The 138,628-nt window shown below is 60.2% G+C and overlaps 1 protein-coding gene across 2 annotated transcripts; it reads left to right on the forward strand.

Annotated features, from left to right (window-relative positions):
* Positions 1-10,338: 10,338 nt before the first annotated feature.
* PAX7 (paired box 7) lies at positions 10,339-98,171 on the forward strand. 2 transcript variants are annotated; one of them, XM_062193123.1, is made up of 11 exons: positions 10,339-10,423; positions 12,887-13,122; positions 13,545-13,674; positions 14,506-14,634; positions 61,561-61,760; positions 65,918-66,083; positions 67,813-68,015; positions 71,326-71,345; positions 82,528-82,573; positions 91,623-91,869; positions 98,056-98,171. In XM_062193123.1, the coding sequence occupies exons 1-11, from the start codon at positions 10,339-10,341 to the stop codon at positions 98,169-98,171; spliced, it is 1,578 nt and encodes a 525-aa protein (XP_062049107.1). The 2 variants fall into 2 exon arrangements, with proteins under 2 accessions (XP_062049107.1, XP_062049108.1); XM_062193124.1 differs by lacking the exons at positions 71,326-71,345; positions 82,528-82,573.
* The last annotated feature ends 40,457 nt before the right edge of the window (positions 98,172-138,628 follow it).

A 138,628-nucleotide genomic window follows, 5' to 3' on the forward strand; every position in this document is an offset into this window, starting at 1 on the left:
CTTCCCTATTATAAAAACCTACGATGGACTTCCACCTTCACTCGTGTGTGTTCTATGCTCCTGGACAGATGAGCGACGGGCCGAGGATGCTCTAAACACTTCTGGAGCTTGTGAAATAGACTTTCCAAACCGCCTTTATCCTGCCACAGACCGGTAAGACTTTCGATGTCCAGAACCGTATGCAATCGGATAGTATCCTACGCTCCCTCTCAACTGCCACTTTGTTTTCCTTAGCTACCGGGTAAGACGGGTGATTTTTCCTACGTACCCGGTCCTCAAGTGTATCTTGCACAAATTGCCTGTCCTTGTCTCTCTCTCCGGGGTTGTTCAACATCCTTATTGATTTGCTAGAACTCTTTATATAGCAAAGTTGTCCTCCTCTGCAGCAGAGTTGTTGCAAGTGTTTTCTTGCATTTGCCATTTGCTCTCAGCTGTGCTTTCTGTGGGTACCCCCCCCTCCACCCCAGTGTTGCTTTGTTCTCCTCAAATCCCTTTGGCACGGAGCCAGGAGCTCCAGCCACCACCCCCCCATCGGCATCCTGCCTCTGCCCAGCCCTAGGCCCTTTTAAGTTCACAGCCTGGGGCAGTGCCTTTAATTTGCTGCCCCCTACATAATGAAAAACCCCAGATTGAAAAGTGGTCGGGCAGGTCTTTCCAGAAGTCTGAGATGACCCCAAATCCACTGGGCTCCTACCCCTGCTGGCTGCCTTATAGGTCACAGGTCACAGGTCATCACGCCCCAGTGACCCCCAAAAAAGGGATAACGCGAGCCCGCCTGGTGACATCAGTTGATGCCAGCCAACTGGTTTGACTGCTTCCTCCTCTAAATTTCCCCAGAAGTTTAAGTGGAATGTAGGTTGCAGCCCAGGACTGCAAGAAGAAACATAATATTCCACTGAGGATAAGCGATGCGAGGCGCCCCTCCCTGAGCCGCGCTCCGTGCCGCTGCCGTACACGCGCTGTCGCTGCAGCAATCCCTACAAGGTGAGTGCTCCCGCGCTCATGTCTGACAAGAGCGCAGGGAGGGTCAGGGGGTGAAGTGACTTGCCCCCGGAATTGCAGCTCCCCAGGACTGAAGCCAAGACCAGCTCTGGCCCGGGGTGGGGGTGGGGGGGGCTGGCTGAGCCCTACTCTTGGGGTTTCACACTCGCTCTGTGACACCAGGAAACACTTGACTACACCAGACCCCTTCATCGAGGCTGATGTCACCTCCACCCCATACAAGATCGAGGCGAGAATCGGGCTTGTGAAAGGTGAGCCCAGAGACTGGAGCCCCAAAGGCACAGCTGAACTCTCTCACGCTGTGTAGCCCCTTGCTCCCTTCCCAGCCCCGGCTTCTCTGAGTCAGCACAGCCCATTGAGCCCTCCCCACCCTCACGGCCACAGTCCTGGGGAGAGGGGAACTGTGGCTGTGCCCCCAAGGGGTTCACATTGATGCGCAGGCTCACATGCTCCTCTCCGTGTGAGTTTTCCTTTTCAGTGTCTTTCACCTCCTGGACTGGGCTGGGCTGGGCTCTCGAGTCTCAGAGACGAGATCCCTGGGTTTACAAGAAGCCAGCTCCCCTCGGCGCCCAGCCTTTGTGCCGTGTGGCAGATCTGTGTGCACCTGTGCCCCCCCCCCCAACCTGGGGGAAGAGGCAAGCAAGTGTGGTTGTGCCTTTTCAGAACGAGACAGCCACAGCGGCCTCCATGTCTGCCCAGAACATTCTACGGAGACAAGAACGCCGCTGCTCAGATCTAACCACACCTGCCCGAGAAGTCGACCATTTTTTTCTGATGATTTGTACATCTATTTATTTGAAGGGCAGACCCAGAGAGAGAAGGAGAAAGAGAGAGAGAGAGAGAGAGAGAGAGAGAGAGAGAGAGAGAGAGTCTCCATCCACCAGTTCACTCCCCAAATGGCTGCATCAGCTGGGGCTGGGCCAGGCTGAAGCCAGGAGCTGGGACTCCTTCCTGGTCTCCCACGTGGGTGGCAGGGGCCATCTGCCGCTGTCTTACCAGTAGCTTTAGCATCACTTGGGATACCTCTATCCCACATCAGAGGGCCAGTTTCTAGTCCCAGCTCCTCTGCTTCCGATCCAGCTTCTCACTGGTGTGCACTCGGGGAGGCAGCACACAGCGGCTCAGGCATTCGGGTCCCTGCCGCCCGCATGGGAGACTCAGATGGATTCTGAACCCCTGACTGAACTCCAGCCCTGGCTGTTGCCAGCATTTGAGGAGCGAACCGACAGGAGATCTCCCCCCCTCTTCAAATAAATAAAAAGTGTATAAAAATATTTATTTCAATATTTTTCATTTAACTATTGACCAATGCAGTTGACACCTTCAGCCATCATTCGCTGCCTTCCCAGGTGCTTCAGCAGCAAGCTGCAGCATAAGCGGAGTAGCCAGGACTCAAACCGGCACTCTGATCCGGGACGCGGGCATCCCAAGCCGCAGCCTATCCACCGTGCCCCAACACGCAGCCCAAACAACACTATTTTAAATGTCAAGCCCTGGGGCCAGCGCTGTGGCATAGTGGGTAAAGCCGCTGCCTGCAGTGCCGGCATCCCATATGGGTGCTGGTTCGAGTCCCAGCTGTTATGACCTGGGAAAGCAGTGGAAGATGGTCCAAGTCTTTGGGCTTCTGCACCTGCGTGGGAGACCTGGAAGAAGCTCCTGGTTCCTGGCTTCAGATCAACCCAGCTCTGGCTGTTGCAGCCATTTGGGGAATGAACCAGCGGATGAGATCTCTCTCTCTCTCTCTCTCTCTCTCTCTCTCTCTCTGCCTCTGCTTCTCTGTAGCTCTACCTTTCAAATAAAATAAATAAATCTTTAAAAAAAAAAAAAGATAAATGTGAAGCCCCACCACCTCCCAGCTGTGTGGCCCTGGGCGATCTATGTCACAGCCCTGGCCCTTTCTCTCTCCACGTGTGGGATGAGGATTCTGGCATCTTCTTCATGGATTTGTGTGTGGGCTAAAAAACATGAGGCATGCAAGGTGCCCAGCAGAGCACCTGGCTCCTTGCCGGCACCGAGGCACCTTTGTCATCACGGCTACTCGCAGCTGAGGAGCCTCCCCCACCTCACACCCACGTGCACGCACCGGGCAGACCCGTGTGCACACGCACGCACACCCCTTCCTGCGCCAGAGAAATAAGTTCTGCTGCTCCAGGCCCCACTTCTCCCGCAACTGCACTCGGCACTGGGGGATGGGGTGCCGGGCGAGTGAGCCGAGACGACAATGGTGGGAGCGGGGGGAGCCCCTTCACCAAGGCGCTTTTTGATCTGCTCTAACTGCTGCTATAGAGAATTAGATGGAATTCATTTTCATGATGAAGGAATTAATGGTTGTGGAGAGAATCGGGTTCAGGTGGAAGACTTGAATCCAAAGAAGGGAATAAAGCCTTGAAATTCAAATGAAAAATTATTATATAAGCATAAAGGAAACCTATTTTACACCTGTAAGACTAAATGTATAAATATGAACCAACGGCTCCCTCTGGGAAATGGGGATTGTGCTTCTAATTCACCTAGACAAATACGCAGTGCCTTCTCCCTTCCACCTAGACATGCCAATGAGGACCGGGTACCGGCGGGGGCTCGGCACTCCCCAGCCTGGCCACCTGCTCCCATGGGCCCAGCACCTCCTGGCCTCCCCGGGCCCCCAGAGAGCAGGCAGGCACCTAAGGGTGCAAAGTCCTTGACAAGGTCACCACAAAGGCTCCCACCAAGCCCCCACCTCCTCCGGCCCCAAGGTCCTCACCCCTCCAGGAGCCCCGCATGGCAGGGAACCCTAAGTCCGGTGTTTCTCCTACAGGCTTCCACTCCATTCACTCAGCTGCCCTCAAGGCTGGGGGTCCTCTCATGTACCAAAGGAGAGGTGGGGGCTGCAGGGGAGCAACAGCACTGGCTTTGTCTCCATCAGAGAGCTAGCTCGCTGACCTCGGGCCAGCCTCTGGGCCTCAGTTTCCTCTATAAAACAGAGAGGCCGACAGCTCGCCCACAGGTGACCCTGCAATGAAGCAGTGAGACGGCCGGCACCAAGCGGACATCCCCCGCATGGTGGCCCTGGGTGCCGGCGTCCAGGGTGAAGGGGCAGCGTGCGCATTCGGCCTGGCGCTTCCCGGAGCTTCCACCGTGCTCTCCCGGAACCGCTCAGCCCCAGCAGTGCCCAGGCGAACGCTGAAGGTCTCAGCGGGACGCGGGGCAACCCGGGGTGGGGGGCCCCAGGCGTGGATGCCTCACTCGACTCTCAGCACAAGACAGCGCCCGTGAGCGCTCCCGAGCAGCAAGCAGCGTTTACCAGGCAGGGGTGGCCGTTCGCCCTCCTGCTGCCGCAAGGGGTCAGTCTCCACTGACCCTCTGAACAAGGGTCTGATGTCACACAGCAGACATCTGGCTGCACAGGATCCCGGCCCCTGCCTGGCAGCCTCTTCCCAAGGCTAGAAGTTCTGCTGATCCAGGGGTCGTTCATTCACTCGCTCACCCAGCGAAGACAGAGCATCTACCCCAGGACGTGACACACAGCTGAGCCAGCGCACTCCTCTGCCCTGGTGGGGTGCCCAACATGCCCTCTGCTCCTGCACCCAGAGGACAAGGACCCCTCCCTACTGAGCAAGCCATGACAGAGGAGGGGGCCTCCTAAGGACAGGAGGAAGCAGCTACCCTGGGGACCAGAGCAGCCCAACCCCACTAGCTCCCCCCGAGCAGCACGTGATGAGAGGTGGAGAACAGGCAGTGTGTGATCCTTTCGTCCTGATTCCCATCATTCCCTGCCCTCCTGAAAGCCCAGGGTGGGGAGGGGGCGGCGCCTGCAGGGAAAGTTAAGTCTGTGCCCAAGACTCCCCGGGATCCTGCGCGCAGCCCTGGGCTGGGTGCGCCACCCCCCTGTGATTTGTTTAATGAAAACATTTGCCTGTTCCGTAGATGCTGCGCTGTGATAGGTAATTGTCCAAGGACAGAGTCTACAGCACATTAAGGCTGGACTCAGTGCAAACTGAACTTGGAGAAGCGATCTCAAGGGGCCGGGGGCAGGCAGCCCTGCGCCATCTGACACTCCGTCTTTTGTTCAGGCAGCTGGAAGCCCGGGAGGAGGCTTCCCAGGCTCTCAGATGGTGCCAAGAAGCAGGAATTCCCGCGACATACACCCCTGGTGGCCTCAGTGCACACACACGCGTGTACGCACACATGCGTGGAGGGACAGGGACAACTTTGTGTGGGCTCAGCCTCACCTGTCCACACCAACGAATTCCCACAGTCGCAGTCCCCTCCATCCCACTCCACTCCCCGCAGGAAGGCCCCTTCCAGGAACGCAAAGGCTCAAAGGCTCGGGCAGAAAAGAAGAAAGGTTTTCACGGATCCCGCGGAGCATCCTATAGCTTGGTTTGACCCCATGGCGGGAGGAAAAGCAGGGAGCCAGGGCAGGGAGCCGGAGCAGGAGACCTGGCATCGGCAATGCCAGGTGTGCCGCAAGGACGTCGTACACCTCCCAGGTGTCCCTCTGAGCTTCGCCTCCCAGGTCTGTGACTGCAGAACCGCTGGCGGTCAGCGGCTCCCTGGGCCAGCCTGGGAAGGAGAAGAGCGAAGAAGAAGAAACAGGGGAGAAGTGAGGGGACAGCACGAGGGGGAGGGGCGGAGGAGAAGAAGGCAGAAGGTGATGGAACAGGCAGATTCGGGGGGTGGGGAAGGAGAGGAGGAGGGGCAGGAGGAGGGGTAGGGGAGGGAGGAAGAGGGTCAGGAAGAAACGCACCTGGGGCCACCTGGTTCCTGTTACTCTGGTCGGGCTTTACCTTGAGAACTAGATTCCTAGGCAATTCGTTCACTTTTTCTGGGGAAAATTAAAAAGAAAAAAAAAAAAAAGTCAAGCCAGAAAACAACTGCATTTTCCTTTCCTCCTATTCCGGTTTGACCGGATATTTCAAGGTCACTCTGGGAAGAACACTGCTTCTTCAAAGAAGGGGAAATACAATCGAAGACCCGGGGAGCGGGGAAGAGGGGCGCAGTTCCCAAGGGTGCCTCCTCCAGACTGAGGCCCTGGGGAGCCCCGAGGGGGCTGGGCAAGCTGCTTTGCTCCCCGGAGCTTCCAGCCCTCTCCCCCAGGCACGCTCTCCTCTCCCCTCGAAGACCGGAGCACTCCGAGTGTCCATGTCTTTGGCCTCTGAAATTTGCAAAAGGCCCCGGGGAACCCAAACCCCTGGCCTCGTGGTGGATTCCCCACACTTTAAAGGAAGATTTACTGGGTGTTCAGTGCACAGGGATCTGAAAAGTGCAACCCCCCCCCCGCCCCAGGGGGCTGGGGGAAGAGGCGACTCTAGCCAGGACTCTAGCCACTTCTCGGGAGAAGGCAGCCCCACGCCTCCTTCCAGCACTTCATCCCGGGGAAGGCACACACAGAGGTCAAGTTTCCTGGGCTGAACTCAACCTGGGGTCTTGCTCCTCTAGCCTCAGTCTATTTTTTTTCTTCCCTTTGAGTGGGTTAGGAGGGTTCAGTTTGGAAGCCTGGGGGAGAAGGGGATTCCTATTAACATTGTTACCGTGTAAAAGAAGGAAAAAAAGCGTGTGTGTGTGTGTGTGTGTGTGTGTGTGTGTGTGTGTGTGTGGAGAGAGAGAGAGAGAGGGAGGGAGGGAGATTTCAGAGCATGCAGGCTGCGGGCAGGGGACAAGTGTCCCAGCCATGCAGTATGGGAAAGGCAGGCTCTTGGGGCTGTGGAGGCTCGGCCGCTGCACCTTTGGACGGAGCACAGGACGGGGAGCTCTTCCCGAAGGTCTCTGCCCAACGCCTTCTGGACCAAAGGATCCTCCTGTCCTAGGGATTCAGGGCTGAATTACAGCCCCCAGAGCCACGGAGGCCCATGCGTGCCTCAGGAAACCATGGAGATGGGGAGGGGCCGGACAAGACAGCGGAGAGGAGCCCGCTGGGGAGAAGTCAGAAAGGCCAGGAGGAAAAAGCAAAACAAAACACAGAGGAGAGACGCAGACAGATGGGGGGGGGGGGGGGAGGAGACGGACGGAAGAGACGGCGAGGGAGGGAGGGGGAGGAAGAAGGGGGTGAGGGGCTGCGGGGAGAAGTTTCCAGGCCAAGTCCAGCCCAGCTCCCGCAATCTGGTCAGGAGCCGCTCCGCCTCGCCCTGACCGGGTCTTAGGAGCTGACGGATGACTGCTTGGGGAGCGCATTTGGGCCAGGGGTTAGCAGCCGGGAAAGAGGGGAGGGGGAGACGCTCTCCTCCACCCCAGCTGCGGCTGCCCCAGTCCCCAGGTGAGCCCCCCTTCCTCCCGCTGGATGTGAAATCGCCATTTCACCCCGCCACACTTCTTAATTGTTGCAAAAATCATTTGTGAAATTGGTCTCCAACCAGTGAGAACGGCCACGCTCATTCCAACAGACACCCCTCACCCCCACCCCTGCCCGCCCTACCAGGGCCCCTGGATTCCCCAGGCTGCTGCCAAGCACGGGGTCTGGGGGAACCTGTGTCACCTCAGGACCCACTGCTGCGGCGAGGAGGGAGAGGGGACTGCAGCAAGGTGGCCTGGAGTTGGAGGGTCCCGGCAGTACGGGTCCTGCCCCGAGGTGACCCCACTTGGTGGAGCGGAGTCCATGAGGGAGGGAGGCGGCCTCCAGGGGCCCTGGGCATTGCACCCGAGGTCTCTGCACATTTGGAAATCCACAAAAACACACACTCTCACCTTCCTGCGCTATACCCGCGCAACCTGGGTGTGGCTTCAGAAGGTAAAGGCAGACACAGCCCACACTGGGAAACCCTGACTGACCCCATGCAGACCTGCACCCAAACCCAGCGCGTGGACACGCACTGCAGCCCACGCTCGGGCACTCACACACAGGTCCATCCCGCACACACGGAGGAGAGACGTAACAACTGCTTCCAGGCAAAGACGGGGTCAGGGAAGAAGGAAAGAGCACCGGCACGTGTGGTGTGCACGCGTGGACGTGTGCGTCTGCCTACACAGGATGGACTGCAAAAAGCGCACTGAAAATAGAACCAAAAGATACGTTTCTTTTCAACGTAGACATTTTGGAAACCCATGCATTTATTTTTTTATTTCATTTGCCATGAACTTTTCGAAGATCCCTCTATGCACAGATTTCAAAACAAACATTGCACCAAAATGAACTTCCATTCCATGAGCTGGTATTCATATACAGGTGTGTGTATGTGTGCGTGTACTTGTATATGCAAATATATACATACATATTCATCTCTGGGGTTCAGGGCAGGCCAGAGCCACCCAGTGAGATGTAAGGTGGGGCGACCATCTTCCCTGGACACATATACTCTGGTTCAAGCCTTCACCATCCAATCCCTTTTTGGGGAAGGGCCCTCGAACACGGGCAGCCCAACAGTCCAGTGGTAAGCATCCTCCCCCATCCCAACCTAAAGCCAGTTGGCCTAACCTTTCCCAATTCTGGGGCCACTGGAGGGTGTGAGTTTAACAGAGTTTTCAACAGGGCCCTCATTCCCTCCCAGAGGGCCCCCAAAAGTCCGATGAGCCCCTCCTGCTAGGAGAAAGGGGGTCTGTCGCATGCCAAGAGGGACAAAGGTCACAGGTGAGAAGGGGAGGGAGGGGTACCTCCTGCTGAAAGCCCCCAGGCTCAGGGAAGGCAGACTCCCGGGCAGGCGGGGGAGAGGGCAGGGGGTGGACACGATTGTATTTTTGCTTCCAGTGCTTAGCCAGAGCCGCTCTTTCTCGGGAAGGTTGGGGGGAGACAAAAGGCCAGCAGCCACGGCGTCCTGCCCCGCTGAGAGGGCGTTTTGCCCCCAGACTCCCTGTCCCCAGGCTAAGGCTGCTGGCCACTCCGCTCACAGCACAGAACTGCTGCCTTCTAATCCTCCCCCCTCCCAGCTCCTGACAGCCTCACGGGGCACCTCCTCCTCACAGCCACCCCCGCGGGACTCCACAGGGGGACCAGGTGCCCCTCCCCAGCTCTCTCCTCTCCCCGTTTTGTGGTCAACTCCTGGGCACCGACTGCCTGTCCAGCCTCAGGACCCCCACACCTGCTGGAAAAAGTCCTGGGCCGTGGCCTGGGGGGCTAACTGGGAAGAGGGGGTGAGCCCCTGCTGCAGGTGGCCCACAGGTGGGGCAGGGGCTGAGAAACCGTGCGCGGCCCCAGGCAGCCCCAGTTTTCCAAGCCTTGGGCCCGGACACCGCGTCTGGGCGGGAGGCCGGCCGGGAATGGGACATCATCTCACCGAGAAAGTCACCATCCCTCCCGAGTGGCCCCGGCCGTCCCCCCACCCCCACCCCGGGAGTCCCACCCAGAGCCTGCCAGCGCCCTGCGGCAGACAAGGAACTGCTCTGGGGCTGTGTCCCCCGGAGGCCGGAGAGGCCGCGGCCGTCCCAGATGTTGTCACGGGCCGGCTTGGATCCGGCCCATTCATCAAAGGAAGACGCCCGCATGAAGCCGGGCCCCCTCTTCGGCGGCCCAGCCCCCGGCTCCGCGGGCTGCGCTCGCTCCGTGTGCACGGGCAGTTCGGATTCGCCCCCAAAACGAGGTCGAGCCGGGAATTAGAAGAAAAAAAAAAATTCGTTGGCGATTTCTTTTCGTTATTGGTCCTTCGCTCCCCTCGGTCCTGGCCCCCTTCCCTCCTCATGAATAAAAGAAAAGTCCGAACCTATCAGATCTCGACGGCCGCCGCCGCCGCCTCCTCCTCCTCGGGCTCCGGGGGAGCACTTTTGCACAATTTACCCAGCGCACCACTCGCGCCCCCTCGCTTCTCCTCTTCTCTCCCCCGGCCCCGTCCCTCCCCGTCGCCTGTCCGCAAGCCCCGAGCCCGGAGCAGGCACCTTCCTCCTCCTCCTCCTCCTCGTCCTCCCCGGGACCGGGGAGCAGCCCGCGCGCTGCGCAGCAACAAGGCGCGGGGCCGAGGGAGGGAGCCAGCCGCGGGAGCACAGACACGCCGCCTGCGGCCCGCTCGGCAGCCTCGCGGCTCCGAAACTTTGGCTCGCGGGCCTGAGCCCCGGGGACCTCGCTGCCCCGCGCGCCCCCGAGCCGCGCCGCGGGTCTCGCCGTGCGCGTCGGCGCGCGCAGCTCGCGGCCGAGCGGAGCCGGCGGAGGCGGCCTTGGGGCCCGAGTGTTTGTTTGCGTGAACTTCCTCGTCGCCACCTTCCCTCCCCCCCCCCAGCCTCCGCCCCCGCCTCCCCCCCCCTCCGCGCTCCTGGACGCGTTCGCTTGCAGCCGGGGGTGGGGGGTGGGGTAGGGAGTGAGTGTGCAGAGGAGGGGGGAGAGGTTAAAAAAAAAGAAGAAGAAGGAGGGAAGAAAGAAAGAGCGCAGCAGGGGTAGAGGGAGCGGACGGGAAGCGAATTTTGCCGACTCCGGACGCGTCCCCCGTGTGCGCAGGAATGGCTGCCCTGCCCGGCGCGGTCCCGAGGATGGTGCGGCCGGCTCCGGGGCAGAGCTACCCGCGCACGGGATTTCCCCTGGAAGGTAAGCGCGGCCCGGCCGGCCTCGCCCGCGCCCGGAGCCCGCAGCCCGCAGCCCCCGGGCCCGGGCGAGGTGGCAGTCTCCAGGGGCGGGGGGCGGCGGCGGCAGCCAGAGCCCCCTGCTCTCCCGGGTCCGAGCCGGGCGCGGGACTCGGCAAGTTTCTGGGCTCGGCGCTTGTCGGTTTCTGCGTGGGTCTCCCTGCCCCGCGCGCGGCCTCCGCTTCGCAGGGCGGGCACCGCTGGCCTTCACCGCCGGCTTGACCTCCTGGGAGCCGCAGGCTCCCGGCTCCGGCCAGGTCCCGGTGCCTGCCCGCGCCTTAGGCGGATTCAGAGACGTCTCCTCAGGTGGTTTCTCGGCGGGCTCCCGCGCTCGCCGGCCACCGGGATGCTCGTCCGAGCCCTTTTATTTCGAAACTCCAACCGTGTGTGATCCTTGATCTGCCCGCGCTGCCAAGGACCCTCGCTTCTCCGGAGCCGCCCTCAGACGCGCCTGCTTCCCGGCCGAGAAACAAACCAAGATTAAAAAAAAAAAAAAAGTAACGATTTTTCCACCCCAAAAAACTTTTCACTCGGATTCTGGAAGACTCCGGGGAGAAAACCTGGAGACGGCGCGAGGGCACGGCCTTGTGCAAAGCGGGACAAGTGTTGCTTTGTAACGCGCGGTTCCCAAGTAGCCAGCGCCCGCCCGGGCGAGCGCGGGGTGGACCCAGGGCGCCCCGGCCCCCGGCGGGAGACCTGGCGGCGAGCCTGGGGGGAGACCCTGTCCTGTGTTTTGGGGACCGTTTTAAACTCACGGGAGGCCTTCAGCCAGTCGCCCAGGAGGCGCCCGGCTTCTGGGGGTGCCGGAGCGAAGTGCTTAGATCTAACGCGCAGAGTTTTGTTTTTTAATTACTCTCGTTGTAATTGTCTGAGCCCCTCGTGCTGGCTGCAGGGGAGGGAAGGCTGGGAGGGGGTGGGCGGGCAGGCAGCCCGCCCGCGCTCCGGGGAGGGGGCCCCCGCGGGCAGCGAGACGGCACCGGGTCCCCGCGTTAGAGCGAGGCGCAGAGGGCGGCTCCGTGATCAAGTGCGCGCGGGCAGCCACGCAGGCGGCGGAGCGCGCAAGCCCGGGGATTTGCCGAGGCTCTCCTGGAGCGAACGCCAGTGAGACAGGCGGCTGAGGACGCGCGGCGGATTAGGACAATATTTGCCCAACATGACGCGGAATACGGAGGAGAGGCGAGCGCCGGGCGCTGGAGAGGCTCTTGAATACAAACTTTGGCGCTCGAGAGCTCTCCAGCGCTAATGGCATACCCCGCCGCGGAGACCCAGGGACTCGGGCTCGGCGACGCACGATTTCTGATTAAATCCGAGGGTGGCTTCAGATACCTACTTTTACAGAGAGAGGTGGGGGGACCGCGAGAGCGAGGGAGGGGGCGGCAGGCACAGCTAGGCAGCCCGAGCCTCTTCTCGCCTCCTCCCTTCCAATTAACGCTGTCAGCTCCCTGCGCTCGGGCGGCTGTGAAATCGCTCTAATCTTACGGATCTCCGCAGCCGCCGAGTGCCCAAATTGGGGGGATCGAGGCCGGATTAGTGCACCGGGTGCCCCCCAACCTTCCGTGAGGAAATTGTTAGACTTTGCATTGAGGCTGCTGGGACGCCGTCTCCTTCCGGCTCGCGCCAGTCCTGGTTCCCAAAGCGCCCCCGCGCCCCGGGACTCTGACCAGGTCGCCGTGCCAGCCTCTCCGAGCCTGCAAGGGACAGTGGTTTCGCAGACCGAGTCGGGTATTTGATTCAGGAGCTTGCCGAGGGCACAGTGTGTATCCCCAAATTATCCCAAAACGAAATGAGAACTTTGAGAGTGAGTGCAAGCAGAGGGACAGCCAGGTGCCCCCAGAGGCTGGGCCAGCAGCCCGGTGCCACCAGCCCCTCGGCCGTGTCTCGGCTGTAAAATCACCAGGAGCCCCGTGAATGCTAGCTAGTCAGCAGCCAGCGCCTCCTGGGCCCCTGGAGTGGCTGCAGCGAGCCTGGAGCTGACCAGATGGGCCCCATCTCACGGGTTCTTGGCTGTTCTGAGAGCAGGAACAAGGCAGCCCCGCGGCCGGCGCCAGAGCCCTGTGTGTGGAAAGCCACCACTCCCGAGGTCTCCACGGCCCCACCAGCCTTGCAAATCTGCTCTCCGGCCTGTCTCTATACACTACCCCCCCCCTTCTCAGCGACATTCCCCAGGTGTGGCCTCATTCCCTGCAGAGTAGCAGGAGGTGGGGGCGCGGCACTGTGACCCCTCTGCCCACACGCGCAGGACCCTCTCTCTGCCTCCCGGAGTGGTTTTCTGATCTCCGAGCCACCAAAGCCCAGGGCCCGCCAACCTCTAGGATCGGCTGTTGGTGGTGTGCGGGTTCAGACAGCACTAAAGTCAGGGTGCACGCTCCTCTTCATCCTTACTTACCCGGCGCCTCTCTCTCTGTCTCGCCTCCCCGCCCTTCTGCAGTGTCCACCCCACTGGGCCAAGGCCGGGTCAATCAGCTCGGTGGGGTCTTCATCAACGGGCGACCCCTGCCTAACCACATCCGCCACAAGATCGTGGAGATGGCCCACCACGGCATCCGGCCCTGTGTCATCTCCCGCCAGTTGCGCGTCTCCCACGGCTGCGTCTCCAAGATCCTGTGCCGCTACCAGGAGACCGGCTCCATCCGGCCGGGGGCCATTGGCGGCAGCAAACCCAGAGTGAGTGTCTCCGCCACAGAGGCTGGCGGCAGATCTCCCCGGGGCCAGGGGGTCCTGGCTGCAGCCCCTCACCCCAGTAGCACCGGGCGTCTCCCTGCTGCCTGCGGGAAGTACTTGGGGAGAGTACCCCTACTTCCGCACAACCTCCCATCATTTTTCCATTTCTTGAAACCCCCAGAGATAGTATGGGGGGACCTTAAGAGGGTCTTAGTTGGGTTTTACTTTGTTAGCTCTGTCTCCCTGCCCCTGGCTGTCCCCTTGGGAACCAGGAGCTGGCTGCTTGAAAGGATGGAGGCAACCTCAATGGGGGCGGGAGGGGGGCGATCAAAGCCACCAGCCAGGCCTGGGGCTCCAGGGAGGTTGATACTGAAAGTGTCTCCCTCCCCCGCCCCATCTCTCCACTCCCGCCTCCACCTCTGAAGCAGGTGGCGACCCCGGATGTGGAGAAAAAGATTGAGGAGTACAAACGGGAAAACCCGGGCATGTTCAGCTGGGAGATCCGGGACCGGCTGCTAAAGGACGGGCACTGCGACCGCAGCACCGTGCCCTCAGGTGAGAAGGGAGCTGAGCCGCGCCGCGGGCCTCCGTCCCCTCGGGACTCCCGCGGCGGGAGACCGTGGGAGACCCGGCACTTGGAGGAAACTTAGGGAGGAAGGGGAACAAGAAAGAGGGAATCAAAACTGAAAGGAAGATGGGAAGGGAGGGGGATGGAAGAGAAAGAAGCAAAGGGGAGGAGGAGAAGAAAGAACGGGAGGAGGGGAAAGGAGAGGGGCAGGCGGCAGCAAGTTCACCTAGAAGGTGTGTGACCAGGAAGGACCTGGGAGCGAGGCGGCTGTGTCCCGGGAGAGTGATGTCTCTGGACCACCTCCCTGAGTCAGCATTCCCCTTCTGTTGCCAGCACCGGCCGCTGGGTCCGGAGTTCGGAGGCGCCAAACCCTCCTGCCTGTGAGAGAGAAAGTGGCCCGAGTTTGTGTGTGTGTGTGTGTGTGTGTGTGTGTGTGTGAGAGAGAGAGAGAGAGAGAGAGAGAGAGAGAGAGAGAGAGAGAGAGATGCCCAGGTACATGCAGGTGTACCGGGCTGGGACACACACCTGAGTGTGAGGGTGGCAGCACAGGCTCTGAAGGGGCTGGGAGATGGCGGGAGGCACAGACAAGTGAAGGAATGCTCTAGGCGGGCGCCAAGGTGTGAGCGCCCAGCTGTGGGGCAGGTGTGCCCGGTCTGTGACTGTGCAATGCCCAACTGCCTGGTGGGGGTGGAATGGAAGGGAGCGGAAGGGAGGAAGGGGCTTCCTGACTTTCTCCCAGGGGCCCCCCGTGGTTTGGGCTCCCCTTGCCCCCCAACGACTTATACGCGCTCTTTTGGCTTTGAATTTCTGAGGTTTAGTGAGTTCGATTAGCCGCGTGCTCAGAATCAAGTTCGGGAAGAAAGAGGAGGACGATGAGGCCGACAAGAAGGAGGAAGACGGTGAGAAGAAGGCTAAACACAGCATCGATGGCATCCTGGGCGACAAAGGTAGGGATGCGGCTCCAGACCGGCCGCTGCTCCCGTCGCCCCAGCGCGCAGGCCGCTGGGTCCCCTCTGCGCACCCCCACCCCAGGTCCTGGTGCGATGCAGAGCCCAGCGCCTGGGGCCTCCTCCTTCTGGGGGCAGCCGGACTGTGGGAACGCGGGAGTCACTGCGAACCGTGCACCTGAACCCCCGCGGGACAGGCGGAATCTGCCCGAGTGCCCCGGGGCCTGAGTCCTCTGGGGCTGGCGTTTTGGCTGCTGTTCCGATGTTGATCAATTATTTATAGGAAACTGGTGGTGGGGGGGGTGCGGCGGGAAGAGGCGGCCCCACGGCTCCCTAAATGAATTTGTTAACCAGAGCCGCACATGCTCGCTAAACGGTCCCTGGAAACCCCGCCTGACAGTTGACTGACCGCCCCAATCAATAAAAATTAACCAGGGCCAGCGCCGGCCGGAGTAGGGGGCTGGGGGTGCTTTCCTCTTTGGCACGCGTGCTGCCTGGGCAGAGGAGAGTTGAGGTCAAGTTCCGAGATGCCAGGGGTCGGAGGACCCCAGTGGGACAGAGATCTGGGTGCCCCACAGCCTTGCCTACCCCGACAGGCAGGCTTGGGTGTGCGCCCGGCGCCCTGCGCTTCCTCGCCTGCCTGCTTTGTTTTGCCCCCGGGGACATTTCAGCAGACAGGGGCTAGCCCGCCTCTCATCCCCTGCCTTTGGCAGCTCTCTTTCAGGCTCCGTTCGTGGGTGCAAAGTAGGGACTTGGGGAGGGGAGAAAGAAACGGGAGACCTGCAGCCACAGAGGCTGCCGGGGAAAGGAGGGTCCCAGAGACCCGGGCTGCGAGGTGGCAGCAGAGAGAATCGGAAAGACAGCCGCCCTGGGAACCTGCAGAGCCCTGGCTCTGGGCGAAGCTGGGGGCGGTCCTGGACCCTGGAAGCTGAGCCGAGCCTGTTGTGTGTGACTGTCCTCCCCAAGGGTCTTTCTGGGGTCCCATCCCGGCACTCCTAGGTGGGGTCTCTCTGAAGTTCTGGTCTCTCCAACCTTGAAGATGAACTTCACAGACAAAGCCTCCGCAGGCCAGGTCATCAATGGTGGTGGTGGTGGTGGGAACTGGGGGCCGCACAGCCCCCAGCGAGCCTACAGCCAAGAGCTGGGGCAGGGGCGGGCGATTGACATTGAGGGCCCCAGCGGAGCGGCAGTCCCGCTCGGGACAAAAGGGCAGGGGAAGAAAGGGAGGGAGCTGTGCCTGGCACCCCGCTGTGCGGGGCCTGCCGAGGGGCCAGCGATCTGTGGGAGGAGGCAGCGCTGCACTACCAAGTAGCTCCCGGGCCAGGCAAGTCAGCCCAAGGCGCCGAGACCCCCGCGGGGGGACCCAGTCCTTATTCCAGTTCCCACTGGACAGAGCCTACAGGGACTTGGTGTGGGCGGGTCGGTACATAGAACTTGAGCAGGTTTTCCCAAACACTGCACGCCAGCCGGGCACCTCTGCTGAGTGACCCCAGCAAAGCAGAAGGGGGCTCGGTTTGGTTTGGAGAGATTTCGCGTGCTAAGAAATACAAATAGGGCCACTTCCTGAGACAGAAGGGAAGGAGGTCACCTGCGGGCCCCCCCCCCGGGGGGGGAGGATTCCTTTGACTCAAGGGGGTTTGGGGGCTTCCAGAAGGGGCCTGCGGGTGCTTCCAAGACCAGCTCGGAAGCGACTTCGCTGGATGGAGGTTTTCTCTGCCGCAGAACCAGGAAGCTGCAAGTCTCCGAGGGTGGAAAGAGGAGCATTGAGGCTCGAGGTGGGGGAAGACTGAGCTTACGGGTGCTGGGACCACAGAGGGCCTGCAGGAAGGCCTGGTGTCCAGACACACCCCACAGGTTTTGAGTGACAGCAGGCGCGTGGGTCCCTGCGACTGTGTGCCAGATGCCGTGGCTCGGTGTGATCGCCCCCCTCGGGCCGGGCCTTTGGGTCAGGATGCCCTGGGCTGTGGGTCCATGCGGGGGTGGGGGGTGTGGTGGGAGGGGATGCTTCTGCAGGAGCATGCCGCGTGGTGGTAGAGAGTGAGCGTGGACCGCGTGGTGCTGGGGATGCGAGGGCTGTCTGTCCATCTGCAGACAGTCTGTTTCGGTCCCTGTGTTGCGTGCCTGGGCGGTTGGCAGGCTCCTCCCCTCTGGCCCTGGACCCAGACAGGACCTCAGTGACTGAGTTAGAAGGTGAAGACACCTCTGAGCCTCCGGCCACGCCGTCCGGGTCGGGAGGGGCAGAGATGCCCAGTGGGCAGAGCAGGGGGAAAGGTGCACACCGGAAACTTTGTTTTGGCTTCTTGCTCTTGACAAATGCTTTCTCTGGGGGCTGCCCCTCTCGTGGCGGGGAGCCGCCAAAGAAGGGGTTTAAGAGCTCTCCTCTTTAAGCGCTAAAGAGAGATCCCTCCCTGAGTCCGTTTTTTCCTATCGTCCGCTTGGCATTTAATAATGTTAAGACTTATTAGAGCTGGTAATGAAAACTGGAACTGCTGAATAGGAAACTGTGTTGGAGAGGGGTGTAATAGCTCCCAGGCATGGTAAGAAACTATTTATCCCCAATCAGTCCTCACTCTCAGAGTTGGAAGCACAAACGTTAAGTTGAAGGGTTTTAAAGCAGATTAAATTGAGCTTTTATTTCTGTGCACTTTCATCTCTGTACAGCTCACTCCTGCTCCCCTTGGGCAGAGATATTCATGAGGCTGTGCGCATTTTTTTTTTTTTTTTGCTCTTATCCTTGTTAAGACTGAGTTATTAGGATTGTTGGTGGTGAGTCCCCCAGACCGCTGCCGACAGGGGCTCTGGCCAGGCTCTGGTCACCTGCAGAGGGAAGTGGACAGTTCTCTGTCCCCAGCCCCACAGCCTCCCCTCCTTACCCCTTTCTCTAAGGACCAGCCCCCCTCCCCACCCCTGCTGGGCCCCAGGGAGCCAACAGGGGAAGGATTTGAGGGGAGGCAAAGGCAAAGATGTTCCCAGAATCTGAGCCCGGAGAGATCCTCGAGGGGAATTGGCTAGAGGCTTGCAAAGGGTCAAATCGCTTCTCTCCTAGGAGCCAAGGAGTGAATGTGGAAGAAGTGAGAGGTACCACAAACAACAATAGCAACGCTAACAAACAGTAGGAACTCGGGGCTCCCGGGAGCCACAGACTCACAAGGCACAAGCTGAAGCCCAAACTGGCGAGATCAGACGCGGCCCCAGTGGGGCGAGAATTAAATATGGGGAGAAGTTGCCCCAGCAGCAGCAGATGGAGGAGGAGGAGGAGGAGGAAGGCGGTGGAGGGTGCCGGAGTCCAGTGGGAGAATTTGCCGCTTTCCAAGCTCCCGCCTGGGGAGGGGGCGGCAAGTGGGGCAGATTTCTTTTTCTTCCCCTTCTCCGTTTATTTTTACAGTAGCCGACTTACAGGTGTGGCAAGGGCACTGCCCGGGGAAGGGTGGGAGAGGAGGGGAGACCCGAGGTGTGGGTTTTAGACACTTGTAAAAGGAGGTGGGAAACAATTTAATTTGGCCGCCCCGATAGCTGCTAATGCGGTTTTCGGTCGTTTGCTACACTGGAGGAGGCTGGTTTGATTGTGTGTACAAGGACCTGCCAAATTTAATTAGGCTCCGGGGGAGCGGATGAAGAGGGGGAGGGGGCCCGGCTGCCCTCAGCCCACACCGGCTCTCGGTTCTGTTTCCTCCGCCCAGTTTCACACCTGGAGGGGACCAGGTTTCCGGGCTTAGGTGAGGAGGGGAGGGGAGGGGGCGCGGGGGCGCGGGGCGCGGGAGGGGCCGGAGCCGGTCGGGGTATCCAGCAACAATCTGCATTGATTTAAACCAACAAGTTCGCGCCTCTGTAAATGTGTGTTTAGAGAAAGGTAATTGACACTCCACCAAATCAAAGGATTACCCGGGGTTGGCAATCTAATCAAACAGAGCCCAGGCGGGATTTGAGGCTGTTCAGAGTGGGATCAGCTTCGCATAATGGGGGCTCCGAGGAAGATGGGGAGGGGGGTGTCGCTGCAGGCAGCGCTCGGCGGTGGATCTCCAGTGAGACCCGAGGGGCCGAGCGCGGCGGCTGGGGCGAGCGGAGCCGGGGCGCGCGCCCCCCTCCACCTTTCTTCCACCCACCCCGCCCCCCTCCACCGCAGCGGGGCGAGGGGCGGAGGGAGCCGGGGCTGACGAGCTGCGACAATGGGGAGATAAGTCTCACAAAGCGCGGCGGCGCGCGCGCTCGCGGCCCCGGAACCCGCGGTAAACAAAGTCGGCAAAGTGTTTGCCAGATAAACTCGCGCCTAAATCAAGTGTGACGGGCCGGGAGAGAAGAGACAGAAGGAGATAAGGTTGGAGGGGGGGATGAACGAGCGTAATCTAATAGAAGACATTTAGAAAACAAACTTTAAACAAGGGCGAACAGGCGAGCCCAGGGTAATTATCCGCCCCAGAGCGCGGGGGAAGCCGGCGGAGGGCTGGGAGGGGTGCGGGGACTGGGAGCCGCCGAGGAGCGGCGTGCAGGCGGCGGGGTGCCTTTGCGGCTCCACGGGGAACCGGGACCGGGGGCCCCGGGCGGGGGGGGGGGGGGCTGGCTCGGCTAAGGAGGCTCCGGCGCACGCAGCCCGCGTCCCCCCTGTGCGCGCTGTCCCGCCTAAGCCGCGCGGGGCCCCCGCCGCGAGGGCGCGCGGATGCTGTGTGCTCCGCCGGGCACGCACGGCCGCACACTGCCTGTTTGCAGCCGTTTGTACCTAAAAGACGCGTGTGCACGGCGCGGCGGTTAAAGGCATTAGATATTTACCAGTTTGAAATAAGCCTGGCTAAGAAGCAGAGGGAAGAGGGAGACACTGCAAAGGCGAGGCCGGGGGAAGACTTCAAACGAATTCATCATCAGGAATGGCGGAGGGGAGATTTTACCAGGCACTATTGGGAAGTTATTTAGATATTAATAACACATTTTCCTGAGGCGCGGCCGCCGCAGCCATCTGCGCCGCTCTGCGAGCTATTTGGCTGGGTAGAATCTGGGCGTCTCAAATGTTGGGGCGAGATAACGCAATCAGGCTCACCCTGGTCCTAGGACTGCGTGGCAGCGCTAAACCCGGATTAACCTCCCCCCACCCCCGTCGCCCCCTCCCCTTTCACAGCTTTCCAAATTTTCAGTGGAATTTACATGGGAGGATTTGAAGGCATATATAACAGCCGCCTTAAGCGGTAAGGTGATTATTGGGCTCGTTCTCTCTCTCTCTGTAAAGAATGCTTTTCTGAAAATGATAGTTGTCACACACTACATGATACGTAAAGAATATTCTATAAAGCATACGTATATTATATGTGTGTATGTGTGTGTATATATATATATATATATATAGAGAGAGAGAGAGAGAGAGAGAGAGAGAGCTAGGTCTTTGGAGTCTCCAGGAACCCACACCCGGTTCTCGAGAGAGCGAAGGTGATGAGCGTCCTTGTGTGGTCAGGGTGGGTAAGGGCACGAAGCAGTAAGCATGGAAGGTACAGGGGCCTTGGTCTTGGCATGGAGTCTGCAGGCAAGCAGAGCCCCCGAGAAGGGACCACGTCCGGTGCAGAGAGGGGTTCCTGCACAGAGGGGACCCGCCAGGAGCTCTGGGGCCTTGAAGACCAAGCCTTGGTGGGGGGGGGGCGGGGAGGGTGCACTGTTGCCATCCCGGAAAAATCGCTCTTCTCCCCCTGCTCGGGACTAGAGGGGCGGCCGGGAAAGCCAGTCGAGGAAGGGGATGAGGGGCCCCGGGAAGACTGGGAGGCCCCCCTCAGTTTTCGCTGCTCCGGCCTTCCCTCTTGTCCCCCTCCCCCCAAGTCTTGACTGAAAGAGGAAAAGGTGGAAATGGGGTCAGTGCTTTTTGACCTGCTCCGGAGGGATTGGCCCCGTCTGGGGTCGGGCAGGGGGAGGGAGGAGAACTCGGCGGCCCAAATCGAATCAAGGCAGAACGGTGACCTAAGGGGGAAGCTGCGCCGTTAGTAGAGGGAACTCGCCAAAACTTCAAACAAAGTGGGGTAGGGGCAGCGCGCGCGGGGGGCGGGGGGACTGCTAGCTTGCCCCGGGGAGGGGCTCCGAGGAGGAAGAGATGGGGTCGAGGGCAAAGGGGAGGTGGGGGCCAAAGGAAGGGGTGTGGGGAAAGGGATGCGCCAGGGGTCGGCGGCGATGCAACCGCAGCCTCCCCGGGGGGTACAGGGAGGAAGGGCGTCCGTCGGGCGCGCGCTGTGGGCTGGCGGGGCGGGGTGGGGTGTGCGCTCCCCAAGTGCAGCTCCGAAGAGGCCTCTAGGGCGGTCCAGGGGAGCCTGGGGCGCGCGAGTCTGGGCCTCCCGCCCGGCAGCCTAGCCGAGTGCGGCCGGATGGCGAGGGGCCGCGGGACTCCGCAAGTGACTGCGGGTGAACGGCCCGGCTTCCCCGAGTCCCCGGGTCAGCTCCTGGGCCAGTCGGTGTCGTGGTCGCCGGGGCCCTGGAGGTGCGCTGGGCCCCAACCCGGGGAGGGGTGGGGGCGACGTGGGGGAGCCGCAGAGCTGGGGTGAGAGCTCAGCGGAGAGCGCGCGGGGAAATCCAGCGCGCGCGAGGGGAGCCCGCGTGGCGAGCCGATGACGCCGAGCGGCGCGCAGGGGCCCGGGGAGGCGCTCAGCAGCAGGAAGAAAGACAAAGAGACGCAGAGGCCCCGAGAGGCCGGCCCCGGGACCGGCAGGGCGGCGGCGGCGGCGGGGCCTGGAGCGGAGCCCGCGGGAGAGCGCCAGCGCGCAGAGCCGGGCGGCGGCGGGGGAAGGCGGGAGGCGGGCGAGCCGCGGCCGCCCTTTTGATCCTCGGCGGCTTCCCCTTATCAGGAGCGCTTTCGGTGACACAGGCACAAAGGCAGTTCATCATATTACAGCGCGGCCCGGCGGCTCGCTGCCATCCCGCCGCTTAATTAGAGGCGAGCGAGCCGGGCCGGCGGGGCGGGAGGGAGGCCGGCCCGAGGCGGGGGCCCGGGCTCCGCGCTCCGACGCGGGGCGCCGGGAAGGCCCAGCCCGCGCGCCCGGCGGGGTCCGGCCGCGGGGCGAGGGGGCAGGGACCCCTTGCTCAGAGCGTCCCTAAACAGCAGGCCGGGCATCGCTGGGGCAGCAGCCGCTCCCGCTAAATTCTTGGCCTTGGGAAGGGGTCGGGCGGGCCACTCTCCCCGCTCCGCTCGGGGCGCTGCGCACAGGAGCCCAGGGAGCTGAAGGCCGGGTGCCCGCGGCTGGGCTTCTTGATCCCCAGAACTCAGGTGTAGCGGCCTGGGCGAATCCCGGAGCAGCAGGGTCCCTTGTGGGAAGCCGTCTGGGGTCCTCCCTGCCCCAGCTCACTAGCAGTGTAGGCTTGGGCCACTCTCAGCCTCCCCGGGCGTCAGTGTCCTCTCACGGGGAAAAAGAAAAACAGACAAAGGTTCTTATCCTTGTGGGGAATCCCAGACCCCTTTGGGAACCCGAGTAAAGACCCAAACAACTGGCCATTCACTCGTGTCCACCAGGTAGAATTTTGCAAACCATATTAAGGGGGCCCTGTGCTCTGCCCTGCTCTCTGTCTGTAGGGAGTGGCTGGTTCCGGGAGCAGGGGCCGCTGAGAGCTTGCGCCCCTCTGGCCCTCGATGCTTCCTTCCCATCCCAAAATAGCGAAGTGCCCCTCCCCCACGTGGTCCTTTCTGAAGCGTGTGTGTGTGTGTGTGTGTGCAGAAATGGGCCAGCACACAAACTGTGTTCCCTTCATGTCTGTACAGCGTAAGAACGGAATCTCGCGTTATCATGTGTTGAACACCCACTATGTGTTAAAGACCAGGCCCTGGCCCTCGTGAAGTGGGGAGCCGGGTGGTGGAGGCCAGATGAACACGCCCACAAAAGAACCAAGGTCTTTCTGGGGTGCGTGTGTTGGGTTCTCCTGGGCCTCTCTGCCAGGCTGCCCCATGGGGGTGTTTGCGCAGGTCCCTGCCGGTGATTGGGGTTGGGGCTGACTTTGGCAGGCGGCGGCCCCCAACCTGACCTCTGGACTGGCAGACAAGGACCGCTGGGGCCTCGCTGAGCCGAGCCCGGGGCTCCAATAGGCCTCCAATAGGCGGGAGATCAAAGGGGCCCCTGGATGGGACAGAAAAAGGGGCGGCGTGATGGGCTCAGAAGTCGCTTGGAAAACACCCTGTTTTGCTGGGTCCTTGTTGTGGGACCCACCTGAGGGGCAGCCTTCGTGCTACGGGTGACAGGTGGAGGGGGCAGCTTGCTGGCACCGTCTTTAGGTCACTGGGGAGGGGCTGCAGCTGGGAGGCGTTCCGTGAGGTGTCGCTTGTGTGGGCAAACTTTTCGGTAGAATTTGTGGGTCTGGGCTGAAGCTTTTTGGGTCCCCGGACACTTCAAATGCACAGTGGATTGATCTGGGCTGCAGAGACGCAAAATTCAGATACAAGCTCAAGTTCGCCTCCAAGGTGATCCTTTTGAGGGTGGGGGGGGAGTCCCCTGGAAGTGCCTGAAACCCTCTGGCTGTCAGCAGAAGCGGAAGTGCCCTCCCTGCTGACCCCACCCGGCTCCAGCCAGGACCCCCACCTGCTCCTGCACCCCACATCCTTGTTGTCTTCCTCCTCCTCCTCCTCGCTCTTCTTGGGCTAAGATCACACTTCTGAGGGTCCACAAACCCGGTAGAAGAAATTCCGGTGGTGGTGGGGGGGGCAGAGAAGGGTTGCAGCTGGGAGACACTCTCCTGCCGGCCAGCCCCTGCCCCCGTCCTCTGTCCCCCAGCCCCGGTCCCCTGTCCCCCAGCCCCGCTGCTGCCTGCCAGTGCCAGCATTCCGGAAGAGACTGAATTGTTAAAGATTCCTGCAGTTCTGTTTTTTAATTTTTTTTCCTTGGAGGTGCTCAGAGTGAACCCTCCGTAAAAAGGCTCGGGAACTTTCTCTAATAAATGGGACCAAACCTCCCTCTCTCCCTTCGGGGTTAGGGGACTGCCATCGGGGCCGGGCGTCAGCCTCTGGCCCTTTAAGTCGCCACCCCCACTCCCGCCCCAGAAGACCCCGTCTCTCCCCTCGGGGCTGGGTCCTGGGTTTGAATCCCCCGGCGCGGGTCGCTCACGGCTCCTGAGCCCGTTTCTAGGACCCCGGGCGCCCGAGGGCGGGGAGGCTCGGCGCTTGGCCGCCGCCCCCTGCCCGCCTCCCCCTCGGCGCAGCCGGGCTCGCGCCTCAATGGCCACTTTAGAAATACAAACAACTTTAGAAATAAAGTAACCAAACCCGCGAAAGGCGCTTTGAAGGGGCGAATGCCTGGTGGCGCTTTACTGTGGTGTGGCCCAGGCCCCGGCCTAATCCGGCTTTCATTTCCACCGACGGCCGCGGGGGAAGCGCTGCCGGCCCCGCGGCCCCTCAGGAGGCTGATTAGGCCACAAAGAGCCCCCATTATCACGAGAAGAAAACCGGGGGGCGGGGGGCGGCCGCCCGCGCCCGGCTATTGACTTAGCGGATGAAGTCAAGAGCGGGCGCGCCGGGGCGGCGGGGCCGGGGCGCGCAGAAGCCGCTGCAGCCCCCAGCTCGGCCCGGGCCGCCGCGGCGGGGGGGGGGGGGGGGCGGGGAGGTGCGACTGGGCCGGGAGGCGGGGGCGGGCCGGCCGCGCAGCTCTGCCTCCCCGGCCTGGCCCTCACCACCTGGGTTCTGGGGTCTCCGAAAGCCACCCCGACTTTGGCCCCTGCGGGTCTGTGATGGGCTTCCGTCTCCTCTTAGGTGTTGTGGAGGCTGTGTCCGATGGGGGGGGGGCGGGGGCGGAGAAAGGGAGAAAGAAAAAGGGGCACCCTGGACCCAGAACCTTGGGATCCCCTGAGAACCTCCATGTCTGCAGGATGGGCCCGCGGCCGAGACGCCGCTGGGCATCCGGCGAAGTGAAGGATTCCGTTATGCAAAGCACTGGGCGGTTGTGCTGCTAGATGAATATTACCCCAACCACCCCCTGCCTCTTCTCTTCCCCTAATCCACAGGCTGCTCCCTCGTGACGGGGGCCTTGGAAGACAGAGGGCTGTAAGTCCCCGAGTGGTCCCTAGGGTGGGAGCAGAGACCCGACCCTTATAGGCGAGGGGTCTCCGGGGACACTGGGAGATGGGGGCGTGGACTCTCCTCCTCCTGGTGGTTTCTGTCCCCTTCCAGGTAGACGCTGGGCAGCTCTGGGGACAGTGGGGGCAGCACTAGCTGGTGATTGAGTCTCCGGCTATAAAGGAGGCAGGTAGGAGCCTGTGACACAGACCCCAGGGTGAGCTGAGCAGGTCCTCGTGACACTCGCTCCCTCCCCAGCCATCCCCTTAGGAATGACCCGGAAGTGCTAGGGAGCCCCCTCACCTCTTTACCCCTCCTCTGATGAGAGGTCACTCCCTGCTTGGAAGACTCAGGAGGGAAGCGAGGACCCGTTTCGTGGGCAGTGGGGTGCTTGGAGGGCGTCCGTGGAGGAGTGAGGGACTGAGCAGAGAATGTGATGGGGGGGGGGTAATGCTGTGGCCTAGGAGCAGAGGGGGCAGGAGGGGGCTGCCCCAGGAGTGCTGAGCCCGTGACTGTCTCAGAGGCCAATAGGTCTTTGTGTCATCTGGCCATTTCACAGATGGAAAAACCGAGGGCTGGAGCCCCAGAGGAGAGACCGCTCCACCTGGGCGCTGGCAGAAGTCTGGCTTCTAGGAAGCTGGACAGCCCTGGGCAATAAGGTCCTTTTGCATCCTTGCAGTCTCCATCACCCGCTGTGTAATGCCGTCCATTTCACTGGGGAAACCCAGGCGCAAGGAAGTGGTGGGGGCTGTCCCCTAACAGGCCTGCAGGACCCTGAGAGATTGCTTCAAGGAGGCCAGAAGGGCCCCAGTGCAGCCCCTCTTCTTGACCCATCTGGACAATTGGCACCCTCCCTGGTTCTTCAGGCCCAGGGGAGACTGGGGGCGGAGCCCCAGGAGGCTCAAGCCAGTCCTGCCTTCTGTCACTCATCCCCACTTCCGGCACCTGTGAGCACCTGCTGGAGTCTGGAGACTTGGTCACTGCCACAGTTTGGCGCTGAAGGACCTGTTCTTCCTCCTGGGAAAAGTTCTTTGAATGACGAGGCAGAGCAAGCCCGGAGGGAAAACCAGCTGGCTCGGACTGGCGTTCACACCTGCCTGCAGACGCCCCGTGCAGAGGCCCTGGCCTTGCCCCGGCTGCGGTGCTGTTCCGGCTGAGGCGCTGGGATCCTTGGTCTGAACCGTGGAAAGCCAGGGTCAGCCTGGTGGTTTTCCAGCTGTGTTCCCTGGAGACGCGGGGTTCCCCGAGGGAGCCCTGCTGCTGGGGGCAGTGCCCGTGGGAGGAGATGTGGGGGAGCCTTGCTGCCCAGTGCTAGAGGCCCCTTGCCGTCTTCTGTCCCCGGCTGCTTGGAGGGCGGAGGGGGCGGAAGCTCTGTGTCGGCCTGAAATCAGAGCCTGGGGCTCTGGTTATTGGTCTTTAGAGATAAGGTGATAGTGCTTATCTGGCGACAAATGATTTCCCTCCCCTTCAGTTCCCCTGAGTAGGGAACTTTCTCTCCTGGCTGGAGAGTCCACATCCCACTCAGCTTCATCAGTCCCCCGCCCAGCCTGTGTGCCAGCAGAGGAGGCAGGGACCTGCTCTGGGCGGCCCTGGAGGCCTTGTGGTCCTGCTGGGCTTGGACACCACGCCGGGATGGGGCTGGAAGGAGGAGTCCGGGCAGACGGTGGGTGATGGGAAGAGAGGTGAGCTGCGGAGTCGCCAGGGTGGTTTTGCAAAAAAATGGGTATCCGGCCCCTCCCGGAGCACCGGCTTTTGAGTGATCCTCCTGGGTCATTTCGACGGCCAGCCCAGTGGAGAGCCGCAGGTCTAGTGCAATACCCTGGTTTGCAGGTGGAGAGACTGAGGCCCAGCGAGAGGAAAGGACTTGTTCCTTGTTGCCCAGCAAATCGAGAGCAGAGTCAGAGCAGGCACCCGGTCTCCAGGCTGGAGAGCCAGCGTCCTGAATGGAGCATTGATCCCACGGTGGCTGGGTCCCTCTCCTTTTATCACTGTCAGAGTCCAGTCTGCCCAGGTATCAGGCCGGGAACAGTGAGGCCAACAGAGCCAGCTCTCTGCCCGGTCCCCTGTTCCCAATCCCCTTCTTGTTCCGCAGGCACCCACTTTTACCCAGATTCGTAAAAGCAGCTGAAGCGCCATGAAAGGCGCCCTGGGGGCAGGCGTTTGGCTTCACCACGGAGGTCCTGGCGGGGATGCCCTCACCTGGTATCAGCGCCCGGGTGCCAGTCCTGGCTCCACTGCCAAGTCCGGCTTCTTACCGATGAGCACTGGGAGGCAGCAGCGATGACTCAAGTACGTGGGTCCCTGGCACCCACCTCGGGGCCTGGACTGAGTTCCCAACTCCCGGCTTCAGCCTGGCTCAGCCTTGGCTGTCGCGGGCATTTGGGGAGTGAACCAGCAGATGAGAGATCTTTGTCTCTCAAAGAAAAATAAATTAATTGAAAAAGACGCCCCAGCAGGCTCCACACTGAGCAGGTCCTTCGCCTCTGTCTGCCTCAGTTTGCTCACGCAGTCAAGGGGAATAAAGCCCTATTTCCATGCAGACGGGGTCCCCGGCACACAGGAAGTGGGTGATGAGAGACCCGGAAGTACTTTGGGTGGGATTGATGATCTCCAGGGTTGTGAGATGCGGATTTCCCGAGTCTGGAGCCTGGCATTTCTTGAGGGGCTCTAATACGTATGGATTATTGTTGCTGCGTTTTAAAAAGACGTGCTGCAGGGTTACGTGACCCTGCAACATTTCAGATCATAAAAAGCATAGGAAATAGAAGTAGGGCTTCCCCAGCACAGCTACGGTCTTGTTGAGCTTGGGGGCGTAGCTCTCTGCGTCTGTCCACCAGCCAGGGGTGCTGCAGGAAGTTTATGAAAAAAATGAAATAACAAGATGTTTATTTTAGTGCAAAATATTCTGAAATCTCACTTTTTTTTTTACAATGCACGTTTTCACAGGTCTTGTACGTTACCCTTGTATCTGTCTACTTTTTTTAAAAAAATTATTTATTTGAAAAGCAGGAGGAGTGAGTGTGGGGGGAGAGAGCGAGAACAAGCTTCCACCGCTGGTTCATGTCCCAAATGCCCGAGACAGCCAGGGCTGGGCAGGGCCAGAGCCAGGAGCCGGGATCTCCACATGGGTGGCAGGGACCCCATCCTTGTGCCGTCACCTGCTGTTGGCCAGGATGCACACGGCGGGAAGCGGGGTAAGGAGAGCGCTGGCCTGGAGTTGAACTAGACACTGTGATGCGGGATGCGGGTGTCCCAAGTGGTGGCGTAACTCAGGTGCCACAACACTGGCGCCTCTGGATTTAAAGGAAAGTGGCACCATATTAGCGTGGCACAGGGACTGTAGAGGCTTCGGGGTGACTGTGAACCCCAGAATCAACTCTCAGTCGTGGGTACATGTGCATGTGATAGCCCTGGAGAGGCGTCCTTAACTTTGACTGAGTCCTCCCCCCCCACCTCGAGCTCAAGGTCCCCCAAAGGTTAAGCGTCCCGAGTTAGAAAACTTGCAGGTGTTTGCTGTGTCAGAGCCCCCTTCCTCCCGGAGCCTCCCTCCCAGCCCCTGTGCACCTGCTCCGGCTTCCGGCCTCCTGTGCTTCAAAGCATCGGGCCAAGCTCTACCTGCCTGCCTCGGAGAACAGCGCCGGGGCTTTGAAAGGGGAAGTGGCATTTCAGGCACTTAATTAGACCCAGGACAAGAATGGAGGCTGGCTCTTGGGTCAGGCCAGGGGAGGGGGGTTGTTGGGGGATTAACACTCAGGTAAAGCCATCCAGGCTCACAGCCCCCTGGCAGGAGGCGGCTGGGGAGCAGCGGAAAGGCCGGGCCACTGCACAGGAGCCGCAGGCAGGCGGGGAGTGTGGGGGAGGAGGGTGTAGGGGGCTTCGCATTCCGGAGGGAGGTAGGGGTGTGTGCAGAGAAGGTGGAAGGAGAAGCTCCCCTATCCTGTACCATGGACTTCCCTCCCTCCCCTCCCCCGCCGCAGCTGTTGGGAGGCAGGAGTTGGAGCTGTGATGTTTATTCCCATAGTGAGACGACGTGTACTTTTTGTCTTGTGTGCCCGGCACAGTGCTAGGAGCTGTGAGCGGTGCAGAGACCTGGCTGCACCGGGGCTTCCGTCCTGGGGGAGGAGAGGCAGCGAACAGGTCTCCTTCCGGAGGCAGATAAAGGTTTGAAGAATATACAGACGGTGCCAGGAGGTGACTGGTGGTGTTGTGTGCTGTTGGGGAGGCCTGCCTGGAGGAGGTGGTGTTGGGCCTGCGCTCTGGCAGGAAAGAGGCCGTCATGGGTTGGAAATGTCGTCTCCTTGGTCCAGTAGCAGAGCTGACTGCGTCCCAAGCACTGGGTTAAGCTTTGCAAGTTGAAATCATCAGATCTCGCCAAGGTACCTTGAAGGGGGGATGATTCAGAAGCCCATTTTCAGATACAGAAACTGAGGCCTAGAGAGACGCCTTGGCCCTTTGAACAACACACGACGGGCAAGGACATCTCAGTGGAAGGAAGGCTGCGTTCTTAGCCGGCCCAGGTGCACTGTGGACCTCATCCCGCTTAACCGCCCCCGCCTTGCCGGGCGGGTACCTATCACGCCTGCTTTGCAGATGAAGGCAGAGCTCAGAGAGGTTCACTCAGTTGCCTGGAGTCACACAGCTGGCGGGCGGCAAAGCAGGTACACCAGCTCTCCCTCCTGGGACACCGGCCAGCGTCTGACCTTGGACGCTGCTCTACTAATTCCCAGGGCCCGGTGTCCCTGCGCGCTGGCCTTCCCCAGGGAAAGGGTTCGTCTCTCGGGACACCCATCCTGGGGGTTGGCTGATGTATTTTCTCTACGGGGGGCCCGGCTCACAGTTCAGACCTTTAGTTGCGGATGAAGGAGTCCCAGTGGGCCCTGGGCGTGTGTTTGGAAGACAGTTGCTGGGGCCCTGCTGGAGGGAAGGTGGCCTCTCATAGCCGGATGCTGGGGTGGCTGTCGGCACGTCTGTCCTGGGTGCCCGTGTAACAGATGGGCCACATCTGGGGAGTTGGGATGGGAGTGGAGCTGCTTCCTGCTGCTCCTTGGCGTGTGTGCAGGTACGATCTTCCGCGGTGTGCGGCCGAGTGAGAACTGTTCAGGGCCGTGTGGTGGGGTGCAGCTGTTGGGATGTGGGGTGGGGCGGGAGCTGGGGTCCCCCCCACGCAGGTGGCGTTGTCCATCCTTCGATGTCTGGTGGCAGGTCCGTGGCTTTGGCCGTGGCTCTGGATTTACCTGGTCCGGGGGTTTGTCCGTGGCCCCGCATTTGCCTGCCCCCATTTTGCAGGTAGGAAACTGAGGCCTGGAGGGGCTGAGCTGTTGGCCCACAGCCGCCCAGCCGGTCCGTGGCGGAGAATGGACGGAAAACCAGGGCCGCCTCTTTCCCCTGCTCCCCAGGACGGCTTTAGGTCACAACAAAAGGTTTAAATGCCAGCGCGCGGCGGCGCCATGGCGGTCACGGGACCTGGCGGACGTGTGTGCAGTCACATGCAGGTCCCCCCCTTGCTCTGGTATCTTAGCCCCTGCCCGTTCCCTGGGCCCCCAGCCCAGCCCCATCACACGAGGGCCTTTCTTTCTTGGGATTGCAAATACGCCAAAGATTAACGCCCGCAGCTGGCTGCAGCCCCGAACAATGGCGAGACCTAGGAGGAGAAAGAGATCAGCAGAGGCCCACAGCAGCCCTGTGCAGAGAGCCCCCCCTCAACTTGAAGTGACCCCCCGGCCCTGCCCCCGCCCCCGCCCGCCAGCTCCATGCTCCCGGCTGGAGGCGTAAACAGTCCAGAAATTCTCACTCTGCACAAGGCTGCAGCCTGAGACCAGAGAGCAGGGGGAAAGTTACACAGAGGGAGGGGAGGAGGGAGGGGAGGAGGGAGGGGAGGAGGGAGGGCCCCCCCGGAGGGCCCCCCCCACCCCGGGGGGAGTATTCTGTAAAGAATCCCATGGCGGGTTGGGGGAGTGCCGGAGCAGGGTGGCCAGACTGCCCGCTGGGTGCTGTGACCCAGCCTGAGATCTGGCCAGGCCGGCTCTGTCTGCAGCGGCCGGCGGCACAGGACGTGCGGACACGACGCCGCTCCTTCCTGCTCGCCCACTTCCTCCTGGCAATGGCAGGAGTGGCAGGTGCCACCTGAGAACCTCGCGGACAGCTTCCTGGGCTAGAAGGGAGGCGGGGAGTCCGTAGGGTGGGCCGAGGGCGGCTGGTCCTCATCTAAGCTGTGATGATTAGGGAGGAACTGACTGTGCTCTGGAAGACAGATCCGGAACTGGGGAGGATTTAGCATACTTCCGGTCCAGCCCCTTCCGTCCTCAGAACGCTGTGATGAATGGCGTAGGCTCCAACGATCCCATTCTACAGATGAGGAGACGGAGGCTCGGGGGGGTCAAGTCACCTGCCCCAGGTCACAGGTTCAGGGAAGGAGGTGGAAGGGGTGTTTGGTGGGTGCAGGAGCCGGGTCACCCCCGGGGTAGCTCAGGGGTACCTGATCAAAGGGAGAACGGACGTGACTTGGCAGTGCCTACCGTGGCACGAGGCACAGCCCATACCTGCGTGGGTGTATATCCCTACTTATTCCTGCTGAATCTGAACTCTGCTCCTTTGTCTGAGCTGATGGGGTCTGTGCAAACTCCTCCCTTCACCTGATCACTGCAAAAATATTTTTTTAAATAATGCTGTGTTAGGCCCAGGCGCCATAGCTGGCTGCAGCGCTAGAAGCTGCTCTCCCTGGATCCCGGTTTCCGCGGTCAGAAACGAGGGCTGTGGTGGCCCCAGCCCGTGACTGCGCGCTCAGAAATGCAGGTGGCCGGTCCCCTCCGCAGATGAAGCCACTTAATTACCACGCAATCAATATGCAAACAAGTGCCAAACTGGGTTTGGATCAAATTTCTCATTGGGGACTCAGTGGGGGAGGAGCGTCCAGCAGGCGGGGGGCGCACCGGGGCGGGCTGCGGAGTGGAGAGTCAGGGTTTGGCCGGGACCCGGGCACCCGGGGGGCAGCACGGAGGCCCGTGGAGTCCCCAGGGTCTGGCGAGGGGCCCGGCTCCCGCGGAGGGGAGCTGGGGTCTGCGGCTCACTTCCAGGGCTGTCAGTCGCAGTCTGGCGGCCTCCCCTAATTCATTTGACTCGGAAATCTCAACTTGACCAGGTCCCCCCTCCCCGCTTTAAAACAAACTCATTAAACTTGTCAACACTCATTAGGCCTGTAAAACATTGAACTAGGGCCACTGGGGAGGCTTGGAGAGGGGGTGTGCGTGCGTGCGTGTGCCGGGGAGCGTGCGCTCCAGAGCCTGACCAGGCCCTGGGAGACCGGGCTGTGAGGCTTGGCAGGGGCAGGTCACATGCGTTGTTCTGCTTCCTGCTGCCTGCTTGGGGCAGGGAGGCCGGGCGGCGTGGGGGTGGGAGAGGCCAGGCCGGAGTCAGGTTCGAGGCTGCTTCTGCCCTCCCACTGCCTGCCGCGGCCAATGCCTCACCCACGCCGTGTCTGTGCCTCAGTGTGCCCCATCTGTGATACGGGCATTGCAGCAGCAGGCAGAGTGTCCCTGACTGTGCGGCTGGCCCTGAGCTCACGGCTGCTGGGAGACGCTGTGTTGTCTTCCAGCGGGAGGTTGTAGAACCTCATGGAGTTGGCCCCCCAGCATCCGCCGTGAGGTTCTGGATCCCAGGCCGTTTCTCAGCTGCCTCGATTTAAAAGAAGCAAGATAAAATGCATGTTTAAAAAAAAAAAAAAAAAAGGTTGTGCGTAGACGGGAGTTAACACAAACAGAGCGGAGCTTAGGGTGGTGCCCAGGTTGTCCAGAGATCGGGAATACCCTGCCTCCTTTGTCCCCTCCCCCAATTACCAACTGCCCTGGCCGCCAGGCGTGCAGCGTGGAACTCCAGGGGCCGGTCCAGACCCTCTTCCTTCCGTGGGGAGCACTGGTGGGCGTCAGGGGATGCCTTCCTCCAGTCCCCTCCGAAGCTAGGGGGTGGGGAGGAGGGAAGCTTCCCCGGGAGGGGTGGGCCCTGAGACTGCATGGCAGCCTACGAGTGGAGGTCACTGTGCTCCTGAAAGTCTCCTTTAGGGAGAAAAAAACTCAGGGGAGACCAGCCTGCCCCACCCCAAGGAAGGCACCACTTGCTTAAAAAACAAACAAGGGACACTGGGTGCGTGACCCCGGATCTGAAGGAGAAGCTGGCGTGTTTGGAGCCTGCTGTTGCCATGTGTGCCTCGCTTTGCTCCCCAGAACCACCCCGCTCAGCCAGCTCCCAGCACAGGGGGCGTCTCCTGCCTCCTCCACGCTGCCCTCCGGGAGACCCAGCTCCCGCGGGCCGGGGACTCCTTAAAGGGAGGCAGAATTCAGGGGCCCGATGAATGGCGGTTTTTGTCCTGGTGGATCCCTTTTAGGCTTGGCGGCAGAAGTGCTGGTGTGTTCTTTTTTGCCTTTAAAGTAGGGTGTTTGCAGGCTCTCGCTCGCTCTCTCCTTCATGCTCCCTTAAAAAAAAAAAAGACGCCAGCCTTTTGCTATTTTCCTGCCCCCTCTGAAAATGAGAACATCAGCTATTGAGGCGGATTGATGAACTCTTCCCAAAAGTTTATTAAGGGAAAGATAGACAAAGCCCCGAGGCCTGCGGCCAACTGAGCAGTCACTACATCCACTGGGCCCTTTTGTCCCCCCGGGGCGGACGCTTGAATACCTCTCAATGGCGCTCTTTAGAGTGACAAGATCCAGCCAGACAACGGCTTGTTAAAAGGAGCCGTGCGCTGCTCCTCTGTGCCCAGCCGCAGCCTCCACCCCCATGCATTAATGTACAGCTGCAGCCGGAGGAATAATCGGCCGGAATTCTGCGGGGTTTGTGTGGGTTTTTCTCTTTTCTTAAAGACGCCCTTCCTCCTCCGCCCTGCCCCCACCTGCCCCCGCCCCTCCCCCTCCCCGAGCAACGGTCCTGGAGCCATATGTTGCCCAGTGCAGCCTGTCTGGTGTCCTGGAGGGACCCCAGGGTGGCTATTTCTGGGGAAGACGAGGAGAAGGGGACCCAGGAGCCTTTCTGTCCCTCGTTGTCCGTCCCCATGAGAACGGATCACTGACCGGTGCTGGCCACTCGCTGTGTACCGGGGGCTGAGCGGGGACCTGGGTCTGTTACATCAAGGCATGGACTGTTGGTCCGCAGGTGACCGATGGCAAGGCAAGGCATTGAGAGAGGGCCCGTCCCCTGGGAGCCTCAGACGGCGCGCCAAGCCTGGCAGACGCCTGGGGCCTTGCCCAGTTTTTGATGCGGCTTCGTTCAGGGCAGGAGTGAAGCCCAAAGCCAATCCTAGCCCCAGTTCCGGTTGGGGCGTCTGGTTCGGCCAGTGATGGCTCCGTCAGCTCAGACATTGTGTCCTGAGAGGGAGGTGATCTGGGAGAAGCCTGAGGCTCGGGACGGGCAGCGGGGCGAGGCTGGGAGAGTTCCCACCGAGGTGGAGGTGAAGGGACGCGAACTTGCCGCGGGAGAATCTTTTCTTGATGCGGGAGAGAGAGTGGCGGGGCTCAGATGAGCCGCAGCCACGGAGAAACCTGGATTCCCTCACCTGGCTGGGGAGTGTGTGTGTGAAGGTGTGTGCTGAGCGTGTGGGTGTGCATGGTGTGTGTGCGTGTGCCCCTGCAGGTGTGCACGTGTGTGTGCGTGCGTGTGCACCTGACACGTGCCTGTGCAGGCAGGGCAGACTTGCTGCCCTAGTGAGTTTTGTTTGTGTTTTCACCTCTGTGCCAGATGAGGGCTTTGTTTGAGGACACAGATCGGTTAACCTCGCGGTGTTCTGTGTCGCTCCCCCCCTCCCCCCGTTTCAGTGCCGGGGCAGAGCCTGAGTGGAGTAGTTGCTCAGTAAGTGCTCCTTGTGTCTAGAATTTTCTGGAGATGCACAATCAGTGAATGGGACGGGGCAGCCAGGCCTCAGCTCAGGGCCCCTCCCCTCTCTTGCTTCCCTTCTCTCCTCTGTCCCCCCTCACATCTGTCTTCATTTGGGTCCTAGAGGGCGCTGAGAAGGGAGTGTCCCCGAGGGTCATGGGTTAGAGAATCTGACCCCTGTCAGTGCCTTCACCTTTGCCGCTGGGCCAGGGAGGAGCTGTGCCTGTCTTTCCTGTAGTTCCCCCCCCCCCCCTCCAAGGGGCTGGGGACAGAGGGCTTGGAAGGGAAGTGGCCCTGAGCCAGCAGCAGGTGTGAACAGTTGCTCTGGCCTCTGTATCCCGGCGCCCTACTCGGTGGCGGCGGTGAGACCCATGGTCCCGTCTTGCCTGGGGCTTTGCTGGCTGTAGCACTGAGGGCCTATGGCCCCAGAGAAGCCCACAGCCCAGGCACCCTGGGGTGCTTGGTCATGCTGCACGAGGACCAGTCCCTCTCCCACATGGGGTCCTCGGCCGCTCACCCTGGTCGGTAAAGGGAAAAGACTTGGAGAGGCATGTGGGCCGTGTGCCAAGGAGGTGCCCCTCCCAGAAAGACCCCGCAGGGGTGTAGGGGGAGCCGGGGCCGCGGATGTCAGAGGCCGTCTATCCCCAGCGGCAGAACTGGAGCTCAGCGACAGGCCCTGGGGTGCTGTGGCATCTCTGACCTCGGAGCTGGCGTTGGGAGGGGCCCCTGCAGGGGGACCCACCCTGATTTGGCCAGTTTGCCCCTTTCATGTAGACCAGCCTGGGCTGACCCACCTCTGTCCTTTCCTAGCTGGGAGTTTGGGCCAGGTCGTCACCGGCCTCTGTGAAGGGGACCTGAGTCCCCCAGAGTCCCTCTCTGCCCAGAACGGAGGCTGCCGCCCGCAGAGTCGAGTCCAGGTCCTCCCTTCTTGGCTGCCGTCTCCCGCCAGGCCCTGACTTCCTCCGGCCCCAGGACAGAGTGCGGAGAGGAGAGAAGGGAAATCCAGATGCCAGCTCCACCTGGAGAGGCCGAGTGGCTGGGGGGGCGGGGGGTGGGGGTGGGGGATGAGCCAGGCGGCTGCAGGGTCAGCACAGTTTCACAACCCCTCCCCCAGATGAAAGCGGCTCATTCCGGGATGAGTCAAGTGGAGCTTCCCCCAGGAAGGGCTGTGACCCCTGACCCCGTAACCTGCATTTAGCACCTTCAAAAGCCCCTCCCGGCCCCAGAGAGCTGACCTGAGCTGGGATCCAGGCCACAGGGCCAGCAGCGCTATAAACAAGCTCAGAATCCTGAACGAAAAAACAGAAGGGAGTTTCGGGGGTGGGGGGTGAAGCTGGAGATGGGCAGGGGCGGACGGTCACGGCTCACGGCTAGGCGAGAGAATTGGGGGAGGAAGTGGAAAGCCGACCCCTCGGGTGAGAATGTATTTCCCCTCCCAGACCCTCAGTTTAGTCGTCTGTGAAATGGAGCTACAGGTACTTTCCTGGCGGGGAGTTTGTGAGGACGAAGAGAAAGCAGAGGGGTGGCGGCCGCCCCCACGGGCCTGGCCGGCTGGAAGGGTCCCACGGTGCCGGCCCGGAGTGGTGCAAATGCTTGATAAGGCAGGCGTGTGGCCCAACGACTGAGGGTTTGCGGCAGCCGGTCCCTGTGTCTGTGGCCGCCTCTGTGGCTGGACGGAGAACAGCTCTGGGGCCCCTTGTTTGGTGGGGTGGACAGGCAGATGGACATTGCCCCGTTCCGTGTAGGGGCGGTCGTGGGGGCTGGCAGCCCAGGGACAGTGGCGGATCCGGGCTGGAAGTGAGTGGTTTCTGAAGCTCCCGTTTCCAATGTGTCTTTCCAGAAACTTCCTGATTCTTACTCCCAGCTACCACCACTGCCCCCCATCCTCCCCCAAAAGCTGCCGTGGGTGTGGGCCCATCCCTTGGATGTGGAATTCTAGCCACTGCCACCCATCTGCTTCACGGGAATACAGAGGCTGAGAGGAGACAGAGGCCTGGCCTGCTGTCCCCCAGGTCTGCCCGGAAGCCTGCACCTGTCTTCCCCACTCAGCCCCTGGCCTTGCTCTGTAACCTCCAACCTCTGTGAGCCCTGTGAAACAGGGCTAATGCCACTCACCACGCTGTGCAGGGAAAAGCCAAGGGCCTGACGCGGTACCTGGCACCCAGGAGGTCCTTGGAGCACGGGTGCCGGTGTCGGTGAGGGCCTGGAGTGGGTGCTGGTTTTCTGGCTGCACGTGGGAGCCGGGGCTCCCGTGGCCCCGCCTGGTCTTTGAAGCTAAGTGCAGCCCCTTGTACTGCAGTTACTTCCCTGGGGACAATGGCACGGGGCCGCCCTCTGCCTGGGCCTTCAAGTGGCAGGGGGTGGGCGGAGGGCAGCTGAGCCTGTTTGTTTACAGGCACAGGAAACTATTGGCTTTACTCTCCAGCCTGTTTTGAAATCAAAGACCCTCGCCAGGGAGGGGTGGGAGCTGCGTGGAGCTGGGAGAGTGGCTTTATTTATTGTTTGGCTCCTGAGAGTCCAGCCTGGCCCCTGCCTGCACCAGTGCCCTCTGGTTGGTTGTGGGGTTAGACAGCGGGTGAGTACTGTGCTGGGCGTGGGCTGGGTACCCGGGGACCGTGGAAGCAGGCTCGGGGCCCCCAGGCGCGTGGTGAGCACTAGGAGCCCTGTGACCCGTCCTGGCTGGGCGTTGGGGATCTTGTCTCAGGACAGCCCCGTAGAGGAGCCCTGGAAGGATGTGGAAGGGGCCGGCACTGGCATGGGTCTGCTGCCCTGGAGGAAGCGATGGGGTTTGCCGTTGCGCCTCGGCTCCTTTTTGAGTTCGCTCATTCGTTCATTCAGTCTCTCATTCTCTCACCCGGGAAAGAGCCTGCGGCTTCAGGTCAGACTTCTGCTTGGAATTAGAAAAAAGAGCGCTGTTTTCTACCCCCCACCCCATACTAGATCAGCTCACGGCAGGGAAAGCATCGCACACTTGAAACGAGCAGAGCAGGGGCCATGCGCACAGGGGTTACGTCAACGCCCCGGCCTCCGGCAGCCCAGATCTGAGCGTCCGTTCCAGTCCCGGCTGCTCCACTTCCGATCCAGCTCCCCACCAGTGCACCTGGGAAAGCAGTGGAAGATGGCCCAAGTGCTTGGACCCTGGCACCCGCGTGGGAGACCTGGAAGAAGCTCCTGGCTCCTGGCTTCCGCCTGGCCCAGCCTCAGCCGTTGACAGCCATGGGGGGAGGGAACTGGGAGATGGAAGATCTCTCTGTAACTCTGCCTTTCAAATATATAAATAAGTCTTTAAAAAAAAACAGAGAAACACACCCAGAGTATAGAGAGTAGCTTTCCCTCCCCTGCTTCTTCCCCCCGGAGTTAGAGGTTGCGCGTGATTTGGGTGTCTGATCTAGATGTTTCTGTGCAGAGATGTCTACGTCTGTCCTCCTGTTTGTTTTGACCAAGTCAGGGCTGCGGGACAGACCCCGCTCGGGTTAACAGCGGGTCAAGGGCGGGGTCTGCTGGAGGTTGTTCCGTCCTCGGCCCTCTCTCTGCCAACACTGAGTCCTGCCCGTCAGTCTGACAGGTGCAACGGAAGTGCCCGCCCCTCTGCTGGTCCCAGGCAGCTGTTTAACTTAGGGAGTTATTCCTGTCCCGTTTTACAGATGATAAGATTGAGATCCAGAGAACTGGAGAGCAGGTCTCCTGCTAAAAAGTAGCTGAGTTGAATTGGGGTTTTGTGGTTGTTTTGTTTTTTTGGTTTTGTTTTCGGTGAGTCTTATGGCCTCTGAGTACTCTGGGCTGCAGGGGAACTGACCCCATCCCGAGCTTAGAGGTTGGTCCACAGAAAGGAACTGCAGCCCTGCCTGGCGCTGTGGCAAAAGACACGTGGCACTGATACTGCCCAGACTGCCCGGGGACGGTTGTGCCACTGGCATGGCCTTGGAGGGCACCTACGGCCACCAGCGCATCCGAGGTGGCTCCCTGTGCCACTGTCCTCTCTCCTAGGGAGAGAGCACGGAGGAGAGAGCCCTGGGGACCCCCACCCCCATCCCCTGGCCCTGAGAGGGAGGGATCCCGGCCACAGCTTCCTTTCCTGGCAGAATCCCGAAGGCACGGCCGCGGCGGCCGGTTCGCCCAGCCCGGGGTCTGGAGCCGAGGAACGCGGTCCCTCCGCCAGCCCCTGCTCGGATGTCAGACCTGGAAGGCTGGGCCTGACCCTCTCACTTTCACAGATGCAGGGGCAGAGGCCCCGCAGAGGTTAAGTGACTTGCCCAAGGTCACATGGCTAATGAGCGCGGGGGCAGGCATGGATTCCCACTCCCTGGGGGCGGGGCGACCCCTCCCCTGGCCCCTCACGGCCGCCGGTCACATCTGGGTTTTTCCTTCCCGACTGTTGAGAGTTTTCCAAGGCTGGAGGCGGCCATGACAAATGGGGAGCCGGTGACCCGGAAAAGGGGAGACAAAGCCTGGGGGGCGGGTGGGGGAGGGGTGGAGGGGGCTGCTCCCGGGCCCCGGGTGCTGGGCGTCCAGGTACGCAGGCTCTCTGCCCTCTCCTGCACCGGCACTTTGCAGTTCACAAAGAGCCGCTCCAGGCCTGTGGGCCTCACACCCAGTCCCTGGGCGAGCAGGGAAACCGAGGCTCACGGGCCACACCAGTTGCCCATGGTCAGGGTTACCTGATGAGAGAGGAGGCTGGAGAGGAGGCTTTGGAACCTTCTAGTTCTTTCTTTCTTTCTTTTTTTTTGGTTTTTGGTTTTTTTAAAATTTTTTCTTTAAAAACAGCTTTATTGGGCAGAATGAGAGAGAGAGAGAAAGAGAGAGAGATCTTGCATTCACTGGTTCTCGCCCCAGATGGCCACAACATCCGGGGCTGGACCAGGCCAAAGCCAGAGCCAGGAACTCCATCCGGGTCTCCCACGTAGAGCACTTGGGCCATCAGCACCTGCTGCCTTCCAAGGCGCATTAGCAGCACCCTGGATCGGAAGTGGAGCAGCCAGGACTTGAACCAGTGCTCTGCTCTGGGAGACGGCCTAACCCACCCCCCTACAGGGCCAGCTCAGGACCATCTGGTTCTGGGCCCTACCCCCACCCCTTCCTGACTTCACAAAGCAGGAGGGGAGGCCAGGAGCTGCCGGGTCTAGGGCCCGCTGCCCTGGAGTGTGGGGAGCCCCAGTCCCAGCCCAGATACTGCGCCATCCTCTTGGCAGTCCCAGCCCGGGATGCTGGCCTTCGCTTCCGGTGATTCCAGTGGGACTGCTCAGCTTCCAGGGAGTCACCTGAGTCCCTGAGTTCCGATCTGGACTCTGCTGTGTGTCCTTAGGAGAACAGCGTCATCTGTGTGTGCCTCGGTTTCCCAATGTGCATGGTGCAGCTCCGAGGGCTTGGTGACGTCACACATGCTCACAGGTGGCTGACAGCCCACTCATTGTCAGTGCCCAACAAGTGCCAGTGGCTCCTCATCCTTATTGTCAGGGCCCACCGAGAAGGGCTGGGGGTCCCAGCTTTCGGCCTCAGTGACTTTGACCACGCGCCAGTGGTGTGCTCTCTGGCCGACCCCTGCAAAGCGAGGTCGGAGGTGGACTTGTGCCTGGGGCTGCGGGGCTGTGGGCCTGGGCTGGCTCCGGGGCATCTGAGCTGCAGAAATGGTGCTGTTTTTGTAAAGCAAGATAGCAAGGAGGCCGCGCACGTGCACCTGCTGCCCGCCGGCCTGGGCCAGCTCCACCTGTCCTGCTTCAAAATGGACATTCCATTTGGAGGGGAGAGAAATGTTCTGAGGATCTGGTTTAAAAGCTGCCTCTGAACCTGGGCTCCACCCCTTACCCACTCAGTCGCCTGCTCTTGGCCATGAGGACACCCTGAGCTTGCTCTGGCCTGGGGGACCCCGTGGGCATGCAGTTTGCTGGGGGAGTTGCCTGAAGCCCTGGGATGGCAGATGGACGGGAACACACATGCTGGTGTCGCATTCTCCCAAGTAGCATCCCAAGCCCCTCCCTGGGAGCTGGCTGTGCCCATCTAGACTCCCGGTCAGAGCAAAGGCCGTGCCAGCCAGTGACTGTGGGAAGGGCTTTGGGGTGGGGCCAAGGATTGGGGGGGGGGGCCCTGAGGGTGGCTGGGAAAGGATCTGGCCGATCGTGGAGCCGGGACACCTCCCCGGCCCCTGGTGCAGTCCTCGGGGCTCAGCGCTTCACCCAGCTGGTGTGTGGCAATGATCACCCCGAGACAGGCTTTCAAAGTCAATTATCGGAACCGAGGAAGCCAAGGCCTCACGGGCCTCTCCGTGTTCTCAGAGCAAACAAGCTTTTGGCAAATCCACAGAAAAGGAAACAGGATTGAATTTCCCCTCTGACTCACCTGGGACGCAGGCAGTGCGGTGGCCGGGGAACAGCAACTTGGCTCCAAGTAGTTTTGGGGCTGGGGGTCCTTTGGGGTCACCGAGAAAGACCCTTAACACGTTGTACCGCTCCCCCCGGGGCAGCTGGTTCCAATGCTTAGGATTACCAAGGCCGGACAGTTCTCTGTTTGGTCTGACTTCATGCCTTCTTGCTTCAGATCAAAAGACGCTTTGCCCCTGGCTCAGTAGCTGAGTGCGGGGTCGAGTCCCAGTCCTGCCCCATGCCCCAGCAGGCTGTGCGTGTGCTGGCCAGGCAGGCTGCTTTGCCTCTCCGTGCCATTCGCTGTCTGTAAGTGTGAGGATGGTGCTGTTGCACTCAGAGGTTCTTGGCCAAGTGTCACCTGGTACAGGCCGGGAAGGCGTGGGGAGAAGTCTGTGGGAGACTGGGCCCTGCCTGCACCCTTCAGGGTCGGGATTAGAACTCAGGTCTGCACACACCCCTGACTTAGTAGTACCCCCGGAAGTACTTCCTGACTTAGTAGTACCCCCAGAAGTACTCTCTGACTTAGTAGTACTCCCAGAAGTACCCCCGACTTAGTAGTACCCCTGGAAGTACTCCCTGACTTAGTAGTACTCCCGGAAGGGACTTTGCTGGCAGTGGAGCACAAAAAAGACGAGTCCCAGCAGGTGGTTCTGGAGCACGTGGTGGGAGGGAGGGGCGTGAGACATGCGCACACCTCTGAGTGTCTGGAGGTCCTGGGGCATGGAGAAGAACGGGGCTGAGTTCCAGGTGGGTGGATTTGAGGACCACGGGGAAGGACTCAGAACGTGACGGGGCAGGGAAAGGTGGGAACGCCCCCTGCCCACTCCAGGAGCTCTGGCTCCTGCCCGTCCTCTTAGCCTCCTCTGAGCCAGGCTAAGCCACAGTGGGGCTTGGAGGTGCCGATCATTGTTCTTCTCTTCTTCCAGCCAAGGCCCGTGAGACCCCTGTCCTCTCTCCAGCGCGCACCTCTCTTCCCTCTGGCAGCTCCATGACTATCTGTCCTGTCCCAGTTTTGTAGCTACATGGGCTGCGCCTGGCGCTGAGTTAGAAGGGCCCCTTCGGAGCTAAGCTCAGGAGCCCGGAGCAGTGGTTCCCAACTGCACGTGACCTTCCAGTGTCAGAGCCCCAGATCAGTGGCATCAAAAGAGAGGGCAAGCCTTCTAAAAACTCCCTGGGTGAACAGGCACCCTGGGTGAACTCCCTGGTGGGCCGCCTGTGGCCCAGACTCAGAGCTGTGGATGCCACAGCCTCGCGGGTGCCTGAGTCCCCCCCACCAAGCGTCACAGAGCAGGGACACTGTGGGGGCTTTCACGGAGCTGTGAGGCAGATTGGTAGAGAGACCCGGGTAAGAAAGTACCTGGTGCCTAGCAGGTGCTCATTAAATACTCGCTAAGCGTCATGATGGTTCCCATTTTGGGAGCACCTGCTGGGGGTCAGGCACTTTGCATACATTTACATACACTTTTTTCCAGTCCTATGTGAATAGTTCCAGGAGTCTCTCCCCAAATGGAGGGCGCCCTTTGCCCCGGTGAGGGGCAGCCGGGTGTGTCTGGGAGCCCTGGGACGGGACCCTGGCTGTTTCTTGTTTGGACACATCTTAGGTAACCTTCAGCAAACAGTGACTCAGCCGCCTTGGCCACAGATGAGTGCCTTCTCGGGCTGGGTCCTGCTGCCTCAAGTTTCCTCCTGCAACATGTCAGGGCCCACGGGGATGTGGCAAGAGCCTGTGTCAGTTTTCCTTGGGGGCCCTTAGGAGGGGACCAGGGTGGCGGGAGTCTCTCTTTTCCCTGCACGTTCTCAGACACTGGCTTTGCCTGCACACCCTTGTGCCTCCTGGGTGCTGGGATTCAGAGAGGCCAAGTGACCGGTGGCCCTGGGCACCCAGTTCCCATGGCTCAGCTGCTCTCCCCACTCCGAGTGGCTCTGCAGGGGCGGGCAGGAGCCTCTTCAGCACTCCTGAGCCTGTGGCCCGAGGATGTGGTTAACACAGTGGTCACGCCAGTGGCTGCTCTGCAGATGCCTATCTGGTGAGACCTGCTCTCGGCCACCCTGCCTCCACCTGACGATGACATATCCCTAAAATGTCTGGGACTGGACAGGGGCCTCGGGACCAGTCCAGGCTCTCCCAGTGGGCTGCTGTGTGGCCCCTGGCAAGTGACTGCCCCTCTCTGGCTCTCATTTTTCTCACCTGGCCTACAATGAGTTAGGACTACGTTTGTTCCCCGCTTGAACTGATCGTGTGGACTGCAGACATTTGAGACCAAGGCCCCATGGCCATCCCAGATAGGAACGCTGGTGCCGGCGTCTGCCTCGCCTTCAACCCCGTGTGCTGCTTGATTGGAAGCTCCAGACAGGGAAGGTAGCTTAGCCTCTCTGAGGGCTTTATCTGAAAATGCAAGGGTACTAGTTGCAACATTGTTGCAATGGTTAAATGAGCTAATCCCCAAAAAGCCCTCAGCCGGGCCTGGTACAGTGGCAGAGCTTCCTGCGAGCTGTAATTATCACTGATAAGGATTCCTCTGCACTTCAGCGCCTGTGTCTAGCGTGGGGATAATGGTACCTACCTCGTGGAGCTATTGGAAGGATTAAGTGAGACAATAAGCGCCTGTGGCTGGGAGCCTGGCAGATGGCCCCAGTTGTTGTAAAATCAATTATTTTTTGCACGGGTGTGGCTGAGTCTCTTTCCCAAGCCCATCACGGGAGCAGGGGGCAGAAGCAGCCCAGGATAGAGAGTGCAGGGGTGGGGTGGCTTCTGGCTGTCCCGCTCAGGGTGCCAAAGACGTTCTGCTCCGTGCACTAGGAGTGCCCAGCCCGGGGCACCTGCCTGCTCCCTTCCCATCCTCTCAGCCCCCCCCGCCCCCCGCTGTGGCCACGCCCAGCCCAGCCCCTCCTCCACCCTCTTGCTTCCCTTTGGGCCAGAGCACTCAACCCTTAATTCATGAAACCTGTGGACTCAGGACCGGGACCCTGACAGTCTGTGTGTGCGTCCTTCACACGGGAAACCTGGCTGGTCTGGCTCCAGGGCCCGAAGGGCAGGTGTGAGCCGGCAAGCAGGGGCTGCTGGCGGTGCAGGAGGCCGCCCGGGCCTGTGTGACACTGCGCACCTGGCGCTTCGTCCCATCAGGCACTACTTAAGAGGATGTAGCCTGGACGTGGAGGGCTGGGCAGGGCTGGGGACGCCTTCAGAAATGGAAATGGGGCCCATTTGTTTATGATTTACCCCCTGACACTTAACGGGAACCCGATGGGCCCAATAAAGGCTCCGCTCTTCCAGCTCCTGCCCCTGAGTGCTGGAGCCAGGCCAGGGCTCCGGAGGCCAGTGCGTCTCCAAGTGGAGCGGAGCGGTCTGCTCCCCCCCACCCCGCCCGCGCCGCCCCTCCCCCACCCTCACTTTCTGGAAGGATCCCCTCGCTGTGCCCAAGATCAGCCAGGCTCTGCCAGCCTTTCCGAGCTGTGGGGCAGGAAGGCAGGTAGACAACGGGCAGGCTGGCAATTTGGGAAATAACTTGAGTATTCTGGGCAGAGGGAGGGGGCTGGCGATAGAGGAAAAAATCCAGTTTTCAATTTTCCTCACAAGAAAAAATGAGCGCAGGAGAGACAGAGTAATTTTCCAGTATGCAGGCCCTAAGTAAAACCTCCTTGAGACATTACGAGTTATTAAAGAGGAAGAAAGAAAAGAAATTGTGAAATCCATTTGCCTTCCGCAGGCGTGTACAATGCACCCTTATTTTCAGGGAATCTAATTAGAGGGTAGGCAGCCAGCCTGGGGAGGGATGGAAGCTGGGGTTTGGGGCTGGGGGCCCGAGAAGACCCACGAGGGTACAGGCTGGACCTTGTACTGATGATCTCCCTCCCAGCCTCACCGAGGCCCAGCCGCCCAAATCCTGGATCCTGGCTCTGCCTAGGGCCTTAGCCTGAGCCTCCTGTACTCTATTTATCTATTTATTTATTTTAAAGATGTATTTATTTACTTGAAAGGCACAGTTACAGAGAGGTCTTCCATCCACTGGTTCACTCCCCAGATGGCCACAACGGCTGGAGCTGTGCCAATCTGAAGCCAGGAGCCAGGAACTTCCTCCAGGGGGGCGGGGGCCCAAGGACTTGGCCATCTTCCACTGCTTTCCCAGGCCATAGCAGAGAGCTGGATCAGAAGTGGAGCAGCTGGGACTCGAACTGGCGCCCATATGGAATGTGGCACTGCAGGCGGGGGCTTTACCTGCTGTGCCACAGCACCAGCCCCCTGTACTTCATTTACAAATGGGGATGCTATAAGCAGGTGTTTGGCCCTGTGGTTAAGATGCCTGGGTTTGGTTCCCAGCTCCGCCTGCTGCCTCCAGTTTTCTGCTCTGAACCCTGGGAGGCAGCAGTGATGGCCCAAGTAGTCAGTCCCTGCTACCACATGGGTGCCCTGGATTCACTTCCCGGCTCCTGGTTCTGGCCCAGCCCAGCCCTGACTGTCAGAGGCGTTTGGGGAGTGAACCCAGTGCCTGGGCGCTTAGTGTCTATGAGACACGAAGACACTAAAAGTCTGTGTCCGTGCAGCTGTCGGGAGCACGCGAGGGGCTGCGTGTGCAGGGCAGAACCCCTCCTGGGCACTCAGCGAGTGCTCGTCACTGCCTTGGCCTCCGGTGCAAACCCTGTCTTCGTCCCAGGCGCCGGCGATGACCCCTTGCTTCCAGAACCCCGCTTCCCTGTCTCTGCCCTTCTCAGTACTACTTCCCTGAACCCAGCCGGCAGGTGCCCCAGCCTCCTGGGAAGTCAGGTGTGGCTCAGCCTCTGAGGCCACAGCCATTCTCCCCCTGCCCCTAAACTCTTGTAGGATGCACCTGTTCCTATAGATAGATGATAGATAGATAGACAGACAGACAAATATAAAATTTATTTGAAAGGCAGAATTACAGAGACAGGGAGAGGTAGAGAGAGAGAGAGAGAGGTCTTCATCCGCTGGCTCACTCCCCAGATGGCCACTATGGCCAGGGCTGGGCCAGGGCAAAGCCAGGAACTGGGAACTTCTTTATGGTCTCCCACATCAGTGCGGGGGCCTGAGAACTTGGGCCATCCTCTGCTGCCTTCTGGGGTGCATTAGCCGGGCGCCGGATTGGAAGTGGAGCAGCCGGGACTCCAACTGGTGCCCGTACGGGAAGCTGACATTGCAGGTGGCAGCTTAACCTGTTACGCCACAACACAGCCCTCTACACCAGATTTCTTCTAACAGAAGCTCAAATTGCTTGCTCAGACTATAGAATAAACACCCCTGGCGTTGTGCACACACACACACACACGCCCGTGCTCCGTGCCTGGCGCAGCCCCGCAGGATATGGGTGTTTGCACAGCTGTTTCACTAAATGCAGGACACAGCACCTGCCCACCGCAAGCATCCCTGTCTCGGATGCTGCATCCATCCCATCAAATGCCGCCCCAATCCATAGGGCGCTGGCCTTTTTTTTTTTTTTTTTTTTTTTTTTAAGATTTATGTTACTTATTTGAAAAACAGAGTTAGAGAGGCAGAGAGAGAGAGAGAGAGAGAGAGAGAGAGAGAGAGGTCTTCCATCCACTGGTTCATTCCCCAAATGGCTGCAATGGCCAGAGCTGGGCCGATCCGAAGCCCAGAGCCAAGAGCTTCTTCTGGGTCTCCCACGCGGGTGCAGGGGCCCAAGGACTTGGGCCATCTTCCACTGCTTTCCCAGGCCATAGCAGAGAGCTGGGTCAGAAGTGGAGCAGCCAGGACTCGAACCAGCTCCATATGGGATGCTGGCGTCGCAGGTGGCGGCTTTACCAGCTACGCCACAGTGCTGGCCCCAGAGCACTGGTTTGTAAGCAGCTCCTCTGAGGGCCCTGTGGAGTGAGCCCAGGATGGCTTGGCCGGGGGTTGGAGGTGGTTGTAAAAGGAGGCCGGAGCAGCAGTATCTGGTGCGCATGCTAGATGCTTTCTGGGGCCTTTCATGACCCTCCCTTAGTGGAAGGGAGGTGAAGTGGCAGACGGGTCTGTACCCTGGGTTTGGGCTGAGACAAACCACGCACAGCTGTGTGACCTTGGGTAAGTCACGGGCCCTCTCTGATCTCATCCTTAGAACCGGGTTAATATCAGCGCCCACCGGCTCTGCTGCCGGAGGTGCCAGATGTGGGCCAAGTGCAGTACCTGACACAAGACGAGGGCAGCCCAGGGCCCCATCACTGTTGTGTCTCCAGGGAGAGAGTGACCTGTCCCAACCCCTACCCAGCTCCTTAAACGAGAGCGTGCTGTCACCCCAGAACAAGGGGACTCAGGACCTCCACCGTCTAAGCCCCAGTGTGTTCCCAGGCTGCCCTGTCTCCCGCCATTTTAATGTCACTAAACCTGTGGCTGGCACATTTTGGGAAAATAACATTATTCATTCTATCAGGTTCAGCAAACTGGGCTCAGAGCTGTAATTGCCCCAGGGTGCGAGTAACAGATTTTATTTTTATTGATCAAAAAAATCTTTTTATCAAAAACACATCAAACTAGAAAAGGCGTAAGCAGCAGGATCAAATTGGATTTTAACTCCTTTTAAGAGCGGCTCCCTCCAGCAGGTCGTTGCCAAAGACGCCTGGCCCTTCACGGGGACAGGCTCTGAGGCGTGAGCGGGTGGGGCATGCCCTGGACAGGGGCAGCCGATCACCAAGGCGCCCCGTGTGCATGTGGGGGGCCCTGAGTGGGCCCAACATCTGGCTGCAGCTGGGGGAATTCGGTGGCGTGTCTGTGTGTGGGTTCCTGGAGTGCCGGTCCTCCAGACCTCCTGGCCCTGCTCAGCTGGCTGTCTGGGGCTTTCAGCACGGGCCAGGTGTCTGGCGTCGCATACATACATCTTTAATGAGATGCTTGTACAAGGTGGTCCTCACACCCTCACCAGCACCCACGCTGGCTCCGAGAGCAGACTGTCGCAAGCCTCTGCTCAAACAACGCAAGCTGTTGCACAGATCCCAGCACCTAGGAGAAGGCCATTCATTCATTCCTTCATTCACTTATTCAGCAAGTGTGTGTGGAGCTCTTGCCATCGGCCACGCCCTTTTCTGGGCACTGGGGACAGACTTTGAACAAAACAGAGACAATCTTTGTCCTCTGGGGCCAGCGCGTGGCTCACTTGGTTGATCCTCCGCCTGCGGTGCTGGCATCCCATATGGGTGCCGGGTTCTAGTCCCGGTTGCTCCTCTTCCAGTCCAGCTCTCTGCTGTGGCCCGGGAGGGCAGTGGAGGGTGGCCCAAGTGCTTGGGCCCCTGTACCTGCATGGGAGACCAGGAAGAAGCACCTGGCTCCTGGCTTCAGGTTGGTGCAGCGCCAGCCGTGGTGGCCGTTTGGAGAGTGAACCAGCGGAGGAAGGACCTTTCTCTGTCCCTCACTGTCTATAACTCTATCTGTCAAATAAAAGAAAAGAAAAGAAAAGAAAGAAAATCTTTGTCCTCATGGGATGGAAACGATTCAAGCCAGGAGGCTACCAGACAGGTGTGGGAGAGGCAGATGGCAGGTGTGGTCCCTGACGTCGGCCTTTGAAATGTCGCTGTCCTGACACTGTGGCAGGCACTGTCCCCTCGCACACAGCAGTAAACAGGTGAGCAGAGCTGGGTGCCGACCCTGGGCACTTGCTCCCGTGTCACAGAGCAGCACAGTTTCTGAGTTCCTGCAGAGCAGTGGCTCCCAGCGCTCCCCAGCAGCAACTCCTCAGCTCTGCCTGCTGACTTGGGGACCCCCACGTGGGACCCAGTGTCCTGGGTGTCCACACGGGTGCACCTGCTGTCTTGGGGACCCCCACGTGGGACCCAGTGTCCTGGGTGTCCACACGTGTGCACCTGCTGATTTGGGGACCCCCACGTGGGACCCAGTGTCCTGGGTGTCCACACGGGTGCACCTGCTGATTTAGGGACCTCCACGTGGGACCCAGTGTCCTGGGTGTCCACACGGGTGCATCTGCTGATTTGGGGACCCCCACATGGGACCCAGTGTTCTGGGTGTCCACACGGGTGCACCTGCTGATTCTGTGGCGGGGAAGGCTTAGAGCCGCTGGTCTGGAAGATGGCTTTGCTGAACGTTGCAGTCACTGGCTTTGGTGTCCAGCTCACCTGGGTTCCCCTGGAGCCTTGGCTGAGCCAGCCCCCGCGCCTTCCTGAGCCTGTAGCAGAGAATCCTGGCATCCCCAGATGATGCTGAGGGTCCTATGAAAGGAGGGAACGCGTGTTGAGTTCCCTGGCAGGAACGAACCACGCAGAGGCTGCAGGTGTCTGACTGGCACGTGCCCGTCCCCTTAGCAAAATCCACCTCACCAGCTCCGACAGCAACAGCATCATGGCCTCTTAGACTCACACAGCCACAAGCTGCTTCAGCCCCCAAGGGACAATTTATCCCAGGGTCGCTGCCCCCTTTGGTTTTCTTTTTAAAATTTATTTATTTGAAATGCAGTTACAGAGAGAGGGTCTTCCATCTGCTGGTTCACTCCCCAGATGGCAGCAATGACCGGGACTAGACCAGGCAAAAGCCAGGAGCCTGGAACTCCATCTGGGTCTCCCATAAGGGTGCAGGGGCCCAAGCACTTGGGACATCATCTGCTGCCTTCCCCTCACTTTAGCAGGGAGCTGGATCGGAAGTGGAGCAGCTGGGACTCCAGCCCATGCCCATGTGGGGTGCTGATGTCCCAGGTGGTGGCTTAGCCTGTCGCACCGCAGCGCTGGCCGCTGCCATCTCCTTTTCTTTCCGAGTGAGTCAGGAACAGACTCGGGCCATGTCCCAGGCTCAGGTGACGCTCCATGTGGGAGCCATCTCTTTCCTTCCTAGCACTCTGGCTGCCTCCTTCCACCGCCAGTGGGGCCCTCTGAGCGGCTTTGCGAAGGCTCTCGTCCTGGGAGCCTCCGGGGAGCCCCTGACTGCCTTCTGCACGTGGCTTTGAAATCCATCAGTTTTCTGCCGTCCCTCCCGCGGCAGGCTCGGACCCCGGCTGCCGCATCGCTGGGTGCCAGGAATCAGGACCCACAAGGCACGGCCCAAGTTGAAGTCTCTCCCTTCTCCTCCATGGCCAGCACACGGGCAGGGGGCGAGCAGGGGCAGGTCCAGGGGCCCCCAGTCTGCTGGGGGCAGGTGCTGGCTCTCCCTCGGCACCCGCAGCTGCCCGTCAGCACCGGGACCTGGCTCCAAGGCGGTGTGTGTCTTCCCAGGACCAAGTTTTGCAGGGCTGGGGTGTCCGCCTGACATAATACGTAACAGTAATTAAGCAATAAGCCGCCTCACCCAGCTTCACAGCGATCATTTGGCTAAGTAACCACCATGGTCCAGTGCCTCAGAAATCACCATCAGAGTACGCCTCTTATGGCCATAAAATTTCTCGTTTTCTGCCTCTCGTCGGCCTCCCCCTGCAGTCTTCGCCTTGCTTTATTTACACACTCGTCCGCAAACAATGGCAATAAACTCTGTCCCAGAGTGTTGCAAATCAGAAATTTGTCCACATTTTTCCACCGCCTTCCACTGTGGACCTGCTCTGCCTGGGAACGGCCCGGCCGGGCCAGCTGGCGAGGGCTGCGTGGCTGTAGATTGATGGGGGCACGACAGGATGGGGTTGCTGGGGAGAGAGGCTGGGGAGGGGGCAGCCGCAGAATGCACCATGAAAGGCCTCTGCTGCCCAGCGAGCGGCCCAGCAGCACAGGAGGCGCGGGGGGGTGGGGTGGGGGCCGCGGTGGGGGAGGGGAGGGAAGGCGGGGGAGGGGCTGGCCCCTGGCAGAGTGTGAGGGTGATCAAGTGTGTCCTTCCCCTCCCCCACAGGGCTCAAGGGGCTCAGGGTGGGCAAGTGGCGCTGCACCACCAACTTAGAACCCTGGTACCTTCTGGAAGTCCTACTGACCCGCCTGTCAGTCACGGCGTCTCCAGCAACAGGTGCTGCCTGGGAGCCAGCCCTCCTGGGGGCCCGAACTGGGCCGTGGTGGTGAAGTCAAGAATAAATCGCCTGCAGGCCAGACTCCCTGATCCCAGGGATCCAGAGGGGGGCTTTGTTTCTAAGGACGGGGTTTCGAAATGGGGCTCAGAGAGGGTTGGAGTTGCCACAGGTCGCACAGCAACTTGGAGGGAACGTCAGGGACCGGCCCCAAGAGTTCTAACCCAGCACTCGCAGTCTCCCACGTGGGTGGCAGGCGCCCACGCACTCGGGCCACCCTCTGCTGCCCTTCCAGGCGCCTGAGCAGGGAGCTGGGTCGGAAGCGCGGCAGCCGGACCTCGGACTGACATTGCGATGTGGGATGCGGGCGTCCCAGTGGGCAGTTTTACCCTTTGTGCCACAGCACCTGCCCTTTAACCAGCGTCGTCGTGACTGCTAGCTGCACCCTGCCCCCGCCCCCGCCCCCTTGCCTTTCCGTCTGGAGCTGTGCAGGCAGCGGGAGGCAGAGAAGCCGCTCCGGTTGGCTGGTGGCCGCGGTGTGGCACCAGCGAGGGTGGGGTCTGTGCTGCCAGCTGGGAGCCCAGGTCACAGGGCAGGGAGGAGGGGTCTGCATCAAAGCCACATGCTCCAGAGGTTGGGGACACCTGCCCCTCCCCTGCTGGGTCCTGCTGGGATCCTACCGGGGGTCCTTCCCCTCCCGCTGGGGTCCTGCTGGGGTACTGCAGGTGCACCTGTTTTTGTGCACCGTGGTATGCAGCAGAATGCTGGGTTTTGGAGTTTTCTTGAAGGCTTATTTATTGATAATTTAAAATGTATTTATTTGAAAAATGAGGGAGACAGAGGTAGAGAGAGAGTGACACCAGCTGCTTGGGCCATCAGTGCCTCCCGGGATCTGCAGGCGACAGGAAGCTGGAGTCGGGAGCCGGGGCTGGACAGCACCCCAAGTGCTCGGCTGTGGGATGCAGGCGTCTTAACCGCCCAGGGGCCTGGTGTTACTGATCCCGAGTCCCTAAGGCAGGCTGGGGGGAGGTGGTGGCGGAGGCGAGTCCCCAGGGATGAGAAAGCAACACAGGAGCCTGGGCGAGGAGCTGCGGGACCGGGGAGGCGTGCGTGAGCCCCCGACTGCGTCTGTGGTGACTGAGGCCCCTGGGTCCTTTGATTAACGGACGGCTTCCGTTCCTGTGTACGAAGATTCTAGAATGCTGGGAACTACCGCCCTGTTCCCCGTCACCCCGCCCTGGGGTCACACTCAGCGTGACAGAAGGAATCCCATCCCCTGTGCAGCCAGCATCTCTGGGGGTGTCCAGGTTGAGGAGGAGCCCGGCAGGAAGTTCAGATAAAGCTCCTGGGCCTGCATCACCCGGTGTCCGAGGAGCTGCAGACGGGGGCCGGCGCTGTGGCGCAGCAGGTAGAGCAGCCTCCTGCGGTGCCTGCGTCCCTTATGAGCACCGGTTAGAGTCCCAGCTGCTCCACTTCCGATCCAGCTCCCTGCTAATGGCCTAGGGAAGCACTGGGGGTCAGCCCAAGTGCTTGAACCCCTGCACCCACGTGGGAGACCGGAAGAAGCTCCTGGCTCCTGGCGTCGGCCCAGCCCAGCCCCAGCCATTGTGTCCATTTGGGGAGTGAACCAGCAGATGGAAGATTCTCTCTCTCTCTCTCTCTCTCTCTCTCTCTGTCTCAAATTCTGCCTTTCAAATAAATACAATCTTTTTTTAAAAAAAAGGTCTGTGGACAAATGCAATCAAAAGTTTATTTTGGTACAAAAGTTTTTGAAATCTATGCATCGACTGAGTCTTTTAAAAGTTTACAAAAATGTATTGTATGGGTTTCAAAAAATTTTTGACCAAAGTAAACAGCTTTTAATTTCGGTTTTCCATGAACTTTTTGAAGTGCCCTGGTATTTGGTGAACAAAAGCTAATGTTCACTAAAAGTTAATTCTCGGGGACGGGCGTTTGGTGCCGTGGCTAAGACGCCTTACGGGGGGGCCCACATTTCGTATCAGGGTGCCTGGGGTTGAGCGTCTGCTCTGCTTCTGATTCCAGCTTCCTGCTGCCACACACCCTGGAGGGGTGTCCCCGTCCCCACCTCACACAGAGATCGAGCCCCGGGCGTGGGCGTGGGGGTGGGCTTGCTCTTGCCACAGCTGTTTGGGGGGCTTTTGGGGAGGGAACTGGTGAATGGGGGATCCCTCTTCCCTCTGCCTTTCAAATAAAATGAAAATAGATAATTCCTAGTCTCGGGCGACAATGGACACCAGGAGCTCAGGGTGTGGCGCGAAGGGCAGGTGCTACGGGGACCCACGGGGCCATCCGGGGGTGGCAGCCGCACAGCCCCACGGGCCTGGTGGCTGGCAAGCTCTGGTTGGGAGCACAGGGGCAGGTGGCGGCATCCCAGGCTGCCAGTGGCCCTGCAGGGTGGGGTCTGCTTGGGCAGGTGCAGGCGGGCCCTGGGATGTCAGGCTCACAGGTGACACAGGTGACGGGCAAGACGGGGCTGCCAGCGGCCGGGACTTCCTGTTGCCCTGCCATTGAGCTACTCAATGCCTTCGAGCCTTAGTTTGCTCACCTGAAGAATGGGGCCAGCAGTGACACGTAGCTCCTGGGGTCGTAGTGACATCAGTGACATCCACATGCGTGTTTGCAGGCGTGTGCTCCTGCACCCTTCTCATCCAGCCCTGCTGGGAGGGGCTGCCTGTGACCACGGAGCTCCGTCTTTGGCAAACGGAGGGCCCAGGTTTCAGTGCTGAGCCGAGAGGCCCCGGGCGGGGTGGACACAGGAGGCCGGGCTGCTCTGTTTTGAAGATTTTCGAAGCCCTCTGTTTCCCAGGGCTCCAGCAGAGCAGGGCAGGAGGTGGGGAGGGCACTCCCCAGGGTCCTGAAGGTTCGACTTTTCCAGCACGTGTTCCTTTCACAGGCACTTTGTGGGGGTGCAAACAGGTGGCGGGGCTGCCATGTGTCACCGGGTGAGAGAGATTGATTTTCCCTCCTCTGGTTCACTCCCCAGATTGCCACAACACCTGGGGCTGGGCCAGACTGAAGCCAGGAACTTGTTCTGCATCTCCCACCTGGGTAGCAGGCACCCAAGCTCTTGGGCCACTCTCTGCTGCTTTCCCAGGCACATTAGCAGGGAGCTGGATTGGAAGTGGAACAGCCAGGACATGAATAGGAGTCCACATGGGATGCTGGCACTGCGGGTGGTGGCTTTACCTGCTACACCACAGCGCCAGTCCCCTGCCTGCATATTAGGTGACTTTGATGAGTCATTGAATGAAATAACCCAAGGACGGAGTGGAGGGAAGCTGGTCATTATTTTCAAAATGGAAGAGCAGAAGCGGAGATCCTGAGCTCAGCTCCTGCCACCAGGTGTCTGCTCGCGCTGTGCAGCCTGGGACCTGCTCACAGGCGCCGGAGTCCCGTATCGGAGAGCACCTGCTCCGGGCCTGGCTGCGCCAATTCCCACCCAGCTGCCCGCTAACATGCCTGGGAAGGCGGTGGAAGATGGGAGAGCTGGCTGGAGTTCTGGTCTCCGGTTTCAGCCTGGCTCCCCCCAGCCATTGTGGCCACTGGGGAGTGAACCAGCAGAGGGAAGATGCTCATATTCTCTCTCTCTCTGACTCTGCTTTTCAAGTAAATAAAAAATAAGTCTCAAAACAAGAGCTCTGCTGCACCCCGCCCCAGTCTGTAGCTGCTGCCCCTCGCCCACCTCCCAGGTCTGTGACGTCAGCATGTCAGAGGGACCCAGCTGGGTCCTCCCGGCCTCTGCAGCTGCAGCCTTTGGCCTTAGGCAGCTGAGCCCTAGGTTTGAGCTCCGCACTCAGGAAGTCTTCCCTGCCCGAGAGCCCGTTCGCGCAGGTGCATCCAGCCCTCTAGGCTGTCTCCCTTCTCGCCCATCGTAACCTGGGCGTGCCTCACGCCTGGATGCAGGAAGGAGAGCTCTCAGTCAGCCACGGGAACGCCAGGCTCAACTACACAGTGCCGCCGCCCGCGGTGCTGCTTCCTTCTTCCTGCGTGTGCCCCTTCCCGGCAAGGATGTGTGCACAGCGCCCTCTAGTGAAGAACGGCACTGCTGTCTGCACAGAGCCCCGGGGAGACAGGGTTTTGTCGTCTGTACCTCAGACTCAGAAGCTCGCAGGGCCTGCTGGGGGGTTAGATGGGAAGGAGGGGGTGTGTCAAGTTCAGGCTGTGAACAGGTGCGAGTCGCAGCTCTGGCTTCCTAAGGACGTTCCGCTCCCTGCTTTCTGCCCGGTCCGGAGAGGGAAACTCTCCTGTCAATGTCTCTCGGTCACCAGGAAGTTACGGGGGTTAGAGCCGCGCAGAGCCCGTTTGGATCCCACCTCGCCAGTGCCTCCCACCACCAGGGAAGCCGCGTGGGGGAAGCGGGAGGGCGCTGGGCAGGGAGCCTGGAGGCCTAGGCTCTGTTCTGGGTCCATGAGGCCCCTCAGACATCAGCATGGGGGAACCTCGCCCTGGCTGAGACTGGGCTTGGGTTGGAGGGAGGGGCGGGGTGAGCCCCTCCTGGGTCAGAGCTAGCCCACCCCCTGTCTCCTTCCCAGGGAGTTGCTGGGGGTGGGGGCAGCAGCCTGAAGCAGGTTCCCGGCTCCAGAAAACTCTGCCTGGCTGTCGCGGCCCTGCCACCTTCTGGCTGAGGCCCTGGGCGTGACCTTGGGTTCCTCTTCTCCTCTGTAGCCTTGGCCCAAGGGTCGGAGATCACAGACTCCCCCGATGTCCTGCAGCCACGGGACAGTAGCTCCTATAGGGCCTGCGAGGCAGGGGTCAGGGGTACGAGGGCCGTGGGGCCATCAGAGGATAGGCAGGGCCTGGCGACTTGCTGGAGACCCCGTCTGCCTGGGAGGGGTCTCAGGAGGCACTGTGGACTTGTCCTGCTCCTGGACCCCGCACTCGGTCCTGTCGTTCCTGCCAGGGCTATGTAGCCTGTATGGGGCAGAGCACCTGGTCAGGGTCCCGGCTCCCAGGACGGGGGAGTGTGTGTGTGTGTGTGTGTGTACGTGGGCAGAAGGTCAGGCAGAGCCTGAACCGAGAGCAGAGCTAACAGGGTCAGCTCGGGGCGTGCCCCAGCACTTGGCGCCTCTCCACCCTTGCCTGCTGCCTCCAGAGCCAGGCTGGGTCCATTTCGCCTTTGAAGTCCCACGCGCTGGGGACAGAGTGGGTGCCCAGGACACATCTGAGATGAATCAGCAGAGGTCTGTTTTGTGCTGGCTCGGCAGTGTGGCACAGAGGCTGGCAACCTGGACCCAGGTGGAGGGGGCACTGCAGGGGAGGCTTCCCCGCCCTTGGCACTGTTTCCTGCATCTTAAGATGCTCACTCCATCATTCATTCATTCCTTCATTCATTCGTGCAGCAAATCTTCCAGGCACTCATTTTGTGCCAAGCACTGGAGATTCAGCAATGAACAAAAAGACAAGGCCGCCCAGCCTCGTGGAGCTTGCTGTGGGGTGGCGGTGTTGGGGACGGACATCAAAGGGACTTCTTAGCACGTCTGATGGTGACGTGTGCTCTGCGAAGGGGCAGCCTTTACTATGACCCAGATTGGTGCACGCGGAGTCTGCAGGATGCAGGCGGCACAGCCAGGAGCCTGTGCACCCCGATGCTGCCAACTGTGGGGGCTTACAGGACACGAGGGGCTTGGGGGGGTGCCCCGGGTGGAGGGCACAGCCTGCAGAGGCCTGCAGAGGGAGGGCGGCCACTGCTGGAGTCCAGGGAGAGGTGGGGAGGACAGGGCCAGGGATGGGCTGTGGGCGACCCCCCCACCTGACAGGGACGAGGCTTCTCCTGCTGTTGGCACTGGGCTGGTTGCACATGCGCCGTGAGGGGGTGCAGAGGGGACTAAGGACGTGTGTGGCTGGGTGGTGGTGCTCGGAGCAGGGATGGGACCCACAGGCGTGTGAGCAGGAGAGGTAGACGAGGCGGGGCCGCTTCTTCCCCCTGCCCCGTGCCCTGTGCCCGGGGAGGGGTGGGGGGCTTTTGCCTGGGGCCCAAGCCCTTGCCCCGGCCTCCCGTGCAGGCAGCTCCCGCCGACCGGCCTGAGCAGGTGCACTGCACCGGTTACAGTTGAGCAGTTTGCACGCAGGGGCCGGGAGGGCGCCCGCCGCCACGGCCAGGCTCTGCAGGCCCCCAGCTGAGCTGTAGATGACTTTTCCATTCTCCGAGGCCGGCGCCCAGGCCTGCTTGGTATTCAGGGACGCCCGGCCCACACTCGCCAGCTCTCGGCTCTGCCCGAATTACTTGATTAAAACGCATATCAACTATTATGTGATTCGTTTCTCTGCCGCAGCTCCACGCCGGGCCTATGTTAAACTGTAATAAAGGCTGGGCTGGGAGGCTGTGGGAGAGGGAGCGCGGGAGGGGGCGGCAGGGCGGAGAGGAGGACCCCAGACCTCAGGGCCATTGCTGCTTCCACGGACTCGGGGTTGGAGAGCAGTCAGCTCCTTCCTGCCTTCCGTGAGGTGGAAATGTCCAGAAATTGTGGCCGTCTGAATTCACGGCTTCTCCCTCTGGCCAGAGAGGGGTGGAGGGAGGTCAGGACGGAGTCTCCGTCACCCAGGAACTTGCTGGAGCCAAGTTGCCTGGGGGTCTCTTGGCAGCCTCACGGCCCTGGGGCTCCACCGAGCATCTGTGAAATGGGGCTGCTGCCGCCTGTGTCAGCCCCCGAGGTGGCTGGGGAGGGGGCTTCGCTGGACCAGCAACGGAGCCTGCAGGCCGTGGGGTGCCACACACAGGTGGCGGAGTTCAGAAAGGACCCTGATGACCTGTGTGCTGCCAAGCTCTGCTCATGGAGAGGCCTTCATGGAGCACCTGCTGGGTGCCTGGCAGAGACCCTGCGTGCTCACGGCTCTCCCAGCCCAGTGACGCCGGCAGGTGCACAGTCAGATGAGTTCAGTGTCTCTCGTGACCCTTGAGAGTCCCAAGACGGGGCGTGGAACCCTCCGGGTGGGCCTAGGACACTGTGCTGGGGGATGCTGCCCACGCTCTGGGTTATCTGGGGCGAGCAGGGGTGAGCAAGGGCGTGGGAGTCGGGGGAGCAGGAGGGAACTCCAAGCAGAGGACACAGTGTTCATGGGTGTGGACGGCAGGAGACAGCTGCAGGACAGGGAACTGCGTGGAATCGTGAGCTGTGTGGACACAGAGCAGGGCCTGTGGTGCTGAGGTTTTTCCGCAGCCTCCCGACCCTCCCCGGCCATCAGCCTTGGCTCTGAAAGGAGGCTTTGCCGGAGCCCGAGGCTGGGGATGAGACAGTGGGAGCTGCCCCTGGCCGGGCACCTGCTCTGGGCAGGACTTGCTCTTGCCCTCCCTCTGACCCCTGACTATGACAAACCCAGTGTCCTGTCACCCCGTTGGACTGGGACACCTCCTCCACCAGATGGGGAGCTTCCTAAACCAGAGAGGCTACTTGTCCATCATAAGGTTGGGAGGGTCCCAAGGGAGGGGCTCGGTGTCCTCTGTGCTCAGGGGACCTCCCTGCCCCCTAAGTGGAGACAGGACGCAGAAAGCCAGAGAGAAGGCCCCTCGCAAGACCACCCCCCACCCCGTTTGGGGACCATTTTCAGCTCTACCCCTGGCTCTGCCCCACCTCCTTGGGGCTGTCCCATCACACAGCGGGACAGAAGCCAGGGCCATCCCGGAACTGCTCCTCACTGCCCACCCCGAATCTGGCCTCTGCTTAATGTCTGTACCCGTGGCTGCGTCTCCCCATGCTCGCCACCCAGGCTTCACGGATTGGCCACCAGCGTGCAGTGCGTGGAGGACTTAGCCGGCTGGCAGGGTCTCCCGCCACCAGTTCCAGCCACTGCTGTTGATGAGTTTGTCCCTGAGGCTCAGGGAATCCCCAGGGTGGGGAGTGGAAAGGAAACCCCCAGGGCTGGGGTGCAGGAGGCTGGCGGGAGGACACGCTGGTGGTGCCCTGGGCCCTTGGTGGCCCTTCTGCTGGTGCTCCAGCAGGTCCCCCAGCCCCTCCCTTTCTGTAGTCACCACTGCCTTGTCCGTGGCCACCCAGTGAGGGAAAGGCAGAGCCAGAACCCGGGTCTCAGGTCCCCTCAGACCAGAGCAGCTGAGACCAGGGCTGTCCCAGAGGGCCCTCACACCCCCTCCCGATCTGTCCCTGCCTCCTCGCCGCTCTCCAGCGAGGGAGCATGGGCTTCCTGGTGCTGTGGCTCCGACAGGTGGCTCAGCCTTATTCAGAGGCTTCTCACGAGGCCGCTGCGGAGAAGACCCCTGGAATGGGGGAGGTCTCTTCTCCTGGGCTGCTGGCTCTTTGGTCTCTTAAGATTTATTTATGCCTTTGAAAGGCAGAGGCACAGAGAGAGGGAGAGAGAGAGCGTGCGCTTCTATCTGCTGGTTCATTCCCCAGGTGCCCGCAGCAGCTGGGGCTGGGCCAGGCCAGTGTTAGGAGCCAGGACCTCCATCGGGGTCTTGAGTGTGAGTGGCTGGGCCCCAAGGACCTGAGCTATCGTCAGCTGCCTCCCAGGTTCATTGGCAGGAAGCTGGATCAGAAGCGGAGTAGGCAGGACTGAAACCAGACTCCAGTATAGGATGCAAGTGTCCCACGCCGTGGCTCAGCTCACTGCGCCACCACACCCACCCCGGGGGCTGAAGTCACCCGCAGAACGCAGCCCTGTTCTCTTGAGATCTTTCTGGAACCCTGTGGGCAGCATCCACAGGGTCGTTACGGCAACCCCAGGTCCGAGAGGATCTTTCCAGATCCTTGCGTGCGACAGACACCCGAGGGTTCTGCCTTGCCTGCCTCAGTCTGGGCTTCCGGCTGGCGTGGCTGCATCCACGGAGCTCCCCAGATCCCTGCTGAATGAGGGAGGGGAGGGACAGGGACCCTGGGCTAAACGGGACCCGGAGCTCGGTGACGCATCCAGAAAGGACAGTCGCCGGGGGGCGGGGGGACCAGAGGACGACAAGGCAGGGCCTTGGCACCACCACCCTGAATTTTGTTTTTGGGTCAACAGAGAGCAAATGTTGGTCCCTCGCTCACTGCGCTCAGCGTTTTGGTCCCAGCCCTGGAGCCCATCCTGGGTTTGCCTTCATATTTCACATCGGACAAAAGCAGCTTGAAAAGCCTAATTCAAGGCGACGGGTGTTTGGATGTGGAAAGTGAGGGTCTCGTCCGGAGATACCTGTGGGTGGGAACCAGAAAACAGTAGCATGAAAGCAGCGTCAGTGGGTGTTGGCTGGAGGCTTTGGGTACGGGAACCCTTGAGCGTGAGGCCTAACCCCTTTGGCTAAGGAGGGAGAGCGGCTGTGTTGAATGCTGGCCAGGACTGTGCCCTCCCAGCCCCGTGTGGCATGCACGTTTTTAGAATAAAATTTTTATGTTACTTTATAAAAAATATGCATGTGCTTATTTGAAAGGCTGGATGGGAGAAAGAGAGACAGAGATAATGGATGGATGGATGGATAGAGAGATAGATAGATGATAGATCCATCCATCCATACACACATAGATGGATGGAGATCTTCCATCTGCTGCTTCACTCCCCAGATGGCTACAAGAGCTAGGGCTGGGCCAGGCAGAGCCAGGAGGCGGGAATTCTATTCTGGCCTCCCAAGTGGGTGGTGGGAACCCAAGCACTTGGGCCATCTTCGGCTGCTTTCCCAGGGGTGTTAGCAGGAACCTGGGTCAGAAGCAGAGCAGCCAGCCCTCCTCTGTGGGCTGCCGGGGTCGCGGGCTGCAGCTTAACCCCCAGCGGGACAGTGCTGACCCTGCGGCTGCCCACGTTGGAATTTAAATGAAGTAAAATGGAAAAGTTCAGTTCGTCGGTTGCAGGGGGTGATCGTAAGTGCCTGGCGCGGGTGACCAGCACCATCTGTGCTGAATGGCCTGGGAGCTCTGCTGGACAGCGCTGGGCTAGAACTAAATGGAGGACTGAGGGCGTGGGGCCCCACGACAGAGCTATGCCTCCTCCATCAGACTGGGGCTCCCCTCCCGCTCCGGCCTCAAGGCTCTGAGGACAGCCTCCGCCTGTGGATTCTGCCCCCACTGCACTCAGCTCCTATCTGAGTTCCAGGGCCCCCACTGGAGGCACCCAGCCCGGTGCCTGTCCCCTTCTGCCAGGCTGGCCTCCCTGCCTGCCCGCCAAGGCCTGCTTGCTCCTCCTAAAAGCCCCAAGGGCTCACTCCCCCTGTCCCCATCAGAAAACTGGGGCTGCTAGTCTTTTAGGAACTGGACCCTTGGGATGAGTTGGGCTTAGCTCAGAGCCCCAGATGTGCTGGGCACGGGCCCGGGTGCCCGGTATGCCCACTGCGGCCTGCTCTTGGAGATGCGGTCGGGGGAGGGCGGGCAGCTGGCAGCCCTGGCTGGGAGAGGGCAGAGGAAGGAGGCAGGTCTGACCCGGGGTCCCTGCCCTCGGGATGAGAAGGGCAGCCGAGAGGGGACGGTTCCCTTGCCGACGGTTCCCTGGTGACGTGGCGCAGGACATACCGTAAAATGCTACTTTGGAGAATGTGGTTCTATGAATTCTGACAACATTCATGTTAATTTCCCATGAAACCATCCTCTCCCTCCCCAGCCCTACCTGTGGCAGAGGCATGCTTTCACGTCAGTGGAAATAACCTAAATGCCCAACCACAGGGGATTTTTAAAAAATCGGAATGGCTGCACCAGGAAGTATTGGATCAGCCCCTGGGGCTGGACCTGGAGGTTGCTGCCTGTCCGCCAGGCTGATAAACAATGCGTGGTGAACATCCTTCCGCCTCTGCTCAGGAGGGACTGGGTCCTCGGTACGGAGGCGCAATCGTGCCGCCGGGCCTTCCCCCGCCCCGGCTCCCGGCTCCCCTGCCTCTCACCAGGCCCCCCGGCCTCTCCCTCCCTGTCCCTGGCTGTAGGGAACCGGCTGGACGAGGGATCAGACGTGGAGTCGGAACCCGACCTCCCGCTAAAGCGCAAGCAGCGCCGGAGCCGGACCACGTTCACGGCCGAGCAGCTGGAGGAGCTGGAGAAGGCCTTCGAGCGGACGCACTACCCCGACATCTACACCCGCGAGGAGCTGGCGCAGAGGACCAAGCTGACCGAGGCGCGCGTCCAGGTGAGGGGCAGCGCGGGGGGTTCACACCACAGGTGTGCTGCCGAGGCGTTCGGTGCGTGCTCCCTGGGCGATGCTTGTAGCAGGTGCTCTGGGGACCACATGGGCAGTACCACCAGCGCACGTGTTTGCTGGATACAGCCGGGGGGGCGGGGGAGGGAGGGCAGAGGGAGGAAGCTAGGGCGTCCGTTCCGTCAGAAGAGGAAGTGTAGGGTTCTCCAAGTGCCTGATGGGAAAAGGGAGACATCCTGACTGCCTGGGCGTCCTTGGGTGGCTGATGAGGCTCCCGTTAGGGGAGGTGCGCGAGCAGATGGGGCAGGTGCATCCTGGTAGATCCGAAACGTCAGGAAAGAGTGGGCAGACTGGAGACCTGGACGTCCCCTCTGCCCTCGCTGTGTGTGGCTCCTCATCAGTGGGGCTGAGGAAAGGGAGGGGAGCCTGCTGGGGGGCAGGGATCACCCCTCATTGCCCCCCTCGCCCTGGGCCTCGCTCCCCTCCCCACTGGCTGAGCCCTCAGATTCCTGGAGGTGCTCTGGCTAGAGCCTGTGCGAGGGGAGGTGGGGGAGGGGCCAAGGCAGAGGCTGATGGCTCCTGATGTGTGGCTCTCCTGGGAGCCGTTCCCAGCCAGTCCTCTCCCTAGATGGGGGCGTCGGGCCTGAGAGGCTCCACCCCTGGCTGCTCCTGGGTGGGGGGTGCTCCCCTCCCAGGGGAATGGGCTTCCTGGGCTCCTCCTTGGTGCCAGCTGTGCTCAGGGCTTCCCACAGTGGCCAGGTACAGAAACTGAGGCTGGGAGCACAGCCTCCCGGGGCCCAGGGCCGGACGCTGGCTCTGTCCGTGCCCGGAAGGATAGGGTTGGCTCAGAACCTGGCACAGGCAAGCAAGCGGGAAGCGCTGGAAACAGACTGGCACTGAGCCCTCCAGGAACCGGTGCTCTCCCTCTGCCCTCTCCTCCCCCACCCCCAGACCGGACCGTGGCCGCCTTTGAGGGAGACACCAAGGGCGGGGGCCCAGCTGCAGCAGGCAGCATCGCCCCCCTCCCCGCCTCTGGAGGGTGACATCTGAGCCCGCCCGCACCCCCAGCCTCCCTTCCCCTCCTCCGGTCCCCTTGCAGCTGTTCCGGGCACATTCCTGGGCGCTTTCTCACTCCCACGTCTGGCGGCGCGGCTGCCTTCCCACCACCTTGAGGCCTGGCTGCTCCTTGTAAAATGTCCTGGCTGTCAGGCCGGGGCTTTTATTGGCCCACAGGGGCAGAAGCAGGTGTCACTCAAGGTCCAGGGAGGGAGGGGCTCTGGGAATGGAAGAACAGCCAGGTTGAGGGCGAGGCTGACCCTCCGCTCCTCGGAGACCCCCTTCCATCATAGCCGGGGCTTCCCCAGGGCACGCCCCGCTCTGCCCTTGGGCCACGTACCCAGCAGTACCCACGGGTTCCTATGATGTCACCGTCTTCCTTCTTCTGACTTAGCGTCCTTCTTCTGAGCCTGTTGAGTTTCTTCTAGTTTCTTCTAGAAACAGAGGCCGTAGGCTGAGAGGCCCCGGGGTCAGCCCGTGGAGTCTCGCGCCCAGGAGTTGGGCAGCGGGGCCACAGCTCTGGACTCCCTCGTCCGTGCTTTCTCTGAACGGTTCCCATTTGGGAGGCGCCAAGGAGCTGGCTCATGGGAGTCCTAGCCCCTCCCCACCCCCCGGCAGCTTAGATGGCGGTACAGGCGGTGTGTGCCGGACACAGCACCCGCCACTCGGCACCGTTCTCCATAGCCGTCCTCACGGCGCCCGGGAGGGGTGTGGAAGCTGAGAGGTGGCGAGGGGAAGTGACTTCCTGGGGACGCTCCCAGGAAGACCTGGCTCTGCTCCCTTCGTGCCGCCCCAGGCAAATCTCCAGCTCCAGCAACAGGCGGCGTCTACGCGGCCCTGCTCACCAAAAATCACAAACGAAAAATAAAACCTGGCCCTTGCTTTCAAAGAGCTCCACCCCAACCAGGGATTCTGGCTGGGGCCCTGGGGCCATGTTGCCTCTCCTGGGGCCTCCACGTCCCCATCTGTTAAATGGGCTGCTTGCAGGAGACGCTGACAGACGCTATCTCAGGGTAGGAGCAGTCAAGAGGCCGGATTCAAGCCCAGGAGTTTGCTGCCGAGTCCCTGCCCCCAACTGTTGTGCTGCCCCTGGTGAGGGGGGAGCTGGGGGCATAGGATGCGGAGGGAGGAAGAGATGAATCTGCAGCAAAGGATGAGCCCTCCTCCAGGAAGTCCTCCTGGATGCCGAGAGGTGCCCTTGGAAGCCCCTCCTTCAGTCTGCTCCTAGTAGCTTGCGCGGCAGTCTGAGCTCACTGGACCTCTCAGCAGCTGTGAGCCCTGTGTCCAGGCAGCAGGCAGCTTGATGCTGGACTGAGACGTAGCCATAGCTCGCCCCTCAGTGTCTTTCTCAGCCCAGAATCCCAGCCGGGGTCTGAGATGAGAAGGGAGTGAGGAAGGAAGAGAGGGCAGGGAAAGCAAGGGGAGGGGTGAGCAGGCGGAAGACCGGCTCTGTGAGGGAGGGGCCACGGAGAGGACACCGCCCTCACCTAGAGCAGCACCGCCCACGCCTGCATCACTGCAGCCAGCGCCAGCGTGTACACAGCAACTGCCTGCTACTTGTTTAAGAGACTTGCTTACTGGAACGAGTGAGAGAGAGAGAGAGAGAGAGAGAGGGCTTCCGTCTGCTGGTTCACTCCCCAATTGGCTGCACTGGGTGGAGCTGAGCTCATCCAAACCAGGAGCCAGGAGCTTCTTCCAGGTCTCCCACGTGGGTGCAGGGGCCCAAGGACTCGGGCCATCTTCTCCTGCTTTCCCAGGCCACAGCAGAGAGCTGGGTCGGAGTGGAGCAGCCAGGACTAGAACTGGCACTATGGGATGCTCGCTACGCCACAGCGCCGGCCCCTCGCCACTTCCCTTTGACAGAGTCAGTGTAGTCTAAAAGAGAAGTGGAAGAGGGCGCTTCAGGAAGTTCGTGGAGAAGCAGACTTGAACGGTTAACTTTATGTTGGAGCAAACACGCACAGCTTTTTCCTGGTGGCGTCTTTTCCCATGAGCCTTTGGACCTCCTGTACTTGCAAGCCCCGCCCCCAGGGGAAGGCGCTTGCAGCCCGGCGGGAAGACAGTGCTGCATGCACAAGGGGTCCGCAGGTGTGAGAGGCTCTGAGCCTGGAGGAGCGGTGCACAGAGCCCTGCCGTGCGGAGCCCAGTGGGCCTGGAAGGCAGGCGGAGTCACCTGGGTTAGGGTGACTTCCTGTCCCTGTCACTCACCATCTGGGATGTGGCTCAGACACCGACGCCCTTTGGAAAGCACTGACTTAACCCCAAGGCGGGCCCAGCCCCTACCCAGGTGGCCAGGAGCCGGCTCAGGCTCGGGCAGCCAGGCTCGGGCAGCCTGCCTCTGGGGGGGTCCGTCCCTGCCGCAGGACTTGGATTTGATGAGGGGAACTGTCTGTCCCTCCTGGTGTGGCCGCCTCCACCCTGCTCTGTGAATGCAGTGGTCAGGGCCGCGGCTCTGTCCACTCAGCTTTCCCCGCCTCCAGGAGGGGCCCAGGCGAGGTGCGTGAATTAGGGCCTCCACTCAGCTGAGACTGCTCCCCCATCTTGGTGTTGGTTCCCCCAGGAAGGAACTCCAGCCGACCCCAGCCCAGCAGACACACCAGAGCCATCTCTGTCTTCCCTCGTTCTCTCATTCACTCATTCACCGAACACCCAGGGAGGGCCAGGCAGGGAGTCGGGCTCTGGGCTCCGCACAGACCCTGCGTCTCATTCCAGAGAGTTCTGGGTGTGCAGCTTCCTCCGGGAGGCTTCCTGGGGGAGGCGGGGCACGAAGCTTTGAGGTGCGTGGGGTCAGGCGGGCATTGGCGCCTCTGCAGTGGGCAGAGCTCTGGACTGAGCGCCGAGCCAGGGATTTGCTCTGTCCGTAGCCAAACCCCTGCTCCCTCTGGGCCTCAGTTTCCCGACCTGTAATGGTAAGAAGCCCTCACTGCGTGGCCACGAGAGCAGAGGGGATGGCATTCATGGAAGCACCAGGCGGGGTTTGTCTACCCCGCAGGAGGATGCTGGCTGGGAGGGAGGCCGTCGGCCCGGGGCACTCGTCCCCCTGTGTCCTCAGCCAGGCTAAGGGTCCTGTCCTCTCACTTTGAATCCCCCAGGTCTGGTTCAGTAACCGCCGCGCCCGCTGGCGTAAGCAGGCAGGAGCCAACCAGCTGGCCGCCTTCAACCACCTTCTGCCAGGAGGCTTCCCCCCCAGCGGCATGCCCACGCTGCCGCCCTACCAGCTGCCGGACTCTGCCTACCCCACCTCCACCATCTCCCAGGGTGAGTGCTGCCCGCCCTGCCCTGCCCCGCCCCACCGGGGCCCACCTTCCTCAGTGCCTCCCGTGGGAGCCACACCCTTGAAGGTCACGGCTCTGCCACGGAGCCTCCCAGGGGCCAGCAAGGTGGCCTCCGAGCGCCTGTGTGCACCGGGCTGCACCCACTGCGGAGCGCCGAGGATCTCCAGGGAATCGGGGGTCGTACTGAAATGCTGGTCTGGGGGCGGGAAAGGGGAGCGTGGTTCTGTGTTCCGCCAAGTTCGTTGGTGCTGCCCAAGCTGCTGGCCCGCGGGCAGTGCTCCGAGCGGTGTGGAGTCGAGCAGCCGGCCCGAGGGTGGCGAGCAGACCAGTGGCAGAGGGAATGTTCTCCAAGGACGGCGGGACTGTGTGTGGCCACAGCCTTTGATCGAAACAAATACATTTATTTATTTGGAAGGCAGAGACAGAGACACACAGAGCTCCTCCATCTGCTGGGTCACTCCCCAAATGATGCACTAGTCAGGGCTGGGCCAGGCTGAAGCCAGGAGCCAGGAGCTCCATCCGGGTCTCCCACGTGGGTGGCAGGGGCCCAAGTCCTTGAGCCATCTTCCACTGCTTTCCCAGGTGCATTAGCAGGGAGCTGGACCGGAAGTGGAGCAGCTGGGACTTGAGCTGACTCCCAGATGGGATGCTGGTGTTGCCAGCATTGGCTTAGCTCACTGAGCCACCCCTCGGCCCGGACATGTTTTTAAGTGAGAGGACGGTGGTGTGTGTGTGTGGGTGTGCGCGTGCTGGGAGGATATCGGGATAGTTACTTTAGTTTGCTTTAGGTTGGCCTCTAATCTATGCTCCATAGGAATTTACAAAGAGGCTTCACTATTCTGGAGTCTCATTTTTTGCCCTTCCCTCCCCTTCTGGAAAGATCCATCTCCCAAGACAGAATAAAGGTCAGGGTCCTCGGAGGACCTGCAGAAGCTTCCTCAGAGACCCCCGACCCAGGGCCACGGGGTCCCACTTCCTCCTTCCTCTTCTGGGCTGGGCCGGGCTGGGCTTGTTGAAGTACCAGTGCCAGGCTGGCCTTGGAAGAGGCTGGGAGGGGAGGGGTCTGGGGATGGCGAGCCCGAGAAGGGCTCCCTCCCGCCCTGGACCCTGCCCTGTCCACCCTCCCACGCCCAGCGCACGGCAGGGAGGTCACTGCGGGGCGCCTGGCCCGTGGTGCCTCCCTGCAGGGCTGGCTGGAGTCTGGGAGGCCAAGGAGAGAGAGCGGCTGAGCAGAGGGGCCCTGTGGGAGAACAGCCGCCAGGAGCAGGAACGGCCCCACCTCTCGCTGGTCTTGGCAACTTGTGCGAGTGTACCTTCCCCGCCCAGCCTCGGTTTTTCTTTCTTAATCTGTAAAATGGGACTTGTGTTCTTGCTTCATGCCTTTGGGGTATATTTGAAAAAGCCTCTGGAAGGTGGTCGGTGCCCACAGTGCTGGCAGCACGGGCCTAGGTAGATGAACAGAGTGTGGCTTCTGGGTGAGCACCTACTGTGTGCCAAGCACCGAGTGTGTAGTCGCCCAGAGGGTTTGCTGCTCGGCTGCCACCGTGGATCTGGCCAGGCCCCACCGCTCTGCCTGGGAGCCAGCTTGTCCCTGCCCAGGTAGTGTGGGACCGTGGCTCCTGGCTGCCCCCCGCCCCCGCTAGCCCCTCTCAGAGGCCCAGCCCCGAGGTGGGGCCGCACGTACTCAGGACCTCTCTTGGGTCTCTCCACAGACGGGGGCAGCACGGTGCACCGGCCCCAGCCTCTGCCGCCGTCCACCATGCACCAGGGGGGGCTGGCTGCGGCCGCCGCGGCCGCCGACACCAGCTCTGCCTACGGAGCGCGCCACGGCTTCTCCAGCTACTCCGACAGCTTCATGAACCCGGCGGCGCCCTCCAACCACATGAACCCCGTCAGCAACGGCCTGTCTCCCCAGGTAGGTGGCCTCCCCTCCGCCCTGGGTCCCGCCGCCATGTGCCGCTGCCAGCCCGGCCAGCGAGGGCACCCGGCGACCCAGGCGGTCCCCATAGAACCACTGGCTCTTGGCACCTTTGTAAAAAGATTTACTTATTTATCTGTCGGAAAGGCAGCGTGACGAGAGAGAGAGAGGTTTTTTTCATCCACTGGTTCACTCCCCAAATGATGCAACAGCCAGGGTTGGACCAGGCCAAAGCCAGGAGCTGGGAGCTCCATCCGGGACTCCTACGTGGGGAGCACTTGGGCCACTTTGTGCCTCCCCAGGCACATTAGCAGGATGCAGGATCAGAAGTGGAGCGGCTGGGACTCGAACCTGCGCTCCCATATGGGATGCTGGTGTCGTAAGCAGAGGTTTAACCACCTGGGCTGCGACGCCGGCCCCTGACTCTTGGTGCCTGAAGCGGGTTAAGCGGGCTGGGGGCTGCCCCCTCGGCCTTCTATGTTCAGTCCCTGGGGTCTTTCGCCTGGGGTTTGTCTTCCTCAAGCTGTGGAGCAGGATGCTGGGTGGGGGAGGGGATGGCCATCGTCTTTGCCAGGCAGATGCAAGGTCGGGCGGGGGAGGAGACCAGGAGGCGAGCAGCTGCCGGGGGGAGGGGCTTGTGTGCTCCTCGGGGTGGGGTACCCCTGGGAAGATGCAGCCAGGGGACAAGGTCCTGCCTGTGTCACAGTGTCCCAGCCTGTGGTGTCAGGAACAGGAGGTGTTGGGGGGTGACCTTGGCCTTGGCCACTAAGTTTGCACAGATGAATCTGCTCCCACCCTGTGGCTTCTCTCTCTGCCAGTGGGGGTTCCTCGTTAGGGACACGGGGCACGCAGTCAGCATGCTGGCCCCTTACCCAGGATTGCAGGTGGCCGACCGAGTCACGGGATAGCTTTGGCCCTTGAAACTTGAGGGTGATTCTGCTCTTGTAAGAAGCAGAGGCAGGAAGGGACGCCACTGCGGGCAGGAAGTGGGGTTCTCGGAGCACCTGGCGAGCCCTGGCTGTGGCTTGCAGCTGCCCGTGGGGAAGCCGTGCCCCCTGCAGCGGGGGGACCCCAATCCCTTGTCTCAGCCTAGGAAGTGGAGGCCGCCGAGCCTAGGGGTCCATGGAGAGACTGCCCAGCAGGACCTCATGGAACCGCACTCCCCTTAGCTCCGCGCCCTGCAAATATTTACCCAGTGCACTGTGTGTCAGAGACGAGGATCCCCGCCCTCGCGGGGCTCAAGCACAGACGGTAAACACCACCGCTAAGCCGTCCACACAGGGCGTGGAGCGCCGGTGCCAACAGGACAGCTCAACTTCCGGGAGCCTGGTGACGTCCAGACCCTGTCCTGAGCATTTGGTACCCCATGTAGAGGCTACAGCCAGGATCCAGAGCCTGGGATCCTAACACTGCCCTTGTCCTCTTGTTAGGAGGAGTCACAAGGCCCTGCGTCTGACCTTTCACCTCGGCGGAGGGAGGGGCTCATTCAGTCCTTGCCGCCGGGGGGAGAAAGGGGCAGGTGGGCAGAGCTGAGTCACAGGGCAGAAGCTGGGTCCCCTCGTAATCCCTGCAGCCCCCACAGTGCAGCCTTCTGGGATCGGGGACCACGCCCGCAGTCCACGGGTGACCCCGGCGTGTGCACTGGCTCCCCTGCAGAGGTGCAGGGCAGAGGCAGCGATGTGCCTGTGCCAGTGCTCGGCTTGTCCCAGGGTGGGACTCAGACCCCCGCCCCCGCCCCCTCTGCCACTTGGAAAATGGCTCTTGGAGAGCAGCTCAAGCCAGCTTGGGACAAAAGATGCACTTTGTCACGTGAATATTTGAAGTCAGGAGCCAGGAGAGGCAGAGTTACAGAGAGAGAAGGAGAGGCAGAGAGAGAGAGGTCCTCCATCCACTGGTGCACTCCCCAAATGGCTGCAACGGCCAGAGCTGGGCAGATCCGAAGCCAGGAGCCAGGAGCTTCTTCTGGGTCTCCCACACGGGTGCAGGGGCCCAAGGACTTGGGCCATCCTCCACTGCTTTCCCAGGCCACAGCAGAGAGCTGGATCGGAAGTGGAGCAGCCTGGACAAAAACCGGCGCCCATTTGGGATGCCGGCGCCGCAGGCAGAGGCTTAGCCCACTGAACCACGGAGCTGGCCCCTTTTAGAACGGAGGCCCAGAGAGGGCCCAGTTTCCCGACATTTTTCTAGATTCACACTGCGGGGTCAGAGGTCCCCAGGACTCCAGGTCCCCCACACCCTGGGCTCCCGAGCTGCGTCGTGCCAGGGGAATTCCCCGTCTTCCCACGGCCACCGCGTGCTCCTCGTCGTCGTCCCTCACCCACAGCGTCTCCTTCTTCCCCTCTGGCATCAAAGTGCAGGCCCCTGGGGGAGGACACCCATGCGTAGCCCTCCCTGCGCACGTGCACTGAAGGGATGGGAAGCAGAGGTTCAGTGGGCAGCTCAGTGCGAGACCACGCTCGCCTTGAACGAGCCATTCCTGCCTCTCGGTGTGCTTCCCCACCCCCGCTCTCCTGTGCCGTGGAGTGGGTGCTGGCCGGGGCTTGTGCCCACGGGGCCCCAGGTTGCGCCCCTTTCACTCGCTGGATCTCGACAGCCATCTCTTGATCCTTGCTGTACAGATCAGGGAACTGCCCTGTCCAGGGTCCTCTTCCCGTCAGACCGACAGGTGCCATGGGCCGGGCTCCGTGGAAGGTTCTAGAAAGGGGCAGCGCTGGGGTGGGAACGGTGCAGCCCCCAAGGCCACCATGCCATTGGGTTGGTTCAGAGGCCCGCACAGGGCAGGTGAAGACCGAGGCCACGGGCAGGAACGGCGAGGCTGGGTTCAGAGTCTGTTTCCACACGCACCAAACTCCCCTGTGTTGAGACCAGAATGGAGAAAGCGCCAAGCTTTACTGAATTTCTTCACGAGCGGGGACTCCTTGGTGCCTCTCGACTGCCAGAGGCCCGGCACTGCCACCCTGCGTCCTTGGAGACCTCCCGGGGAGTCCGCCCAGCGAGGGGAGACCCCCTCCCCCATCCCCAGTGCACCAGGGGGCGGGGCCCGCATTGGCACCTGCCTCCTGCCGTCACGCAGGTCTCGGAGGCCCTGCACTTGGGGAAGCCCACAGAGGTTGAGGAACTCGCCGAAGGCCACGGAGCTTGTGAGCGGCGGGGACCGGATTCTGACTCGGAGCCGCCAGCCGGGCAAGAGGGGCACGGGCGAGTCTCCGCCCCCTCTCACCTCCCCTCTGTTCCCGCCCCTTGATGGGCGACACTCTGGCTGTAATAAGCATTTAAAATAAGTCTTGCTGGACCAGGGACCAGGAAGGAGGAGGGAGCGAGAGATTTGTAGGCAGGAAGGCGGGGAGGGGGACCGAGGGGTGTTAAATAGCCCAGAATTTTTTAAAAACTGATGCAAATCACTGGTAGGAGAGAAAATTATGTGCAATTACGTCGTGATATTGGAAGGTTTTGCCTAGCCCAGGCAACAAGATCTCATTAACAAGCAGAAAATAAGATTGAAATGGTGTGTAAAAGAGCTGAAAAATGAATTTGAATGCTGCGTTTGTCCACAATTACCCCCTCCTTCACACATATTTTATTGCAATTTTTTTATTATTCTTAATCTCTGCATTTCTCAAAGCAGATTGGGGACATCCTGGCATTACCGGGGCGCCGGGAGGAGGCGCGGAGGATTTCCTGCCCCCTGAATGAGACCCCTCTCGCACACATTCTCCAAGGTTGGGTTTTGGAAGGATCAGAATTCATTTCTCCGGCTTAGCGGGTTGTAGGAACATGGGGCTTTAACCCGGGCCGCGCGCTCCCCTGCGCCCCGCCCGGCCCTCCTCACGCCTCCCTCCCTGGGCGAGGCTCTTCCCGCCTGCTGGAGTCCCCTGGGCCTTCACAGGGTCTCCTAGGGCCTCTCCTCAGGCCCCGCCTTGGGGGAAGCCTGCGGTGAGAGAAACTGCAAAGCCTCTGCAGCCAGCGGCGGAGTCGGGGGTCCTGGTTCTGCGCTGAGCTGAATTGCTGTGTGACCCTGGGCGGCTTGCTTACCCTCTCTGAGCCTCCCTTTCCACCTCTGAAAATGAGGGTGATGACCCTGCCTTCTCAGGAGCGCTGTGAGGACCAAGGGGAAGTCTGAGTGCCTGGCGCACGTAGCAGGTGGTTGGTGGATGCGCATCCTCTGTGCCCTCCATCTTGGCCCCGGCCCCTAACACACCCCCCCCCCCCCGCCCACGCCTCTCTGTTACTCTCTCCGGTCTGCTGGGAAAGGCTTAGCTGGTTTCCCGGCCTGGCCGATGCAGGGTTGTCTGGGGAAGACAGGGCGCCAGGGCGCAGGTGGCACCGGGCTGCAGCAGGGACAGAGGCGGGCTCTCCTCGAGGTCATGGGGTGGGGGAGGGGGCAGGCTCGCTGGGTTGGGCTCAGGCTGCAAGGCCGTGAGCCCTGAGTGATTTTTCCCAGGGTCAGGAAAAACCTGAGTCACGGCCACACACCCCCACGCGGTCCGTTCTCACCGCGGCCGGTGGTGCTGGGGGGGGGGGGGGGGGCCTGGGGTGCGTTGGCCGCAAAGGCCAGTGGCAGTTTCAGCGTCTGTGTGCCCCAGCCATTGTCGCTGTGCCCAGCGAGAGCCCAGTCCAGAGACCTCCCGCCCTCGTCCGAGCCCCGAGCAGGGCACCCACGGCGGGGAAGGGGCACATGGCTGCTCCCCAGGCCCCTGGCCGGCGGAGCTGCCCGTGGCAGAGGCAGTGCCTGACTCCCCGGGCCTGGGCTCCCTGAGCCGGTCCCGACGGGGCCTGCCAAGATGCTGGTCCGGAAGCCGCCCTGCCTTTGTCCACGCTTAGCCTCCCTCGGTGGGAAAAGCTGAGTTATTTCCCCCGGCGGCTCCTCACCAAACAAAACCACCTGCCGGCGTCAATCAGGGCGCAGCTCCGGCCTCAGCCGCTGTGCAAACAGAGCCCTGTTTATGTCTCTGCCTCCCTCACCCCCTTTTCCTGGGGGCGGCTCCTGCTGGGGAGCCAGGCGGGGCCGGGATCGGGAACTTTCCAGGCTCCTGCCCACACTTCTGGGGTGACGCTGGGCGGGGGGAGGAGGAGGAGAGGAGGAGGAGGAGGAGCACGAACCTGGCCGTTTCCTGTCTGCCCACCTCCCCAAGCCTGAGCAGGAGACGCGGGTCTCTTTGGGGTCCACCGCAGGACGTCTGGGACACCTGCGTCCACTCCACCCCGCACCTGCAGAAGGTGTGGGCGGAGTGAAGGCCCCCCCCCCCCGCACACGGGTGGGGGAGGGGAAGGGAGACTGCTTGGGGGCAGGGGGCGCAGTCAAGGCGTTGCCATGTCTTGCCCACTCGGGGGGTGGGGGGAGGCACAGTGCTCAGGCTGCACCACGGGACTCGATGTGTGACGATACGTTCTGGTGACACGCATGACTCGGTGTCTGGCACGTAGTAGGCCCGCAACAGCTGTCGGTGAGCCCTGATGAGACACAGCTGTGAGGACTTGGAGGCCGGGGACCGCTGGGGGTGCGCTTCGCTGTCGGCACGCAGGGTCCCCTTTCGGTTCCTCTGTGTCCCACGGCATCCAGGGAGGCCGGACACAGACACACGTGGCACGTTCTGGGGAGACCGTACCCCCCCATCCCAAAAGATTGATTACAGAAACTGCTGTGGTCCCCGCTCAGGGAGCGCAAGGCATGTGTGGAGAAGCCAGGCCGTGGTTAAGAGAGGGCCTCCTGGAGGAGGCGGCATCAAGGACGCCGCAGAATGACCCTGTAGACCAGGGTTCAAATCCCGCTCTGCTCCCTGTTTGCTGTGTGATCCCAGGCAAGCGATGTGAGCTTCTGGAGCCTCTCTGTCCTCGACTGAAAACGGGGGCCTGCCCCATGCACCTTGCGGCGCTGTGACAGCCGCTGAGGCTGGGTGAGCGCCCGGTACCGCGCCTGGCACACAGAGCCTCCTGTGTCACCGGCTTCCCCTCTCTGCGAATCTGTGCCCGGAAGAGGGATTGAACTCCTGAGGTCTCGCTAGCTTTCCTAGCCCAGCCCGTGGCATTCCCGAGACCGCAGGCCAGGGCTGGGCACAGGGAGGAAAGTCAAGCAGTCTGAGTTCCCTCCTCGCTCTGCCTCTCGCCCTCTGTGGGAGCTTCAGAGATGCCTCCCTGCTCCGGGCCTCAGTTTCCCCAACTGTGCAATGGAAGAGGCGGCCTGGACGCAAAGGGCCTGCCTTCTCAGAGCCTGAGATCCCACGGGTTTGGGGCCCACACGGGAGCCCCAGCTGCCAGCTCTGTGGGCAGGGCCGGCTCTCCCAGGCCCACGTCCTGAACCTCCTCCCTGCCCTCCTGGGGCCCTCCCCTGCAGGCCAGGGGCTTAGCGGTGCAGAGCTGCCTGGCTTGCTGGGAAAGAATTCAAATAGCGGATTTGTTCTTCTTTCTGATTAGCACGAGGGCTCCAAACGAGACAGGCCCGGCAGATAGAGGGAAAGCAAATGAGGGAGATTAGCAATTAATACCGCAGGCAGACTCGGCGCGGCGCAGGCCGGTCCCTGGGGTCCCTGGTGGGAGGGAGGCTGGCTGGGACGGCCGGGCAACTGGACCTGGGAGGCCGGGCAAGGCTGCAGGTAAGAGAGGCGCCGGCGAGTGTGAGGGTCTGGCTCCGAGCTGTGCACCTGCTGCTGGCTTGGCCTGGGACACTGTCTCCACCTCCCCGTGTCCTCTCAAACCCAGCCCTGCCTTACTGTTTAAGACTTAAGCCACTTCCTGAAAGCCTCGCGGTGGGTTAGCTGTTCTTGCCTGTGCGTTTGCCATATTTTATGAGTATATTAAAAGTACCTGACAACTATTATTAAATAATGATAATAGTGGTTCAGTCTTGTTGAGCACAGCCTGCTGCGTGGATTAGCTCCCTTTACGACAGGCCCTGGGGGAGGAATTATTTCTGTCTCTAAATCGGGGTGTGGGGGCAGAGGCACCGGATATTTTAAATAATTTCTCCTGGGTCGGTGGCTGACGAGTGGCGGGGCCTGGACTTGAACCCAGCCTGACCCAAGAGACCTAGCTCTCAGCCAGTGTGTGCATCAGTAAAGCGGTGTTTCCCACCCTCTGGGGGAGGTCTTGGGGGGCCCCACGCGTGCCTCTTTGATCCCCACCCCCAGGACCTATAAGAAGCAGGAGAGCAGAGACCAAGACACAGGCTGTAGACTCCTGTGGTCGGAGCCTAGCTCCAGCACGGTCCCTTCCCGCCTGTGCGACTCCAGACAAGCTCTTCCTGGCCTTGGCTCCCTGGCCCTGGGAAGGGGGCTGCCGGCAGCACACGGCAGCACACGGAGCCAGTCTGAGGCGTGCGTGTGGTCGTACAGACACGTGTGTACAAGCCTGGGGTGGGCACAACCCCGGGACAACACACGGGGCCTCTGGGGCTCAGGCCAAGGTCGCAGGGAGGTGGTGCAGGCCCAGGGCTTCGGCCTCCTGGTGCAGGGCGTCGTCCCCAGCCCCTCTGTGCCAGCAGCGTCTTTCCACCAGCCTGGTTCAGTCTTGGGCCCTGCGCCTCCCTGCCTCCCTGCCTCCCCCCGTAGGTTCCTTCCCTGCCACACTTGAGCCCCAAGGCTCTGGCTGGTTCTTGGTCCTCCTCTCTCTGGCCCCTCTCCCCAGGTGCCACCCCCCAGCACCTTTGTCAGTGGGCACAGGTGTGAGCCCCCCATCCCCCCAACCAGGGAGCTGTGCCAAGGGAACTAGCTGCTGCTTGGGAGGAAACAGCTGGAGCGGTGCCCCCCCTGGGGGCTCCAGGAACCCCGGGGAGCTGGCCGCTGTCCCCCCAACCCCGCATTGCTGGGGCAGGCCTGAGGGCCGCCGCCCACTCCTGGGCCCTGGGACTCCGAGGGGAGGGGTCAGCCACCGCCCCAGCCGGGCCCTTCCACTTTCTCCTCCAGCCATGTTTGCCTCCCGGTCCTGCCCTTGAACCTAGAACTTTCCGTGATGGGAAAGGCCCTTGGATGGCTGCTTTGTGTGTTCCCTCCCCCTTCTCCTGCCTACGCCTACTTCCCCCCACCTCCCACCTCCCACCACACCTTCCACATTGGCCCCTGCACCTGGTCAGGTGGGGTCCTCGCCTCCCCTCCCCTCCCCCCTCTTTCTACCTTGGCTCACATGCAGCACCCCAATTCTTCATTTCCCGTGCCTGCTTTCAGTGACCCCCGATTCTTCCTCCACCTGCAACCCCCTCCACCCCTCCCACTCCTGTCCCCCTTCTCCCCGCCCCCCGGGGCCTCTCCCGGCCGCAGCGCTTGCTCTACTCTGTGGCCATGGCCGGGCGACCCAGGCCGGGCCGAGCAGGGTGCGGGAGGCGAGGCTGCGTGGAGGGGGGACGGGGCCGGGTGGGACCCGCGCGCTCCGCCCTCCCCGCGCTCTGCCGCCATCGCCGCTGCCGCCGCGCCTTTGATCCATGGCCCGAGGCCGCCTGACAGTGGAAAATGCAGGGAGACAAAACCACTCAGTCAAAGTGATTCCCAACAACTGTCTCCCCGAGATAAGGGCGCGCTCGGCTCGGCGGCCGCTTAATTCCCGCGGCCCAGGCCTGGCGTCGGGGAGCCGTGCGCGGCCGCTCGCGGGGCCGCCTCCGCCGTCCGCGCCCCGGCTGGGCCGCGAGAGCTCCCTGGCTTCCTTGGGAAGGCAGGGGCCCATTCCCCATTCCCACCCCTTCATCCTGCCCTGCTGGCCCGTGCGGTGGACGCTCCCTGGCCTGGAGCCTTTCCTCGCCTCTCCTCCCAGTTCCTGGGTCGCTTCCTCAAGTCTGGGGGCCACAGCACTGCCCTCCCGCGGGGGAGCAGCTGGGCCTCTGAGCTCCGACTTCCCAGGTCCTGCACTCCCTCTAGAAAGCAAGCAGGAAGCTGCCTGGGGGCTGGTGTCCCCGGCACCCTATGAGGACCGCCTCGCCCGCCTGGGCCTCCGCGGGACCCTCCCGGCGTCCCCTCTCTCCCCGGCCAGGTGCACCGAGGGTCCCAGGTGTGCTGCCTGGCCCCTGGCCTCAAGATCCTACCGGTGCCTTTGGCCACAGACAGCAAGCAGACCGGCCTGGGTCAGGAGGCTCCGGAGAGGAGGGGCTGTCCTGGCAAAGGCAGGGGAGTAGGGGTGATCCTGTGGCCCCCAGCGCTTGGGTACCGCACAGGCCACCTGGAGGCCTGGCTTTGCCCTCTGACCCCTGTCCTTGACAAGTGGGGTTCAGTGTGGAGTGGCAAAGTGAGGTGGCAAAGGAGTCCACGGGCTCCCACCCCAAACCTCCAAGCTCTGGGGCGCTGTTGGGATCGGACAAGAGCCAGTGGGTTTGGGGGGCCTGCAGGGGTCAGAGTCAAGGGCAGGCTGGGATTCTGGTGGTGCTGGGGGCTGCGGGCTGCCGTGAGCAGACTGCTGACTACAGCGGGCAGCCTGCAGGTCCTTGTGCCCTCCGCGAGGGAGGGCAGTTATAGTCTGCAGTCCCCAGACCTTGTGTCAGAAGGATCTGGAAGGTCTAGCAAAAATCTGAGTACCCAGGCTGCACCCTGCTGCCCACCGCTGTGGCTCTGTGCTTCAAAGTCAAGGCTCCGTGTGTTGGAAGCGCCACGAAGCGAGGCCCCTCCCGGCCTGTGAACCTCGCCCAGGGAGAACCTGAGCCCCTGTTGCCCGCCCTCACCAGCTTTTCAAATGTCTCGGGGATTCCTGTGCACCCCAATAACATCAGAACCTTGCTCCTCCTTCCTTTATAAAGAAGGCGATCTGGCAAGGTCTGCTTTCATTACTGGGGGCCCTCGGGAAATGACCCCGCTTCATGGTCCCGGCAGAGGCCGCACCCGTCCACGGCCCACGAAGGGCGGGGTGGCTGTGGCCGTGGCCTCACCACTTAAGGGGCCGATGGATAACTTGCCTCCTCTCTGCCTCTGCTCCCCGGGCTCGAAGCCCTGGGGAAAATTTCAGACATCCAAGAGAGGCAGCCGTGCGAGTGTAGGCACAGGCCGGCGCTGCATAGGGAGGAGACCTGGGAAAGGTGTTGGGGGCGGGGGGGGGGCATACCTGGCTCTGCTCCTGTCCCCGCGTCCTGCCGGGTGTCGCTGCAGGGGCCAGCAGAGAGCCTGAGGACTCAGCACGCTCTGTTCCCCAGACCTTTGGGGACTGCCGGGTGGAGCTGGCCCCAAGCCAAATGAATGCGACCCTGTGACCAGACTCGGGGTCTCTGACCAGCGGCATCAGAGGATTAAGGTCCCATGAGGGCCCTGGCAAGTGTCTTATCACAAAGGGGACGTGTCCAGGCTGAAATTGAGACGTGATGCCCAGCGCAGAAGCCCCTGAGCCTCCGCCCAGGGGCTCCCCTCCCCCCCATCCTTTCCCGCATCCCCAGCTCGCTGACCCAACCAGCCCCATTTGCCCTCTCTTGGTCTCAAGGATGAAGCAGCTGTCCCCACGGGGGTCGTACTCTGCTTTGACCCCCAATGGGGGGGGCTGCTGTCCGGCCCTGGGCCTGGCTGACGTAATAGCGGTGCCCGTACCCCTTAGCTCGGAGCCGCGTGGTCGCTGAAGCGCCTTTGCTCCCATTCTCTGTTTCACCCCTGCTGGGCTAAGGCCTTGGGCAGACTGAGAGAAGCAGAGCCCGCCATGAGCTGCAAGGGACAGCAGTAGGCTCCCAGGCTCCGGTCTGTGCAGGGACCACGTGCCCTTCTGCAGTCAGGAGAGGCAGGGGCTCGTGCAGGTCTGGTGCGGGGCAGGAGACCCCCAGGGATGTGCGTGCAGGTGGCTGATGGCACACCGGGAAGCACGGCTGGGGTGAGCCTCTCATGCCCGGCTCTCCTGCCCAGCTCTCAGACGTCCCGTGGGCTCCCTGCTGTGACGCAGAGGGGACCACCTCGGACAGCAGGCATGCAGAAGGGAAAGGTCCCGGGTTGGGGGAGCCTTGAGGCCTGGAGGCAGCCAAGGGCTCCTCCAGCCTGCGGTGTCCAAACCACACTGGCGCGCGGCTGCACCAGGGACAGGCCTGGCTTCCGGACGTGCTGCTGGGCCCGTGTGGGAGGTGCCTCCCTCAGGAGGGAGGCAGGGCTGGGGCAGAGGCCCAGGGAGAGCCAGGGGTGAGGTGCTGGTGGGGAGGGGACAGATGGCGCCACGCCCACACTCAGGAGGGTCAGGGACATGAGAGATGGAGATAGTCGTGGAGGCAGAAGGAGAGAGAGGCAGGGCGAGAGAGAGTTGGAGGGAGATCCAGAGACGGAGAAATGGGCACCCAGAGACGGGGCAGGATAGAAACAGGAGCGGAGCGGCAGGGAGAGGTGGAGGCCAGTAAGGAGGGTCGGAGGCCACACTGGGGTGCACGCCGGGGCAGGGGGCGACCCCTGAGCTGGGGGAAGGTGCAGAGAATGGGTACGAGGGCTCCACACGGGGGATCCAGTCACCGCTGTGCAGTCAGAAAACCCAGATTGGAAGATTCCAGTCCCACGGGCTCCCAGCTCTGTGGCCTTGGGTTCCCCACCCTGGGGAGAGGTCCCTTTGTCCCCCACACAGTCACCTGGCACAGCCGCTTCCCTCCACGCCCTCAGAGTCCAGGTGTCCATGGCAAAGGGGGCTGCCCGGGTCTGAACCTCAGCTGGCCTGCCCCCTGGTGTGGCGGTGGCTGGTCCCAGAGCCTGGGCTGAGACGTCCTGTCCTGCCAAGTGTTTCCTTTTAGTCCCGGATGCCACCCTGACAGGTGCTCCCCTGTGATTGATGTCCCCAGCCCCCCACTCCTGGGACCAGCCCCTCCCCAAGCCAGGGCTGGCGGGTGGGTGGGGGGCAGCACAGGGGTAGAGCATGACCCCTCCGGGCCCTCCCTCCCTCTGGACACGCCCTCCTCTGGCCACCGGAAGCCGAGAGCAGAACTCTCAAAGCCACAGCTCTTTCCTTGCAGCCTCTGCCTTCTGGGCTCTGATGGTGTTGGTGATCCTGCAGCACGGGGGGCAAAGCAGAGAGGCTGCGGGGGGCATCTGGGGAGCCCACAGAGCCGTGAAGAGGGTGCCACTAAGGGTGGACGTGGGCTGCAAACGTGGGCTCTGTCAGTGGTGCAGGGAGCCGTGCAGATGATAGAGGAGGAGACTGTGGATAGTGGAGACCAGAGCCAAGATCCTTGCTGTTTGCGGCACCGCCGTCAGACCGAGGATGGAGCGCAGAAAGATCTGTCATGTTGGATTGGAGGATAATTATTTAAGTTGGGAGCCGTGGTTCCCAGCTGTGTGACCTTGGGCAGGTGACTTGAGCTCTCTGTGCATCCGTTTGCCCCTCTTCAGAAACGCGGCCGACAGCAGCACCTGCTTGCCGGGGTGTGTGAGGAGTAGGTGGGTTCACAGCTGAAGTGCTTGCAACACCAGCTGGCACGGAGCCGACCCGAAGCGGGGTATGGTTGCTGTGTCTGCAGGTGAGGCTGGGATCGGAGCTGAGGCCGGGTTGGGGAGGGCTGCGTGGACTCCAGGACGGAGCAGGGGCCCATTCCCGGGCCCTCTCCCTTCCCGTGGAACCCACGGCACCGCCTTCCCCGCTCGCGGCGCCAGCCCCAGCAGAACACCGCTATCTCCTCCCGCATCTCTCCCGGGCGCGGGGACGGAAACAAGACAGCATCTCTGTGCGCGTCCGCAGCCTTGTTTGTTGGTGCGTCGGCGCCGTGGGCACGGTTTTGCTAATTTTGTAGCTTTCTTTATCAAATGGGGATTCGCAGGCGCTTTATCCTCGATAAGTGGATTAGTCAGTGAGCTAAACAGAAGGTGTGGGACGGGGGGCTGCTCCGGAGAAGATACTTGTTTCGCAAAGAATGGCGCCCGCGTTCCCTGCCCTGTGCGGGCCAGGCAGGCGGGGCGGCGGCGGCGCTGCGAGGGCCGTCTCTGCTCCTTCTCCCAGGGCCTCCCTTGTGGCCTCTCCTCGGTGCCTCCTTTGTGGCACCTCGCAGGCAGGGGTGCCAGGGGCCCCTGGCTCCATCTGGGAGGGGCTGAGACCCTGAGCCGGCTCCGGGGAGGGAGCACTGGGCTCCTTTTGCGTTGTGTCGTCTCCCTGGGCTCAGCAGCCGCTGCCTCCTCCCCTGGCTTCATCCCTCCCTCCCGCCCTGCCTGCCTTTTGCTTCCTTTTCGTTTCCTTTCTCCCTTCCTCAAACTCCCCCGGGGGGCCTGCTGCCAGGGACTGGGAGTCCAGACGTGGAGCAGCTTCCACTTGCGGAGTTGGTGGAGTTGATGAGTCCCCAGGCCCCTGAGCGGGGCAGCGAGAGGTGAATCTGGTCGGAGGCAGCATCTCCAGTAGCTTCCTTCCCCACGATGCTCTGGAGGCTGGCGCACACAGCGCATCCAAGCACCCCTGCTGGTGGCTGAGCTTGGAGACGAGAGGCGCAGGGCTGCCTGCATTACCTTTGATATGTGAGTGCATTTGGGGGTCCTTGCCACCTGGAGCCTCTGTGTTGGCTAATCATGGTCTGATAAGTGAGCGTCACATGACTCTCTCCAGGAAGTTGCGCCATGTTTCATTTGTGACTGCATGGCCCACGACGGCCAGCTGGCTGTTAAGAATGAAGGGGGAAAGCCAGGATGACAGGGGCATCTGGGGTCTGCGCGATGGGAGCAGTGACGGAAGCAGGGGGCGGGGGGAAGACCTGGATCGGGGGTCGCTCTTTGGAGAGCAAGGCTGGGCAGAGCCACAGGGATGCCCTGGTAGCGCGGGTTTCTGAGGCGTTGCTCTGCAGAGACCCGAGATGGAGCAAGGGGCAGGTGGAAAGAGGGGACGGAGCGGCTGGGGGTGCTGCTCAGTCCAACTGTTGCCCCCCAGCTGGATGGCGCCATTTGTGGGGGGGGACCCTGGATGGCACCATTTGCGGGGAGAGGGGACCCACGTAGTTTCTTTGCCCTTCTGTTTGAACTGAGCAGCCAGGGTCTTGTGGATCCTCCCTGGTTGAGGGGGAGAGGGGAGGAGACTCCAAGGAGGAGAGAGAAGAATGGAGCAGAGCCATGCGGGTCCCCAGCTGGTCCTTAGCCGCGCCTGTCTTCCCCGAGCTGCCTCCAGCTGAGTGTGATTTTGCTATTTATTTACATGTAATTATTGCTATGAGGTGCAGATATTAACGCTGTCAAGAGCAATTTGCTCTGACATTTTTCACTCGCTCAGCGCCCCCGCCGCTCTCGATGGGGCCCAGGGCTCTCCCAGCTCAGGCCGCTGCGCACTCGGTGGCCCGGCCGGGAACCACCCAGCCGGCAAAGGAGTGGCGTGAGCGTGCTCCTGCGCTGCTTTGCAAAGTCATTAAGGTTCGAAATTGAATTTGGTCCGGGAGAGGGCTGGCCAGGCCCTGCCCCTCCAGCCCAGGCTGGCTCCAGGCCTCCCCGCTCTGCCTGCCACGGAGAAGAAGGGGCTGAGGGCTCCTGGGGCTGCGCCCGGCAGTGGGCAGTGGAGGCAGCTGATGGCGACCGTGGAGGGCTGTGTGAGGCCAGCCTCGGTGTGGTCCCAGGATGGCCCTGGTGCGGGAGGTGGACACGCAGCTCAAACCCTGTCCACTCCGTCACCTGGTCACCTCGCAGGAAAGCCAGGTGGCCTCGACTTGGAGGGACAGCGTTGCACTTGACAGCCAAGTGGAGCCACCTGGCTTCTTGGTCCTCCTGTGTGGGATGGTACTGTGGGGCGGGGAAGGAGGCCGAGCCGGCCCCACAGTGAGTCCCTCCGGTCGATGACAGAGAATCGGCGTTTGAGTCACACCTTCCGAGTCCTGATCTCCACCCCACCACTTGCTAATGGTGCGGGTGGGGCAAACTATGTTGTTTCCTAAAGCCTGGTTTCTTGATCTGTAGAGTGGAGCACCTTGAATCTGAGACAGTTTGATGCTGGCCCTTTCTTGATTTTGCCAGAAGGTGTGGACAAGAACCTTTCCCCAGCTTCCCAGCACCCAGCCAGCACCGGGCACGGAAGCACGGTGCATCCCAGTTTCAGGGACCGAACGCGTCGGTCCTTGAGCCGATGGCTTCCAGACAGCTGGTGGTGCTGCCTGCACACAGTAGGTGCTTACTAATGGAAACCTGTGACTTCTCCATGCGAGCATCTCAGTAGCCAGAGGCCAGTTTATACACGCAGAAGCTGAGGCCCACGCGGGCCTCCGTTAGTTGCACGGATGGACTTTGCTCCTCGGAGCGGGCAGGCAGGGCCTGGGCGATCATGGCCAGGAGTCCCTAACGCATTGTGATAAGTGCCAGCTTGTCTGCCCAGGCACTAACGAGGCCTTCCTGCCACCACTCAGCCCCTGCCACAGCCAATCTACATCCTCATCTGTGACAATTACCAGCCAGGACCCCCTCCCACCACCCACGCCCGGGGCGGGGGGCTGCGAGCCCAGGCCTCCTGGTCCTCCTCTCTCCCAACCTGGGCTGGGGCCAGAGTCAAGGAGGCCCCCTCCCACCCTGTCTGCCCCCCCCCCCCCGCCTCCGCTCAGCCAATTAGGCCCCTGACACCTGGAGCCGCTGACAAACTGTTTTTGTCACTTGCTCTCTGTCTTTCATTAGGGCTGCAGGGGAGGGGGGGTGGGGGAGGGCGGGGGCGACGGGCTCTTTCATGCTCAGTAAGGCGAGATACATTAATTACAAAACGGCCATTTGCCGCGTGAAAGTGTGCTAATTAATTTATGCAATCATTATCTTTAAATAGTCATATCTTTGCCGGCGATCGGCCCCTTCCGTCCCCAGCGCGCCGCTGCTCCAGTCGCTCTAATCCCCCGGCTGCCATTTATCGCGCCATCAGAGATGGGTTCTGAATCCCCCCGCGTCCCACCAGCTCCAGCAACCGTCGGGGGCCCAGAGCCCCTGGACCCATCCTGGCACGGGTGGGCGTCTTCAGACTGGGGCCAACCCAGGATCCGCCTGGGGAGTGGAGGAGGGGGGCACAAAAGTCTCAGATGTTTCTAGATGTTTCTAGATACTCAGAGGTTGCCGTCTTATAGACCAAACATTGGTGTGTGTGTGTGTGTGTGTGTGATTCTTAGTGAGTGAGAAGCCATTCTGTCCACCCCCTTCTCCACCACCTGCAGGCAACCTTTAACTAAAAGCCTCCGAGGACCCCCAGGGTGGGGAAGGGGCTTTTGGAAATCCACTGGGTTGGGGAGGGGTCGTGAGCATGCCACAGGACCCCTCAGCTCATTGTTTTCACTCAGCCAACCGTGGGCCAGGCCCTGTGCTGGGGATCTGCAGACAAATTCACTCATTCATCGTGCTTTTGCTCGCTCACTCATTCATTCATGAACTTGCTCATTCATTTTCTCACTCATTCATCCGTCCGCGCACTCAGCAAATGTGTGTTGGGCACCTACTGTGTGCCAGACACTGAGAGTAGGACAGGTCTGCCCCGAGCGGCTCCGGGCCCAGTCCACAAGGGAACATGGTGTGGGTGTGCATGCGTGTGTGGGTGTGTGCACATGGGAGTATGTGAGTGCGTGTGTGGGTGTGAGTTTTGTCTCATGAGCAGTGCACCAGGTTGGGGGTCAGCCTGCATCAGCTGGAGGCGGGGCTGCAGCCCAGGGATGGGCTGTCTCTGCGCTCGGCCCTTCTGGGTCTTTGCACACGCCGGGAGGCTCTCACCGAGGGGAGCCGAGTCCCTTCTGCGGCAGACTCGCATAGCGCCTGCCCCGGGAGTCTTCCCCAGTCGGCTCTGGGGAGCCCCGTGCTAATCAGAGATGGTGGTCGGTGACCTGGCTTTCCCCGGGCCCCTTCGAGCTGCCGAGGGCCTGAGGCCACCCGTGCTCTCGGTGAGAGTGTCGGCTGGAAGGACAAACAGGACATGGGCCTCAGCGTGTGCGGGGCTCACCCCCCACGCAGTCCTCATGCATACACAGAGACACAAGCACACACACAGACGCACCCTCACAGCGCACACGTAGGCAGTGCTCACACACGCACGCGGGAGGTGCTCAATACACACAGCACACACAGATACACGCGGTAGTGCCATGCGCACACACGTGCACACTCCATGTGCTCACGCGTGAGAACTGCGCACACAGTTTTTGAGCCGTCTGTGGTAAATGAAGGCCACAGCTGGGTACAGGGGGGAGCTGTGGGCTGGAAGACGGGGTCAGGGGTTCTTGCCCCAGTCTTGCCACTCATCCCTTAGGTGATTGTAGATAGGCCTCAGTTTCCCCATCTGAGCAGTGGGTAACGGCTTCCAGGGGGTGCTGGGTTTGTACAGAAGAACCGCAGCAGCCAGGCGGGCTGACGGAGGAGAGGGGAGGGCGGCGCGTGGTGGCCGGGCTGGTTGGTGGGGGCGGTGGGCAGTGCAGGGATGGGGTGTGAAGCTGCCAGCAGAGCTGGAAGGCGGCGGAGGTGGGGGGGCTGGAGCCCTGCAGGAAATCTTGTTTGGAAGCTCCAAGTCAGCACCCGAAGCCCATTACTGCTGTCCACAGGGGGCAGGCAGAGGGGAGGGGGCCCAGATCCTCTTAGTGCAGAACTGAGAGGCAGAGCCGGGGCGCGGTGGTGGCCGCTGCCTGGCTGGGCGATTTCTCCGCTTGCGGTAATCCCAGCGTGGAGCTGGGGCCGGCAGGGGTGGGGGGGGAGGGGTGTTGGGGGCTGCACGGGCTGGATCTGGGCAGGCAGGTGAGCTGTGGCGTTGTGAGGCTGCGGTGTCCGTGAACACGCGTGTGTCCGTGCGCGGGATGACCGCTGCAGCGTGGCAGGTGTGCGGTTCACCGAGTGTTCCCGCCGCGCCGTGTGAGTGGCCGTGTCTGTGCAGCCGTCTTGTGCGCGCTGGTCTTGGCCCTTTGGGGTGTACATGTGTGCACCCACTGTGTGTATATAGCAACCATGATGACTTGAAAGCCGTGGTTGTCAGACTTGTCTAGTTAGTTACCTGGGGGACTTTACCATGTCACTGTGCAGGCAGTGGAGTGGCCCGGCCCCCGGCCCCACGGGCCCCAGGTGCTTAGGAGCCAGGGCCAGCTATGAGCTGGGCGGTCTTGGCCGACTCCCCAGGCGGGGGACAATTCCCCACCCCGTCCAGACAAGCATTCCGAGCTCGGCAAGCTGCCCCACCCCCAGTGATGGAAAGAGGCTCCCCCCGGAGGTCACCCCGCACCCCAACTCTTGTGGAAGCCAAGGGGATGAACGAGAGAGATGGGGAACCAGGGCCGCAGCTGGACCTGCGTGCCGGGTGGGCGGGCCCTGTTGGACCCCGGCTGGGGACTGAGGCAGGACCACATGGCACTCCGTTTGCTGTCACTCCTCCTGTTTCTGTGGCTGTCCTACAAGTTGCCTCCCCAGTCTTGGGTGTGTGTGCAGGGGTGTGTGTGTGTGTGTGTGTGTGTGGTGAGTTTTAGGAAAAGGGAGCGTGCACACGAAGGGCGATCGTGACCCTTGGTGGGGGTTTTGGGGCAAAGCCACCGGCGTGTGTGTCCCGTGGTGCTGGGTGCGTGCTGCCCGGCACCGTGTGTGGCGCGGAGCTGGGTGCGTTCTCTGCCTTTGCACGGGGAATGTCATGGACTCCCCAGCGGCTCCAGAGTCCTTGGCAGCTCCCTCCGCTCGGGGGATGCGCACCTGCAGGCTCGGGGTTGCTGCGGGCTTGTGTGCCCGGGGTGCCCACTGCCCTGGGGAAAAACGGAAAAGAGGGATGACCCCCGACCCGGGGCGCCCCCCGAGCCTGCTCCTTGGTGATCATTTTCATGTCAGGCCAGGGCGCTGGGCCCCTTCTCTCCCCCACCTCCTTCCTCATCCAGGTAGAAGAGACCTGGAAGGAGGGGAAAGGGGACCTCGCGTTTACGGGGAGCAGACTTCGCACCGGGCTCTAGGGGCTCATTTTACCCCTGCAAGAAGCCCAGTAGGTGCCTACAGTTATTATAGTCCCCATCACACAGATGAGAAGACTGAGGCACGGAGTTTCACGACATGGGCCAGGGTCCCAGCAGGTCAGTGGCAGAGCGTGGATGCTTGCGCGGGCCCCCAGGCTGCACAGCGTGGCCGAGTGTCCTCTGCTGTCCCCTCGGAGTCCCTCCCCCACATCAGGCAGCGTGCTGTCTGACCTGCAGCTGATCCTGGCGCCCAGCCCCTGCACCCCCCTCTCCCGTCCGCACCCTGCTGCGGCCCCCACCCACCCGGCCCCTGCCACGGAGCCCCCGTGCTGGCGATCGCCCCTTCTAATTGCTGCAGTGCCCCCAAAGCCGCGCTGGGTTATCACAGAGGGTGCAGATCTCACAGCTCAGCCTCCTCGGTCCCAGGCCCTCAGGGCCAGCTCAGGAACGGAGGGAATTAATTACATTTTCCCCATCCCCTTCTTTTAAAGTAGGGGAGCGCGGCAGCGAGCAGAGGCTGTGGAAGGGGGGCCCCACCCCCGAAACCTGCCAGCCTCTCCCCAGCGGGCGGGCGGAAGGGAGGGTGGGGCTGGCCCCTCATTGATTTAGTCTGGGTGAGGCTGGGACTGATTTTGAGCAGAGGGAGAGGAGGGGCTGGGGGGGAGGCCGGGGGGGGGGAGGGGGGGGAGAGGAAGGGATGGCTGTCAGTCAGCCTGACGGACAGCCCTGAGATTTGCCTTCAGATAAAACCTTACAGATGTGGAGGTCGGTATTGATTTTGAGTTAGTAACGGTAACGTAGCAAGAAGTAATACATTAGTGAGAGCAAGGTCACCGGGAACGCGGGGACCCACCCGGGGAGAGGCCTGAGCATTCTTGAGGGGGGGGGTGACCGCAGCAGGCCGGGACTTCCTCAAGTTCAAAAGTTTGCAGGCCCCAGGCCTCTCCGGGGCCCCGCCCCCTGGGCAAGTGCTTCCTGCATCTGGGCCGAGCGGGACTGCCAACTCCCCGGGCCAGCCAGGGGCTGTGGGTGTGGGCCCCACGGTGAGACCTGCAGGGCTGTGGGCGTGCTGTGGGGCCGTGGTGGGGAGAGAGGGCGCCTGGCTCCGCTTCGTCTTGGCGGCCTGATCTCAGGTGAGCCTGACCGCTGCCCGGTGCCTCAGTTTCCCCGTCTGCAGCATGGGAGTGATATCAGCCCATCGGTTTGAGGACTTGAGGAGGGGCCAGGGCACAGCTCAGGGCCCGGCACAGCTGTGTGGTGCCGCCCTGGCTGGAGATGGGGTGTGTGTGCACGTGGGAGTGTGCACGCATGTGTGTGTGTTTGTGTGTGCACACGAGTGTGCACGTGTGCACCAGTGTGTGTATGTGTGCATGTGTGTGCACACATGAGTGTGTACATGCATGTGTGTATTTGTGAATGTGTGCATGTGTGGGCACGTGTGTACATGTGAATGCACGTGTGTTCATGCATCTGTGTGTGCGAGTATGTGCATGTGAGTGTGCATGTGTGTGTCCCATGCAAGGCAAGTCCTTTGGTCCTCAGGCCTCCGGGGACTCAGAAGAGCATCGCGGCCGATGCCACACAGCTCACAGCAGCCCAGATGTGGATTTGCTTGGATGTTCCAGGGCGAATCCCATTGAGCAAATCCCATTACAGGAAAAGCTCCCTGGGCCTGAGCTGTTTCTGAGCTGCTGTGGACGGCCGGGGTCCAAGGCCTCTGGAGCCACTGGGCGCCTCACAAGCCCCTTTGAACAAAGGACTGCAGGAGGCCTGCAGCGTCCAGGCTTCTGCTCTCAACCTGGACCTTCCTGCTATTTCTTAAGCCTGCTGGGTGCTCCCACCCCAGGGCCTTTGCACTTGCTGATTCACCTGCCTGGAAAGCTCTTCTGCCGTATCTTGCCATGACCGGTTCTTTCTGGTCCTGTTGACCATCTCCTCCCTGGGGAAGCCTTCCCAACTCTCCCCCCCCGAATCCCTATCCCCTTGTTTTTCCTCCGAAGCGTTTATCAGGATCGGAGATTGTCACTTACTCTGTTTGGTTGCTCTCAGCTTCCTGCATTGGCCTGAGAGCTCCCGTGGACTCCGTGTCGTTCATGGCTGTGACCCCAGCGACCAGTGCGCGGGTGCATAATATGTGCTCCAAAATACCGACGCAGTGACTGTGCACGCATTCGGCAGAGCTGCTCTGAGCCCATTGCACGTAACAGACACGGTGCAGGCCCCGAGGCCGCAGGCCTGGCTGAAACCCAGCTCTGTGCCGTCCTCAGAGGGCTCACGGTCCCGCCCTGCCCCTGGCTCGGCACAAGTACCTCCCGGTGAGATGTTTGTTGAATGAATACGTGAGCGAGTGCAGGAAGCCGCACGGTGTTTTGTGTAGCTGGGATGTAGAGTGCGAGGTAGGTGGGGTTGGGGGAGCCGGGGTAGGGGGCAGAGGTCGATCACAGGAAGCCTTTGCTGAAGGTTCCGAGGGGCCGTGGAGAATTCTCGAGAGACGAGGTCAGGTTTGCCGCGATTCTGTGCAGGTTGTCGCCTCACGGGACGAGTGCGGGGCCTGTGCACAGCACTCAGCCTGTCCCAAGGCACCTGTGTCCTCTCCCCACCCCCACCCGCCACCTTCGTCACATCTGGATGGCTTGCAGCAGGGACGGCCGGAAGCAGGGCTGGGGGTCCTGCACCTGCCATAGCCCTGGGAGCTGGGGAACAGCACCCACACGTTCTCCCCGAGCTGCTAGGTCTGCTCTTAGGGCCCGGGCCTCCTGCGAGCAGGGAGCAGCGTCCATGCTTGTGTGGGGTGGGGCGTGGCATGTGTGCTGGCTTCTCACTGTAGGTGGAAAGGGAGGTCTAGCCTGGGAACCTGTCTCCTAACCCTCAGAGCGGAATCAGATTCCTGAGATGCCCCCATGGGATGCCCTCCTCCCCCTCCCCATTGTCCCCCACAGCAAATTCCTGGGCCGAGGCGAGGACTTCCCACCCAGGTGGTCCGAGCCTTGGTAGCAGCTGCTCCCGGCTGCTGGCCTCTGCAGAACTCAGCTCCCCACAATACTGGGCGTGGCCAGAGTAAGGCACACAGTGCCCACCGCTCCTGCCTCCCTGCGGGACTTCTGTCTCCCTCTGGAAAACCAAAGAGAGTTACCTGTGCACCTGTGCCGGCTGCAGGGGACTGCGATGCCGTTTCATCCGCCTAAATCCCGCCCGCTAAGTGGAGACGCCTCTGGGGGGCAAAGGATAAAGGAGGGGACTTCAGGGCCCCGGGGTGACACCCAGAGGTGGAAGCCAGTGGGGGGCTTCCAGAGGGACCAGGCCCCCCGGTGAGGGACCCCGTCCTACCCACCGCCGGGGGGATGTTGGCTGCTGGTCCCTGGAGGGAGAGCCTTCCTGGAGAGGCAGCTCTGACCAGGCAGGTGAACGGGGTCTGGGCTGCTGCTCCCTTGCAGGTCTGCCGCGAGATCTGGGGAAGCCAGGGCCCTTTGCGGGCCTCAGTCTTTTCACAAGAGAAATGAGTGTTCCCTGGGCCTCTGGACTGGGAGACGCACAGGAGGGAGCTAAGAGGAGGGGGAGGGAGGGAAGAGGGGAGGCACTTCCTGAGCGATTCCAAGCCGATCTCAACCCCGTCCCAGCCACCAGCATCCCCTCTCCCCCTGCACGCTAGTTAAGGGACCTTGCTCCTCCCACCCCGCCCTTGGTCCCGCAGGAGCCGGGGGGGGGGTTGTCCCTGGGGAGTCCGTGTCTGTGGCCAGGCCTTGGTGCCCGTGGCTGGGGTGTGGGCAGCGGGAAGGTCGCATCTCCCGGCGGCCCTGGGGAAGGCAGGCAGTAGAGCGCGTGCCTGGTGGGGACTGCCCTGTGCGTCCGGAGCGCAGGCTGGGCAGGTGACCAGTGGGGCCTCCCTCCTGCACCCCCTCCCGGAACGAATGGCATCACCAAGAGGTCACCAGGGCCCCGCAAAGACTTGCCCCTCACCCCTGCCCCTGCCCGCCTCCCCTGGACTCCCGGGTCCGAGTCCTCCCAGTCTCCAGGGACTCCTGCTGCCCGCACGGCCCCTCCTGTGGATGCGTTTCTGGACCCACAGGATGGGTGAGTGACCCCGTGGGTGGCCTCTTCGTGGCCTGCATCGCTCTGGGCCTTTGCTAGGTCCTCCCCCACCAGACCCGGGCTCCTCTCCGCCCTTCCCGCCAGCCCTCCCCCCCCACCTCCGGCCAAGGGCAGGGACCATGGCTTGCTCTTTGGCATCTGGGGACACAGAAACCACCCATGCATGTTTGTTGAATGAGTACGTGAAGGCCCAGCGACCCAAGCACCTAGTTTTTGAGCTTCTGGAGACGGGCTTCTTCCTGGCAGGCTGCCTGCTGGTCCTGATGGGGAGGTCCTGTTTGCTGAGCTGGGCCGGGCGGGGTGGGGGTGGGCACAGGCGTCGGGGGCTGGCAGCGTCACAGGAGGCGGTTGGAAAGCTTTGGCTCTGACTTGGTGCTGTAGGGCAAGAAGCGCCAAGTCCAGAGACGCTGAGAGCAGAGCCAGTCTGGCACAGGAAGGGGCGTGAAGCTGGCAGGTCCAGAATCGTACTCTCATGTTTGTGTTGGAAGCTGGGGGCGCCCCAGTCTGATGGAGGAGGCACGGTTCTGATTTAGGAGAGCTCCCAGGCGGATGGGAGAGGCGCCCCTATCTAGGTAGCTCACGTTCAGGGTGCGTCTCAGAGCCAGTCCCTGGGGAGCACGGGGTGATCAGGCCCTGTGCCCCGGCGTCAGGACTTCACAGGAGAAATGCTGAAGACTGGGAACCTCCTCAGGCGTGGGACGCGCAAGGCAGATAAACCGCGCCCCTCCCCCAGGGCCGTCCTGCCGGCCACACTGACCGTCTGTCCCCCGCAGGTGATGAGCATCCTGAGCAACCCCGGCGCGGTGGCGCCGCAGCCGCAGGCCGACTTCTCCCTGTCCCCGCTGCACGGCGGCCTGGACTCAGCCACCTCCATCTCGGCCAGCTGCAGCCAGCGGGCGGACTCCATCAAGCCGGGAGACAGCCTGCCCACCTCCCAGTCCTACTGCCCGCCCACCTACAGCACCACCGGCTACAGCGTGGACCCCGTGGCTGGCTACCAGTACGGCCAGTATGGCCAGAGTGAGTGCCCTTCTCCTCCCCACCCCTCCTCCCACTGCCGCTCTTGGGGCCTCCATGTATTTCTAGAGAGGGCAAGATGGTGTTGGGGTGTGGGCACGCGTGTCACAGATAGTTGGATTCAAGTCCAGAAAGGAGACAGGGTTGGCCCAAGGGGACGCTAAGCCAGGCATCAGTCAAGGTTGTCTCCTTGACCTTGTGGCCAGGCCCCAGCCCCTCCACCTGGGTTCCTGTGGCCACACATGTCATCGCACGTGTTTCAGTGGCCACATTTTAAACTGTAAAAAGAAACAAGTGGCATCGCTTTTGCTAGCGTATTTTATTTAATCCCGTATATCCAAAAGATGATTGTTTCCATGTGAAATAGTGGGAGACTTCACGTTCATTTTTGTGCTGGATGGGTGAATGAATGAGTGAGTGAATGACTTAGTGTCTGTGACGGGCAGTGTGTGTTTTACAGGTACAGCCCCTTTAAATCCAGACACCGCAAGTTTCACTGGAAATACTCAAACCGTATAAACTTAACAATCAGGAAAGTAGATTTGCACACCCAAGTTGCTCCAAATAGAATTCCAAGTTTCCCAACCACGAAATAGCTAAATTGAAGGCCAGCTTTAAAATTCAAATTAGATCAACGTAAAACAAACACTTGGAGTTTGCTTTCCCAGTTGTGTCAGTCGCCGAGGGGCCGAGGGGCTGCTCACCCTTCCCGCCCCAGGTGCGGCTGGGAGCCGAGCCTGGAGCTTTTTGCCTCACCTGATCTCCCCGGACCGTGTGTGCAGTGTGGCCGCTGTCCCCTTGGCACCGCGTGCCTGGAGCCAGGACCCGCAGACCCCCAGACCGACAGCTGGAGGAGGCCTCTGTGCAGGACCAGCGGCAGGGCAGGCCCTGGGCAGGGGGCAGGGAGCAGGGGGTTGCCGGGCTCCTCTCCTGCCCCACCTCCCTACAAATGCCTCACCTGCTGGTGTCAAACTAATCAGAAGGGCCCACAGGGGGGAGAAGGTGGGGTCTCTGAGCCCGAGGGACCCTCTGCCCTCGCCGCGGCCCTGGCCTGGCCTCTCTGCCCTCTGCTTCCTGTACCGCCCCCCAACTCTTCCTCACATGACCTTGGCCTCCATGGCTAAATGAGAGCCAGCTGTGCGGGCCTCCGCCTCCCAGCTGTGTGTGTGGACCCTCCATGCGTGTGTGCACACTTGCACATGTGCGTGGAGGTGGCTGTCCCGGATGTGTGATGACTCGTGTGTGGCCGTGCACGCACCCCGTGCCTGTGGTGTGTCTGAGTATTTTAGCATGTGTGTGTTTGTGCGCACATCTTGGCGTATAGGTGTGTGGGTGTGCATGATGGCCGCGTGTGGGAACGTGCACAGGGCCATTCCTGTGTGCACACAAAATAGCACACAGCACACAGAGGATGCACATATGGGGTTGCATGTGAACATGCGTGCGCATGTATGGTTACAGTGTATTCAGGCATGTGCTTATGGATGTGTGCGCACGTGCTTGTGGGTGCACGAGGACATACATGTGCGTGTGTGTGGATGTGTGTGCAGGCAGGCACATGGTGTGTGTCTGGGGCTGTGTGTGCAAGGTCAGGAGCCCTGTGGGCTGTGGGTCTGTAGGGGTGCAACACCAGCAGCGGGGGGTGTGCATGTGCCATGCCTGTGTGCCCCGCGGGGCTGCAGGACTGCATGCATGTCTGAGAGGGTGCACGCGTGTGCATGGGCGAGTGTCCAAGGGCCCCAGCGACCCCCTGACCCTGCCCGTGCGCCCGAGCGTGGCGCGGGACACACATGCTCTTCATCAAGAGCGGCAGCCGGCCTGGGGCGGGCGTTAGTCACACCCGGAGCCCGTGCCCTGCTCCAGAGGCGCCTGCCCGATTCGGAAATAAAATTAACCCCGCAGTCGGCATGGGGCGGTGGGGGAGGGGGATCAAAAAAGGGAAGGGGCCCAGGAGGCGAGAAAGGCGCGTTTGTTCCCACTGCTGGAGCGGGGCGTGGGGCGGCCAGGAGTTCCTCCTGCCTCACCTTTCCCCTCCCCTCGCCCCCCAGCTCCTCCAGGGAGAGCTCAGAGCTGCCCTTGGGCCGCTTTCTCTAGGCCTACCCAAAGGGACTGTGGGCTTGGGCTGGCAGGGCCCGGAGGGCAGCCTGCTCTTCTGCCACCTGCTTGTTGGGGCGAGGCACACACTTGCCTCTCTGAGCCTCAGTCTTCCCATCTGTGAAATGGCATTCGGGGACCAGACTCCACCCCCTCCAGTTTCCATTGTGCCATCTCCCTGACCTCTGTCATTGGAGGACAGGTGTGTCCCACGGCCACGGGCCCGGGCTCCCTCAGCGTGTGTGCAGGAGCTGCACGTCCACACTACCTGGGGCATGCCCAGCCCGGCTGCTCACCCGCTCACTTTCTGTCCTGGGCACCAGTTTAGCGTGTTTCTCATCGACATGACTTCAAAGTTACTGTCCCCAGGTAAGCGTAGTGCAGGTGCAAAGATAACAGGCTAAGGGGAGCCGGGCAGCTTTCCCAGAGTCCACAGCTGGGGCCGGTGAGCTCCGTGCCCCCTGACTCCAAGTCACAGAGCAGAGTGAGAGACGCTCAGGCCAGATAGCGGCACCCGCCCACGCGTGGATCGGTGCTCATAGCTGCACTGGCAGCCAGACCGACGCACACAGAGGTGGATCGGATGTGAGCCCTGGCCCACGAGCGCTTATGCACAGATACCTAAGTCCTACACACATACATTGTGGGTGAAGGAACCGCTTACCGGGCACCTGCTCCGGGTCTGGCATTCCGCCGTCTCGGCCTCTCGGCGTACGTGGCTGTGCCCATTGCACAGATGAGGAAGTAGAGCCCGAGAGCGGTTGTTTGCCTGACGGCACCCGGCAGCGCGAATCCTTGAACTCAGTGAGCACACAGCCGCACCTGCAGCCCCGCCCACGCAGGCCCCCTGCGTGTGCACGGGTCGCACAGGCACGTGGGCCACACGCAAGCCACGGAGGCCTCCCCTCTCCCCGCGCCTCTGCTGCTGCCAGGGGCACCGTCACACCTTCCTGCCTACCCCGGCCATTGTCCGTCCATCTGTCTGTCACTCCCTGTCCCTGCAGTGGGTGGGGGCAGGGGCCGGGGCCAGGGGCACCCGGCAGATTAATATGGCCCCGGTGTTCCCAGAGGCCGGGGCTGTGCTAATGATGGGGCTGTTAGGACGCAGAAGTGTGAAAAGAATTTTAATAGATCTGACAAGTCTAATAAGAATTTGTGTCTAGAAGGGTCCTCTGGGGCCGCGGGCTGGCGAGGCGTTGACGGCTGAGATTTGTTTACTGGTTGGCATCGCCGCCGCGTCTCCTGCCACCTCCCGGTTAATCTAATTTGAGATGTTTAGAGCCCGGGCGCGAGTGCGAGGCAGAGGAGGGAAGACACGGAGAGACAGAGGCACAGGGAGGGCCCCTGACAGAGGCCGTGCTGAGAGACAGCACAGCCTTGCCCCCGCCGGTCCCTGGGCTCCGCACGGCGTCCTTGACGTTGGCAGGGGCACCGGCGAAGGTGGGCTTCCCAGCATTTCTGTGGGCACCCAGATGGGGCCGGGGTAAGCACCTACTGTGTGCTGGTCCGCGGGCTGACTGAGAGAGGCAAAAGGGACGCACAGAGTAGCCAGAGGCGCGAGCAGGGTCCAGCCCGGCTCCTCCTGCTGATACGCTGTTCCTGGCTCTGGGCCGTGATCTCCTGGGCCTCAGTTTCCACATCCATACACTGGGAACAGTCAGACACAAAGCCTGGGGCTGTTGGAAGAATCTCCAGGGATCGGGTTGGCCTGGCACACCGTGAATGCTCACGCCCCGGGGCTGCTCGCCACCTAGCACCAGGCCTTTCCGCCCCAGCCACAGGCCTGGGTTTCTGTGATGAGGGAGCTCTGGGGATCCTAGGGCCTCCCCTGCCAAAGGCCACTACCCCACCAAGAGCAGGGCTTGTGGGCGGGGTGGACCCTGGTGCCCAGGTGAGTCTGGCTTGAGGTGGCAGAGGAGATGTGGCCAGGGACCCAAGGTCTCCCCCAGACCAGAGATGGAGGTGCCTCACCCCCTCCCGGAATTAGGGACAGGCCCCAGGCAAGACTGGCCAGAACCCTCACTGCTGTGCCGTCTGGAGCCTGGAGACCCTGCAAATCAGAGGATGGCGGCCCCTGGGGCTCAGCTCAGCCATACGTGGGCTGCACCTTTGCTCTCATCACCCACCTGGGGGCTTGGCAAGCTCCAGACACTCCCCCCCTCCCTCAGAGAGACCCAGGGCATTTGCACGCCCCTTTGAAATCCAGGTGGTTGTGCCTCTAAGCCTCTGAGGTTACCACCTTGAAGAACATTTTCTCATGAGGGTGCTAGCAGTGGCCTTGGAGGAAAACGGAATTGGGTCCCCAGGAAACAAACCTAAAGAGGCTAAGGGGCTTGCCCGAGGCCATGCGAGCCGGGAGGAGCTGGGACTGCCAGCCTCCCATTTGCCACCCCGTCCTGCCTGTCCCCATCAGGGGTCCCACTGGTCTACCCAGCATCAGCTCTGGGGTCCCCCCATGTTTGAGCCCATGGGGCTTGAACTCATCCCCAGTGTGCCAGGCACCTGCCACTGACGTTCACAGGCAGGTTCTTGTGGACCTTTGACGACAGCTCTGCAGCCTCCTGCTGGGACCATCCCCATTTTACAGACTAGCACACTGAGGCTTGGCTAGGTGAAGTGTGCTCTAGACTGCAGACCACAAGGCGGCAGGCCCAGGTTTGGTCGTAGGTCATTCAGACCTCCAGGCAGTGATGATGTGACCAGTAATGGCTCAGTGACCAGCATTGTCCACTTGCCTTTCTCGGCCTCCCCCTCGGTGTTTATCACCTGGTGGCTCCACCCACCTGCCCTCGGCGGGAGCCTCCCACTTAGGGCAAGCATCTAGAGTGGGGTCCCTGTTGGGCCGGCGGCAGAGCGAGTGGTGGGCTTAGCATGGGGTTGTCTTTGCCTTTGTCTCACTCCTGGTCCTCAAGGCCCTGGGGCGTTGGATTGGCTGCAGCCCCGGACCCTGGCTTCGGAGGCAGCAACTCTGTCTGACCCCAGAAGCCACAGTCAGGAAAGAAGACACACGCACTCAAGCGAGTGGCATGCCTGTACCGAACAGGCACACATCCCTGGCTCGGGTGGCGCTCGCCTAGACATGGAGCCAGCACCCGCCCAGGCACCCCCACTGTCCCTCCTCTCCCGAGGGTGCACGACGCAGACACGATGTGCTAGAGCAGGTGTTGCCCTCGGGTGAAGTTCACGGCCACGCTCATTGTCTTGTAACAATGTCTTGTGCCCGCTGTTCACACACGCAGGTGCACACACCCTCATGCGCTCGTCTGCCCCCTCCGGGTGGCCAGACCTGGCTCCTGTGTGTTAGCGTCTCAGCTCGAGCCTGGCTCTTGCTTCTGCGTGGAGCCCACGGGCCGCCTGCCGAGGCTGCCTTGGCTTTGGAGTCTTGCGTTGCCTCACCCGGGGGAACGGAGCTCATGGCCGAGAGAGGGCAGAGGACCTGGCCTCCTGACAGCCTGGACTCAGTGGGACTCGCCGGATGTCCTCCGTAGCAGGGCTATCTGGAAGAGGGGTGGGCTCCTGAACTTCTTGAGGGACCTGAGCAAATAAGTGTTTGGTGGACGTTTGCTGAACGATTGGAGAGGCGTGGAAGAAAGAGCTTCATGAAGAGGCGTGAGGATGGATGAATGGGAGGGCGGATGGATGGACAGAAGGACGTATGGGTCGTGGGCGGGTGGATGGATGGGTGGATGGGTGGGTGGATGGGTGGATGGATAGGTGGGTGAATGGATGGGTGGATGGATAGGTGGGTGGATGGATGGATGGACGGATGGATGGATGGATGGGTGGGTGGATGGGTGGGTGGGTGGATGGGTGGGTGAGTGCATGGATAGGTGGATGGGCGGGTGGATGGGTGGGTGGATGGATGGGTGGATGGGTGGGTGGATGGATGGATGGATAAGTGGGTGAATGGATGGGTGGATGGACGGATGGGCGGGTGGATGGGTGGGTGGATATATGGGTGGGCGGGTATAGGGATGGAAGGGTGAGTAGAGGGATGGTTGGCTGGGTGGATGGACAGACAGGAGGAAGGAGGAGGAAGACGGAGGGACAAAAAAAAGAACACCAGTCTCTACAAGTGTCTCTCTTTCTCCCCAGCTGCTGTTGACTACCTGGCCAAAAACGTGAGTCTGTCCACACAGCGCCGCATGAAGCTGGGGGAGCACTCCGCCGTGCTGGGACTGCTGCCTGTGGAGACCGGCCAAGCCTACTAGGGCCCCGGGGACCCGCGCCCCACCCAGCCCCCTCCCTGCTTCAGCCTGCTCCTGCCCCTGGCGTCTCAGGAGGCCACAAGGGGAGCCCAGCCCCTTCTCATCGCCGGCCCCTGGAGTGCACAGTCCATGTGTGTTCCCCTGCGCTTCCGGACCCAGAGTGACCCCCTTGGCTTCTCCCCCACCCCCACCCCCGGCAATCTCCCCAGAGGGTGTGGCCAGCCCATGATGCTCTCTCCGTGCGGCCTGTCCTGGGCTCTGGGCCACCTCTGGCTCACCCTGAACAGGCTCCCAGAGAAGGATGGTGCCTGAGACTCGGGCCTGGGTGCAGGGGGTGCCCTGGTGGACGTGGAGAATAAGGCCCCGGGGCCGCTCTCAGCTGCAGGTGCTGGGAGCCGGCCCTCCCAGGTGGCTCAGTGGCCCAGTGTCGGCAGCACAGCCTTTGCCTCCTGTGCACACTGGGGCTCCAGCAGAGGGGGTCCCCAGCCCTGGGCTCTTCCCGGGGAGTGAGCGAGGTGACAGTCTGGCCTCCACGCAGGGATCGGGAGGGCTTCAGGACCCTCCCCACACACCCCTGCTGGGTAGGGGGAGACACAGCCCGGGCAGGAAGAGGCTCTGTCAGGGAGCATGGCCACATTGGGTGGGGGGCAGGGCTGGTTAGCCCCAAAGCAGACACCTGGAAGCCGAGGACTCTGCCTGAAGCCCCGCCTCCAACTTGTCTACTCCACGTGGGGCCTGGGCCTGCAGAACCTGCCAGCTTCCTCGGGGAAGGGGCCCGGGTGAGAGGAGGAGGCTCAGGAGGGACCCTGCATACCCAGGACCCCTCTGCTTGGGGGCGCGAGCCTTGGTTGGCTAAGGTGGCAGCTCGCAGCCTTCAGATCCACAGCCCGTGGAGCCGAGATTCTGCCCAAAGCCTCCCGCAGAGCCCCCAGCCCCGCCCACACATGCCTAGTCTCAGAAGGGGCTCCCTGGGGGCTGCAGAGACCTTGGGAGCTGGGCTCCTGCACCCAGCAGGGGTCCCCTCCCTACTCACCCACAGATAAGACCTCCCAGTCCCCTCGCATCAGGGCATGTGGCTGTCCCTCGCAGAGTGGCACGGTTTGGTGTTGACGCTCGCCCAGCCAGGGGGCTTCTGCCCTGTGACGCAGCACAGCTGAGCTGAGGTCCGTGTGGCCGCTTTGCAAGCCACCGCCCCTGCAGAGGGAGATACCAAAGGTTCCAGAGACAAGGGAGAAGCACCTTCCTTCGCCACTCAAGCTCCATTCTCTTGAAGAGCTGGGCCCTCCGGGGGCCGGTCCAAGCCCCTGTTCTCTCCTCCCGCGAGACTTCTCGCCACCTTTGTCTAGTTGCCAGCGTCGTGTGCGTCTTCCCTGTCTGCACTGTTGTCTGTTCTGCCCTTGGCTCACCTGCGTCAAGTGCTGCTGGAGGGCAGGGCACCCACTTTGTGCACCCGGCACTTGGCGATGTGCACACGGCACTGAATGCGTAAACATTGGACCCGATCGTCCCCACTTGGGCGTGAGAAGCCAGCCCTGCGCTCAGTCCATGCCTCTTGTCCCCATTCAGCACAGCGCCCCCCGGAGGGGAGGGCTGTTGCCTCAGTGTCTCCCGAGGTCTCCCGAGGCTGGACGGGCAGGACACGAGGTCGCTTGTCTGCACGGACATCACCGCTGTGACAGATGCTCACCTGCTTCTCGTCCTTGGGCTGTCCTGGGCGTGGCCACAGCGGCTCAGATCTCTGAGAAGAGCCTGGTTAAGTGACTGGGGGCCGGACAGACTGTGGTCGCGGTGGACACCCAGACGCCTGTGGCCCGTCAGGGTCAGCCGAGGCTTCAGCCAGGGCGCCGGCTCCAGGAAGCCCGGTTCTCCAAGCTCCGGACGAGAGGAAAGGCGTGGTGAGCTCCTCCTGGCGACCAACCACTTCATCCACATTCCTGGAATGGTGCATCGTCCCTGGAGGCCTGGCTCAGGACATGTCTGACGAGCAGGGATCTCAGGTGACATCAGAACCATGCAGCCCGACCCCCGTCTCCCCCAGGAGGTGGCATTCCAACACTAGGACCAACGCTGCCGAGTGTCTGTCCCCTAGGGAGAAATGGACCCCACACCTGCCTGGGCATATCCAGGTGGCTTCACCCGGCACCTCTGAGCTCGTCCCAGGCCACGGTCTCGGTGGGACTGAGGAGCCCCGCCCTCAGCGGAATGCCCTTGACCTGGACAGGTTGTCCCTAAAACCTTCCGTATTGATGTGTGTGACCGGCTCTGTCCGTGAAGCTCCACCTTGAGCCGGCAGTTTCAGCAGCGACGACGCTGGACGAGTGGCTCCCGGCCTCCATCTCTGTGGGGGCTGGGGGCCACAGTCTGAAACAGAAGGCCCGGCCACCCCAGAAGCCAGCCTCAGCCACCCCTGTACATAGAGTCCATAGCCAGATAAGAGATGTTCCCTTCAACTGATCGCCCGTAGCTGTCAGTCCTGCTCGAGGCGGGGGTGGGGGGCGGGGCCTCTGCCGAGCTCATTGTACATTAGTTGGAAATGTGGTGACGTGCTGTTTGTTTATAGGAAGTGGACTTTTTTATACATATATAAATATATATACACACACACGCTACAACAGGAAAGCCCGCGGTGTGTGTCGTGTTAGTGCCAGGGACCACCTGTAGGGACCTCTCTGCGCATCGTGTGTTTCAGAGTATACATTCCTGGCTCGGCCGGGTCCCTCCGGTCTTGTCACTTTGTGTCTCCATTCGGCGTGTCGCTTCCTCCTGCCGTGACGAAGAGCCTCGGGGTGAGGCGTGGGAGCCGCGCTTGCTCTTCTGCCCCTCCCCGGCACCCGGCGGACCGTGGCTGTGCCTTGGCCAGAGGGACGAGCAATAGAAGAAGAGGGGCGGGGAGGAGGCGAGAGCGAGCGAGGCCCGAGTGGAGCTCAGGTCGGGCTCCTGACTGTGGCCGCCCCGCCCAAATCCAGGCAGCTGGGGAGACCTGGACTATGGATCCCGGGGCTCCATGAAACTCCACGGTTGTCACTGGGGCCTCTCAGGTCGATGCTGCCACCAACCCCCCCCAGTGTGTCCTTCTGTACTGAATGCTTTTGGGGGCACGCGGGTCTCGCCTCCCTCCCCTTGCAAAATGGGAAGCAGCGAATGGGGTCCTCCGGCCGCCATCGCGAGACACTTCCAGACCCCTGCGTATCTGATGCTTCTTCTGTGGACTCGGACGCAGCCCCGCCCCGGCCTGGGGAGTGGCCACAGAGTTCTCTCTAGATCATTCCTTGTAACCACCACGTTGCTGCTTCCGCATTTTCCAGCCATTTTCCTCCCGCGGAAGCGAGTGTGTGTGCGTGTGAGTGGGGTGTGTGCGTGGGTGTGTGTGTGGGTGTGTGTTTAAATATAATCGCACCATAATTTATTCAGCTATATGGAGTAGTCACTAGGAAGAGAAACTGGTATTTGCTTTAACTACCTGCTGCTTGTACGTGCTTCCTCTGTAACTCAGGCGTAACTGTTACACATTAAAAGAAATTAAAAGCATCTGCAAGTTTCTCCGTGCTCAGTGGATTATCGCCCTGTGGCTGCCCCACGCAGGATGGGTGGGGGTGGGGGTTCTGACCTGGTTTGGAAGGTCAGGGGAGGAAGTGGGTTTCTCCCGCACCCTGCTGGCTCCCCCAGTGCCGACCATGCAATGGTTGCCTATTCGGTGTTCGACCAGAGGATGCTGGGACTGAGGAGTCGTTGGGCGGCTGAGAGCAGCGCAGTGCCAGGGAGGCGGCCATGCTCAGCTCTCTTTGCCCGGACGTGATCGTCCTGTTGCTAAGCTTGGAACCTGGAAGTGGAGACAGCGGGAAGCTTCCGCGTTGTCTTAGAAGCAGAGCCGATGCAGGGGTTCTGCGGCAGGTGGACTCTTGGTGGAGCCCTCTGGAGAGAAATTGCCAAGGGAGAGAAGGAAGCGAGATAGGGCAGGGGAGAAGCTCAGCCAGGGGACGACCTCCACCAGAGCCTGGCTTCAGCCCGGTGCCACAGAGAGCTCGCGGTGTGGGCTGCGGCACCAGTGTTAGCCCCAGCGGGAGGGGAGGGGCTGGGCATTTTGTACCATGACACCATGTGGGCGCTGGCTGCTGGCTGTTCCAGGGTGACAAGCGAGTGACTTAGAAGGCACGCCTGCCCAGGCAGCTGTGTTGCTCTAACAGAATAGCCGATACTGGGCAAAGAACAGTGCTTATTCGCCTCACAGGTCTGATGGCTGGAAACTTCTAGAATGTGACACCAGCATCTACTGAGGGCCTCTTTGCTGCATTGTCATGGGGCTGAGGACACCCCGAGGGTGCACAGCAAGCGCTAACTCAGGTCTCTTCTTATAGAGCTACTCACGCCACAGCAGGGCCCCGCCCTCATAACCTCATCTAATGACCTCCCAGAGGTCCCATCTCCAAATACCGTTCACGTCCTCACCCGGGGGTTCAGTGTGCAGCACTTGCACTTCTGGGGTCACCTGCAACCCCGCCCTCCTTGCAGCAGGTGGAGAAGGCGCTGTCCCCAGCACCGCTGGCGCTGGAACCGGCGGGAAGGAGGGTTCTGGGGACTCCCACTCCAGCTCTTAGGATTCCGCCGCAGTCAGGCCACGCCCACTCATACCCTGTGGGCCAGAGAAGTCTCGTGGTCCTGCTGCACTTGAGCCCAGAGGGGCTGGGGGTGGGAAGCAAGACCCAGTGGGTGCCGCTAGGGACCGCCCCCCAGAACACACAGGGCTTCCCTGAGGGTCAGACGCATGGGGGACTGGGGAAGGGACATGGACACGTCGCTGGGGCTCCCCTCTGTGCTGTGTCCCTGTGGCACCTGGAGGGGACTGTGGGAGGGGTGACCTCAGTCCCATTAGGAACGCGCACCAGGGGCCTGGGGAGGAGCTTTTACCACCTTGTCATTGTCACAGCCCGAGGTGGGGCTTTAACCCCAATGCCCAGGGAAGGAGGTCAAGGGTCAGAAAGGAAAGGTCAGGTCACCTGCCCAAGCCCCATACCTAGCTGGTGGTGGGGACTAAGCTCTTCCACAAAGGTCACCATGTCACATTTTATTTTATTAGATATTTATTTATTTGAGAGGCAGAGTTACAGACAGAGGGGGAGAGAGAGAGACAGAGGTCTTCCATCTGCTAGCTCACTCCCCAAATGGCCACAACAGCCTGAGCTGGGCCAATCTGAAGCCGGGAACTGGAGTGTCTTCGGGTCTCCCATGTGAGTGCAGGAGTCCAAGCTCTTGGGCCGTCTTCCACTGCTTTCCCAGGCCACAGCAGAGAGCTGGATCGGAAGTGGAGCAGCCGGGACTTGAACTGGCACCCATGTGAGGTGCTGGTGCTGCAGGCAGAAGTTTAGTCTACTATGCCACAGCACCAGCCCCACCTTTTAATACTGCAGGGGTCTGTGTGAGGGTGGGTATCCAGGGTCTCTACCCTACAGAAACCAGGCAGGGCTGCCCTCTGCCAACTGGCTCATGCTCCAGAGCCGGCCCACAGACAGAGTCCTGCAGATCACCCTGTCATCCGGTGGTGTCACCAGCCAGCAACCCAAGGCATCAGCAGTGCAGTGGCCCCTCAAGAATTCACAGCACGTTCACCACCGCCCCCACCGTGCCCAGAAAGACGGGCACGGTGGAGCTTGGGAGAGGAAAGACGTGTTTGCAATCCGGTTCTGCACATCCGTTGTTCCGATCAGCCCTCGACATCCCGATGAGGGCGCCGTGCTGGGTCTCCTGACCCTGGAGTGAAGTAGCTGGGCACAGCCCCTCTGCTGGAAGGCACGGGAGTCAAGATTCAAACCCAGACCCAACCGATCCTGAATGCCCTATCGCACGATCGCCTGACCACACGGTGGACAGGAGTATGTGAGCGGGAGGGACAGTGCTGAGTGAACAGAACTGTCCCCGTCAGCTCCTGTCACAGGGCTGCTGCCCGAGGCGTCCAGGGCTCAGTGACTCACCACGGCAGAAGCTAAATCTCACGGTCAGGGTGTGTAGGCCAGCCACGATCAGCTAGCGTGGGCTTGGACGGTGCGGGAGGCGGGACTCCAGGGTGGCTCCCAAGATTCCTGCCTCTGGCCTTGAGTGTCGGTGGAATCTGTGACTGATGGGCCAGGCACCGCCTTGACATGTGATGGCATCTGGAAACACTGATGGGACAGCCGCTGGTGCGCTTGTGTTAGGCCACATAAGTCAAGCCTGGAGGGAGACTTGCCTGCTGGCTTTATAGACAGGCACCGCTATTAGGGCCAGCGTTGAGGCATAGTGGGTAACGACGCTGCCTGCAGTGCTGGCATCCCATATGGGCTGCAGTTCATCCCAGCTTCCCATCCACCTTCCTGCTCATGCACCTGGGAGAGCAGCAGAAGATGGCCCAAGTCCTTGGGCCCCTGCACCCACGTGGGAGACCTGGAGGAAGCTCCTGGCTCCTTGCTTCAGGCTGGCCCAGCACCAGCCATTATGGCCATTTGGGGAGTAACCCAACGGATGGAAGATAGATCTCTCTTTCTCTGTAACTCTGCCTTTCAAATAAATCTTGAAAAAAAAGGACAAACCTGTGAAATACCTGAAGATGTGTGGGAGGTGTTTTTCACAGCAATTTGATGCTTTTAATTTTCATTTTATTTGAAAGGCAGAGAGATGGAGAGAGAGAGTGGCGCTCCATCCAGCAGTTCACTCTCCCAAGTGACTGCAGGACTCAGAGCTGGGCCAGACGGAAGCCAGGAGCCCAGGACGCCCATGGACGGCAGGGACCCAAGTGTTTGAGCCGTTCCTGCTGCCTCCCCGGGTGCACGTTAGCCAGAAGCTGCATCAGAAGTGGAGCAACCAGGACTCGAACCAGGCGTCCGACATGGGCTGTGGGCGCCCCAGGCAGGGACTTAACCCCTGCACCAGAACTCGCCCCATTGGTAGCAACTTAGCCAAAGAAATCATGCTGGCAGACGAGGAGGTAGGAGAACAGGATGGGATCCAGGCGACGAGGTCCTTCGTGGCTTCCTTCATCCACCGCTCATTTGGCGGTGTCTGGAGAAGGAGAGTAAGCTCTTTAAGAAAACCACACTTAGCATGACCTTTTAAAAACCGGCCTTTTCAGGTGGCCACATGGCCCAACCACCGGTGTCAGCCCCACCCCCACCCTAATGGGACTCCCTGCTCTACTTCCCTGCCCGCCCCCTGGCAAAGTTTTCAAAGGGCCTGTTCCTGAAAACATGGCTCTCTTTCCACCTCCTGATCTCTCTGTCTCTCTCTGTTTCTTGATTTCTCTTTCACCCTCTCTCTTACACTCTCCTTCTCTCTCTTTTTCCTTCTTTGCCCCTTCCCTCCAGTCTGCTGGGTTTCCCCCAATAAACTCTTTTCCTTAAAAAAACACACACAAACAAACAAAAAACCGGGTTTTGGGGGGCCAGGGCTGTGGCGTAGCAGGTAAAGCTGCTGCCTGCCGTGCTGGCATCCCATATGGGTACCGGTTCGAGTCCCGGCTGCTCCACTTCCAATCCAGCTCTCTGCTGTGGCCTGGGAAAGCAGTAGAAGATGGTCCAAGCACTTGGGCCCCTGCACCCATGTGGGAAACCCAGAAGAAGCTCCTGGCTCCTGACTTCAGATGAGCACAGCTCCGGCCATTGTAGCTATTTGGAGAGTGAACCAGAGGATGGAAGACCTCTCTCTCTCTCTCTCTCTCTCTGGCTCTGGCTCTACATTTCACGGTAACTCTTTCAAATACATAAAATAAATCTTTAAAAAAAACCAGGCTTTTGGTAAGTATGGGATGGCAAAGAGCTGAACAGTACGTATTCTGGAAAGGTTTGGAGTATGGTATTTACTTAATAATTATTAAATTTGTTATTAAAATTACTAAATAAGTATTACATTAATTATCTATGTAGAGATAATAACTATATAATATCTATATATAGCTATTACACAGAGAAAGTTCTGGATGTTTCTTAGAGGCAGCATGACCAGGATCTGAGAATCTGTCTTCCAAGTCTGCACTCAGGCCGTTCACGTTGAGGGTAAAGTCAGGTGGCCGTATTCGATCCACCACGTCATTGATATTCCATACATCGCCTCCTTTTGCTTATCCCCTGCTCTTTTCTGTCCATTGGATTATTTAAACATGTTTTACTATGTCGTTGTAGTGTCTCTGTTGGCTTTTTTACTGTATCTGTTTGTAGTATTTTGTAGCGATTGGTCCAGGGATTGAAATAGGCATCCCTACCTTTGCATAGTCTGCTTAGAGTCACTATTTTACCTGGAAATAAAAACAGAATGTAGCCATCTTAGAAGCCTTGACTCCACGGCCAGCCTCTGTGTCACACGTACATGCGTTCCACCTCTCAGACAACTGTGTCCTTAACACACACTGTAGGGCGCCGGGGAGCAGCGTGGCAGCCTGCTGTACCCCCACATCTGCCGTTCCTGTCGCGCCCGACCCCCGAGACGCCAGGTCTCCCGCTGGCGCCGGCTCTCATGCGGCCAGAACCCCTGGGCTTCTGTTCAGAGCGCACGTGCTGGGCCAGCGTGGTCTTGGTCTTCGTTCACCTTGGAAGGCTGTCTCGGCTCAGTGTAGAATTCAGGGTTGGTAATCCCTTCCTTTTGGGGAAGATTCCTGCGTCTCCTGGCCTCTCTGGTTTCCGAGGAAGCAGCCGCAGCCCTTGAGCTGCTGCTCCTCCTTATGTGTGGCTTCCTTTTCTCCAGGCTCCCTGGGTCCACGCTTGGCAGAAGTGATCACATTGCGTCTGGGCACAGTTTCCTTGGGTTTACCGTTCGTGGAGATCAATGAAAGTCTTGAATCCTTATATTTATGTTTTTCACTGACTTGGGAAATTTGCAGCCATTGTTATTTTTTAAATATGTTTTCTGCGTCTCTCCCTGACTCTTCCTGGTCAGGGATAGAAAAGTCAGATCTTTTATCACGGCCAAGCACGTCTCTGAGAGTCTGTTCCATTCTTCATTGTATTTCAGGAATTAATTTATTTGAAGAGCAGAGAGACCGAGACAGACAGAGCTCCCATCTGCTGCTTCCCTCCCCAGATGCCCACGATGCTCAGGGCTGGGCCGGGCCAAAGCAGGAGCAGGGGATGTGGCTCAGGTCTCCGTGTGTAGGGACCCAGCTACCTGAGCCGCCCTCTGCTGCTCCCCAGGGTGTACATGTGCAGGAAGCCGGAATCGGGAGCAGAGTCAGGACTTGAACCCACGCACTCTCCAATTCAGGACTTTCTGGATAGTTTGCTGGAGGGTCTGGGGCCTGTTAAAATCCTCTGCAGTGTGGACTTCCTGCTTCTTCCTTGGTTTTGTCAGGACCCGGTGGAGCAGATCGGCACCTGTTCAAGTTCAGACGGCAAGAGTCATGCTGCCTTCTGTGAGCGGCATTGCTGACGTCAGCCCTTTGCTTCGTCCTCGGGGTCTCTCCCTCTCCCCACAGTGCCCTCGGTACGTGGTGGTCTCTCTGGGGCCCGGATGGTTGCTTACATCCTCATTCAGTTCTCCAAACCTTTGCTTTTTGAAAAAAAATGCTCATTCCACTGGAGACCAGCCGGTGCCCGCGGCAGCTCAGACGCAGCGTTGGCAATTCCTCTTCTCCTGCCGCTCCCCCGCGGCCCGCAGGGGTCTCTCCAGGCACGGAGTCCTGCAGAATGCGTTCTCTTAGTGTTTCCACCTCTGACACTGTCACCCGGTGCCTGAGACTGCACCTGCCCCCCGGGAGGAGGCACAAGAGGTAAAAGATTAAAACAGAGAGAGAGAGAGAGACCTCTGGCCTCTGTCCACGCTCGTCACAAAGTGGGAGCCCCGGGTTCCTCTATGCAGGGGGCCGGTTTTCTTTATGGCTCAGGGCTGCCCGTGTGTGACCAAGGTCACCACAGTGGCTCAGGGCAGGGCAGAGGTTTGTAAGGGTTCTCTCACACTGCCCAGCTCAATGTCCTGGGCCTGTGGCCAGAAAGACAGGCTGTGACATCTGTCGCACCTGCAGAAAAGTGGGGTTCACAGGACTCCTGATCCTTGACTGTCCTGGCACTGGGACTCAGACTTGGCGTGAGTGACCCTGGGAAACCTCCATACCCCGTCTGCCGCTGGCCCCAGGCGTCTGCACCTGCCGCTGGCCCTCCACTTTATCTGGGGAAGAAAAGGGGGGTCGAGACAGCCTGGCTCTCAGCTACCAGGTTCTGGAAGTTACATGGCCCTTTCCTCTTGCAGCCCATTGGCTGGCATCAGTCATGTGACCCCCATGTGTTCCCGCAAGGGATTCTGTGAAGTGTAGGGGAGCACACGGAGTGTTTGTTGAGTGGAGGTCCCAAAGCAGCCGCCCTGGGAGCACGAGACCATCGTAGCCCTGCCCATGAGCCCAGGGGAAGTGAACAGGCACCGAGCAGGTCACCTGCCAGGTCCTCCCAGCCAGAACTCCCGAGGGCTGCCAACAGTCCTCTCCAGCTCCTGGGAGTCTGGAAATCGCTCCAGCAGCCCGGCCAGCTGCCGAGGGGCCCAGAGAGGCCGGAGGAGGCAGGGGGCCAGGGCTCAGTGCGGGGAGGGCCTCTCAGCAGCGGCTTTGCCAAGGACCCTGCAGGCACCCCTGCCACCAGGCACCGCAGAGGAGGACCTGGTCCAGCTGCAGCCGGGGGACACTGAGCCCTTCATGGAGATTAGGGATTTTGTCTCAGGGTCGGTCCCCCAGGGCCACCACAAGGCCGAGGGCTGCCCTGGAGGTCTGTGCCGGAGGAGGGCCATGGATAGCACTGGGATGAGGCCATGTGTCGCCTGTCCCCAGAGACAGTAGGGTCCTTGCCCTGGTAGAGGGGAAAGGCTGGCCAGGGCCTCTCTGTACAGGGGCTGCCCCTGGACGATCTCACCTCATCCCCCAACAGCACTGCAAGCTAGAAACGATTATCCCCATTCTACAGATGGGGAAGCTGAGGTCCAGAGAGGAAGAAACTTACCCCGGAAGCCCAAGTCCAAGCCCAAACTGTCCACACTTGAGACAGCACTGCCGGAGGGCAACTTTCTTTCTTTTTTAATATTTTATTTACTTATGTGAGAGGTGGAGTTACAGAGAGAGGGAGAGAGAGAGAGAGAGAGAGAGGTCTTCCATTCGCTTGTTCATTTCCCAAATGACCACAATGGCCATAGCTAAAGCCAGGAGCCAGGAGCTTCTTCCGGGTCTCCCACGTGGGTGCAGGGACCCAAGGACCTGGGCCAACTTCTGCTGCTTTCCCAGGCCATAGCAGAGAGCTGGATCGGAAGAGGAGCAGCCAGGACTCGAACCGGTGCCCATGTGGGATGCTGGTGCCTCAGGTGGAGGCTCAGTCTACTATGCCACAGCGCCGGCCCTCAGATGACACAAGGAGGGGCAGCCTCCCGGGCTTCAGGAGCCACCAACTCACCCCCAGTCTTGTCTCATCCACCCCCCACCCACCGCCCCGGGCGCCCCTCCACACCCCTGGTTCCTTCAGAGCAAACCCCAGACCTCTCATCAGTTCCTCCCTGGGAGTTTCAGCCACGCCCTTAGCCACAGGGCCTGGCCCATCAATGATGACAATCAAGCATTTGTTGAATTGCAGAAGCAAACGGCTGGAAATATGCGTGTGCGTCTCTCGCAGGCTGTTGGGAGCGGTGGAAGAACGCCAAGCTTTGCCATGAGGTTTGGGCTCCGACCCTGGCTCTGCCACTTGCCGTGGCTCTGGGACCCTGGGTGAGCTCACGGAAACCTCGCAGCCCTGTTGGCCCCTGTAGAATCTGAGCTTCCTAGCTCTGATTTGCCAAGCTGTTAGGACTGAAGGAGGACAAGAATGTGGGCGTGTGAGCAGCAGAGAACCTGGCTAGGGATCATTCATCTGATCCACTTGGGCCTCAGTCGCCCATCTGTAAAATGGGCTGACAATAGTACCTGCTCCAAAGGGCTGCTGGGATAGATGGGTGCAGCGAGTCGGTCCGTGTTGGGTTGGGCGCCTGCCACGTGGTCCGTGCTCAGCGCGAGCTGTTCTTGGTCGCGAAAAGACTGCAGCGTGGGCCAGGACCACCCAGGGTGCGTGAGACACGACAGCTCGGGATCAGGCAGGATTCTCGTCTGAGGACAATTTGCCTGCACAACGTCTAAAGGCGGCTGTGGTTATCACAACTGAGCCAGTGGCCTGTCCCTACAGCACACGGGGATTTGGCCTAAAACGTGAGTGCCGTGGCTGACCAGCTCTGGATTGGAGGGAGGGCCGGGAGGGGGTTGGCGCCGTCACACAGAGGCCGGGAGGCTGCGACCTCGGTTCCCCAGGGCTGTGTCCAGAGCCGCGGAATGAACGCCGTGTTTTCTCCATCTTGATCAGAGTGGCAGTTGACCTGGTTCTTGGCGGGAGCCAGCTGGATGTAGCAGGATGCCCGTTCTCGGCTGGGTGCGCTTCGTCCTTTTTCATAAAGCGTCCTCTCGAGCCCGGGCAGCTGGCCTGGGAGAGGGGTGGGGGTTCTGCCGGTGCAAGCTCAGGTGCACAGTTGGGTGACGTGATTCGATTTATGTTGGGAAAAGATTGTTCCACTGCTATCAGAGAGCAGGGTGCGGGCAGGCGGGGGGAGAGGCAGAGAAGCTAGGGCACCCGTGACCACGTGGTGGCTGTGGAAGCAGAGGGGAGACGGGCCGGGTGCAGGGCGCATGTCAGAGGAGGCATCACAGGTCCTACCAACACCTGGGATGCAGTGGGAGTTAAGAGAGTGGGTTAGGCCGGCGCCGCGGCTCACTAGGCTAATCCTCTGCCTTGCGGCACCGGCACACCAGGTTCTAGTCCCGGTTGGGGCACCGGATTCTGTCCCGGTTGCCCCTCTTTCAGGCCAGCTCTCTGCTGTGGCCCGGGAGTGCAGTGGAGGATGGCCCAAGTGCTTGGGCCCTGCACCTGCATGGGAGACCAGGAGACCTGGCTCCTGGCTTCAGATCAGCGCAGTGCACCGGCCGCAGCGCACCGGCCGCGGCGGCCATTGGAGGGTGAACCAACGGCAAAGAAAGACCCTTCTCTCTGTCTCTCTCTCTCTCACTGTCCACTCTGCCTGTCAAAAGAGAGAGAGAGAGAGAGAGAGAGTTAGAGGGCTGGGCTTTGAGCCTGGACTGCTGGGAGGACCTGGGGGCCATGTATGGGAGGAAGCAGCCACGGCTCAGGGAGATTCTGCAGGTTAGAGCTGAGGGCTCCCAGGGAGACCCCGAGTAAGGGTGGCACTGCCTGGCAGCCCTGCGGCCCAGGGGTGAGGACCACGGTCCACCTGCCAGCCTGGAAGTCCAGCCGGCACCGCAGCCCCGCTGAGATCACTAAGGGAGGGAGGAGAAGAAAGAGGACCGCGGATGGAGCTTTGCAGGCTTTGGAGTTAGAGACCAAAGGAGGATCCAGAGAAGGCGGCTGGGAAGCAGGAGCAGGGGCCGAGGGAGCCTCGGAGGATGTCTCCAAGGGCAAAGGGGAGGCGGGGCGGGGGCAGCACAGCCGGGCAGAGCAGGTCTCCCGGGGTGACCTGGCCGAGCGCCTAGGAGCCAGGAGGCTGCAGCCATTGTCACATGTTGTTATCAACACGCTTGGAAGGAAAGCTCCCCACCTGCTGGCCCCTCCCTGAGCCCTGTCCCTCCTGGGCCAGGCAAGAGCCCCCGGGGGAGGCGGGAGGTCGGGTCCCCAGCTGATCCTGAAGCTCTCCTGCATCTCCTCGCCTTCATCACTGGGGTGTGGATGGGCTTTGGGCAGCGTTAGGATCAGGACCAGAGACAGCCCCCTCCCGCAGACGCATGCTATGGGGCCAGCGTTACCCTGATTCCAAACCAGACAAGGACATGACGACAACGAAAGCAAACCGCAGGGGAGTGACCCTGATGCACACAGAAGCTGCTGTTCCCCACGGAAACCTGCAAAGCAGATCCAGCAACACAGCAAAGAGCCCATTCGCCACAAGCCAGCGGGGTCTATCGCGGGGACACAAGGGTGGTTCAGCATACACAAACCAGCCCGCGCGACACTGCCCGTCACCAGAATGAACTAGAAAAATCCCCATCGTCTCCATAAACACAGAAAATCCATTCATGGTTAAAAACCCAGAGATTCAGTATGGAAGGACCACACCCCAGCATCACAAAAAGCTATGTGACAAACCCACAGCGAACATCACACTGGCCGGGGAAAAGCTGAAAGCATTGCTCCCAGACCTGGAACCAGGCAAGGATGTCCACGCTCTCGGCTTAGTTCAATACAGTGCTGGAAGCCTTAGCCAGAGCCACGTGGCAAGAGAGAGAAATACAAGGCTTGCAAACCGGAAAACAAGAAGTCAAGTGAGGCCTGTTCGCAGATGACAGGATTCTAGGTACAGACAAACCTAAGGACTCCACCGAAAAACTGTTGGAACTGGTAAACTCAGTAAAGTTGCAAGAAATGAAAGCAACAGGGACTGGTGCTATGGCACAGTAAGTTAAGCCTCAGCCTGCCGCACCAGCATCCCATTGAGTGTCGGTTCGAGTCCCAGCTGCTCCACTTCCAATCCTGCTCTCTGCTGATGGCCTGGGAAAGCAGCAGAAGATGGCCCAAGCACTTGGGCCCCTGCATCCCCATGGGAGACTCCTGGCTCCTGGTTCGGATTGGCTCAGTTCCAGCCGTCGCAGTCATTTGGGGATGGAAGACCTCTTTCTCTCTGTCTCTCCCTCTCATTGTCTCTAACTCTATCTTGTAAATAAATAAATAAATATTTTAAAAAATAGAAAGCAACACACAGAAACCAGTAGTAGCCTTTTTATTCATCAATAACTAACTCATTGAGAAAGAAATTATAAGAGCAGCTCCAAACAAAATAGTCTATCTCAGGATAAATTTTTTTTTTGACAGCCAGAGTGGACAGTGAGAGAGAGAGACAGAGAGAAAGGTCTTCCTTTGCCATTGGTTCACCCTCCAGTGGCCGCCACGGCCGGCGCGCTGCGGCCAGTGCACCGCACTGATCTGAAGGCAGGAGCCAGGTGCTTCTCCTGGTCTCCCATGGGGTGCAGGGCCCAAGCACTTGGGCCATCCTCCACTGCCTTCCCGGGCCACAGCAGAGAGCTGGCCTGGAAGAGGGGCAACCGGGACAGAATCCGGCGCCCCGACTGGGACTAGAACTCAGTGTGCCGGCGCCGCTAGGTGGAGGATTAGCCTGTTGAGCCACGGTGCCGGCTTATCTCAGGATAAATTTAACCACTGATGTGAAAGATTTCTACAAGGAAAATGATAAGATGTTAATGAAGGGAACTGAAGACACCAAAAAATGGAGAGACCTCCCGTGTTCACGGGTTGGAAGAATTAATAGTGAGAAAATCTGTACTCATGCTCTCCAAAGCAAGTTACAGGTTCCAAGAAATCTCCATCAGGAGAGCAATGGTGTTCTTCATAGAATTAGGAGGAAAATCCTAAAATCCCGTGGAAGTACATAAGAATTTAAATAGCTAAAGAGACTTTAAAAAAGTCTGGAGGCATCACACTATCTGATTTTAAAGCATACTACAGAGCTATGGTAACCCAAGCAGTGTGGCACTGACATAAAAACAGACGCATGGACCAATGGAACAGCGAAGAATCCATCCACCTACAGCCAGCTGAGTGTCGGCAAAGGCTCCCAAACGCACCCTGGAGAAAACCCTGTCTCTTCCGGAAATGATGCTGGAAAAATTGGGTACCGGTATGCAGAATGTGGGAGCTTAACTCCCCACTTCTCACCCCATGCACGAATCAACTCAAGGGGCTGGCGCTGTGGCGTAGCGGATAAAGCCATCACCAGCAGTGCCGGTATCCCGTATGAGTGCTGGTTTGAGTCCTGGCTACTCCTCTTCCGATCCAGCTCTCTGCTGTGGCCTGGGAAAGCAGTGGAGGATGGCCCAAGTGCTTGGGCCCCTGCACCCACGTGGGAGACCTGGATGGAGCTCCTGTCTCCCGGCTTCAGATTGGTTTAGCTCTGGCCGTTGTGGCTATTTGGGGAGTGAACCAGCAATGGAGGATCTCTCTCTCTCTCCCCCTCTCTCTATCTAACTCTGACTTTCAAATAAATAAATAATTTTTTTTAAAAAAAAGAGAACTCAAAATGGCTCAAAGTGAAAGACATGAATGCACGGAGCGTCCAGAACAGAGGGGACACCTCCAGACCTGGGTGCAGGCAATGGCTTTTTTTGTTCAGATCCTGAAATCCTGAAAGCCAAATGAGACAAACAGGTTTGTATCAAAGGATGCTTCCACCCAGCAAGGCAGCAGCCAACAGTGCGTAGAGGTAACCACCAAAATGGGAGGAAACATTTGCCAGCTTGCTAGAAAGAAAGAAAAAAAAAATCAATGCCTCAAAAAACAGTTATTAAAACAAAAAGGGGGAGTGGCTACCCCCCATCTACAGTTAGGCCTTATTTATATTTTAGATTTTTCGAAAGGGTCAAGGGAGTCAAGGTTCCAAAAACATTGGGGACATTTAACCGCTAAACCTCAGATGCTCGTTAGATGGAGAGACCCTCTCACCCGACTCTGGAGAGGGCCTGACCCGCTGATTCAGTTGGGAAGAGGATTTGGCTGTGTGTTCCCCATAGGGGAGTTGACTCCAATTTGAATACCGGCCAGAAATATCAGGCCTATGCCCGATGCAAGTAACAACCCACCCAGGGAGCAGTTTGCCCCTGAGGGAGATCCCCTTGTCTTTCCTCTTCCAGAAACGGACAGAGATCCAGAGGAGGTGATGATGCTACTCTTCGCTGTGATCCTGAAGTGCCCAGCCCAGTGACGGGGGATTTGATGACCCAAACGTGATCATCAAAACACTTCAGGAAGACCTGAAAAAGACAAAGAGAACTCCAAGAAAGCCCCTTTGGACGGGCCTTAATGGACTCTCCCTACCTCTTCTCTCTTCTTGGACTGCTTCTTACCCTGCTTTTACAGTTTATACAACAGCACATAGAGGCAACAAGGGTAAGACAGGTTGAGGTTCATTACTAGAGGTTGCTAGCCACAAAGGGCTATGATCCCCTGAACTGGAGAAGTGTCCCCGGTGCTCTCCACATTGCCAACGACGGGTAAGATTCCGGATGGACCGGAACAACCGAAGACAGGCGGTGGAGAAAGCTCACCACGCTCCCATAATAACAAGTCACGTGACACCCCAAGACGGGTAAAGCACCCAGCGTCCTGTACCAACCTAAGACAGGGCTCATGGCCAAGCTGCCTGGGTTACCAATGACGGGTAAGGGCAAGGACGGCCAGGGGCAACCTAAGACAGGGACCGCGTGCTAAAACAAAAAAGGGGGAATATGTGGGGAAATTAGTTACATGATGGAGCCCAGGGGAAGTAAGGTGGGCGGAATCCAAAGTTGTTTACCACTAAAACTGATTGGCTGCGCAACATCAGGGGAGGTAACAAAACTAGTAACAAGTGTATAGACATATGGCTAGTCCTATAGAAAGCCCCCCGTAAGGTAATTTTTTAAGTGATTGGTTGGTCCTTAGCCCTGCCCCAATGACTCTGCAGTTTTGTGCTATAAAAGGTTCTGTTTCTCAGGAAGTAAATGAGTCCTTGCTAGACTTGGCTCCTCGCTGCGTCTGATTGTCTCCGGGATCGGGAGACTGGGGAACGGGCGAGCGGCGCACTTACCTTTCCTCGGACCCAGTCCATCCTTGTACGGGTGGACTAAGACCCAGCAGCTGTTCACCTGACCAAGGATTAGTACCCAGGATACGAAAGGAACTCATGAAGCTCAACAAAACCCAAACGATCGGCCGGCGCCGTGGCTTAACAGGCTAATCCTCCACCTTGCAGCGCCGGCACACCGGGTTCTAGTCCTGGTTGGGGCGCCGGATTCTGTCCCGGTTGCCCCTCTTCCAGGCCAGCTCTCTGCTATGGCCCGGGAAGGCAGTGGAGGATGGCCCAAGTGCTTGGGCCCTGCACCCACATGGGAGACCAGGAGAAGCACCTGGCTCCTGGCTTCGGATCAGTAAGATGCGCCGGCCGCAGCGGCCATTGGAGGGTGAACCAATGGCAAAGGAAGACCTTTCTCTCTGTCTCTCTCTCTCTCTCACTATTCATTCTGCCTGTCAAAAAAAAAAAAAAAACAAAAACAAAATTTAAAAACCAAACGATCCAGTTAAAAAATGGATATAGGATCTGAACCAACACGTCTCAAAGGAATAAATGCAATGGTTAGAAAATGTATGAAAGCAGCCGGCGCTGCGGCTCACTAGGCTAATCCTCCGCCTGCGGCACCGGCACACCAGGTTCTAGTCCCAGTCGGGGCGCCGGATTCTGTCCCGGTTGCTACTCTTCCAGCTCTCTGCTGTGGCCCGGGAAGGCAGTGGAGGATGGCCCAAGTGCTTGGGCCCTGCACCCCACGGGAGACCAGGAGAAGCACCTGGCTCCTGCTTTCAGATCAGCGCAGTGCGCCAGCCGCGGCGGCCATTGGAGGGTGAACCAACGGCAAAGGAAGACCTTTCTCTCTGTCTCTCTCTCTCACTGTCCACTCTGCCTGTTAAAAAAAATGTATGAAAGGAATATCTCTAGCTGTCACAGAAAAGCAAATCGAAGTGACGATAGTGCCGTCTCATTCCCGTGAGAACAGCTGTTACCAAGAAGATAAAATATCACAAATGCTGGTGAGCATGTGGGAAGAGGGACCCCAGCACGCTGCTGGTGGCGATGCATATTAGCACGGCCATCATGGAGAACAGCATGGAGATTCCTCAAAAAAACCAAAAGGAGACCTACCCTCTGACCCAGGCTTCTGGGCGTCTCCCCAAGGGAAACCAAGTCAGCTTGTGCCAGGCCCAGCTGCGCGCCCACGCTCATCGCAGCCCGGTCACAGCGGCCAAGACGTGGCATCAGCCTAGGTGTCCCCTGAATGGAAGAAATGTGGAATATCGCCCAGCCCTGGAAAAGAACGAGATTCTGACACCGTTTCCAGATGGTGAAGTGGGCTAGAAGCCACTTATCCCTTCCCGTAGGCGGGAGTTTAAAACTGTCCGTCTGAACCCAGAACAGACGGTACTGGAGGAGGGCGATGGAGGACGGGAGAGGGGGAGACTGGCTCCGAGGAGCCAAATCGGAGAGAGAAGTCGCAGGTCCTGGTGCCCCACAGCACAGCGAGGACCGCAGTGCCTGAGGATCGGGAAGCGACGCGGGGACACGGGGACATGGCCACGCGGGGACGTGGGGATGCGGGGACGGAGACGCCGAGTGCCTGATCTGATCACTTCTCCCTGCACGCGTGTGCAGAGGCCCCGCCCTGTGCCCCACAGCCCGGGCAAGCGGCATGGGTGAATCGAAATTACAAATTAAAACTAGCACTGGTAACAGAAGAACCAGAGGCAGGAGAGTGAGGAGCACAGCGGGGGAGGGTAAGGCCGGCCGGCGTGCAGCACCCCCACCCCCAGGTCTGAACCTCCGGGACCCGGGCCCAGGCGCCGTGATGCACACACACCCGGTACTGACGACCAGTGGGGAAACTGAGGCCCTAGGACCCTGCCCCTCACTCTCCTACCCTGAGTTCCCCCGGCTGCAGTCAGAGGCTGGTGTTCTCGTCCCTCTAGACAGAGAAGGAATCCGGAAAGGAAGCGTGCTGGGCGACTAGGAGCCGGGCATCGGCACCAGACCCTTCTGGGTCACTTTTCAGCCCTGTGCTCTGGGGACACGTGTCCCCAACCTGATTCCCGGGAAAGATAAACCACTACACAGCAACTGGGCGGGCGCTGTATCAGCCAGCTAAGTCCCCGGGAAGCCCACATCCCGTATCAGAGCTCCGGCTGCTCCATTTTTTATTTTTTAAATTTATTTCAGTTATTTGAAAGGCAGAGTTACAGATAGAGTGAGAGAGAGACAGAGAGACAGAGACAGAGAGAGGCCTTCCATCCACTGGTTCACTCCCCAAACAGCCATAATGGCTGGAGCTGAGCCGATCCGAAGCCAGGAGCCGGGAGCTTCTTGCGGTCTCCCATGCGGGCGAAGGGGCCCAAGCGCTTGGGCCATCTGCTACGGCTTTTCACTTCCAAGCCAGCTCCCTGCTAATGCACCTGGGAAGGCAGCAGAGGAGTTCCGGGCTCCTGGCTTCAGCCTGACCCCAGCCCGCTGTGGAGGGCATTTGGGGAGTGAACCAACAAATGGAAGCGCGCTCTCTGTCTCTCCCTCTAATAAATAAACACATCTTTTTTTAAAAAAAAAAAAAAAGCAACAATTGCATGCCGCGTGTTTTCTCACGCGTGGAGGTGTGTACATGTATACGTGCGTACACAGAGACACACACACAGGAAGCCGTATTATTTGCCATTCCTAAGGGCCGACTGCTGAATTACGCCCCTTCCGTAATCATATTGCCTTCTCTCCTCATTTGATGACTTTGGTCATGAATCCCACATTATGTGATGTCAACAAATCCACCCCTGCTTTCGAATAGCAGCGTGTATGTGTACAAACGTGATGTTCACATGAACCAAACATGTAGCGAATGGTAAAAATCGCTACGTCTCTGTGTGCTCGTTGAACTCTTCCGTACGCTTTTCTGTGTCACTTGAAATATTTCACAATAAAAGACAAAGTCATCATAATGAAACGAAGCACAGGAATTTCAGAATTCCAACTGCCCGGGCTTCGCACTTGACCGGAGCTTTGACCCCTGTGAGGCAGAGGACAATGATCGCTCCCATGTCCTGGCTGGGCAAGCTGAGGCTCAGAGATAGAATCACGTACGAGGGTGTGAGTGAGCCTGGGATCAAGCCTGAGAGGCTGCCCCGGACATTGCCCGGCCCTTGGGAAGGCTTGGGAATTGCTGAATGAGTTGGAAGGTGAGTAGTAGATGCTTCTACACAGGGTCCTTCAGTGACCAAGGACCCTGCCCAGGGCAAGGAGAGGAAGGAACTCACCCTTGCAGGCAGCGCTGCGTGCCAGGAACGTGGGCGCCACTTGCTGGAAGGGACCCATTTTCCTGGTGAGAAGCTGAGGCCCAGACTCAGTGGGGGACGAGGGGGGGCAGCTCCTGTGCCAGAGCCCCTTCTGCCACCCTAGACTTTAAAAAAAAAAAAGCCATAGAATTTTCCAGAAGACTCTGGGAAAGTTCTGGTGTTTGCTCCAAAGAGAAACGCCGTCTTCAGCCAGCGTGCACCCGCTGTGCTGGGCTGTGTGACAGTCGGGCCACCCCGGCTGGTGGAGTTGTGGTTTTAGCTTACAAACAAGACATGGGCGCTCCTCAGAGTTCCGGAGGTTGGACATCCAGGCGCAAGGCGGGCACTGGCGAGGGCCGCGTTCTGCTTCCCAGATGGCGTCTTCTCGCCCTGACTGCCCATGAGGCCGGGGACAAAGGGTCTCTCTCTCTCTCTCTCGCTCCCTCGCTCTCTCTCAACAAGATTTGAAAGGCAGAGTGACAGAAAGGCAAAGGCAGAGAGAGAGAGAAAGGTCTTTCATCTGCTGGTTCACTCCCCAAATGGCCACAATGGCCAGAGCTGTGCTGATCTGAAGCCAGGAGCCAGGAGCTTCTTCTGGGTCTCCCACATGGCTGCAAGGGTCCAAGGACTTGGGTCATCTTCTGCTGCTTTCCCAGGCCATAGCAGAGAGCTGGATCAGAAGTGGAGCAGCAGGGACTCGAACCAGCGCCTATATGGGATGCCAGCACTGCAGGCAGATTAACCCCCTGTGCCACAGCACCACCATCCTCCCCCCTCTTAAGATTTTTAAAATTTGAAATCTTTACTTTATATATACTAAACTGATCTTCTGTATATAAAGAGAATTGAAAATGAATCTTGATGTGAATGGAAGGGGAGAGGGAGCGGGAAAGGGGAGGGTTGCGGGGTGGGAGGGAAGTTATGGGGGGAAGCCATTGTAATCTATAAGCTGTACTTTGGAAATTTATATTCATTAAATAAAAGTTTAAAAAAAAAGATTTTTTAAAATTTATTTATTTGGAAGGCAGAGTTACAGACAGAGAGAGGGAGAGACAGAGAGAGAGGTCTTCTATCCACTGGTTCATTCCCCAAATGGCCGCATTGGCCAGAGCTGGTCCGATCTGAAGCCAGGAGCCAGGAGCTTCTTCAGAGTCTCCCATGTGGGTGGCAGGGACCCAAGCACCTGGACCATCCTCTGCTGCTTCCCCAGGTGCATTAGCAGGGAACCAGATTGGAAGTGGAGCAGCTGGGACACTAACTGGCCCCCATATAGGATGCCGGCACCACAGGCGGAGGCCGAGCCTGCTATGCCCCAGCGCTGGCCCCCAAAAGGGTCTCTTATAAGGCACTAATCCCATTCGTGAGGGCTTGGCATTTGGATCTAACCACTCCCAGGCCCCGATTCATCGTCCTCATGACACCCAAACTCTCCCACATCTGAAGCCAGGCACCGGGCTCCACGCTTGACTTCCCTTACTCGAGGGCCCATGGTAAAGCGGGGAGGCCGGGGCCACGGTGCTTCTGGTGCACCTGCTCCGCTCTGAACGCTGTGGCGTGAGAGCAGCCGTGCGTGGACACACGCGTGTGCGTGTTCCAGGAACACTGCAGCGGACACTTACATTTGGATTTCAGACATCTTGTTCTTTTCTTGTTCTTGTTCTTTTCCATTTTTCTTTTTGACATAAAGTATTTATTTTTCAACCATCAAAAAAAAAAAAAAAAAAAAAAAAAGGCAAAAACCTCCCTGCATTCCCAGGCTATAAGGAAAGGTGATGGGAGGGTTTGTTGACAACAAGCATGCGGCGCAGGTTTTGCTGTTACCCATTTTAAAGATGACAAAACTGAGTCCCAGAGAGATGGAGGAGCCCGTGCAGCACCACACGGCTTGAAAGCGGAAAACCAGGCGTCTACAGCAGGCAGTCGGGACCCAGAGCCAGGCTGTTCCTCACCCTCTGGCTGTGTGAGCACAGAACATTTGCTCTTTGCTTGCAGGATGTCTGACGTTCGAGATGGGGGAAACCGAGGCCCAGAGGGGGGTCATGGCTGCAGCCCACCCAGGCACACACAGTGGGGGGCGGCAGGCAGCACCCTGCCCAGCCCCCTGACTCAGTGCGGGGCCGGTTCTTTCGAGCCGTGGAGCTTCCTCATTTATTCCGACTAATTATCATTCGTTAAGTAGATGTGGAAATGCTGACAGCAGAGTCGCAGGTGGGGAGGGGAGGGGGCGCCGGGAAGGCAGGAGCGAGAGAGGGGCCGGGAGAGCCACCGCATCCACACGCAACCACACGCGTGCACAAGCACGCACACACACCACGGCTTCCACTTCCTGAGAGGTCCACCTGCTTATGAATATAAGTGGATTTTTGTAACAAGCATTGCAACTGCATATAAGGCATTCAGACATGCAGACAATTTTACTAGATAATAGACTATCATGCAGGATACAATTTAAATTAAAAAATGCAATTTTCACCTTGAAATGAACAAATGATTACAATTTCTATACAAATTAAGGCATTCAGCCTCTCTTTCAGTAGTGGCACCAGCCCATGAAATATGACATAATTACCATGAAATACATTTTCAAATATTTTGATTTTTGTCCGCCGCTTTTTAAAAAACATAGGCCGCCTTCTAGGTCTCCGAGTGTGTGTTGGCATTTCCCACCTTCTGGGAAAAACACATTAAAAAGAAAAGCCCAAGTCCCCGAAGACGGAGCCGGCCCCCCTTCCCGGCCTCCCCGCCTCCCCTCTCCTCACCCCCTCGGAGTTCGTGGCCTTCCCCTCCCCCTCCCCTGGCTCAGAGATAAAATTGAAAAAAAGCAGACGGAGGAGAGGGGACGCAGGCGACCAGCTCCAAAGCCTGGATTTATCTAAGTTGCTACGCTTATCTGTGCCATCGCATCTGTTGGCTATCTCCACGCCAGCCGCTCCATCTCTCCAGCCTGCTCCCCTCTGGAAATGCCCCCCCCATCCAGGCATTCCCCCCCCCCCGGCTCTTATTTTTTAATTATTTTTCCATTCTTGTCCCTTGGAGGCTGCAGATGAAACCATGAACAGCCCTTGCCTGCGGCTTGATCGGGTCCCCTGGAACTTTGGGGCTGGAAGGCAGTGGGCGGGGGAGGCAGGTGCAGGGTCCTGGGCTCCCAGGTGGGGTTCTCTGTCCACTGCCCAAGCTGGTGACATCGATGAAGCCCATCCCCTGGGCCGAGCTTGGGCACTCGGGTCTGCACTCAGAGCCTCGGCGAGCAGACCCAGCCTCTCTCCCTGGGGTCTCAGTCTGGGTTCTGCTCCCGGGCTGGGGGAAGGGTCAGCGCCCCCGTGGCCGCCATGCGGACTTGGCACCATCTGTGGTGCGGTCTCTGTCCCCCTCTGAGCCAGTTTTATGGTGCTTCCTCAGGCCTGTCCCGGAATAGCCCGCCTGTCTTCTCTCTGAGATGGAAGAGCAGCGCGAGGAGAGACCCTGCCCACATCATGCAGGGCATAGCGCCCACTTGCTTTTCTTTAGCTCAATGGCCCCTGTTTTCCAAACATTTTCACCTGCTTCAGCCCGGCCCCACCTCTACCTGCGCTGTAGAGACCGGCCTGCAGAGGAGGGGGTCGGGTCCCCAGACCCACCGCCAAGACTTCCCGCTGCTGGGTCGTAAGGTACTCCATGTGGCCACAGCCTCCTCCTTGGCTCCTACCCCACACATCACCCTCCTGGCCCCAGGGGAAGAAGGTCTTGCATGCACCGGCCCAGGAAGCAGAACAGGGCGTCTTAGTGGACAGCGGATTTTAGGGTCAAACCTTCGGAATCCAGCCAGCATCTCCTCCATCTGAGCGTGGCCACCTTCGCTGGTCTCTGTGCCTCAGTGTTCTCATCTGAAAGATGGAGGCAGCAATACTTCCCCTGCCTGGAGGCTGTGAGATTAACGGGGAGCGTGTGGCAGGGCTTCGGCAGGTGCGACCCTCGCCGCCCGTGCTCCGGCTCCCAGCGTGCTATGGGATTTCGAGGCATTAAAAAGAAATTCTGGGGCAGCCACCTGACCTATGGCTAAGGACCTGGTTAAGGGGCCCTCGTGCCTGGGTTTGAAATCCCGGCTCCACTTGTGGTTCCAGCTTCCTGGAAGGAAGTGGCGATGGCTCAGTTGTGGGTGCCCGCCCCTCACTCCGGAGACTTGGACTGAGTTCCTGATCCCTGGCTTCCACGTGGCCATGGAGCCCTGGCTGCTGAGGGCATTTGGGCAGTGAACCAGTGGACAGGAGCCTTTTCTCTTTCACTCTCTCTCTAGCTCGCTGTCTTTCAAATCAATAAATCTTTAGACATCAGGAAAGGCCTACGTGCTTAGATGCTTCTCACTTAAACTTGTTGGCGGTGGGAAGTGAGTCGAGTTCCTACGCCTGAAACGGACACCGGAGCGAGGAGAGATGCGCGTGGGCCTCCAGGGAGGGCGCGGCGGGTGAGGGAAGGCAGGAAGAGACCAGAGGACTGGGGTAACGTTTACTAAACACCCACTCTCCGGCACAGTCACTGTGCTAAGGCGCTCTCGCTCTCTCTCGCTCTCTCTCTCTCTCTAATTCTCATGGCAGTGTTATGAGGTTCATGTCAACCCATTTTACCAATGGCAAACAAAAGCACAGTGAGGTTATGTCATCTGTCCAAGATCACACTATAGGGCCGGTGTTGTGGCCTAACAGGTTAAGCAGGCACCTGCAGCACCGGCATCCCAAATGGGTGCTGGTTTGAGTCCCGGCTACTCCACTTCTGATCCAGCTTCTTGCTAATGCTCCTGGGAAAGCAGTGGAAGATGGCCAAGTGCTTGGGCCCCTGCACCTGCGTGGGAGACCCAGAGGAGGCTCCTGGCTCCTGGCTTCAGTCTGACCCAGCTGTAGTCCTTGTGGACGCTTGGAGAGTGAACGAGCAGATGGAAGACCTTTCTCTCTCTCTCTCTGTAACTTGTCCTTTCAAATAAATCAAGTAAATCTGAAGAAAAAAAAGAGAAGCTGAGCCAGGGTCTGAATCTAGGCTTCCTGACTCTCAAAATCTGCTACATACAGGTGTTCTAGGTAGACCAGATGACTGCTTGTTCCCAGCCAGTATTCTGATGAAAACACATAATTAAATAATATGAGGCCTAGGGACGAAAAGCACATCACCAGCCCCAGGCTGGGTATGGCAAGTACACAATTAGGATTCACTGGTGCCAAGCTCAGGAAGCCAGCTGCTGTGCTCATGGCACTCTGGTTGGGCTGTACCCAGGGGCAGCTGAGCAGTGGAGTGGGGAGGGGGTAGCAGGTGCACTGGAGTGAGGAGGGGAAGTCGGGGCTCAGACCCCACCCTGTTTCTGCAAAGCCCCCGGAACACGGCCAGGTCACTTCCTGTCTCTGCAAATTTGCCTGCAGAACGAAGAGGCTGATTCGGAATCGGAGAATCGTGACCACGTGTGCTGGGAAAAAGCGAGCCGTGGATTCCCACACCAAGATAAACTTCCTCCTTACATTCCATTTCCAAGAACAAAAAGTAACCCCGTATTTCCACCAACCTCCCACGGGCAGGGGACTTCCCAAGAGGAGAGGAACAGCCCACGTCCATGGCCAGCCCACTCCAACCCGAGCCCGAGCTAAGTGGCCGCATTTTTGTAATCTTAAAAATGCATGCACATTTCACATTCTGTCCCCAAACGCAGGCTATTTCATAGAAATGAGGCTGGTTCCGGTCTGCACTTTCCCCCTCCAAATTCTATTTAAAGCCAGGACTACCAGTCCCCAGCAGGGTCAGAGCAGGTGTTTTCTGTGGCGTTCTCTCCGAACGGATTCAGCAAAAGGCCAGCTTCTCTTCAATAGTTCTTACGAGCCGGAGTTCTTCCAGTATAACGCTCCATCCACACACAGAGAGCCAGTTCAACTCTTCTTTTTTTAAAAAAAGAGTTTTTTATTTGAAAGGTAGAGCGAGAGAGAGAGAGAGAGAGAGAGAGAAAGAAAGAAAGAGAGGCCGGCGCCGTGGCTTAACAGGCTAATCCTCCGCCTTGCGGCGCCGGCACACCGGGTTCTAGTCCCGGTTGGGGCGCCGGATTCTGTCCCGGTTGCCCCTCTTCCAGGCCAGCTCTCTGCTATGGCCCGGGAAGGCAGTGGAGGATGGCCCAAGTGCTTGGGCCCTGCACCCGCATGGGAGACCAGGAGAAGCACCTGGCTCCTGGCTTCGGATCAGCGCGATGCGCCGGCTGCGGTGGCCATTGGAGGGTGAACCAACGGCAAAGGAAGACCTTTCTCTCTGTCTCTCTCTCTCTCTCTCTCTCTCTCTCTCACTATCCACTCTGCCTGTCAAAAAATTTTTAAAAAAAAAGAGAGAGAGAGAGAATCTTCCACCCACTGGTTCACTCCCCAAATGACTGCAACTGCCGGAGCTGAGCTGATCCAAAGCCAGGAGCTTCCAGCTCTCCCACGCAGGTGCAGGGGCCCAAGGACCTGGGCCATCCTCCGCTGCTTTCCCAGGCCATAGCAGAGAGCTGGATCAGAAGTGGAGCAGCCAGGACTCAGACCAGCGCCCATATGGGATGCCGGCACTGCAGGCAGCGACTTTACTTGCTATGCCATAGCACCGCCCTGGGATGAGGATTTTTAACCCTCCCGAATGCGGAATTACTGTGACAACTACAGGTTCAGGGGCCAGAGCGAGGCAGACTGAAAACCAGGAGGAGGAGGACTGGAAGGAAAACACCCTCTTCTGGCTGTCCCCTCTTCCTAATGACAGCTCCCCAAAGAAAGCAGAAGGGGGGCCAGCGCCGTGGCTCACTTGGTTAATCCTCCGCCTGCGGCACTGGCATCCCATATGGGTGGCCCCGCACCTCTCCCCATCCTCACAGGACAAGGAGGGGCAGCTCCCCTCGGAGGACCCTTCCTGCCCAGTGGGCCAAGGCCACCCTGGGTGAGCAATTGGCACAAATGTTCAGAAATAGACAATTCCCGTTTCAATAGGGCCTGCATCTCAGCCTCCAGGATCCCACAGCCTGGCGTGGCACTGGGCAACGATGCTGCTTCTTAGAATGAGAAATATCGTCCCAGCAGCCGCCACGTGCTGAGTGCCTCCTGTGTGCTGTGCACTGACAACCTCATCTCCTCCGATCAGAACTCACCAGGCAGGTGCCGGACGGGCCCCTGCGGAGACGCACACGTCAGGGTTCCTCCAGTCCAGTGGCTCGTTCCCAGGACCAGGGCGGAGCTGGGATTCAAACCAGCTGCACAAATTTTAAATGCATTGCCCTTTTTCTAAAAAGTTAAATTCCTGGTTTTTTAAAATATATTTTATTTATTTGAAAGGCACAGTTATAGAGAGGCAGAGGCAGAGAGAGAGAGAGAGAGAGAGAGAGAGAGGTCTCCCATCTACTGGTTCACTCCCCAAATGGCCACAACAGCCGCAGCTGAGCCGATCCGAAGCCAGGAGCCAGGAGCTTCTTCAGGGTCCCCCACATGGGTGCAGAGGCCCAAGCACTTGAGCCATCTTCCACTGCTTTCCCAGGCCACAGCAGAGAGCTGGATCAGAAGTGAAGCAGCTGGGACACAAACCGGTGCCCATATAGGATTCCAGTGCCACAGATAGAGGCTTAGCCCACTACACCCAGCGCCGGCCTGGCACTGGGTACAGCTGGCTCTGACCCACCTCTCCTGGCATCTCTGGTTGCCCAGCATCAGCCGGCTTTCTCCTCTGTCAGTGCCGGCAAAGCTAATTTATGCATCAGAGTCCCCCAGGGCAGTTGGCTTTAGCGAGGGTTCAAGGGCGGGGATGTATCTGATGGCTGAAATTTGAACTAGGAAGCGAAAAAAGATAGAGAAAAAACAGTCCAAGAACATTTTTTAAAAAGACTTATTTTATTTATTTGAAAGAGTTACAGAGAGACAGAGATCTTCCATCTGCTGGTTCACTCCCCAAATGGCCACAGTGGTCCTGCTGGGCCAGATGGAAGCCAGGAGCTTTATCCAGGTCTCCCACATGGGTACAGGGGACCAAGCACCTGGGCCATCCTCTGCTGCTTTCCCAGGCACATTAGCAGGGAGCTGGATGAGAAGTGGAGCAGCCGGGACTTGAACCGGCGCCCACAGGGGATGCCAGCGCTGCAGAAGCGACACCAGCCCCACGTCAAGAACAGTTAACTGAGGAAAGCGATGGTTACAGAGGATTCTGTCCTGTTCATTTCAACAGAGCGCAGGAGCCCTCCTCCACCGCAGGGCCGCGCCGGATGCTGGGATGCCACAGCGCACAACACAGTCAGGCTGCTGACCGCAGGGAGCGCCTGGTCTAACAGTTGGAGACGGACAGTCGGTAACTGCACAATAAAAAAGCTGAGGCCAGAAGTTGCAGCTGGCGCTAAGCCCGTGGAGGAGCCGAGGGTGCAGAGGGGACAACGGGGCTGCACTCAGTGTCACGGAGGAGCCCTGGGTGGTGACGCACAGCGGGTAGAAGGGACAGCCAGTGCAAAGGGCCTGTGGTGCAATCTCCCAGGGGGAGATTCTGAGCTCTGGGAGGAGGGGGCTCTGACAGCGGTGGTGTTGGGGGGAGGGGAGGGTCACAGCGAGTCCCTCAGCTTCTCCGTACTTTGAGAGCTTGTTGGGAGGTTCTAGCAGGGCAGCCCAGCCACCCGTATACCCTTGACCGAAGACCAATCCTCCTCTCGGGAAAGGTTGTCCTCTTCCACCGAGCACATGGCTTTGGGAGGGACGCATATGCAGGGAGGGAGGGAGGGGACACCTGCCCAGCAGCCGGCTCAGCCGTATCAGCCCTGGCAATCAGTGGCAGCCACATTGCCCTCACACCCTTCTTTGTCCCTGGAGGCAGGGCAATAGCAGCGACCACATCCTGAGACTTGCTGGGGGCCGAGGCAATGCTGAGCCCCCCCAGACCTGTTCTCTTCCACTCGCTCCCTCGGCGATTCTCGGAGCCCTCCCTGGCAGCAGCATTGCCTGGGGAAATGTGGGAAGGTTGGCGCTGGGCTCTCCGGGTCTGTGTTTCACAGCCCTCCCTCAGGCACCTGCTGCAAATCACAGGTGGGAACCACAGATCAGCTTCGATGGTGCCATCACGCGTGCCCTCGCTGTCGCCACGCTCCTCCTCCTCACCCCAAGCCTGCTTCACGGTCTCCTCTGAGGCCATCCCACAGGCCACAGGGAGCTCCTCCCCGCCACTCCCCAGGGTCTCCAGAACTAAGGGTCCAGAATCCGGAGCGTCTGCCACACCCCTGAGAGGTGGCTGCAGGCAGATGCCCTGCCCCCGCCCCAGGGCAGCCCCAGCTGCACCTGCCCCCTCGGGGCCTTAGGACCATCCTGGGGGCGGCTCAGCTGCCAGCCGCACCTTTGTGAGGGGATGAATGGCCCTTAGCCCTCACCCCGTGATCTGGTGAACCGAGGGTATCAAAGCACAGGCAGCCTGGGTCTGTGTGTCGGCTCCTCCACTCGCCAGGTGCGGGTCCTCGGATGAGTCTCTGAACCCCTCTGCGTCTCGGCTTCTCACCTTCAAAGCACAGATGATAATGCCCGTTTCATTAAAAAAAGGTCACTTTTTAAAAAATTAATTTATTTGAGAAGCAGAGTTATAGAGAGAGAGGGAGAGACAGAGAGAGGTCTTCCATCCACTGGTTCACTCCCCAGATGGCAGCATCGGCCAGAGCTGGGCCAGGCCGAAGTCGGGAGCCAGGAGCTTCTTCTGGGTCTCCCACATGGATGCAGGGGATCAAGCCCCTGGGTCGTCTTCCGCTGCTTTGCCAGGCCATAGCAAAGAGCTGGATCGGAAGAGGAGCAGCCAGGACACAGCACAGCCCCAATAACACCGATTTCTAAATGCTGGTTGCAAGGACTAAAAAAGTTCCTAGGGGCAAAGCTAGAGCAATAGTGGCCACCGAGTGTGCACTGGGTGTGCCTGGGCTCTCGTCTGTCAGAGCGGTATTGTGGACATTGCATCCCATATCAGAGCACCAGGGATGGAGTTCTGCCCGCACTTTGGATCCATTTGCCCCCTAACACGCCTGGGAGGCAGTGGATAAGGTCTCACGTGCTCAGGTTCCTGCCACTCCCGTGAGAGACCAATGGAGCTCCTGGCTCCTGGCTTTGCCTGGCCCCGCCCCTGGCTGTTGAAGGCGTTTAGGGAGCGAACCAGCAGATCTCTGGGATCTCTGTCTCTCCCTTTCTGTCGCTCTGCCTTTCAAATAAATAAAACAAAAGAAAAGAAAGGAAACTATCACTCTCCTCGCCTCTCCCACCCTAGCTCCCAGCCTTCCCTGCTCCTCGCTCCCCCACATACCCCACGCCCCAGCCACACAGGGCACCTGTGAGCCCCTGCACCTGCCCACGCTGTGATGGCTCTGGTGTGCCAGTGCCCTTCACCCGGGCAATGCCTTCTTGTACGCCCTTTCCCTCCGTGCTGCCTGGCTGCCTTGGCTCTGCCCTCCCCTGCCCCACCCCCGCAAATACGCTGCCCTCTCCCTCCCGCCCCCAGGCCCCGACTGCCTGCGACCGGTTTGAGGTCTGATCCCCCGGCCAGCGAGTGTTTCTGAAAGCAGAGCCCGGGTCTTGCTCATGTCCAACTCCTGGGTCTGGATCTTGGTGTTTCACAAATGTCTGTGGAGTAAGACTTTGGAGTGAATTTTCAAAAGTGAATTAGAGGGGCTGGCACTGTGCTATGGGGTAGAGTTGGCACCTGCTCTGTTGGCATTCCATGTGGGCACCAGAGACTGGGAGCTCTTTCTCTCTGTTTCCCTGCCTCTCAGATAAATAACCACAATTTAAAAAAAATGAATTAGAGTTACAGGAACTGGCAATGATGATCAAGAGATAATGATGGCGTTTCTAAAGGGGGCTGGCGTGCACTCCTTCCCGTCTCTGCTCTAGACCCAAACTGCGCCTGCCCAGCGCCTGGGCCCTGTCCCTCGGCCCCAAGTGTTGGGAGCGGCTGAGCAGGGCGGAGGCGCCTGGGGGAAGAGCGGTCATCCCCCGCAGAGTGCCCGGCCACTCGGGGCAGCGAGGGAGGGAGGGACGGGGGAGGGAGGAAGAGAGGAAGGGGCGAAGGCTCCATGGGTGTTGTGGAGCAGACAGTTCCTGAGTGGCTACTGTGTTCTGTGAGCTTGGAAGAAACCCGAATGATGTCGTATCTGAGACGGGGAAACCGAGGCCAGGACAGGGGGCGGGGGCCGCCTAGCAGCAGACCCTGGACAAGAATCTGACCTCCGTGCCCTGAATTCTCCCCGAGACGCGAGCTTCCCAAGCCAGTGCAGACCCCTCGCCGACTCCGGGGCGGGCTGCCCTCCCTCTGCCACGTGGGCGCCGCCTCGCCCTGCTGGTAGGCAAGAGCGAAGCCTCTGCCACGTGGGCGCCTGTGGACTTCTCCCTGAATTCCTGGCTGCTGGGCACCACCATCTCCACTTTACAGACAGGGAAACTGAGGATCCAGGGGATGAGCTGACTTGCCCACGCCTTTCCAGCATAGACGACCGTGTGCCAAGCTCCCGTGCCGAATCAGCCTGAAGCCTCGTGGCGCGAGAGCCGAGTGGTGAGCGCGTAGCTGGTTCAGCAGGTGAAGAAGAGGAGGCTCAGAGAGTCGCCCGCTCACTCCACGTCACGCAGCTGGCACGCGTGGGAGGCAGAGATGAGGCTGCTTCCCGGAGGAGGAGGGCGCACGCGACAGGCAGAGGGTGCTGGGCTGGGGCGGGTCCCCTATCCCTCTGCTGACCCTGGACACTGCACCTCTTACTCCATGCTGTCCTCTGTCCCAGTAGCCCCTGCAGCTGTGCCTGCCCCCGCTGGCCTCCGACGGTCACGCATTATCCCAGGGACCCTGGGGACAGGGGAGGGAACATCTGGATTCAGTTACAAGGCCTAGCTGGGGGATGGGGGTGGGGGCATTGTGCCAGCAGAGCAAGGGACCTAAATGAGTTTCAGGACCTCAGCAGGGCCCTAGCATGGGCGGGCAGGAAGGTGGGATCAGAGCGGACCCCAGGACCCACCCTGAGCTCTGGGGCCGGCAGGAGGAGGGATTATGGGATTCGTTCAGGAGCTGGCAAGGGTGTCTCCAGGGGGCGGCCCAGCCACGATCCATCCCTGCGTCCCAGGGGGGCGTTGGCACCGGGAGCTCAGCGGGAATGTGGTTTGGTTTAGAGGCGGGCTTGCAGAATAGGTCAAATCAAATTCAGCTTGAAATTCCAAGCTGGTCACGGCAGCCCAGGTGAGGGTAGCAGAGGGGCCAGGAGGGGTCGTGCAGGGTGGGGGTCCTCACATGGGGCGGACAAGGGGCTCCCCCATGCTCAGGCTGCGCCCCCTGTGCCCCGGTCTGTGATGGGAACTGAGAGGATCAGGAGACGAACTCCACAGGGACCACGTTTTCAAAGCACTTCCTGGGGCCGGCGCTGTGGCACCTGAAGTGCCGGCATCCCATATGGGTGCTGGTTTGAGACCCGGCTGCTCCACTTCCGATCCAGCTCTCTGCTGTGGCCAGGGAGTGCAGTGGAGGATGGCCCAGGTCCTTGGGCCCTGCACCCACATGGGAGACCAGGAGAAGCACCTGACTCCTGCCATCGGATCAGCACGGTGTGCCGGCCGCGGCACGCTGGCCGCGGTGGCCATTGGAGGGTGAACCAACGGCAAAAGGAAGACCTTTCTCTCTGTCTCTCTCTCTCTTACTGTCCACTCTGCCTGTCAAAAAAAAAAAAAAAAAAAAAAAAAGATTCGAACTCAGCTCTGTCTGGCTCCAGAGCCCACACACCTAATCTCCCCAAGCCGCCCCCCAGGCCGCTGGAGTCCACACACACACTGCTGGGTTTCAACAGCCCGGTTAGCGGTGTGCAGAGGGGACCCACAATACTGCCTGCCTTTTGGGGAAGCCCATCACCAAGGCAGGCTGGTCTGGGTGGTTTTTTGTTTGTTTGTTTGTTTTTAAGATTTATTTATTTGAAAGGGAGAGAGGGAGAGATACACACTGAGAGAGATCATCCGCCCGCTGGTTCACTCTCCAAATGGCCACAACAGCCAGGACTGGGCCGGCTGAAGCCAGGAGCCCAGAATTCCGTCCAGGTCTCCCACGTGGGTGCAGGGGCCCGAGCACACAGCCATCTGCTGCTGCTTCCCCGCGCACATCAGCAGGAAGCTGGATCGGAAGTGGAGCAGCCGGGACCTGAACCGTGCAGATGTGAGACGCTGGACCTCAGGCAGCGATGGAACCTGTGGCCTAAGTTTTGTGTTTGGGGTTCTTCTTTGGTTTGGTTCAGTTTGATTGATAGGGAGACAGAGACAGAGTGGCGGGGCCGGGGGGTAGGGGGGAAGGACTTCCATCACTGATTCCTTCCCTAAACACAACAGGAATCAGGACTAGCAGGAAGCTGGAACTGGACACGGAGCCAGGACTCAGAGCCTGGTACTCCAGTAAGAAACGCACGCGTCCCAGCCGGCATCATAACCGCTGTGCCTGATGCCTGCCCCGGGCTGATTTCCAAGAACTTACCTGCCAAAGCCACACGGTCCGGGTTCGAATCCTCCCTCTGCGCTCACTGCTGGGTGCTCCAGTGACTCGCCTCCTCTCTCCGTGCCGCTGGCTCCCGACCTGGGGCCCCGGGGTTGGTGATAGCGCCCACCTCTCCATGGCGTCCGGCGCCTGGGGACGGCTTCTGGCATCTGCCCTGTGCTGTGGCGGTGCCAGGCAGCAGGGAGGCCCAGGGCCAGGCCCCAGCATCAGACCGGCCCTCGGCTCTCAGGACTGTGGTGCTGGAAGGTGGCGGCCGCCCTGCCAGGGGCAACCTCAGACAACACGGGGACCAGGCCTCACTGTCTCTAACCTGCGCCCCTCCCAGCAGCCACACTCATGCCCCCTCCCCTCCACCCCCAGCCCGGATGGGCCTGAGGGTCCTGGAGCCCCCCGTGAGCAAGGCCCAGGACGAGCACCTGGAATACCGCTCACTGGTCCTCCTGCCTACAGCTGGGGCAGCCCCACTGCAAGGGCTTGCTGAGCACCTACTGTATACCACGCCTACTGTATACCACGCCCCCTCCTGGTGCAGCTGCAGAGTCCACACCCCAGCGAGGAAGAGGGGAGTAAGCATAACTCAGGGGGACCAGAGAGAGAACGGGCAAGGCGGTGGGGGGGCAGGAGAGCCACAGCTTTGGGCAAAGACGGCTGTGGGATCCAGGAAAAAAAAATTTTTTTTAAATGAGCCCTTTTGTTCTTCCACTAAGCGTTTGCTTAGTAAAGTGAGAACAGAACAGATCCGGGATGAAGGCAGAAACAGAACCCTGCTTCCCGTCAGGGCCGGCCCGCTCCGGATCCGGCTCCCTGCTGGTGCACCGGGAGGGCAGCGGAGGGTGCGTGGGCCCTGCACCCACGTGGGAGACCCGGATGGAGCTCCTTGCTCCTGACTCAAAGCTGGCTCAACCCCGGCTGTTGCAGCATTTGTGGGTGGGAACCGGTGGGTAGAACGTCTCTCACTATCACTCTACCTTCCAAATAAATAAGATAAATCCTAAAAAATGGGGGGGGGGGGAGTCATTTGCTCAAATGCGCTTTCTTGGGAAAGAAATGAGCTTAAGTGACGACCTGTCGGCCCGCCTTGCTAAGCCTACGACAAAGCCCTCACCTTTGCAAGCCTCAGTTTCTCGAGCTATAAAATGGGATCACAAAGAGCTCCAAGCTCAGCAAGACAGGCAGTGTGGAGCCCTCACACGGCTCCCGGCCCTGGTGCAGGAGGTCCCTGCCCACTGAGCCCCACTGCTGGGTGCCCTCTGGATGCCCTGTGCGGCTGGATGTGGGGACCCCTCCCGTCCCTGCGTCTGCCTCCCCTTCACGCCCTGGATCTCAGGGATGCCCTGGAGTCCCCAGGCAGGAAAGGGCAGCGGCTCCTTTAAGGCAGGCCCCAGCTGGGCCGCCTGGATATTGGAGCAGGGACAGATTAGGTGGAGGGAGGCACGGGGCCGGGCCAGATGCGCCAGAGCCGGGCCTCGTTAGGTATTCATGAGCTGTGAGGAAAAGAAATAAAAGGATTCATTATCGCCCAAAGTGTTACTAATGACATGTACCTGGAGCCCGAGCACCTCTGGAAATCGAATGCGACACACTCGGGGAGAAAATGCACTCCCGGGCCGGGCGCCGCCACGGCCCCTGCCGCTCCCGCCCGCCCTCATTGCCATTCACCGGGGCGACAGGCACAATTCTTCTGCCATTATGTCCGACCAGGGCCTCTGAGCCTCTGTCACGACCTGCACATTAGCTGAAAATTGGAAATTCCACAGCGTGGCTGTGGCCGTGGCCATGGCCGCGGTGGGCTGGGGACTGGGTGGCGCCCCGGACCCAGGGATGGTGCTGGTACCAGGGGCTGGGCGCGGCCGCAAGAGGAGGGATGGTGCTGTCGGCTCTCCTGCCGGCCCTGCTGTGTCCCTGTCCCGTGCGTCCGCCCCACCGAGGCCAGCCCTGGGTGCCCAGGGTGCCGGCCCCTCCCTCCCAGCATCGCCTTGCCCCCCCCCCCCCGCTCCGGCCCCACCCCACGCTGAGTCTTCCCTTCCTGCTCCACAGCCCCAGTCGCCCTTTGTTTCCCTCCAGGCCCCGGGAAACACCGGCAACCCCATGGGAACACGGCCCGGATCTCACCTGGCACGGTGCTGAGGGGCAGGTGCATCTAGCCTGCGGTGTGGGCAGCGATCCTCACCGCCGCCCCCAAGCGGCTGGTTCTGGTTCTAACCGCATTTTTCAGAGGAGAAATACCCAGGCTTGCAGAGGTGCAAGGACTTGGCCAAGGTCACACAGCAGGGAAGAACAGGATCTGGGGTCTGACCTGCAGCCCGATGCCGTCTGACCTGGGCCTTGCCCCCGGACCTCGCGGGAGCCCCCAGCCCAAGGGCAGCTCCTCCAAGCAGCCTTCGGGGGCTGGCCTCTGCCCATCGAGCGCAGACCCTGGCACAGGCGTGGGCTGCTGCTTCGCGCGCCTTCCAGGGAGAGGCGTGGCTGCGGCCCAGGCGGTGCAGCCTCCCAGTGCTGGGTGCCCAGGGCGCGCCCGGGGAGACAGAGCTGGGAGGACAGGAGGACAGGGAGGCCTGGTGCGGGCCCTGACCAAGGGAGAGCTGAGAACAGCAATGACGTCAAATCACAGCGTTTCAAAGAGACGATGAGGAATGCGTAAATACGAAATAGCACCGTGGAGCTGGAATCAAAGTAGCCGGTCCTGTCTCCTCGTTTGCTACATCCAGAGGTCTGAGCTTTTCTCAGAGCAGGATTGATTGATTTATGTATTTGAAAGGCAGAGTTGCAGAGAGAGAGGGAGGGAAAATCTTCCACCTGCTGGCCCACTCCCTAAATGGCCACAATGGCTGGGACTGGGCCGGGATGAAGCCAGGAAGCCAGGAGCTCCATCTGGGTCTCCCATATGGGTGCAGGGGCCCAAGCACTCAAGCCCCCTGTGCTGCTTTCCCAGGCGCCTTGGCAGGGGGCTGGAGCAGAAGTGGAGCAGCCAGGATTCAAACCGACACCCACATGGGATGCCAGTGTCATAGGCTGTGGCTTAATCCACGGTGCCACAGTGCCAACCTCTCGTAGCCCAAGCTACCGACAGTGGGCCCGGCTCCCTTGGGGGATGTTGGGTTAGTGTCCCAGACTGCTAGTTCCCAGCTCTTAGAAACTTCGACTGCAGATTCGAATCCTCAGACCTCCTGGTGGCTAGAGGTGGTCACGGGCCTACGTTCTGCTCAACGGGAGGTAGGAAAATGTGATAGCAGACACTTCTGAGGCCTGCCTTGCAGAGAAAGAACACTTCTCTGGCCCTTTCCCACTTCCTGCTGGCTGGGTTGCAGGTGAGGTGGCAGGAGCTCCAGCAGCTACATTGAACTCGGAGATAGAAGCCACAGGTCAAGGATGGCACAGTCACTCAAGATAAAAACGAACGGAAAATGCCTCCGTCATTTCAGCCATCAGATGCTATGTGTTCTAGAAGCTTAGACTGCACGCCGACTAATGCACGCCTCCCCTCCCTGAAGATGGGGACTTGGTGCTGCTCCCTGCTCCACGTGGGCCTCAGTAAACACCTGCTGAGCGAGTGGATGAATGAATGAACGAATGGCCTCAGTGACCTGAGGGTCAAGTGAACAGGGCCGGTCAGCGCAGGTGTCAGCACGCGTGGCCCTCGCTCACCTGGGTTGCTACAATTAACTCCTTGGATCCTCATGATCTAGGACACAGGAACCCTTCCTGGCCCCTCCTGATGGATGAGGACACTGAGACAAGTCAGCCGCGTCCGGGGAGCAGGCAGGAGGCGGAGCCACGACACCTGTGACCTGGTCCCTGTCGCTTCCTGCCTCCCTGCGAGCACACGGCCCAGCGACGGGGACGCTCCAGACCCTCTCTATTCGCTTGTTCCGCAGGTATTCGGCCAGGTCTGTGTCGGCCCTTGTTCTGCAGGTGTGGCATGGGGGCGGGGGGGGGGGAGCTCAGCCGTGAACACAGGAGCCGCCCCTGCAGCGTGGAGGCTCTGGCTGGAGACGGGCGACCAGCAGGAGGCGTCAGACGAGGGTTCGGTGTTACCGAGGGGGCCCATGAGGGCCAAGGACAGGCTAAGCCGATCCGCGGTGATGGAGATCCGAGCAGTGGCTGCCTCCACAGGGAGGCGGGGCTGTGTGGGCAGGAGGAGGCCTGGGGGGTGCTGGGCGGCGTGGGGTCCTCTCGGCTGGTAGGGGGCTGGGAGGGGCAGCCTGGACCTGGACACTCGTGGGGACGCACCCAACCGTGGGTGTGCGACCTGGGCTCCCTCCTGGACTTCAAGTCGGCCTGGAGAAAGGAGGTGAAATCTGCATGGGTGAGACATAGACAGGGCCAGATGGCTCCAACCTCTATGGGGAGGCCAGGGCGGGGCTGGGATTTTACTTGGGGGGTCCTGGGGAGGGGAAGGGAGGAGTGAACTAGTGAGTGAGGAAGCGGGAGGATGAGGGGTCAAGGCTGTGTCTGGGCCAGAGGATGCGCTCCCAGCGAGCAGGTGCGCATTCGCCCTGAGCTCCTTTTTTCAGAGTAAAATTTTAACAATGTATTTATCATTTCCTTCCCATAGAAAACCAGTAAAAAATGATAGTGCATTATGGGATTGTTATTTTTTTTTTATTTTTTTATTTTTGACAGGCAGAGTGGACAGTGAGAGAGAGAGAGACAGAGAGAAAGGTCTTCCTTTGCCGTTGGTTCACCCTCCAATGGCCGCCGCGGTAGCGCGCTGCGGCCGGCGCACCGCGCTGTTCCGATAGCAGGAGCCAGGTGCTTCTCCTGGTCTCCCATGGGGTGCAGAGCCCAAACACTTGGGCCATCCTCCACTGCACTCCCTGGCCACAGCAGAGAGCTGGCCTGGAAGAGGGGCAACCGGGACAGGATCGGTGCCCCGACCGGGACTAGAACCCGGTGTGCCGGCGCCGCAAGGCGGAGGATTAGCCTGTTGAGCCACGGCGCCGGCCGGGATTGTTAATTTTTGATACACGTGCATAATGCGAACTTTTGATGGCTGACAAATTCTTTTATTAACAGTCAAAAAAACTTCACACTTACAATAGGAAAATAAATGTTTCTTTAATGAATAAATGAAAACTATCCAGGACCTTATACTATTTTCAGAATATTCTAGGTTTGATATAGATCTCAGAAGACAGGATATGAGCCTGCTGGGGTCATTAGGAAATGAGAAACTAACAAAACACTTACCTAACAACGAGGAAATAAAATTTATATTTATAACCTAAGTTTTATATATGACTCACAATGCACATTAATCTTAAATTTATGTTTCTTAAATATTTATTTACTATTTATTTAAAAGGCAGAGTGACAGAGAGAAGGGGGGAGAGAGAGAGAGAGACAGAGAGAAAGAGAGAGAGGGATCTTCTATCTGCTTGCAATAGCCGGCTTCCCATATGAGTGGCAGGGACTCAGTGCTTGGGCGATCCGCCACAGCCTGGCAGGTGCACCAGCAGGCGGCCGGTCTGGAAGCAGAGCAGCTGCTCCGGTGTGGGACGTGAACAACCCAAGTGAAGGTTTAACCTGCTGAGCCCCAATGCCAACCCAATTTAATAGCTACACTATTTTTAAAAAGTGCTAGATAAAAATCCTAATCTAAGACTACGAATCTGAGGTATACAATAAAGTCTCTCTGTCTCTCTCTCACTGTCTATAACTCTACCTCTCAAATAGATAAATAAAATCTAAGAAGGAGAAGAAGAAAGAACTGCCGGTGTTGTGAGTGGTGGGTTAAGCTGCCATTCGCAATGCTGGCGTCCAGCTCCCTGCTAGTGCTCCTGGGAGGCAGTGGAGGACGACCAAGTACCTGGGCCCCTGCACCCACAGGGGAGACCGGGATGGAGCTCCTGGCTCCTGGCTTTGGCCTGGCCCAGCCCTGGCTGTTGCAGCCATTTGGGGAGTGAACCAGCTGATAAAAGTTCCCTCCCACTCTCTCAAGTTCTCTCTCTCTCTCTCTCTCTCTCTCTCTGTGATGTTCTGCCTCTCTAATAAGTAAATCTTAACAACTTGAAAACCAACTTGGAAGTGAACACTAAGCCGCCCCCTTCGGCACTTGGCTCAGCGGCCCCTTGGTGTCCCACAGCGACCCCTGCTGGTGGGCTTTCGGGAACAGCT

Source organism: Lepus europaeus, chromosome 5 (genome assembly GCF_033115175.1).
Source record: "Lepus europaeus isolate LE1 chromosome 5, mLepTim1.pri, whole genome shotgun sequence".
Taxonomy (NCBI): domain Eukaryota; kingdom Metazoa; phylum Chordata; class Mammalia; order Lagomorpha; family Leporidae; genus Lepus; species Lepus europaeus.

What these genes read in the sequence shown, in the direction of transcription:
- PAX7 (XM_062193123.1), top strand. Translation starts at nt 10,339, where the DNA reads ATGGCTGCCCTGCCCGGCGCGGTCCCGAGGATGGTGCGGCCGGCTCCG. An exon ending in CACGGGATTTCCCCTGGAAG is followed by an intron (nt 10,424 to 12,886) that starts GTAAGCGCGGCC and finishes GCCCTTCTGCAG; the next exon opens with TGTCCACCCCACTGGGCCAA. An exon ending in CCGCAGCACCGTGCCCTCAG is followed by an intron (nt 13,675 to 14,505) that starts GTGAGAAGGGAG and finishes TCTGAGGTTTAG; the next exon opens with TGAGTTCGATTAGCCGCGTG.